Source organism: Somniosus microcephalus, chromosome 2, assembly GCF_052327205.1.
Source record: "Somniosus microcephalus isolate GS21.2 chromosome 2, FLI_Smic_1.0, whole genome shotgun sequence".
Lineage (NCBI taxonomy): Eukaryota > Metazoa > Chordata > Chondrichthyes > Squaliformes > Somniosidae > Somniosus > Somniosus microcephalus.
The window spans coordinates 273,722,042-273,825,757 of record NC_140988.1 but is presented as its reverse complement, the minus strand read 5'-3'; the positions used below and the strand labels follow the sequence as shown (position 1 = coordinate 273,825,757).

At 45.8% G+C, this 103,716-nt stretch overlaps 1 protein-coding gene across 1 annotated transcript; it reads left to right on the top strand.

Annotated features, from left to right (window-relative positions):
- The first annotated feature begins 44,886 nt into the window (after window positions 1-44,886).
- LOC147123410 (sodium channel protein PaFPC1-like) lies at window positions 44,887-102,158 on the top strand. Its single transcript, XM_085972510.1, is given in 7 exon segments — window positions 44,887-45,046; window positions 48,381-48,584; window positions 68,290-68,350; window positions 73,282-73,426; window positions 74,535-74,723; window positions 86,555-86,672; window positions 101,744-102,158. Coding segments are annotated over 7 exon segments (1,260 nt in total). The 5' UTR covers window positions 44,887-44,904; the 3' UTR covers window positions 102,145-102,158.
- Window positions 102,159-103,716: the final 1,558 nt, after the last annotated feature.

Below are 103,716 nucleotides of genomic sequence, written 5' to 3'. Positions count from 1 at the left end.
GGGCTAAAAATAAACTTACCCTATTGTACAGCTTTTTTAATGTATAAATTATTGACAAAAAATTATTTTTACGTTTTTTTAAATTCTTACGCTGATAAAAGCAGGCATAAAAATTTCACGGTCATTCGCTGGGCAGTCTCCGCTCGCGGATGCCCTTTTCCCAGGAAGGCGGAGGATATGTCATGAAAATTCTTGACAGGTCGCAACTTCCAGGTTTTCACGCATGCGCTTCGCGTGTGAAAACCCGGAACCCATACGCACCCGTAGGGGCAGCAAATTATGGCCCACAGTGCCTCGGATTAATCTACTCACCAACCAATTCTCTGATCATAAATATTACACAGATGGCCAAAGCTGTCCTCAGTGTCCTTTTAGCCTGATGTTGCTTTATTTGCTTCTGTTCATGAGCCTGTTTATTGTAATGGCGGTGGAAAACCCCACTGGATTCGTTGACAGTCTCAGATGGAGGTTTATCTCCAGTTCCAGATTTGGATGTTGAAAGGATGAGCTGTGGTTGAACGTGGATCAGGTCAGAGCGGTCATCTGTCAGTTTATTTCTAACACCGAGCTCTGGGGGTTAACACAAGGACCAGAAACTAACGGCGAGGACTCGCTGGCGCTGCTGGGGCCAATTGTGCCTGCTGTGCTAATTGGGCAGGTGGTGGACCCTCCAGGTGGCCGGGCCTCATTAGCATACAGCCGGCCAGCTGCGAGGGCCAATTTGCCGCTCGGAGACAACTCGCCGGTCGAGGAAAGGAGGCAGGGGGCGGGAGGCGAAACCGTCTGAGTGTTCGATCCCGGGGTGTGGTAGATCGACAATTAGAGGGGAGGTGCCAATGAGGGGAGGGGAGGGGAGAGCCTTAGAGCCGCAAACTGACAGCTCAGGTCAGGTGGGGTACACTTCGGGGATGAGTCTTGTGAACCAGGGACTCTTCCAGGGACATTGTTTGTCCGGGGACACAGTCCCTAATCTGGGGACTGTCCCGGGAAAATGGGGACATATGGTCAGCCGAACATAAAGTCCGATCTTAATAGAACCAAAAGGAAACTTATAAAACTAAATGATAATGTTATTGCGTGTGTCTATTAAACACAATTCTGTGAAGTGCCCATTGGTTGTGGAAGGTCTAGGGTTCCTAACCCTCCTGCTTTGGGCGGGAGTCTCCCAGGCGCTGCTGCTGACGACTCGGGAGAAATGGTTGCTGTTTGCTTGGTTCACACGTGCACTTTACTGGCTGTAATGGCTTGCCACCAAACCAAGTCTGAGCCCCGCTGGTCTCCCCGCTATTTGGAAACACCGCTTCATTGCCGGTTGTGAGGATGATGGCACTGGGGCTGACGAAAACATTCTTATTATGAACACAGCTAGCTTTTGCTAGTTACTTTATTGAGCCATGTGGACTAGGTACAGCATCTTGTAGAGGCTTCCATCTTGACTGCTGCCTTGTGGGTAGCCTAGCCTCATGGGTAATGTAGTCTTAATATATATACAGCTGGGTAGTGTAGTCTTAATACATACAGCTATATACAGTTCTACTGCTCCACCTAGTGTCCACCACAGAATGACATGTTATTGATCACTACATCCCCCTTTCTTTGGAGGTTTAACAAAATCAATATCACTCAACTTTCAAGAAAACAATAAAGATAATATCAGTAACACTTTTGTTAGTGCTCTATAAACATAAACATTTTCAAAACAGTCAACACATTTTCAAAGCTTTACATTGTACTCAAAGATTAAGTCTATCAGGCTCTTTTACTTCACGTGTGGATCTTCTCAACACGGGTAAGTCTGATGTGTCTTCATGAGATTGTTCTGGCGGTGAATGACAAGATGCAGTTGCGGCATTGTCATCGATCTGCTCTTGTATAGGTCGAGGTCTCCTTGCGATCTTTACTTGGAGAGGGTTTCAGTGTTTCCTTCACTCTTCATGCCATAACTCTCAATGTAGTCAATGCACTCTCGAAAAACTGCTGGCAGCTGGATCCCATCATACAGCATAGTCCTCTCAGCAGCCTCGGCTAATGGAACACCAAAAATTGGCCTGAGGGAAGAAGGAGTATCCACTGGAACTGCTTCCTGCTCTGGTGCAGGCTTCTTCTTTTTCTTTTTCTCTTTCCACTGCTTAACAACATCTGCTGCGGTTATATCTTTGGACTTTTTCTCCTTGTGTTTTTCCTCTTTGTGCTTTTCTTCCTTTGGCTTCTCTTTGACCTTGAAGTCTTTTTCTTTCTTCTTGGAGAAACTAGGCTTTTTGAAGACATGGATACCCTTTGGCCATTTCATCCTTGATGGGCTCTCTGCTTCATCACCTGAGTCATCTGGTCTGCTTATGGCACAGTTTATATGGTAAACTCTTTTGACCAGTTCTAAGTCCTCACAAGCTTTGTCACCCAGTAGTGAATCAAGCCTTTCAGCCACAACAGAAAACATGAGACGATGCACTTTGTCTTTGACTGTCACTTTAAGTCTGCATACACCTAAGCTATCTATTTTCTGTCCATTATAGTCCTTCAGTAGTACTGACTTTTTCTGTATTTTGGGCTTTTCTTTCATATTGTTAATGTCACTCATACTGATTAAGTTTGCTTTTGCCCCAGTGTCCAGTTTCAATGTAACTAATGCTCCATTTATCTGCAGTGGGATCATCCATTTGTCCACTTTTACTGCATTGACTTTATGTTCAGCATTGTCTATTTCTGAGGGCTGCACATTTTCTGTATCTTTTTTGATATCGTCACATGACACCATTCCTACAAAAAATGTCTCACTTACATCAGTGTCCTCAATCACATTAACTCGTTGCCCTTTCGTCGTTTTTACTTTTGAAAAGCATTGTTTGGCAAAGTGATTCTTTCCATTACACTTTGTGCACATTTTTCCAAACACTGGGCATTGTCTTAACTGGTGTTTGTAACCACAGCGTTTACAATTAAAAATTTCATCCTCCGATTGCTTTTCATTTCTGTTCTGCCCACGTTTCTTCCCCTTGTAGGACACAGCACCGACAGCAGCATTATCACTCATTACATTCGCATCATTATTGATTTCACTGAAAGTCTTCGCGTGCTTTCGAGCTAGCTCGCTGGCTTTGCATATTGTCACAGCATTTTCCAATGTTAGTTCGGTTTCTCTCAACAGACGTTCCCTGACTTTTTTTATCATGAATACCAAACACAATCTGGTCATGAATCATGGAAGCTTTGAGCTCAAAGAAATTACATGTCTGTGCTTTCAGTTTCAGATCAGTTATAAAGCTAACAAAAGTCTCATTTTGTTGCTGTGTCCAAGAACAGAAGATGTATCTTTCATACGTCTCATTCTTTTGGGGAGAGCAATGTGCATCAAATTTTTTTAGCACATCTTCTAATTTTTCTCTGTTCTCCGCTGGATTAAATACAAATGTATTAAATACCTCTATCGCCTGTGGGCCTGCAACCATAAGCAGCAACACTATCTTCCTTGCGTCTGGCTTCGTACCGAATCCGATGGCTGCAATGTAGAGTTCGAATTGCTGTTTAAAAGTCTGCCAATTGTAGTCGATTTTTTCTGTGAGATTCAAACGCTCTGGTGGCTTCAAATTCTCCATGTCGCTTTTCACAATTTTCAGCAGATCTTTACCACCCTGGTACCATGTTATGTTCATTAATAACTAGACATTCTTATTATGAACACAGTTAGCTTTTGCTAGTTACTTTATTGAGCCATGTGGACTAGGTACAGCATCTTGTAGAGGCTTCCATCTTGACTGCTGCCTTGTGGGTAGCCTAGCCTCATGGGTAATGTAGTCTTAATATATATACAGCTGGGTAGTGTAGTCTTAATACATACAGCTATATACAGCTCTACTGCTCCGCCTAGTGTCCACCACAGAATGACATGTTATTGATCACTACAAGTCTGAGCCCCGCTGGTCTCCCCGCTATTTGGAAACACCGCTTCATTGCCGGTTGTGAGGATGATGGCACTGGGGCTGACGAAAATTGCCTACAAACTCTGTGAGTCCTGAGAGAGCAATTGGGGGAGGGAAAGGGAGAGCAAGAAAGAAATACAAACTAGAGAGAGAGAAAGAGAAACACAAACTGGGAAGGGAGAGAGAAACACAAACTGGGGAGGGGGAGAGAAAATACCAACTGGCAGAGAGAGAGAAACACAAACTGGGGAGGGAGAGAGAAAACACCAACTGGGGAGGGAGAGAGAAAACACCAACTGGTGGAGAGAGAGAAAGAGAAACACAAACTGGGGAGGGAGAGAGAAACACAAACTGGGGAGGGAGAGAGAAACACAAATTGGCAGAGAGAGAGAAACACAAACTGGCAGAGAGAGAAAGAGAGAAACACAAACTAGGAAGGAAGAGAGCAACACAAATTGGGAAGGGAGGGAGAGAGAGAGAAATACAAACTAGGGAGGGAGCTAGCAACACAAGAGATATAACCACCAACTGGGGTGGGAGAGAGAGAAAAACACAAACTGTAGGAAGGGAGAGTTCATGTCGGCCTGTAATGTGCAAATGTGTTTTGTTCCAGGAGTCAGGCAGCTTTAGGGTTGCTCTCTGAGGACTGAGCCTCACCTCCCTGAAGCTGGGTTTCCGCGGTGGAGTAAGGGAGTCAGTGAATTGAATTAGGATTGGTTTTGGTTTTATTTATTATTTTTATAATTTGCTGTGTATTGTAAAGTCGTAAAATTGTACAAAAACTTTAGTTAGAAGTTACTTCTATCAATGTTTTTGTTGAATCAGTTGTATTTACTTGGTGTTTCTCAATGCAGTCAATACTGCAGCAACATGAGAAGATTGAGAGGTGATCTCATTGAAACATACAAAATTCTTACAGGACTTGACAGGGTAGATGCAGGGAGGATGTTTCCCCTAGCTGGGGAGTCTAGAACAAGGGGTCACAGTCTCAAAATAAGGACTGAGATGAGGAGAAATTTCTTCACTCAGAGGGTGGTGAATCTTTGGAATTCTCTACCCCAGAGGGCTGTGGAGGCTCAGTCGTTGAGTATATTCAAGACAGAGATCGATAGGTTTTTGAATATTAAGGGAATCAAGGGACATGGGGATAGTGCAGGAAAGTGGAGATGAAGTAGAAGATCAGCCATGATCTTATTGAATGGTGGAGCAGGCTCGAAAGGCCAAATGGCCTACTCCTGCTCCTATTTCTTATGTTCTTATGTAACATCACAGATGTAGTTATTATTTAAACATTACTTATCCTTAAATCTTTTTATTCTTTTGTGTTCTTTGATTTATAAATTGTTATTCATCTCACTATAAAACAAAAAGTCAAATATTTTATGCAGGACTTGGAGATAATGAGACACTCAACTAAAGTAAATGCAATAGCATTTGCAAACATTGGGCAAATGTCACATGATCAAATGTCATGTGATTAAGCATCACATGAGCGGTGATACCTGATCGAATACCATGTGATCAAATGTCAAATGGTCAAATCTCCAAGAATACATCAAACCAGAGCTGGCAACCCTAGGAAGGTCTCAGGTGTACTGGTGGACACCGCATGCTCCCTCTCCAGGGCCATCCTGGCATGGACAAGGCCACGGAAGAGAGGCAGCAGCTAAAGCGACCCTCCCCGGGGTTTGTCTTGTTTTTTCCACAGTTGCTCCATGGCAGTTTAGCTTTACTTCTGCAGGAATCTTGTCTAATTTCAGATTCAGTTTTGGAGGCACGCTGGTGAATTGTCAGTATTTTTCTGTGTCATCCTGTGAGGTTTTTTTGGGTGAAGGGTTGGAAGGAAGGATGGATGGAGCACCCTATTCCTAATTCTGTTCTGCTGTATCATGATGTTGGAGAGGAGAATGTGGCCGTTACTTTTCTTCATTCTCCTGCAGTCATTTAGCTTTTTTTGTTATCTCCCTTTCTCGCCTGTAGGGAATGATTTATGCAGGAGTTTGTTCCAGAGGTGCCAACCTCCTTCTAGTACATTGCCTGAGTGGTAAATGTTCTTGTGTGATTGTGAACAGTGACTGGAAGGCTATTATACCATGAGGGCATCACCCCAGATTCGCTGTGTTCCACCGGAATGTCTAATCACCCCCATAGTGTCCCAATGTGGCTGCAGGAAATAAGGGGAAAGAGTGTTGCAGAAAGAAATAGGAGATAGAGGTGAAACAGAATTAGAAGAAAAACAAAGTAGGAAAGATGAAAGTAAAAGTAAGTTAGGAAAGAGAATCAGAAATTAAGTAGAAGATAGAAACAGTGAGGAGGGCAAGAGAGAGAGAATCGGAGAAGCATATGAAAGAAAAAAGCCATCCCGTCCATTAAGCCCAACCCATCCAGAAACGATGCAGTTACATATGCCATTGACATCCACAGTCCCCCCACCCCAAAAAAACACACACAGTCTCCTGGAAGATGCAAAACCCCATTTTCAATTTAGAAATAAATCTGGTAAATTCCTCTCCAAACCCAAAAGCAAATAAGCATGCTCCAGGACACCATCGTGACTCGTGACTCTCACTATTCCCAGCTATCAAGCAACTTAGACTTTATAAGTTGTCAGCCTTGGCTCAGTGGTAGAAGGTCCACTCAGTTCCACTCCAGAGGCTTGGTCTTATAATCTAGGCTGAGACTTCAGTGCAGTACTTCAACAACCACAACAACTTGTATATATATAGCGCCTTTAACGTAGTAAAACATTCCAAGGCACTTCACAGGAGTATTATAAGACAAAAAATTTGGACTGCAGGAATGTTCTACTGTCAGAGGTGTTGTCTTTCATATGAAACATTAAGCCAAGCTCCTGTCTGCCTTCTCAGTTGGATATAATAGATCCCATGGCACTACTCAAAGAAGGACAAGGAGTTTTCCCAGTGTCCTGGCTAATATTTATCCTTCAATCAACACTGCCATAAATAGATTATCTGGTCATTTGCTTATGTGCCATGCCGTGTGCAAATTGACTGGTGCAGTTCCCATTGCAACAGTGGCTACACTTCAGAAGTACTTCATTGGCTGTGAAGTGCTTTGGGATATCCTGAGGTTGTGAAAGGTGCTTTATAAATGCAAGTTCTTTCTTCACATATTGAAATACTTTCCTCTCTTAGGAACTTGTCCAGCTCCGTTTTGGAAGACTGGAATACATACTCACTGCGCACTTTAGTAATCTGTTCCAGAGGGTGATAATTCTTTGTGACAAGAAATAATTCTTTATTTTCATATTTTTTATGCCCTACAAGATGCACTGCAACAACTCGCCAAGGCTTCTTCAGCAGCACCTCCCAAACCCGCGACCTCTACAACCTAGAAGGAAACGGGCAGCAAACGCATTGGAACACCACCACCTGCAATTTTCCCTCCAAGTCACACCAGCCTAACTTGGAAATATATCGCCGTTCCTTTATTGCCACTGGGTCAAAATCCTGGAATTCCTTCCCAAACAGCACTGTGGGAGTACCTTCACCTCACAGATTATAGCAGTTCAGGAAGGCGGCTCACCGCCACTTTTTCAAGGGCAATTAGGAATGGGCAATAAATGCTGGTCTTGCCAGTGAGGCCTACATCCCATGAATGAATAAAAAAAAGGTTGTGTCTATTTGCAGCACCAAATTTCTGATTGGTCCCCTTGGAGGACAAGCCCAGATTTCTGATTGATCCAGGTAGAGGACAATACACATCCAACAGTTTTTCTGGAATGTGTAATTTGATTCTGCCTGCTGGAGTAATCAAGATTTTTGCAATGTGTAATTTGATCCATTCATTGTGACAGCCAGGCTCCAGAGCTAACACTACTGCTTTCGGAGGACAGACAGGGCTCACCCTCCCAGGCTAGGCGCACGCACAGCACTCACACTGCCGAGTTCAGATAGGAAGGGGTGAGGCCATGGAGGGATTTTCACATGAGGATGAGAATTTTAAAATCACGGTGTTGATGGACAATGTTCCCCCTAATCTTTTTTGGGTGCATGGTCCCTTTAATGGCGCGAGCCATTCAAAATTTCGCGCATGCGCAAAATCTCCCATTCAAAAGCCGGTAAGTGACCTGCGTGGGACCTCCAGACAGCTCTGCGGCCACGCAGCTTAGCAGGAACATTGTTGGTGGACCACGAGCCAATGTAGATCAATGAGCACAGGGGTGATGGGTGAATGGGACTTGCTGCGTGTTAGGATACGTGCAGCAGAGTTTTGGATGAGCTCAAGTTCATTGAGGGTGGAAGATGGGAGGCTGGCCAGGAGAACATTGGAATAGTCAAATCCAGCAAATAACACATAAATGTAATGTTGTGCATGTTGGTCGGACCAACTCAGAATACGCTCTCATTTTTAAAAATTCATTTATTTATTGCCCATCTCTAGTTTCCCTTGAGAGGGTGGTAGTGAGCTGCTTTCTTAAACCATTGTGGTGTGAGGGGAGAGGAGAGGGAGAACGTGGTGCAGCTGTAAAGGGGGTGGGGTGGGAGAACTTGATCCAGGCCTAACAGAGGGCGGGAGAACATGATCTATCTTCCCATCTGGATCACGTTCTTGCTCTCATTCCGCCCCACCCCTGTAGACCCGGATCACGTTCTTCCCCCTTCCCACTGTTCTCACCATGCTGCACCCCCAACAAGTTTCTGACGTTCTCCACCCCCGCCAAGTTTCTGACCTTCCCACCGCCCCCCTCCGAGCTCCTCTCTCCCCTCTCTCCGAGGTTCTCTCGCCCTCTTCGATCTCCTCTTTCCCCCCTTAGATCCCCTCTCTCCTTTCCCTTGATCCCCTCCCCGTTCGATCCCCTCTCCTCCCCCCTCTCCTCCCCCTTCGATCCCCTCTCTCCTCCCCCTTAGATCCTCTCTCCTCTCCCCTTTGATCCCCTCCACTCTCCCTCCCTTCAATCCCCTCTCTCCTCCCCCTTTGATTCCCCTCTCTCCTCCCTTCAATCCCCTCTCTCCTCCCTTCGATCCCCTCTCTCCTCCCTTCGATCCCCTCTCTCCTCCCTTCGATCCCCTCTCTCCTCCCTTCGATCCCCTCTCTCCTCCCCCTTCGATCCCCTTTCTCCTCCCTCTCCGATCCCCTCTCTCCTCCCCCTTCGATCCCCTCTCTCCTCCCTTCGATCCCCTCTCTCCTCCCTTCGATCCCCTCTCTCCTCTCCCTTCGATCCCCTCTCTCCTCCCCCTTCGATCCCCTCTCTCCTCCCCCTTCGATCCTCTCTCCTCTCCCCTTCGATCCCCTCTCTCCTCCCCCTTCGATCCCCTCTCTCCTCCCTTCGATCCCCTCTCTCCTCGCCCTTCGATCCCCTCTCTCCTCCCTTCAATCCCCTCTCTCCTCCCTTCGATCCCCTCTCTCCTCCCTTCGATCCCCTCTCTCCTCCCTTCGATCCCCTCTCTCCTCCCTTCGATCCCCTCTCTCCACCCTTCGATCCCCTCGCTCCTCCCCCTTCGATCCCCTCTCTCCTCCCTTCGATCCCCTCTCTCCTCCCTTCGATCCCCTCTCTCCTCCCTTTGATCCCCTCTCTCCTCCCTTCGATCCCCTCTCTCCACCCTTCGATCCCCTCGCTCCTCCCCCTTCGATCCCCTCTCTCCTCCCTTCGATCCCCTCTCTCCTCCCTTCGATCCCCTCCTCCCCCTTCGATCCCCTCTCTCCTCCCCCTTAGATCCTCTCTCCTCTCCCCTTCGATCCCCTCCACTCTCCCTCCCTTCAATCCCCTCTCTCCTCTCCGATCCCCTCTCTCCTCCCCCTTTGATCCCCTCTCTCCTCTCCGATCCCCTCTCTCCTCCCCCTTTGATCCCCTCTCTCCTCCCTTCGATCCCCTCTCTCCTCCCTTCGATCCCCTCTCTCCTCCCTTCGACCCCCTCTCTCCTCCCTTCGATCCCCTCTCTCCTCCCCCTTCGATCCCCTCTCTCCTCCCCCTTCGATCCCCTCTCCTCTCTCCCCTTCGATCCCCTCTCCTCTCTAATATTGCAGATCTGACTGGGATTACAAACTCCTGCTGAGTTTCAGTTATGGCTGCATAAAATAGTGAGGCTGGAGAAACAGCACCGCCAAAGGGCCACTTTGGATCGCTATTCTCTTGTTCTTTCGAGCCCTGGTTACAGAGCTACAACATTTGGGGTAAATGCACAAATGCCCACCATTCAACCAAGGATGCCGGTCAAAGTTTCCACCTTGGTGTCGTTGCACACATTTTTTGTTTCCCTCATCAATATCGTTTTCCTCTGCCACTGTTGGAAATACTGCCTCATTTTCAGTCTCCTCTGCACATCGTTCCTCCTTTCAATACTCGCACTCTCAAACTTGGCACGGCATTCCATTACCCTTTGCTTCCCGCCACTGAGCCAATTTTGGACCCAACTTGCCACCTTCCCTTGGACCCCATGGGCTTTTACTTTTCTGACAAGTCTGCCATGTGGGACCTTGTCAAAAGCCTTGCTAAAATACATGTAGACTACATCAAATGCACTACCCTCATCAACACCCCTTGTTAGCTCCTCAAATAATTCAATCAAGTTAGTCAGACACGACCTTCCCTTAACAAATCCATGCAGACTGTCCTTGATTATTCTGTGCCTTTCTAAATGATGATTAATACTGTTGCTCAGAATTTTTTCCAATGATTTGCCCACCACCGAAGTTAAGTTAGGCTGACTGGCCTGTAATTACTTGGTCTATCCCTTTCTCCCTGTTTAAATAACGGTACAATGTTAACAGTCCTCCAGTCCTCCGTGTTCAGTGCCATTCACAACTCCACAGATAATGAAGCAGTCCATGCCCACATGCAACAAGACCTGGATGACGTTCAGGCTTGGGCTGATAAGTGGCAGGTAACATTCGCGCCACAGAAGTGCCAGACAATGACTATCTCCAACAAGCGAGAGTCTAACCACCGCCCTTGACATTCAACGGCATTACCATCACCGAATCCCCCACCATCAACATCCTGGGGGTCACCATCGACCAGAAACTTAACTGGACCAGCCACATAAACACTGTGGGAACAAGAGCAGGTCAGAGGCTAGGTATTCTGCGGCAAGTGTCTCACCTTACTCCCCAGAGCCTTTCCACCATCTCCAAGGCACAAGTAAGGAGTGTGATGGAATACTCTCCACTTGCCTGGATGAGTGCAGCTCCAACACCACTTGATTGGCACCCCATCCACCACCTTAAACATTCACTCCCTCCACCACCGGTGTACCGTGGCTGTAGTGTGTACCATCTACAAGATGCACTGCAGCAACACGCCAAGGCTTCTTCGGCAACACCTCCCAAACCGTGACCTCTTCCACCTAGAAGGACAAGGGCAGCAGGCGCATGGGAACACCACCAGCTCCAAGTTCCCCTCCAAGTCACACACCATCCTGACTTAGAAGTATATCGTCGATCCTTCATTGTCGCTGGGTCAAAATCCTTGAACTCCCTCCCTAACAGCACTGTGGGAGTACCTTCAACATACGGACTGCAGCGGTTCAAGAAGGCAGCTCACCACCACCTTCTCAAGAGCAATTAGGGATGAGCAATAAATGCTGGCCTTGCCAGCGACACCCAGATCCCATAAGCGAATAAAAAATATATAGCTATTATATACATGAGCCAGTGACTCACATAATACCTCTCTTATTTCCTTTAGCACCCTGGGGATAAATGACATCAGGCCCAACAGCCCAATCAACTTTAATTGCTTAATCCTACTTAAGTATGTTTCAACATTTAATTCTGTAGACTTGATTTTAGGAACGCCCTTATCTGGCACACCTTAGCATAACCTTCAGTCATGAACATAGATGCAAGATATTCTGGTGCTCAAACTTAAATGCTAACTTTCTCAAATATCCTATGTGGCTCTTAATCATTTTGACATAACCGAGAAATGCAACTACATAAGACAGAAATGGAGGAAGAGGGAGAGAGAGTGGAAGAGAAACAGGTGAAATGAGAGAAACAAATTCATTTACACAAGGACCATCTAATTACATGGTGCACAACATGCAGGAGAAAAAGTATGTTACCGATAGAAGAATATTGTGCAGCAGACAGGAAGAAACAGGTGTCAGTTCCTAAACATGTAAAAGGTGTAAGCAGCAACAGAGGAAACCTGTGGAACTGCAGTTGTCCAACAGATTCCCAATACTGGATATGGACAAGGATGAAACTGCAGGGAATGGTAACCAAGAGAAACCCAATGAACAGATATTAACAGCAACAACAATTTGCATTTATATAGTGCCTTTAATGTAGGGAAAAAAAACAAAGCGCTTAGCAGAGGCTCAAAAAATGGATGCTGAGCTAAAGAAAAAGAGATGAGTCGGACGCCACCTCTCTTGTTAATAAGAGAGCAAGTTGAAAATCCCAATTACTTATTTATTTGTATAATCTACTATTGGCACTTGAATTCTTCCTTCAAGAAATAGGCTGACTAATTTTGAGTATGATATGTTTATTATAAGAAGGGTGTCTAGTGTCTGTAGCTCATGCATGTAGAGTAGCTTAAAACCATCCAAACATCATAATCACTCTTGTAACGTGCTCATGACTATCCACGCTTCTCACCTCACTAATAGATGTAGATCAGCAAGGAGCAGATCTGTAGAAATAGGTTTGCTCCAGGAAGGATAAAGAAGGAAAGAAAAGGGTGGCACCGTTTTTCAAGGAAAGTTTATACATTGCTCAGGGAAAGTAAATGGAGGCTTGGCACAAAATCTCTTTAGGTCTAGATGAAGAAAAGGGAAAAATTAGTGACAGGAACGTGTTGCAGACCACAGAAAATAAAGCAAAGGTGTATTACTGCTGGTTCAGAAGGAGCGAGTAATGTTTGATTAATTTACTGGAATTTTTGAGGAGGATTTGGGTGAGACACTGGATATTATCTACCTAGATTTCAGAAAGGTTTTTGACACTGTCCTACTTAACAGACTAATTCACAAGGTGCTTGCCAGTGGGATAGATGATATTATTAGACTGGAATGGTGCATCAAGCAGTATCAGACTGGAAACTGGTGGAGTTGCAGTGTTGGGGCTGTTGTTGTTTATAATTTTTATAAATGACTTTGAGTACAGTATGTTGTGCAAAGAATGTACGTTTGTGGATGATAACAAATTGTGTGCAGACCAATGATGTTAATTAATGTGTGATAATTCAAAGCAATTTGAGCAGGTTAGGTCATTGGGCAGAGAGGTGATAAATGGAATTCAACAGCAATAAGTGTAAAGTAATAGATTAGGTAAAAAAAGCAAAAATGTGAAGTACTTATCAAATGGTAACTTGCTTGAGGTAACCTTGGCGTCTTATTTGACCCTGAGCTGAGCTTCCAACCTCATATATTCTCCATCACCAAGACTGCCTACTTCCACCTCCATAACATCACCTGTCTCTGACCCTGCCTCAGCTCATCTGCTGCAGAAACCCTTGTCCATGATTTTGTTACAACAACAACAACTTGTATTTATATAGCGCCTTTAACGTGTTAAAACGTCCCAAGGAGCTACACAGGAATGTTATAGAACAAAAATTGACCAAAACAAAAGTTACCACTAGACGTGACAATTCCAATGCTCTCTTAAATAAGACTGTTAACAAAAATGAGAGTGCAAGGAATTGGAGGCAACCTATTTACATAGGTAGGGAATTGGTTAGGAGGTAGGAGACAGAGAATAGGGATGATGGGTATGTCCTCAAATTGACAGGATGTGACTAGTGGTGTACCCCAGTACTGGGCCCTCAGCTTTTCACTCTATTTATAAAAGACTTGGAGGAATAGAGAGCCGTATATCCAATTTTGCTGATGACACCAAGTTAGGTGGCATAGTAAATGGTGTAGATGGGAGCAGCAAATTTCAAAGGGATATTGATAGATTAAGTGAGTGGGCAAAACTGTGGCAGAGGGAGTTCAGTGTGGGGGAGGTGTGAGGTCATTCACTTTGGACCCATGAAAGATGGATCAGAGTATTTTATAATGGGGAGAATCTAGGAACCGTGGAGAAGCAGAGCGATTTAGAGGTCCAAGTACAGAAATCACCAAAAACCAGTAGACAGGTACAAAAATAGATCCTTGGGAAATGAGTGTCTAAATGGAATAGAGGAACAGAGGGATCTGAGGGTACGGATACACAGATCATTAAAAGTAGTGATGCAGGTTAATAAGGCCATAAGAAAAGCAAACAAAGCACTGGGGTTCATTTCTAGAGGGATAGAATTGAAATACAGAGTAGTTATGTTAAGCTTGTATCGAATCTTCGTTAGACCACACTTGGAGTACTGTGAACAGTTCTGGCCTCATTATTATAAAAAGGATATAGAGACACTGGAGAAGGTGCAAAAAAGATTTACTAGAATGATACCAGAACTGAGAGGTTATACCTATCAGGAAAGATTGAACAGGCTGGGGCTCTTTTCTCTAAAAAAGAGAACACTGAAGGGTGACCAAATAGAGGTCTTCAAGATTATGAAAGGGTTTGATAGGCTAGATGTAGAGAAGATGCTTCCACTTGTGGGCAAGACCAGAACTAGGGGCCATAAATATAAAATAGTCACTAATAAATCCAATAGAAAATTCAAGAGAAACTTCTTTACCCAGTGAGAGGTTAGATTGTGGAACTCGCTACCACAGGGAGTAGTTGAGGCGAATAGCATAAATGTATTCAAGGGGAAGCTAGATAGGCACATGAGGGAAAAAGGTATAGCAGGATATGTTGATGGGGTTAGATGAAGAGGGATGGGAGGAGGCTCGTGTGGAGCATAAACACCGGCATGGACCTGTTGGGCCAAATGGCCTATTTCTGTGTTGTAAATACTTTGTAAAAAATAATTTAAAAGGCTAATGGAATGTTGGCCTTTATTTCAAGGGGGCTAGAATACAAAGAAGTGGAAGTTATGGTACAGTTATATAAAGCTCTAGTGAGACCCGATTTAGAGTACTACGTTCAGTTCTGGGCAATGCACCTCAAGAAGGATATATTGGTCTTGGAGGGGGTGCAGCACAGATTCACCAGAATGATACTGGAGCTAAAAGGCTTAAATTATGAGGACTGGTTCCATAGACTAGGCTTGTATTCCCTTCCATATAGAAAATGAAGGAGTGATCTAATTGAGGTGTTTAAGATGATTAAAGTAGTTGATAGGGTAGATAGAAAAACTATTTCCTCTGGTGGGGTGTCCAGCATAAGGGAACATAATCTTAAAGTTAGAGCTAAACTATTCAGGGGTGATGTCAGGAAGCATTTCTTCACACAAAAGGTAGTGGAAATCTGGAACTCTCTCCCCCAAAAAGCTGTTGAGGCTAGGTCAACTGAAAATTTCAAAACTGAGATGGATAGATTTTTGATAGGCAAGGGTATTAAGTGATACAGAACCAAGGCGGAAAGATGGAGTTAAGATACAGATCAGCCATGATCTAACTGAATAGTGGAACAGGCTCGAGGGGCTGAAATGGCCTCCTCCTCTTCCTATGTTCACAACCAATAGCGAGTATCACTGCACAGTATTCTGAAATTCCCTCCCGAAACTACCTCTCTCTCCTCCTTTAAGACACTCCTTAAAACCTACCTCTGTGACTACCTCTCATAATATCTCCTTAGGTGCCTCAAAGTCAAATTTTGTTTCATAACACGCCTGTGAAACACCTCGGGATGTTTTACCACGTTAAAGGCACTATATAAATGCAAGTTGTTGTTGAGGTAACAAAGCAGGAAAGAGAATTGAGTGGTCTGGTGGATTGTTCATTAAAACCATCAGTTCAGTGTTCACAAATGCTCAAGGAAGCAAATAAAACATTGGAATATATATCTAGGATTGTGACATAAGTCAAAGGAGATAGTTTTGAAGTTGTAGCTGGCTTAAGTGAGACTGCGTCTTAGGTGATTTCATTCTCCCAGCATGGTGCCATGTTTACAGGGGTCACAGGTCAGACATAGAAACATAGAAGATAGGAGCAGGAGTAGGCCATTCGGCCCCTCGAGCCTGTTCCGCCATTTATTGAGACCATGGTGGATCATCCAAATTCAGTACCCTGTCCCTGCTTTCTCCCCATATCCCTTGATCCCTTTAGCCTTAATAAATATATCTAACTCCTTTTTGACTATATTTAATGAATTGGCCTCAACTGCCTTCTGTCATAGAGAATTCCACAGATTCACCACTCTCTGGGTGAAGAAATTCATAAGAACATAAGAACATAAGAAATAGGAGCAGTAGTAGGCCAATCGGCCCCTCGAGCCTGCTCCACCAATCAATAAGATCATGGCCGATCTGATCCTAACCTCAAATCTACTATCATTCTCCATCCCACCCAAACCCATGTGATCTCCCGGGAGAGGCAAAAAACCAGATTAAAAAAACCAATGGCCAATTTGGGAGAAAAAATCTGGGAAATTCCTCTCCGACCCATCTAGGCGATCGAAACTCATCCAGGAGATCACTCTGTCCCTATATTTTCTACAGTACTTACCTTCTGTAAAAGGCGATCTCCACCCCAGCCAGGAACAGGAATAGAACCATCTCCTGAAATCTAACACAGAATTAGAACACCAGGAGTAGGAGCAGAACCAGGCTACACGGCCCCTGGGCCTGTTCCGCTACCCACAGGGCCATGACCATTCCGAACCTAGACTCATGTCCAATTTCCTGCCCGCTCCCCGTAACCCTTAATTCCATTTACTTCGAGGAAACTATCTATTTCTGTTTTAAATTTATTTAATGATGTAGCTTCCACCGCTTTCTGGGGCAGCAAATTCCACAAGCCTACTACCCTCTGAGTGAAGAAGTTTCTCCTCATCTCAGTTTTGAAAGAGCAGCCCCTTATTCTAAGATTATGCCCCCTAGTTCTAGTTTCACCCATCATTGGGAACATCCTCACCGCATCCATCCAATCAAGCCCCTTCACAATCTTATATGTTTCAATAAGATCGCCTCTCATTCTTCTGAACTCCAATGAGTAGAGTCCCAATCTACTCAACCTCTCCTCATATGTCCACCCCCTCATCCCCGGGATTAACCGAGTGAACCTTCTTTGTACTGACTCGAGAGCAAGTATGTCTTTTCTTAAGTATGGACACCAAAACTGTATGCAGTATTCCAGGTGCGGTCTCACCAATACCTTGTACAACTGCAGCAATACCTCCCTGTTTTTATATTCTATCCCCCTAGCAATAAAAGCCAACATTCCATTGGCCTTCTTGATCACTTGCTGCACCTGCATACTAACTTTTTGAGTTTCGTGCACCAGGACCCCCAGATCCCTTTGTACTACAGTACTTTCCAGTTTCTTGCCATTAAGATAATAACATGCTCTATGATTTTTCCTGCCAAAGTGCATAACCTCACACTTTCCAGTATTGTATTCCATCTGCCAAATCTCTGCCCACTTACTTAGCCTGTCTATGTCCCTTTGCAGGTTTTTTATGTCCTCCTCACTCACTACTTTCCCTCCCATCTTTGTATCATCTGCAAACTTCGATATGTTACACTCGGTCCCCTCCTCCAAATCGTTGATATAGATTGTAAAGAGTTGGGGACCCAGCACTGACCCCTGTGGAACACCACTAGTTACTGATTGCCAGTCTGAGAATGAACCATTTATCCCAACTCTCTGCTTTCTGTTAGATAGCCAATCCTCCACCCACGCCAGAATATTACCCCCAATCCCGTGATTTTTTACCTTGAGCAATAATCTTTTGTGTGGAACCTTGTCAAATGCCTTTTGGAAGTCCAAATACACTACGTCCACTGGTTCCCCTTTATCCACCCTGTATGTTACTTCCTCAAAGAACTCAAGCAAATTTGTCAAACATGACTTCCCCTTAATAAAACCATGCTGACTTTGTCCTATTAAATTATGTTTATCCAAATGTCCCGTTACTGTCTCCTTAATAATGGACTCTAAAATTTTACCAACCACAGATGTTAGGCTAACAGGTCTATAGTTTCCAGCCTTCTGCCTACTACCCTTTTTAAATAAGGGTGTTACATTAGCAGTTTTCCAATCTGCCGGGACCTTTGCTGAGTCCAGGGAGTTTTTGAAAATTATTACCAATGCATCCACAATCCCTACCACCACTTCCCTCAAGACCCTAGGATGTAAGCCATCAGGTCCAGGTGATTTATCCGTCTTGAGTCCCATTATTTTACCAAGTACCACTTCCTTAGTGATTTTAATCGTATTTAGCTCCTCCCCCCCTAGAGCCCCCTGTTTGTCCAGTGTTGGGATATTCTTAGTGTCCTCTACCGTAAAGACTGATACAAAATATTTGTTCAGCGTTTTTGCCATCTCCATGTTTCCCACCATTAATTTCCCGGTCTCATCCTCTAAGGGACCAACATTTACTTTAGCCACCCTTTTTCTTTTTATATAACTATAGAAACTTTTGCTATCTGTTTTTATATTTTTTGCTAATTTACTTTCATAATCTATCTTCCCTTTCTTAATCAATCTTTTAGTTATTTTTTGCTGTCTTTTAAAGACTTCCCAATCTTCTATCCTCCCACTAGATTTGGCTACCTTATATGCCCTTGTTTTTAGTCGGATACTATCCTTAATTACTTTACTTAGCCACGGATGGCTATCTTTTCTTTTACACCCTTTTTTCCTCAGTGGAATATATAGTTTTTGGAAGTTGTAAAATAACTCCTTAAATGTACACCACTGATCATGTACCATCTTACCCTTTAATCTATTTTCCCAGTCCACTCTAATCAATTCCACTCTCATACCTTCATAGTCTCCTTTATTCAAGCTCAGCATGCTTGTTTGAGATCCAATCTTCTCACCCTCTAATTGAATATGGAATTCAACCATGTTATGGTCACTCATTCCAAGGGGATCCTTTACTAGGACATTTTCAATTAATCCTGTCTCATTACACAGGACCAAATCTAAGGTTGCTTGCCCCCTGGTCGGTTTAGTTACATACTGCTCAAGAAACCCATCCCTAATACACTCAATGAACTCATCCTCAAGGCTGCCCCGCCCAATTTGATTTGTCCAGTTAATATGATAGTTAAAATCCCCCATAATTATAGCTGTTCCCTTATTACAAGCCTCAACTATTTCCTGATTAATACTCTGTCCAACAGAGTTGCAACTGTTCGGAGGCCTATAGACTACACCCACTAGTGTTTTTACCCCTTATTATTCCTTATTTCCACCCAAACTGTTTCACTATCCTGCTCCTCTGACCCAATATCATTTCTCTGTATTATAGTGATTCCTTCCTTTATTAACATAGCCACCCCACCTCCCCTTCCTTCCTGCCTGTCCTTCCTGATTGTTAAATAACCTGGTATGTTTAATTCCCAGTCATGGTCACCCTGCAGCCATGTTTCTGTAATGGCCACAAGATCATACCCATATGTAGTTATTTGTGCCGTGAACTCATCCATTTTGTTACGAATGCTACGTGCATTCAGATAAAGAACTTTCAAATATGTTTTGTGACACTTAGTTCCTGTTTTTTCCCCTTTTACTACTTTACCTTTTACTCCATACCTTCTGTCCCTTCCTGACACGCTCTGTTTTTTAATTCCCCCACTGCTACCTAAGTCAATGACCTCCGTTGTCATTTTTATTATTTGCTCTCTAGAAACCTCCCCCCACTAATTAGTTTAAAGCCCTCTCTACAGCCCTAGTTATATGATTCGCCAGGACTCTAGTCCCAGCACTGGCCAAATTCCTCCTCATCTCAGTCCTAAATGGCTTATCCCTTATTCTTAGGCTGTGACCTCTGGTTCTGGACTCCGTCACCATCCGGAACATCCTTCCTGCATCTAGTCTGTCTAGTCCTGTTAGAATTTTATAAGTTTCAATGAGATCCCCTCTCATTCTTCTGAACTCTAGTGAATATAAGCCTAATCGACCCAAGCTGTCCTCATACGTCATCCCTGCCATCCCAGGTATCAGTCTGGTGAATCTTCACTGCACTCCCTCCATGGCAAGAACATCCTTCCTCAGATAAGGCGACCAAAACTGCACACAATACTCAAGGTGTGGTCTCACCAAGGCCCTGTACAACAGCAGCAAGACATCCTCGCTCCTGTACTCGAATCCTCTCGCTATGAAGGCCAACATACCATTTGCCTTCTTAATCGCCTGCTGCACCTGCATGCTTACCTTCAGCGACTGGTGCACAAGGACACCCAGGTCTCATTGCACTTCCCCTTCTCCCAATCTATTGCCGTTCAGATAATAATCTGTCTTCCTGTTTTTGCCACCAAAATGGCTAACCTCGCATTTATCCACATTATACTGCATCTGCCATGCATCTGCCCAATCACCCAACCTGTCCAAATCAGTTTCTCTGCATCCTCCTCACAGCACACATGCCCACCCAGCTTTGTGTCATCTGCAAACTTGGAGATATTACATCTAGCTTCCTCGTCTAGATCATTAATATATATTGTTAATAGCTGGGGTCCTAGCACCGATTCCCCTAGTGCGGTACCCCACTAGTCACTGCCTGCCACTTGGACAATAGGGGCTACAATGTTGTAGCTCTATCTCCAACCAGCACTCTCTGAGTGCAGCTTCTTTGCTGTGATAAAGCAATACCACTCTGAAGTAGAGTGTTCAGCTTTGGTCTCCATACTACACAAATAATAGTTATTAGAGAAAGTCTAGGGAAAGGCTGCAAGACTAATTTGTGAACCTAGGGGACTGGGTTATAAGAAAAAAATATCTTCTCTGGAAATGTACTAAATTAGGTAGAGGTGCAAAGAGATCTGGGAATACAGATACAGAAATCACTAAAAGCAGTAACACATAGAAACCATTCGGCACTTCGAGCCTGCTCCGCCATTCAATGAGATCATGGCTGATCATCCAAATTCAGTACCCTGTCCCTGCCTTCTCCCCATATCCCTTGATCCCTTTAGCCTTAAGAAATATATCCAACTCCTTCTTGAATATATTTAATGAACTGGCCTCCACCGCCCTCTGTGGCAGAGAATTCCACAGGTTCACCACTCTCTGGGTGAAGAAATTCCTCCTCATTTCAGTCCTAAATGGCTTACTCCTTATCCTTAGACTATGACCCCTGGTTCTGGACTCCCCGGCCATCAGAAACATCCTTCCTGCATCCAGTCTGTCCAGGCCTGACGGAATTTTATAGGTTTCGATGAGATCCCCTCATTCTTCTAAACTCCAGTGAGTATAAGCCCAATCGACACAATCTCTCCTCATACGTCATTCCTGCCATCCCAGGTATCAGCCTGGTGAATCTTCGCTGCACTCCTTCCATGGCAAGAACGTCCTTCCTCAGGTAAGGCGACCAAAACTGCACACAATACTCAAGGTGTGGTCTCACCAAGGCCCTGTACAACTGTAGCAAGACATCCTTGTTCCTGTACTCGAACCCTCTTGCTACGAAGGCCAACATACCATTTGCCTTCTTAACCGCCTGCTGCACCTGCATGCTTACCTTCAGCGACTGGTGCACAAGAACACCCAGGTCTCTTTGCACTTCCCCTTCTCCCAATCTGTTGCCATTCAATTAATAATCTGCCTTCCTGTTTTTGCCACCAAAGTGGATAACCTCACATTTATCCACATTATAGTGCATTTGCCATGTTTCTGCCCAATCACCCAACCTGTCCAAATCGTACTGGAGTTTCACGACATCCTCCTCACAGCTTACCCTCCCACCCAGCTTTGTGTCGTCTGCAAATTTGGAGATATTACATCCAATTCCCTCATCCAGATCATTAATATATATTGTGAACAGCTGGGGTCCTAGGCCATAAAGAGTACAAAGTACTGGAGCTCATTTCTAGAGAAAAGAAAAGAAAGACTTGCATTTCTGTAGCGCCTTTCACGACCACCGGACGTCTCAAAGCACTTTACAGCCAATGAAGTACTTTTGAAGTGGAGTCACTATTGTAATGTGGGAAACGCGGCAGCCAATTTGTGCACAGCAAGCTCCCACAAACAGCAATGTGATAATGACCAGATAATCTGTTTTTGTTATGTTGGTTGGGGGAGAAATATTGGTCAGGATACCGGGGATAACTCCCCTGCTCTTCTTCAAAATAGAGGAATAGAATACAAAAGCAGGGAGGTAATGTTAACTTTATATAGAACCTTGGTTAGACCACACTTAGACTACTGTGTGCAATTCTGGTCTCCATACTACAAAAGTGATATTGAAGCACTGGAGAAAGTGCAGAAAAGATTTACAAAGGTGTTACCAGAATTGAGAGGATGCAGCTATCAGGAAAGATTGAGTAGACTGGGCCTCTTTGCTTTGCATATTTTGCATATATAGTTAATGCCTACTGTGTAATAGATAAGTGCTAGAAACAAGAGCGTCAAAAATGTAATATAAACAGCACATCTTGACATAAGTGCTGAGATGCACCCACCCCGGACCTCTGCTGCTGACCCCGCCAAAGGTCGCAGGGTGTGAGGGTGGTCCCTTCATTTGGTTAACATTGATGGCTGGCTACCCATACCACTAGGGCCATATCTAGGACTTGCCACCATTCCAGCAATGCTAGAAGGCTGGCATAGGTGGTCAGCCGAGAGGGGTGTCATCTCTCACCAGAAGTATTCCCACCTTCTGTTTTTTTTAATTTGCTGCCAATCTGCGGGGGGTGCAGGGCATGAACTCAGCCTAGACCCCCAGGTGGTTCCCGCATTCCTCTGGGTTGCTCAATATATCTTTGCAAACGTACCTGCGCTGACCGTTGGCTGGACCCCAGTGAAGGCCCTGGATATTCGGAGTCCCCAGCCCTGGTTCCAGCTCCCATATATCATAAGAACATAAAAATATAAGAAATAGGAGCAGGAGTAGGCCATTTGGCCCTTCGAGCCTGCTCCGCCATTCAATAAGATCATGGCTGATCTTTTACCTCATCTCCACTTTCTGCACTATCTCCATATCGCTTGAATCCCTTAATATTCAAAAATCAATCAATATCTGTCTTGAATATGCTCAATGACTGAGCCTCCATAGCCCTCTGGGGTAGAGAATTCCAAAGATTCACCACCCTCTGAGTGAAGAGATTTCTCCTCATCTCAGTCCTAAATGGCCGACCCCTTATCCTGAGTCTGTGACCCCTGGTTCTAGACTCCCCAGCCAGGGGAAACATTCTCCCTGCATCTACCCTGTCAAGCCCTGTAAGAATTTTGTGTGTTTCAATGAGATCACCTCTCATTCTTCTAAACTCTATCAATGGCCATCTTTGAGGCGAGTGGAAACTCCCAGAAACTACGGTGTATCTGGATCCCAGCCTAGTTTCCATCTGTTCTGGAATACAGCAAAATGACCACAGCAGTTCAAGACCAGGACTTTATACTAGAGGATTTCCTGTGGTATGCTTACAGTGAGTGTGAAGCTATGATGCTGCAAAGGGGGTGTTGGGATTGAGAGATGGGCTTGTGATGGAAATGAAGATCTTTATCTGCCCGGGGGCACTCAGCGGGCATCCACAGCTTTACAGTATAATTTAAATGAGGCCCGAAGCCCAATTTCAATTGGATGTTGGGCCTACCTGTTCCAATGCAGGGATCACACAGGCTGGCCGGCGCTATGCAATTTCCACCCTATTGGTGCGAAAATTCCTTGAGGGTTCTGCAGTCTCCTGCCATAGCTCTGGTTATGAAGCCATGAGTGTTCCATGTGAGCATTAGGATTGCCAACCCTCCAAGATTGTCTGGGAATCTCCCGGAATCGAGAATTGATCTCCCGGGTGCTGCTGCTGGCATCCCGGAGAAACTGCAGAAGTAGAGTTTGCAGTTTGCATGTGCATGTGGAACATCTCGCGCAACAGCTTCAAGGTCTGGCGCCAAACCCTTCCTGGCCCTAGTGTCATGAAGGAGAACTGGCGAAAGGCTGCAGTCGGCGGTGTGGAGTGGCCCACACTGGGGAAACGGCATGGGCGGCACGAGTGGGGTTGCCAAGTTTGGATCAAGTCCAAAACCAGGCAAAAGGTGTGATGGATTCACAACATATGTAAAACCACAAATAAATGTTAAGAACAGCATTAACTTCAAACTATATTTCATTAACAAAGATGTGTTGTACAAATAGAACACAAAAATAGTGGTTAAATTGTGAAACTCGCTCCCACAAGGAGCAGTTGAGGCGAATAGCATAGATGCATTTAAGGGATAGCTAGATAAGCACATGAAGGAAAAAGGTTATGCTGATAAGGTGGGTTGGAGGAGGCTCATGTGCAGTATAAACACCGGCATGGATCAGTTGAGCGGAATGGCCTGTGCTGTATATTCTACGTAAAAAAAAACACATGCATAATCACTGGACTGCACTACTCTCATAGAGTTATACAGCACAGAAAGAGGCCCTTCGGCCCATCGTGTCTGCACCGGCCATCAAGCCCTATCTACAGTATTCTAATCCCATTTTCCAGCACTTGGTCCGGAGCCGGTCTGACCTATATGTGAAACCAGAGCGAGCTGTCCCACAGAATAGTCAAGCAACAGCCTGACATAGTCATACTCACAGAATCATACCTTTCAGCCAATTCCCCAGACTCCTCCACTGGCAGGACAGACCCACCAGAGGTGGCGGCACAGTGGTATACAGTGGGGAGGGAGTGGCCCTGGGAGTCCTCAGTATTGACTCTGGACGCCATGAAGTCTCGTGGCATCAGGTCAAACATGAGCAAGGAAACCTCCTGCTGATTACCACTTACCACCCTCCCTCAGCTGATGAATCAGTACTCCTCCATGTTGAACACCAAAAAGCAGAGGGTAGCAAGGGCACAGAACCTACTCTGGGTGGGGGACTTCAATGTCCAGTAGCACCACTACTGACTGAGCTGGCCGAATTCTGAAGGACATAGCTGCCAGACTGGTGAGAGAACAACATGAGGGAAAAACCTACTTGTCCTCACCAATCTACCTGATGCAGATGCATCTGCCATGACAATATTGATAGCAGTTCCTTGTGGAGACGAAGTCCCGTCTTCACACTGAGGACACCCTCTATCATGTTGCGTGGCGCTACCACCGTGATAAATGGGATAGATTCAGAAAAGATTAGCAGCTCAAAACTGGACATCCACGAGGCGCTGTGGGCAATCAGCAGCAGAATTGAATTCCACCACAATCTGTAACCTCATGGCCTGGCAAATCCCTCATTCTACCATTACCATCAATTCAGGGGACCAACCCTGGTTCAGTGAAGAGTGTAGAAGAACATGCCAGGGGCAGCACTAGGCATACCTAAAAATGAGGTGCAAACCCTGGTGAAGCTGCAACGCAGGACTACATACATGCTAAACAGTAGAAACAGCATGCTATAGACAGAGCTAAGCGATCCCACGTGAATGGTGGTGGACAATTAAACAACTAGCGGGAGGAGGAGGCTCTGTGAACATCCCCATCCTCATTGATGGCAGACCCCAGCACAAGTGCAAAAGACAAGGCTGAAGCATTTGCAACCATCTTCAGCCAGAAGTGTCGGGTGGATGATCCATCTCGGCCTCCTCCTGAGGTCCCCACCATCACAGAAGCCAGTCTTCAGCCAATTCGATTCACTCCATGTGATATCAAGAAACAGCTGGACGCACGGTACACAGCAAAGGCTATGGGCCCCGACAACATCCCAGCTGTAGTGCTGAAGACTTGTGCTCCAGAATGAGCCGCACCTCTAGCCAAGCTGTTCCAGTACAGCTACAACACTGGCATCTACCTGACAAAATAGAAAATTGCCCAGGTATGGCCCGTCCACACAAAGTAGGACAAATCCGACCAATTAATGCCCCATCAGTCTACTGTCAATCATCAGCAAAATAATGGAAGGTGTCGTAGACAGTGCTATCAAGCGGCACTTACTCACCAATAACCTGCTCACCAATGCTCAGTTTGGGTTCTGCCAGGACCACTCGACTCCAGACCTCATTACAGCCTTGGTCCAAACATGGACAAAAGAGCTGAATTCCAGAGGTGAGGTGCGAATGACTGCCCTTGACATCAAGGCAGCATTTCACTGAGTGTGGCATCAAGTAAAATTGAAGTCAATGGGAATCAGCAGGAAAACTCTCCACTAGCTGGTGTCATACCTAGCACAAAGGAAGATGGTTGTGGTTGTTGGAGGCCAATCATTTCAGCCCCAGGACATCGCTGCAGGAGTTCCTCAGGGCAGTGTCCTAGGCCCAACCATCTTCAGCTGCTTCATCAATGACCTTCGCTCCATCATAAGGTCAGACGTTGGGATGTTCGCTGATGACTGCACAATGTTCAGTTCCATTCGCAACTTCTCAGATAATTGACCATCTACAACAAGAGAGGGTCTAAACACCTCCCCTTGATATTGAATGGCATTACCATCGTCAAATCCCCCACCATCAACATCATGGGGCGTCACCATTGACCAGGAAGTTAACTGGACCAGCCGCATAAATAAGAGCAGGTCAGAGGCTGGGTATTCTGTGGCGAGTGATTCACCTCCTGACTCCCCAAAGCCTCGCCTGGATCAGTGCAGCTATAACAACACTCAAGAAGCTCGACAACATCCAGGACAAAGCAGCCTGCTTGAGCGGCACCCCATCCACCACCTTAAACATTCATTCCCTCCACCACCAGTGTACCATGGCTGCAGTGTGCACCATCTATAAGATGTACTGCAGAAACTCGTTAAGGCTTCTGTGACAACACCTCCCAAACCCACGACCTCTTCCACCTAGAAGGACAAGGGCAGCAGGCGCATAGGGACACCACCACCTCCAAGTTCCCCTCCGAGTCACACACCATCCTGACTTGAAAATATATCGCCGTTCCTTCATCATTGTTCGGTCAAAGTCCTGGAACTCCCTTCCTAACAGCACTGTGGGAGTACCTTCACCATACGGACTGCAGCAGTTCAAGAAGACAGCTCACCACCACCTTCTCAAGGGCAATTAGGGATGAGCAATAAATTCTGGCATTGCCAGTGACGCCCACATCCTGTGAATGAATGTTTAAAAATCGGGAAGATGTTATTCGTTCCATGATACCCTCCTGCAAAACCGCAGTGATGTCAGATGTCCACTACTGCACTTTCACTGCAGGCTGCTGATGGCAGACATTATTCTGAAAGCCACCTGCATTGTCTCCCTTCTGAAAGCAGAACCAGTAGAATGCCAATCCCTTGCTCATGCTGCTGGCCAAGCCTGTGCATCCCCAGACCCAGCGTTGCTAAGGGAATCAGGTTGTTAAATTGTAGTAGGCCAGTTTTCCCCACTACAATCGAATGCAGTGTGGAAAACATCCTATTCAACAAAGGCAACACAATTTTCTCTTATATTTCTTCAGACCAGCACACATTTTGAAATAGAAATGAGTGATTGTGGTACGTTACAGCAGTGACTACACTTCAATGCATTAGCTGTGAAGTACTTTGGGACATCCTGAAGTTGTGAAAGGCCCAATATAAATACAAGTTCTTTCTGATTGGTGTTGTTGGATTTATGTAGGATATTGTCATATATCCTTATTGCCCTTACGTGGAGGTATTATAGGGTATTGTCGTACATCCTTTACCTCTAGTACAAGTTCAAGAACTAGGTAACATTGAAATGTCTGGGTAATACTCTTTATTAAATCAAGTCAATGAGATAATAAAACACAATCCTTTATATGCAGTGTATATGAGATATAGGTACCAATTATAACCTTATAAATCACATACCTAGAACTCCTCATGACATCTAAAGTGCGTCATCTTTAATTGATTACGCTAGCTACAGCAAAGACTAAATTAAAAGTTCCCAAGGAACTCTAGTGTCTGTATCTTTTTATATGTTTAATTACATCCTCCTGATGTAACGCCATTGAGTTATAACATTCCAACTATGTCTGACTAATCTCCCTTCAACGATTCTGCGCAATAAGATCTGTTCACTCACTAATGAGAAACCATGGGTATTAGTTATGGCCTTCTTATATCTCTTCCCAGTACATTCACAGCACAAGCCTATTCATACCAGATTACCTTCCTACAGTTAGTTTGACTGATTTACTGTATACCTACTATATTTCCAGGTGCCACACAAGAGGTTATTCCACAAAATTAGGGCTCATGGGATGGGGGTAAAATATTAGCTTGGATTGAGGATTAGTCAATGGACAGAAAACAGAGAGTAGGAAAAAACAGGTCATTTTCAGGTTGGTAGGCTGTAACTAGTGGAGTATTGCAAGGATCAGTGCTTGGGCCTCAGCTATTTACAATCTATATCAATGAATTAGATGAGGGGACCGAGTATCCAAGTTTGCTGATGATACAAAGCTAAGTGGAAAAGTAAGTTATGAGGAGGACACAAAGAGGCTGCAAAGGGATGTAGACAGGTTTAGTGAGTGGGCAGGAACATTGCAGATAGAATATAATGTGGAGAAATGTGAAGTTGTCCACTTTCATGGGAAAACTAGAAAAGCAGAATATTTTTAAATGGTGAGAGATTGGGAAATGTTAGTATTCAGAGGGACCTGGGTGTCCTTGTACACAAATCACAGAAAGTTAACATGCAGGTACAGCAAGCAATTAGGAAAGCAAATGGTATGTTGGCCTTTATTACAAAAGGATTGGAGTATAAGAGTAAAGAAGTCTTATTGCAATTATATAGGGCCTTGATAAGACCACACCTGGAGTACTGTGTACAGTTTTGGTCTCCTTATCTAAGGAAGGATATACTTGTCATAGAGGGAGTGCAACAAAGGTTCACTAGACTGATTCCTGGGATGGGGGGATTGTCCTATGAGGCGAGATTGAGAAGACTCGGCTTATATTCCGTAGTGTTTAGAAGAATGAGAGGTGATCTCATTGAAACATATAAAATCCTTAAGGGGCTTGACAGGGTAGATGGCTGGGAGGATGTATACCCTGGCTGGGGAGTCTAGAACTAGGGGTCACAGTCTCAGAATAATGGGTTGGCCATTTAGGACTGAGATAAGTAGAAATTTCTTTACTCATAGGGTTGTGAATCTTTGGAATTCTCTGCCCCAGAAGGCTGTGGATGCTCTGTCATTGAGTATATTCAAGACAGAGATTGATAGATTTTTGGAAACTAAGAGAACCAAGGGATATGGGAATAGTGCAGGAAGGTGGAGTTAAGGTAAAAGATCAGCCATGATCTTATTGAATAGCAGAGCAGACTCGACTGGCTGAATGGCCTACTCCTGCTCCTATTTCTTATGTTCTTAAAAGCTTAACAAGGCTGTTGTACTTGGTACACCTGTACTTATAGGTATGCCTCATTTCCAGGACTGATGGTGTTTCTAAATACAACTGTCATTTCATTCTCTGATCAAAAGTGTCTGTTAGAAAAAATTCCAATTGAGTAAAATTGCTGTATTAAATTACAAGCACACTTTTCCTACTGTTTCATCATCAAAGTAATTGGTGATGCTACATTGATGTTAACACTGAATTTAAGTGGTATCATATGATCCCAAAAACCCTCTCACCTATATTCATCATGCCAAGACTACCATGCTTGCTGCGTGCTTTCATCACCGTGAGATTTTTATTAAACCTAATAAATCTTCCTTGGCGTGTTGGGGGATAATCTGATCACAAGATAATTATGGATGAAAACCATTTGGCCGATGTTAATTCATCTATCCAGAAAGACTCTACAGTTCCCCCATTGTGACATCTAATTATTTCTTAAACGATTCCAGGCTTTATGCATCCACCGTTCCAGATGTTTGCTACAGTCCTGTAGCTGCCTCAATGTGACACAAAAGAATATTATACATTTTACTAATACTGAAAGATACAGGATTCGGGGATATAATATATGTAATGCTATTTACCTATCACTTTAGAAATTTACCTAGGATGCAATTAACCTTGTTTGTTCTTCCCTCTCCAAAACCTTTTATTCTGTTATATATATATGTCTCATCTCCTGTGGTTTATTTATAATATTTGCTTAAGATGCAAGTACTTTTATTTGTTTATTCTTGCCTGCTCCTTCCCCAAAACCATTTGTGCAGTTATTTACATTTGTATCTAAAAGTTCTGAAATGCAATGGTCACACTTTAGTCAGCACATTTTGTATAAAACACCAACAATTACAACTGAGCATTCTTTGTAAGTTATTCCACAGAAAGAACCCCAGTCATTTGTTGATGGTTTTTCTGACCTTGAGTTACCTGGCTTCTCCCCAGATGTACAAGCAGCTGTAAATCTAAAGTTCCAACAGCAATAGTAATTGGAGTCTAATTACACTTTACCTGTAAGAGCCTTTAAAATATGATGTACTTTCTCATGAACTATGATCATGCAGTAGATCTAGGAGTTTTAATTATATAAATGGACTGTAGATTATAAAGATTTACAAGCATATGTTGAGGAGAAATTCAGTCATGGGATCTTCTACTGATAACTTACTATAACGTCAGAAATGTTTGCTTAAACCGTTTTATCCTGTGCCAACAATCTACTACTAATGCTGGACAGCTGTTGAAGTTCCCTCTAATTTTTATTTTTTACCTTCTCAGACCTTCTGTGTGCTAGCCACAAGATTCAGTGCCCAGTACTTGTTTCGCTTCAGCTGCCAGAAGTCTCTCTTTTTGCTTGCATATAATCATCCAGTGAGAAAGGTGGCACTTCGTGCAGTGACACATCAATATCCTTTTTCATTGAAGTGGTTTGTTCAAACTATTTTGCGTTTCTGTATTCTAATAAATTATGTAATTTCAAAAAGTTGACAAAAAATGCTGTCTCTGTACAATAAAGCGTTATTATAACAAAGACAGTGGTCTAGATGTTCGAAGACATGTCCATGCTTTTCAGGCACAAAACGTGCACCTAAGCATCCAATATGGCAGGCGGAGCACACATACTCATTGCTTACCAGAAGTGCATCATATTGATAAAGGCAGAAAAATAGACATCCAGGGCTTACACCTGAAACAGTCATTAGGCCCTTTGCATATGCAATTTTGACACCCCCTTTACAAAATTGGGCTGCCCTGAATGCAGCCTTTGGAGGCCACCACCAAAATGGTAAGTTTTCTAAAATACACTTACCCGAATATAGAGCATGGAGGTGGAGAAGTGTTCCTCTCAGCTCCACTGCAGTGCTGAAAATCAATACCGGCCCCCTCCCAATCGCCCTCTTCTCTCTCGATTGCTTCCCCTCACTCCTGATCACTTTCTTCTCTCCCACAGGACCTACCTGAAATAGAAATCCTCTTTGCCAGTGAGCTGCCTAATGATGCCCAGCAGGCTTCTGTTGTTCGCTGGTCTCATGTAAATGAGGCCCAAGGTCCAATATTAGGTGTGCCACATGCCTACCCGTTCCCACGCAAGGATCGATCCCTGTGCCCAGTTTGTGCCTTCCTGTCGGCATGAATCAATTGCTAGGCCTTTGTCTTCTAATAGCACGCATATATTCAAGAACTGGTTCTTCAATATTGCCTAAGGATTCAATTGCTGTGGAAAAAGCAACTTTATATTGCAAGTTGCATTCTGCAGCACCCACATCAGAAAAAAACATTTTGGGTACCAGTTTGCACATAGGCAGTTTTTAAAATGTGATTCAGGATTTTCCTTCTTGCTGCTGTATTTTCACAAATGGTCTGAGAATGTACATACAGGCAAGCAAGCGTGAAAAGCTTCCCTGTACAGATAACCTGACTCCACCAATGGCCATAAAATATCGCTATCTTGACCTTCAACAATAACCTGGTTTATATTTAAGTTGCCATCAAGGGCAGCACTGCCTTTTGAGATGCCCAGGGAAACCACTACCTTTGGACACAGAAGTGTTGTTTTGTTTAATTTACCACATTGGAGCTGTTGTTGGAAATTGCTGTGTGTTCACAGAATCACAGAAACCCCACAGTGCAGATAGAGGCCATTTCGGCCCATCGAGCCTGCACCGACACATATCCCACCCGATCCCCGTAACCCCTACACCAACACATATCCCACCCTATCCCCATGTATTTAATCCCCCTAACACTAAGGGTCAATTTATCATAGCCAATCAACCTAACTCGCACATCTTTGGACTGTGGGAGGAAACCGGAGCACCCGGAGGAAACCCACGCAAACACGGGAAGAATGTGCAAACTCCACACAGATAGTCGCCCGAGGCCGGATTCGAACCCGGGTCCCTGGCGCTGTGAGGCAACAGTGCTAACCACTTTGCCACCGTGTTCTTTAAGAATACCATATTTAACAGAGAAATATTGTTATTATAATAAACGTCTACCAATACAATACTAAATACAATTTAGATTAAGTGTTCTGTCATCATTAGACAACTCAGCATATGCAGGGACATCCATTTTTTGTGATGATTAGATGTTTGTCCAGGAAAATTAAGTGACATACTCACTAATGGATTAATTGTCCTTTGACACAGATTTTGTTTTCAAGATTTTTAAATGTTTTTTCAAAAGTGTAAGTTTTCTGAATGAGCTCTGATCATTTTTCCTTAACATGTAATTACATATTTTAATTTAGTAATCATCGGAACAATCTTTGTAAATATGTTACTGCTGGCAATGAATGAAAATTTTGTTATTGTTGAGTGAGTATATGTAGTATATAGTGCGTGCTGTGTTTACCTCTATGTAATTCTGTACTATGTATCTTAGAGGTATTTTATTTTAGTATCTACTCATGGTGTGGAGTTGCATTAGACAGGACTGCAGGTCATATAATCAGAATATTATAGCCCTATCTCTGACCTGTTCTCCTATAAAAGCAGGCTGCAGATTGGAGGAGAGTTTTACAAAATCACTCTTTATATAAGGAATAGTAAGTGTCTGGCAGCAAAATTATTTATAGAAGTATAAAGGCTGGTTTCTTATTTAGTGGGGTATTGTACTTTCAGTAAATATACAACATAGCCCAGAATTGACATGTTAAACTTATTTATGCTCATATTTTGTTTGTTGAAAGATTAAGGGGAGAGCATGATAAGGGAGAATATGAAGGGATTAGGAGAGAAGTCAAAAAACCAATTAGGAAGGCAAAGAGGAAGTTTGAAATTAAATTATCAAGGAACATAAAACAAAATACTAAAATATATTACAGGCACATAAATAAAAATGGAAGGTTGGGATGGGAATAGGGCCACTAAGGGATGAAGAGGGTAATACCTCAGGCAGCAATAGAGAGATGGCAGGGATATTAAATAATTACTTTGCTTCATTATTTACCAGGGAGATAGAACAGGTGGAGATGACATTGGATGATGAGATTAGTAATGAGTTAACTGCATTTAAAATAAAATGAGAAGATATACTAAATAAACTAATGAAACTCAAAGAGGCATTACTACACATATTTAGTAATTCATTAGAAAAAGGCATAGTTCCAGAGGACTGGCAGAATGTGGAACTCTCTACTACATGGAGTAGTTGAGGCGAATAGCATAGATGCATTTAAGGGGAAGCTAGATAAGTACATGAGGGAGAAAAGGATAGAAGGATATATTGATAGGGTGAGATTAAGAGAACATAAGAATTAGGAGCAGGAGTAGGCCATATGGCCCTTCGAGCCTGCTCCGTTATTCAATAAGATCATGGCTGATCTTCGACCTCAACTCCATTTTCTTGCCCGATCGCCTTTAAATTCCAAAAATCTATTGATCTCAGCCTTGAATATATGCAACGATTCAGCATCCACAGCCCTTTGGGGTAGAAAATTCCAAAGATTCACAACCCTCTGAGTGAAGAAATTTCTCCTCATCTCAGTCTTAAATGGCCGACCCCTTATCCTGAGACTGTGCCCCCTAGTTCTAGACTCTCCAGCCAGGGGAAACAACTCTCAGCCTCTACCCTGTCAATCCCCCTCAGAATCGTATATGTTTCAATGAGATCACCTCTCATTCTTCTAAACTCCAGAGAGTGTAGGCCTAATCTACTCAATCTAGACTCAACCTCACTCAAGAGGGGTGGGAGGAGGCGTGTGTGGAGCATAAACACCAGCATAGACCTGTTGGGCCAAATGGTCTGTTTCTGTGCTATAAAATTCTATGTATTTATGGTCCATAATCTGGCGAAGTCAATGGAATGAGAATCAGGTTCATTTTATAATAGGTGGGCAATTCATTCCGTCAAATTATTGCCCATGTAGTGAAGATGAAAGTTTACCCAAAGGTGCTTTCATCACCTGGTTGAGTGTCATCTCCATTCTATGTTGTGCTGTATTTACTATGTATTTACAGAAAGTATGTATAATAGTTATTTTCTGTTGATAAACTGCAGATTTAATCACTCAATAAACTTGCAGTGATTGCAGTCATCAACTGTAATCATCATTGATCAGCTGTCTGAGGCAACCAGGCTGCTGATGTACGAAATGACACTTGCTGGAAGCAGAATGAGCACAGAATTCCACTTACTGTCTCTACAGTCTATATTTTAAAGGGAAAAAATAACAGGCACCTAAGAATGATTTAAAAGTTCTCCCTTGTCTCTAGTTTCAGATAATAGTTAGAAGTCACTTCTGGTTTATGGTATCACCTGAATCACTTAGCTTGGGTAGCTATTATTTTAGTGTTTTCTCTCACTCCCCTCCGCACCCCCCCCCCCTCTCTCTCTCTCTAGCTGTCCATCTATATTTAGTATTTTTAGGAACATTTTCCCCTTTTATGGGGAAAAGTGGGAAAGCAAATCAAGCTAGCAAGAGACAGATAGGTAAATCTGCCAATTCTGTGCTTCCAGCAGGGGGAGATACTTGTCGGGAGAATGGGTCAGAGACGAGGCTACAACACTGTAGCACTGATTAACCAATTTGCGCTCCCTTGACATGTGGCTCTCCACTGGAACGATGGGATCCGTGAATGTATCCTAATAGAGAAAGAACCTAGAAGGGGGGCGGGGGGAGTGAAAGGTGACAGAGAAGTATCAGGAGAGAGAGAGAGAGAGAACACACAGACAGACAGAAAGATGAGACACACAGGATCAAAAAAGCACAAAACATAGAAAAGAAACATTATATTATCAAAATCCACTGTCTCATAGTCGGGTGCGTCCTCACTCGTGCCCGCAGCCTATCTGACCATTCTATACTCGCCTAACATCCAGACACACATTCCAGTTCAGGGTTGCTAAAACTACTGACTCAGCATCAAAACTGGACCGTGCTAATCTGAATGGTTTAGTTCCACATTAGGAATATATTTACCTACAATGCCATTAGTGGTGTGCATTTAAGATATTAATACAGAAGGCTTTACATTTTAGGAAAAAATGAGTTACTTATGGATAGGCAAAGAAGTCTTTATGTTCTTAAATAAAATAAGGAGCAGAGTTATAGATCCGATTTACATCAGCAAAAAGTTGCATTTTTGTCAAAGAGCAAAGTCTCCTAACTCAGTTCAAAATTCGTTGTTCACTTCCTGCCCCTCCAAAGAAACATCCTTGCTCCTGTTCAAATAATTCACCCTCCTTTTTACGTTACATTTCCACCCTCCAGAGAGTACATTTTTCCCTATACATTTGTGTTATGATAATAACTATTATTTGAGTCTTAAGTCTCTGCTGTGCATCCAGTTGCCTTTCTTTTGACTGTTGTTCTTTTTAACAATCGCTGAGCGCGGAAGCCTTTTCCGATACACAGCTGAAGTTAATTGCAACCAGAGCTTTAAAGTAAACAGTAAATAAGATCTACTTAAATGAGTAAAGTACAGTGAATAAAAATGACTTGTGGTGTTTATATTGTCTTAATGCTTTATTTATCTCTGTTTAGTCTCATTTTTACAGCAATATATACATTGGAAGTAATTATTAAGGTACTGGCCCGAGGCTTCGCATTACATACGTTTTCATACCTCCGGAACCCCTGGAACTGGTTGGACTTTACAGTAGTTTTGTTGGCGTAAGTTAAACTTTTTTTTGTTCGAAAGGTAATTAGTATATTATTTTCTTCAAGAGCAATTGTTTTGTAACTGTGGCTTTTAGTTTAATTGTAAATAATTGTTCAAGGTTGATTCCTGAGGGCTGATTTTTGGCAAGGATTCGTGGTTCAGAGACATCAAAATAGGTTGTACGCCATTAGCTACAGAATTATTTGAAAAACAGAATGAACTCAAAAAGCATGTCAAAGGATAAAATAGTTTAAAGGATAAAATGGTAAAACTCTTGCTGGGGTATTTTCAGAAAACAATAAATAACACACCAGTCATCGGCCATCTAGATCGAACATCAGTAGTGTAACATTTATTCTCCCAAATTTGATTTATTTATATTTTTGCTCATTTCTATTATATTTTTCTCCTCCATGATGTCACTGATGGGGAACAGTCCCAAGCATCTCCATTAAAAACAATAGAGTCCATGTTTCTGGACCAGTCTGAAAGCTGAATTGGAGCTGAATGATGTAATGTGCTGGTCTCACGTAGAATGTAAGAGCAATCTGTTCCTACACCTCTGCCAATGACTATTATCTGGCTGCTGGGAGTTGTGTGAGAGCAATGTGAGATGACTCCCAATACAGTTTCTCTTCCTCCTAATTGAAAGGAGATGTGAGTGACAACCAAGATTCCAAGATCATGCAATAGTAAGGGAAAGTTTAAGTGGGAGGTTTTTTTTGTTCAAAGTACTTCCCCCATTATATAGTGAAAAAATATGCTTCTGCTTTTCAAACTGCATAGAGAACTGCTGGGTTGGGTCTCCCTCCCTGCTGGGCCACTCCTTCATGTCACAAACAAGAGGCAGCATGAGCTTGAGCGAATGGAAGGGGGAACAAAAGCAGTTGAGCCACATGATCTTTTGGAACCACACAATTGGTCAAGTTCACTGTATTCCAGTAGCATGGTTTCCGGGACCACCTGCTCCAACTCAGCTATCAAACCGAGCATGGACCCTGTTACTTTCGATGGAGATGCTTGGGTCTTTCCCCCTTCATGGAGGAGCCTAGCATTGAGGGTCTGCATACAGTTCAAAATGTGGCATTATTTGAAAAAGTGCTGAACAAATTTATATAAGCAGATTTTTTTTGAAAACCATACTTCCTTAGACTTTCTTCTGCTTCAGGTCCCTCAACCTTTTCTAGGAACCTCTCTCGATTATATGTTATTTTCTGTTATACTCTGCAGCTCAGCTTACTAGCACCAGCAGAGAAATTATCCTTATTTTCATACTGCCTCTACCAAACCATCTCCTTAAACCCCTCTCCCTTGTCTCCTGCTCCCTCCACCTTCACCTGTGTGAGAAGCTCATGGTCACCTTTGTTACTAAGGTTGAGACCATCCATTCAGCTACCTCAGCTAGTTCCCTCCTTCCCCTTGCCCCCCAAACACCCCACCACCCTAGCCCTGAATGTATGTCTTTCTCTAGTTTCTCTCTGTCTCCCCTCAGCCCTCAACCAGCTGATCTTGCCCCCTTCACCCCATTCCCACTAAACTGCTGACCACCCAACTTCCTTTCCTGCCACACGTTAGTTGACATTGAAAATGGTTCTTTCTCCTCGGGTAATGTCCATCTCCCTTTCAAAACCATGCTCATTACCCCTTTGCAAAAGCAATCCAAAATTAACCAAAATTAATCCCGTTTCCCCACCTTCCTCTTTCAAATATTCAGCTATTGTTTCCTTAAAAGAGAACCTGTTCATCATGGCCCTAAGAACAACAACAAAGAGGGAAGAAATGAAGCGGGGACAGATTAGATATAACTATTTCACACACAGGGTGGTAACTGTTTGGAATAGCCTACCCAGAAGGCTGATAACATCAATAATTTTAAGGAAGAGTTGGACAAGCATTTGGTGTATTATTGTTTGAACACTAGGGCTAGCCAGATGGATCAAAATAGTATTTTCCAGTCCAGTACATTCCTATGTTCCTATGTTCTTGGTCACTCTGGCAGTGAGCAGGACCAGGATCTCAGGACGTGCAGGAGACATCTCCTTTCACAGCTAGGAGTTCAAGAAATAATAGATTTGAAACCAAAGAAGATCAAGTTTAAAGACAAGCTGTTAAAAGGTAATGACTATTCGAGCAGGATTCCCAACCGACAGCAGTAGATACCTTGATCTGTTTCTGCACGGCATTCACTAATGGAGCTTATTACACAAGGTGGAAAACGTTTGTGTAATGGTGCTCTACAAAGTTGCTTAGTCTTATTTCAAACAAAATCACAAAATGCTGGAAACAGTTAGCAGGTCAGTTAGCAGAGAACAAACAAGTTAACATTTTAGGTGTAGATCCTTTGTTAGTCTTATCTCATGTAATGTCCCTTAAATTCTGGACTGCATTCATCAATTTTTCAAGGTCGGTTTAAAATCTAGTTCTTTTCTTCATGTTTTGGCCAAATCAATCTTTTATAATTTATTTGTGCTTGGTTCAATGGACTACCTATTATTATTACACTTAATGTAAGCTATTTGGAGATTGTATCCAGATGGGTTTCTGTTGTTCCCAAGTAAATATCTCCATATTTGAACCTCTTTGAATACGAGACCTTGGGCGCGAAATTGGGCTCTGTAGCGCCTGTTGTTTGGGCGCTATGGGTGCCATTCGGGGACCAAAATGGCTTCCGATGCACACTTCTGCCACAAATCGTGCCGGACACCATATTGGTGAGGGCATTTGTACAGATGCAGCTAACGTCCGCCAGAAGTATGCAAAGCAAGCAGATCATGACGTCAGTCAATGTCTTAGAATCCCCTTAGAATGCAGCATGTCTGGGAGAGTGAACAGAGAGCACAGAGAGCAAGAAAAGCTGCATGAAGAGGGAGCAGGAGGAGGGGGGAGAAGGGCTCTCAGCAGGAGGCCATATCCGCCCAGGGTGCTCAAGGAGCAATTCTCCTACCTGAACCTCAGCGAGGAAGAATGTGCGAGACGCATGAGCTTCAATAAGGATGTCCTCACTGAAATCTGCCATCTGCTCCAGCCACAACTGCAACCTCAGAGCAGGGCAAGGACCGCATTGCCAGTGGCTGTGAAGGTGACCGTGGCGATGAACTTTTGAGTCGGGCTCCTTCCAGGCTAGAGCTGGAGATATTTGCAACATCTTGCAGTTTGCTGTCCACTGTTGCGTAAGGGAGGTCACCGAGGCTCTCTATTCAAAGAGAGCTGACTACATTTCATTCTCTCTTGCCAGAGAGCAGCAGGCAAAGCGAACACGCTGCTTTGCTAGGATTGCAGGCTTCCCCATGTTCCAGGGTGCCATTGACTGCATGCACATCGCTTTGCAGGCGCCACATGTCAACTCTGCCATATACCAAAAGGGATTCCACTCCCTCAATGTCCAGATGATATGCGACCATACGCAGCGAATCATGCAGGTCATGAATCATCCTGGCAGCAGTCATGATGCCATCATTCTGTGGCAGTCCGCTGTGCCAGCTGCATTTGAGTCACCATGGCAAACCAAAAGGTGGGTGGCTACTGGGTGACAAGAGAAATCTGACGACATGGCTCATGACTCCGGTGTGCAACACACGTACACGTGCGCAGCATGCATACAATGAAAGCTATGCTGCCACACAAAATGTGATAGAGCAGACCATTGGCATGTTGAAACAATGCTTCCGCTGCCTGTACCGCTCTGGAGGAGTCCTGCAGTACTCGGCATAGCTGGTGTCAAGATTTGTGGTGGTCTGCTGCATGCTGCACAACCTCACCATCATAGGACAGCCCTTGTCACCTGCAATATAGCGTGCAACTGTGGAGCAAGAGCAAAGCTAGTGTGAGGAGGATGCAAGGAGGCTTCAAGGGGATATAGACAGGCTAAGTGAGTGGGCAAGAACATGGCAAATGGAATATAATGTGGAGAAATGTGAAGTTACCCTCTTTGGTAGGAAAATTAGAAAAGCAGAGTATTTTTTAAATGGTGAGAGATTGGGAAATGTTGGTGTTCAGAGGGACCTGGGTGTCCTTGTACACGAATCACTGAAAGTTAACATGCAGGTACAGCAAGCAATTAGGAAAGCAAATGGTATGTTGGCCTTTATTACAAGAGGATTTGAGTATAAGAGTAAATATGTCTTACTGCAATTATATAGGGCCCTGATGAGACCACACCTGGAGTATTGTGTACAATTTTGGTCTCCTTACCTAAGGAAGGATATACTTGCTATAGAGGGAGTACAACGAAGGTTCACCAGACTGATTCCTGGGATGGGGGGATTGTCCTATGAGGAGAGATTGAGTAGACTAGAACTATATTCTCTAGAGTTTAGAAGAATGACAAGTGATATCATTGAAACATACAACATTTTTACAGGGCTTGACAGGGTAGATGCAGGGAGGATGTTTTCCCTGGCTGGGGAGTCTAGAACTAGGAGCCACAGTCTCAGAATAAGGCATCAGCCATTTAGGACTGAGATGAGGAGAAATTTCTTCACTCAGAGGGTGGTGAATCTTTGGAATTCTCTACCCCAGAGGGCTGTGGAGGCTCAGTCGTTGAGTATATTCAAGATAGAGATCGATAGATTTTTGGATATTATGGGAATCAAGGGATATGGGGATAGTGCAGGAAAGTGGAGTTGAGGTAGAAGATCAGCCATGATCTTATTGAATGGCAGAGCAGGCTCGAGGAGCCGAATGGCCTCCTCCTGCTCCTATTTCTTATGTTCTTATGAGGAAGAGGAGGAGGAGGAGGAGGAAGAGGAAGTGAGGAGGCAACCTAGACAGCCCCTTTCCACCCGGGCTGTCCGTGAAGTACTAATTTGAGTGCAACATAGGAACATAGAAACATAGAAGATAGGAGCAGGAGTAGGCCATTCGGCCCCTCTAGCCTGCTCTGCCATTCAATGCGATCATGGCTGATCATCCAAGTTCAGTACCCGGTCCCTGCTTTCTCCCCATACCCCTTGATCCCTTTAGCCTTAAGAAATATATCCAACTCCTTCTTGAATATATTTAATGAATTGGCCTCTACTGCCTTCAGTGGTAGAGAATTCCACAGGTTCACCACTCAATGGGTGAAGAAATTCCTCCTCATTTCTGTCCTAAAAGGCCTACCACTTATCCTTAGACTGTGACCCCTGGTTCTGGATTCCCCGACCATCGGGAACATCCTCCCTGCATCTAGTCTGTCCAGTCCTGCCAGAATTTTATAAGTTTCAATGAGATCCCCTCTCATTCTTCTAAACTCCAGCGAGTACAAGCCCAATCGACCCAATCTCTCCTCATACGTCATTCCTGCCATCCCAGGTATCAGCCTGGTGAATCTTCGCTGAACTCCTTCCATGGCAAGAATATCCTTCCTCAGATAAGGCGACCAAAACTGTACACAATACTCAAGATGTGTTCTCACCAAGGCCCTGTACAACTGCAGCAAGGCATCCTTGTTCTTGTACTCAAACCCTCTCGCTATGAAGGCCAACATACCATTTGCCTTCTTAACCGCCTGCTGCACCCGCATGCTTACCTTCAGCGACTGGTGCACAAGGACACCCAGGTCTCATTGCACTTCCCCTTCTCCCAATCTATTGCCATTCAGATAATAATCTGCCTTCCTGTTTTTGCCACCAAAGTGGATAACCTCACATTTATTCACGTTATATTGCATCTGCCATGCTTCTGCCCAATCACCCAACCTGTCCAAATCATCCTGTAGTTTCTCGGCATCCTCCTCACAGTACACACGCCCACCCAGCTTTGTGTTGTCTGCAAATTTGGAGATATTACATCTAGTTCCCTTGTCTAGAGCATTAATATATATTGTGAATAGCTGGGGTCCAAGGACCAGTAACCGCAATCCCAATTCCACATTCACCAACAATCCCATGCCTTACCTTTTATCTGTCACTGACCATCACAGTGTCCACTTGGCCACAATGCAAAAATAAAAGCCACCACAAAATAAACATTCCAAACCAAATTTATAAATTAAATCATGCCATATTGCATATAAATGTAAACTAGTCATCCTTGTGCATTCCCTTAGAGCCTGTTTTCCGAGTACCTTTGCCTGTCTTAGTGCTCTTACCCAGTGCTACCTCAGTGGCTGCAGCATGGCTGGTGGAAGGCTGCTGACTTTCATTGGAGGAGATGGCAGATGGCCTTGGAGGACGACCTCAAGCAGCTCTGGGCCTAGAAAGTCCGGCTGCAGACTGCACCATCTTGACATGGGCTGCAGCAGTCTGGGCTAGCTGGTTGACAGGCAACAGCAAGGATACTGGCTGAGTGGGAAGGGTGGGAAGACAAATGCTGACTTCCTGAGAAAGGACAGCATGTTCGTGCTCCACGGAGCCACTGCCACTCCCCCGGGACGGTGCCTCAGCAATCCTAGTAATCTGTTGGAGGACAGATTGCTGGACTGCTGTGACACCCTGCAAGCCCCTTTGAACACTGTAATCCATGCCCATGGTAGCAGCAGTCTGAGCTTTCATGGCAGCAAGCTGAACTTGCATGACAGCAGTCTGAGCTGCCACTGCAGCACCCAGATGTTGGGTGGCTGCTGCTTGTGCTGCAATGGAAGTTGCGACATCAGCTATCAGATGCTGCATCATGGTTGGGTTCACAAGTGTGCGAGCAGAGTTGGCCACCACTTCCATTCTGGAAAGGATGGTCTCCAAGCTCTGTGCAAAGCCCTGTGCCAAGTTGGTGCCGGACTCCTCCATGCTCCTGACATTGAACGCAGGCTTTCTGGTAGGCTTCCCAATGCACCAAGCATTTAGTTGTGCAGACCCATCAGCGTTCTTCTGTAGGCTGCCCCATCGAAGTCCTCATCTGAGTCCTCTGCAGTGGAACCCGTGTGCGACCTCGCCCTCCGGCGAACTGGCACCTGTGCTACCCTTGCCCCTGCCCTGGTTACAGCGCACTCATGCCTAGTGTCTCACCACGTGCAGATCCCACCTCTAATCTGCCCTCTAAGATGCCTGAAATTTCAGTATCTGAGCTGGTGGCTGCGAGTGTGAAATCAAGTGACTGTGCTGTGTCTTCAGCGTCACTCTCTTCTTGGTGTTCCTCCACTGTCTGGCCAGATTGCACTTCTTGGGTATCTGAAAGGAAAAAGGCACAAGGCTAAGGTTGTGGTGGGGGAGAGGGGGGAAAGTAAGAGGTGCATGCTTACACCATCTGCAGCTTGTAAATCAGAAGAGATTGTGCGATGAGGGGAAAGTGGGATGTGAGAAGGAGGATTAGGTATGAGGATACCGTCATCTTCGAAGGTTTCAGCCCCGCCACTGGCCACGGCCTCAGCAATGGCTGTTCCAATAATGGCCAGCACCATGTCCTCCGTGGGGGTTAGGACATGCAGGTGCGCCTGTCCCTTTTGGTTAGCTCCTGCTGCCTCCGGTTGTGCGCCATCTTGTTCTGCAAGAGAGAGGGAAGTGTGTCAGTGAGTGTGGTGCAAACTGTTTGGGTGATGTGGCTGTCATGGTTGAATAGTCGGCAGTGTATGCAAACCGTGAAATGTGGGTGTGAGGCTTACAGCAGTGCTAAATGTGTGATGGTGAGATGAAGCATTTGAATGTTGAGTATGAGTCCTGATTGATAGAGATTGTTGGTAGGTGAGTGATGGGAGTGTAGTGAATTGAGCAGTGTGAGAGGCTAGTGGTGCAGTTGGTGGGATATGGCATTTGAAGATGCATTCACTGATCTTGACCACTCGTGTGAGGTCATTGAACTTCTTGCGGCACTGTATGCAGATCCTTGGGGATTGACTCCTGCCATAGACCTCCACGGCTATCTGTTCCCACTGCGTTTTGACTGTGTGTCTGGAGGGCCTCCTGTCCCACTGCGGATACAGGACATCTCCTTTCCACCTCCTCCACCAAGACCTCCAGTGCAGCATCCGTAAACCTTGGAGCCCGCTCTCTCCCATGTTGTGCCATTCCTCACTATTTCCCAGGACAGGTTCACTTCCTGCATGACTCCCAGCACCTGCTCCAGCCACAGTGCACCTCCCCTTTATGAGGTGCAGGTTAGCTTTAAGTGGTGCTAGGAAGTTATGATTTTGGGCCTGCGGCTGATGCGTGCAGCCAATGAACAGCGCGGTTAACGATGGCTATATGTAAAATTCATTAGAATGAGCAGGCAGCACAAAGTTGGCGTGCTGCCTGCATTTCAACCAATGGGTTAATCATGCGTCGCGATCCCCACACCCGTTTTCGGGGACTATCCAATTTAGCATCCCCTTAAATTTTTTAAATGGTAAAGAGCACAGTTGATCAGCGTTTTGATTTTGTATTCTGACTGGTTAGTCCTTCTCAGTTTCATTTGGGCCACAAAGTCATTCCTATTGTTTTACTGAATGCCACAGCAGTTGGAAATGGAGCATCGTTTTCTTTCTCTATATGACTATAAAGTCTTAAATTACTACATCTCCTATACAAAGTATTTCCAAAAGTCCCAACAATTATTCACATTCTTTGGCAGATCTATCCTGACAGCTCGTAATAAATCTTGTGTGTACGGGCCTCTCCCTCCTGAATTGGCACTACATACAAAATCCTGTAGTGTGTGGAGGATGGTAAATACAGAAGGATAGATTACCTACCTTGTAGGGTTCCCTTCACTTTTTTTTTGAACGATGTGTATCCTCTGCACACTACAATCACACCCTACTATCCTCCAGCTTTACAAATGTTAGGTTTTTAGGGTTAAGAAATCTGATAGCTAGTACAGTTTCAGTTTAGTTTTAGGTCAAAAGCAACTGGCACAACATCACAGGTCCGAGGACTTCATAGGATGTGGGAATGGAACACAACGTGCAACTCTGTTGATGTTATGACAACATTTTACATGTCGAATTGCCACCCACCACTCCCCAGAATTCTTTCCTCCTGAAAAAGTAATGGCAGCCACGATGTAGAAAGTTAACTTTGCCAGATATTTGCAAATTTAAACTGATGAATACTTTAGTCAAAAAGCAAATAAGATTTTCAGCCAGCAACATTATCTCAGCTGGCAAAACCAATCATAAACCAAAGTCATTGTCAGAAATACAAGGAGGACTCACAGTCACAGAGGGTCATTTTCCAAGACCGAGTGGCTCACCTGCCAGCCACAAAAAATCAGCAGGCCGTAATTTCCCAAAATGTGCAGCCGGCGTGTGAAACTCCCTGGTGGTGGTGGTGGTGGTGGTGTGAACTCAGAATCTGGCCCTATAGTGATTACCAATGTCTCGCACAATTATACTGTATGGTTGTTCACTGCATTCTTTATTTATTTTTAGTTATATGACGCTGGCATTTCCAAAAATTCCTGGATTATCTGCGTTAAGAGCTTTCCGAGCTCTTAAGATGATTGCAATTTTACCTGGTGAGGAAATTTGAACAATTCAGCATTGTAAAACAGAACATTAATTCTAACAACATACCTATGCCTGGTAACAACAATTCAATTGCACATTCTTAAGTGTCTTTCATTTCTGTTGGATAAGCAACAAGTGTATATGGGTCCTTCACTATTCCAGTACCATAAATAATAAAATCACTAGCCCCGCAGTTCCTGGAGGTCCATTTTTCTGGCTCAAGTGCAGTGAAGCAAAACCCTCGCCCACCCAAGCTGGAGACCCCATTCCGAATCTTGTGGCTCGGATCATTCACATGGCTGGGGCAAGTCATTGGCACCTGCAAGGGCACCTGAGCAGTGCCTAACTTAATCCGCCTTTGTAAGATGGAGTGGCCCACAGCCATGCCATCTGAGGTCAATGCCGAAGCCAATGAGGGAATCATGGCCTCACCCCACCCCCAACCCCCAGTTGCTTTGTGGTCAGCCAATTCTATATGTCCGGATTTGGACACAACTGACTGCAAATATTTACTTACTTAATTTTTAAATTCCTGATCATGATCGTGTTCCAGTTTTGAGTCTGATGCAAACACCACCAAGCCACTGGAGGACATTTGTAACTGTGCTGTGCCAAGCCGGCCAAATCTGGACTTCAACACACCCAATCCTTTGACCTTATACCAGCCCTGCCAAAGGTCCCGCAAGGTCCAATAGGGCCGAAGAACAAAAGGAGAGTTTCGAACCTCCAGCTTCAAACGTGTAAGTAACGAGTGCGCCAGCCTGGGACCTCCATCCCTGACCCCACTAAAGTTTGCATGATCAGGGAGAGGCACCTGTACCACTAGGACTGCATCTAAGACACCTGCCACCTTCCCCCCCCCCCCACCCACATCCCTCCCCCCACCCCATCCCTGCCCCCACCCCAATCCCTCCCCCATTCCCCATCCCTCTCCCATCCCTTCCCCCACCCCATCTCTTCCCCCTCACCCCATCCCTCCCCCCCACCGCATCCCTTCCTCCCACCCCATCCCTCCCCTCCCTCCCCATCCCCCATCCCCCATCCCCTCCCCCATCCCCCACCCCTCCCCATCCCCCACCCCTCCCCCATCCCCCACCCCTCCCCCATCCCCTCCCCCAACCCCCACCCCTCCCCCATCCCCCACCCCTCCCCCATCCCCCACCCCTCCCCATCCCCCAACCATCCCCCATCCCTCCTCAATCCCTCCCCATCCCTCCCCCATCCACCTCCCCATCCCCCATCGCTCCCCCATACCCCATCCCTCCCCCATTCCCCCATCCCTACCTTCTACCCCCTCCCTCCCCATCCCTCCCCCACCCCATCCCTCTCCCATCCCATCCCTCTCCCATCCCTACCCTCCACCCCCTCCCTCCCCATCCCCCATCGCTCCCCCATCCCTACCCTCCACCCAACCCTTCACCCAACACCAACCCTCCCCCATCCCTACCCTCCACCCCCATCCCCCATCCCTCCTCCATCCCTACCCTCCCCCACCCCAACCCTTCCCCCCCACCCCAACCCTTCCCCCCCACCCCAACCCTTCCCCCCACCCCAACCCTTCACCCCCACCCCAACCCTTCCCCCCACCCCATCCCTTCCCGCCCCACCCCATCCCTTCCCGTCCCTTCCCCCCGACCCATCCCTTCCCCCGACCCCATCCCTTCCCCCCGACCCCATCCCTTCCCCCCGACCCCATCCCTTCCCCCCGACCCCATCCCTTCCCCCCGACCCCATCCCTTCCCCCCGACCCCATCCCTTCCCCCCGACCCCATCCCTTCCCCCCGACCCCATCCCTTCCCCCCGACCCCATCCCTTCCCCCCGACCCCATCCCTTCCCCCCGACCCCATCCCTTCCCCCCGACCCCATCCCTTCCCCCCGACCCCATCCCTTCCCCCCGACCCCATCCCTTCCCCCCGACCCCATCCCTTCCCCCCGACCCCATCCCTTCCCCCCGACCCCATCCCTTCCCCCCGACCCCATCCCTTCCCCCCCGACCCCATCCCTTCCCCCCCGACCCCATCCCTTCCCCCCGACCCCATCCCTTCCCCCCGACCCCATCCCTTCCCCCCGACCCCATCCCTTCCCCCCGACCCCATCCCTTCCCCCCGACCCCATCCCTTCCCCCCGACCCCATCCCTTCCCCCCGACCCCATCCCTTTCCCCCGACCCCATCCCTTTCCCCCGACCCCATCCCTTTCCCCCGACCCCATCCCTTTCCCCCGACCCCATCCCTTTCCCCCGACCCCATCCCTTTCCCCCGACCCCATCCCTTTCCCCCGACCCCATCCCTTTCCCCCGACCCCATCCCTTTCCCCCGACCCCATCCCTTTCCCCCGACCCCATCCCTTTCCCCCGACCCCATCCCTTCCCCCGACCCCATCCCTTCCCCCGACCCCATCCCTTCCCCCGACCCCATCCCTTTCCCCCGACCCCATCCCTTTCCCCCGACCCCATCCCTTTCCCCCACCCCCATCCCTTCCCCCCGCCCTTTCCCCATCACATCCCTTCCCCCCGCCCCATCCCTTCCCCCACCCCCATCCCTCTCCCCATCCCTTCCCCCCGCCCCATCCCTTTCCCCATCCCCCAGCCCTTTCCCCACCCCCATCCCTCTCCCCATCCCTTCCCCCCCACCCCATCCCTTCCCCCCCAACCCTATCCCTCATCCCAATCCCTCCCCCCACCAGAAATATCCAGAAGCTGCCCCCACCATCCCTCGACCCTCTTCAGACCATTTTCAGGGTTCCAGATTGCAATCCCAACTTGTATCCATAGTTGGTACCCACTTCCACCATTCTGTAGCCTGCTATGATGTATCAATGATAATCCTACTCCTGCGGGGCTAGAGGCCAGCAACACAGGAACTGTAGCATTTGAAACCCCAGACCCTGGCCTCATCCTTTTTTGTTCTGCTAGCTTTGCAAGGAGTGGAAAGAGGGTTTGCTCCTTACAAGCCTGAGCAGGAATGCCACGCCAGTCCCAGTATTAGCGTATCCAAGTCCCAGCAGAGATTCCAGTCATTTTGGCAGACTGCCACCAAAGTTACCACAATAATATGCCGGAAGACACAGGTACTTGGGAACATGGTTTCTTAAAGGGTAGAAAAAGTCTATTTCTCACTTGGCTGGCTTAACTTAATACAGATAGTTAATTAAGAACCAATATGTTAAAATATTGTGCATTAGCAGTACAGTGGTAATCGAATGTGGCGAACACCCAGTTACCATCAGAAATGCCTTTGCATCCATAAATCTGAATATAGGCCCCACTGTTATTTAGATTATAACTGACAGTTTTTTCTGAAATCTTGTCTCATTCAAAGCAAAACTTAACTGTTTCTGCAGGGCTAAAGACTATCATCGGTGCTATATTCAAGTCTGCCAGGCTGTTAATGGAGGTCCTACTTCTCATGATGTTTGTTCTCCTAATTATTGCATTGTTTGGACTTCAAATTTTCAAAGGCGTTCTGACACACAAATGTATAAAAGATCTGGCGCAAGGGATTAATATTACTGATAAAGAATGGGAAAATTATATTCAAAACAAATGTAAGTATTGGTTCATACATTTATAAATGCAATATTGTTCATGAAAGATTACTGCTATCTGAATGTCCTGGTTACATATCCTTTTAAAGTTTAAGACTATATCTGGTTTGCATTTTTCCTCTTCTAATTAACTGTAGAAATAACTGTATAAACGTAGGGTTCATATTCACTTTCTGTTCGATCCAGCAATGACCAACCAGATTGCAAAACAAAAAACAAAAAACATCCCTGGCGATTTTTTTGTTCTGTGCACCTGTAAGACATCAATCACCTCTGAGACTTTGGCCAATAACAGTAATAGCCGTGAGTGACTATTCTGGTTTGGCCTGGAATTGGAGCGGCAGTGTGTGGCAGTAGTTTAGAACCATAGAAATTTATGGCACAGGAGTCCTTTTGGCCCATCGTGTCTGTGCCGGCTGAAAAAGAGCTATCTAGCCTAATCCCACTTTCCAGCTATTGGTTCGTAGCCTTGTAGGTTACAACACTTCAAGTACATATCCAAGTACTTTTTAAATGTGTGGAGGGTTTCTGCCTCTACCACCCTTTCAGGCAGTGAGTTCCACATCCTCACTACCTCTGGGTGAAAAAAATTCTCCTCAACTCCCCTCTAATCCTTCTACCAATTACTCTAAATCTATGCCCCCTGGTTATTGACCTCTCTGCTAAGGGAAATAGGTCCTTCCTATTCACTCTAAGTCCCTCATAATTTTATACACTTCAGTTATATCTCCCCTCAGCCTCCTCTGTTCCAATGAAAACAACCCCAGCCTATCCAATCATTCCTCATAGCTAAAATTCTCCATTCCTGGCAACATCCTCATAAATCTCCTCTGTACCCTCTCTATTGCCATCACATCCTTCCTGTAATGTGGTGACCAGAACTGTACGCAATACTCTAGCTGTGGCCTAACTAGTGTTTTATACAGTTCTAGCATAACCTCCCTGCTCTTATATTTTATGCCTTCGCTAATAAAGGAAAGTATCCCGTATGCCTTCTTAACCACCTTATCTACCTGTCCTGCTACCTTCGGGGATCTGTGGACATGCACGCCAAGGTCCCTCTGTTCCTCTGCACTTCTCAATGTCCTACCATTTATTGTGTATTCCCTTGCCTGGTTTGCCCTCCCCAAATGCATTACCTCACTTCTCTGGATTGAATTCCATTTGCCACTTTTCTGCCCACCTGACCAGTCCATTGATATCTTCCTGCTGTCTATAGCTTTCTTCCTCACTATCAACCACACGGCCAATTTTTGTATAGAAAACATAGAAAAATAGGAGCAGGAGTAGGCCATTCGGCCCTTCAAGCCTGTTCCGCCATTCAATATGATCATGGCTGGTCCTCTATTTCAGTACCATATTCCCGCTCTCTCCCCATTCCCTTTGATACCTTTTGTATCATATGCAAACTTCTACATTTAATTTAATTTAAGTCTAAATATAGTTTCTCCTCTATCTTTCCTCTTGCTCTCTTTAAATTCATCTCATCTCATCGACCTCCTGCTCCTTTAACCCTAATCCCACAAAACTTCCGATCACTTAACTTCCCTTTCTGACTCCCATTTCAGCCAATATTGTAGATGGTTCTACAACATTTCATCGACCTGAAACATTAATTCTGTTTTTCTCTTCACAGATGCTGCCTGGCCTGCTGAGCATTTCCAGCATTTTCTGTTTCTATTGTAGTTGGTTTCCTCTTTTTAGACACCTCTGTCACCCTATTTTTCAAAACTTCTGTCATCACTCCATTCCTCATATAAAACATCCTAGACCCCTCTGTCCTTGTTATCTACCATCTCATCTCCAACCTTCCTTTTTCTCTAAGGTACTGGAATATGTTGTCACCTCTCAGATCCTGCTCACCTCTCCTGCAACTCACTGTTTGAACCCCTCCAATCCAGTTTCCTCCTCTCCCACAGCGCTGAAGTGGCCTGAACCAAAGTCTGGAAGAACATTCTCTGTCACTGACATTATCTTTCTGTGCCCTCCTACACCTCTCTGGAGCCTTTGACATGGTCGATCATACGATCCTCCTTTTAATATCTCTCCTCCATCGTCCAGCTCAGTAGGACTGACCTTTTTTGGTTCCATTCTAACCTGTCCAATCATAGCCAGAGCATCTCTAAATGGTTTCTCTTCCTACACCTGCACTGTCACCTCAGTAATCCCCCAAAAGATCCATAATTGAACCCTTCCTCTGCCCTTGACAACATCATTTGATGCCATTGGGTCAACATTCAGATGGATGCCGATGACACCCACCTCTATTTCTCCACTGTCAGATTGCTTTTTCGATATCCAGTCTTAGATGAGTTATAAATTCCTCCAGCTAAACACTGGGAAGATCAAAGCCAGTGGCACAGAAATTCGGGTCTCCACGGGTGAGTACGCACGGGGTACTCACCCGTAAGCCCAATGGAAGTGCCGGTTTCCTGCATGCACTGCACATGCACAGGAAACCGGCACTTCCGTTCCCCTGAAAAAAGGGGTTCAGAGTTCGAACGCGTGCGCAGGAGAGGCTGCGCGTGCGCATCGAACTTAGGTTTTTTTTGCAGGTTTTCCCGGGAGATTAAGTCTCCAGAATTTAGAAATGTAAAAAGCAGGCATAAGGCCTGCTTTTTACAAGATAAGTGGTGAATTAATTAAAATTAAAACATTTTTTCCACAGGTTTATTATTTTTAAATACTTTAAAGCAAGGTAAGTTTATTTTTAGCCCCGTTAGAAAATAAAATTATTTTTTTCAAAAATTTAAATTATTGGCCCAGAAATTAGTGTCCCAACTGTACTCACGCGTGGGACCGATGGAATTGACGGTTTTCTGCATGCACAGCGCATGCGCGGGAAACCGGCATTTCCGATCCTCTGAACCAAGGGGTTCAGAGGTCGAACGCGTGCGTGCAGGAGTCTGCGCGTGCGCGTTGAACTTCCTTTTTTTTTCCAGGTTTGCCCGTGCGTGAAGGCCTCCACTTTTTACACTTTAAAAAAGCAGACGTAAGGACTTCATTTTAAAAGGTAAGTGGTCTAGTAATTAAAATTAGAATTTTTTTTCCACAGGTTTATTATTTTTAAAGACTTTACAGTAAGGTAAGTGTATTTTTAGCCCCGATTGTTTATAAAAATATTTTTTTCAAAAATTTAAATTATTGTTTAAAATAGTTATTTAAAGTTATTTATAGTTCATTTAAATAGTGTGATTTTTTTTAAATTTTATTTCAAGTTTAAGTACTGTTTTGGGCGCCCGGAGTTTTCATGAGTTTGACAGTTCTTACTGTCAAACTCATGAATGAACTTTTCCCTCCTCCGATTGGTTGCCCAGTGCTCACGTGATCCCAGCCGACGCATCGCACTAAGTACGCCGCTGGATCACGCAAGCACAGCGCGCCGGGAGCTGAACCGGGCCACAGACAGGAAATCCACGCAGGCCCAGGCTTCAACTGCCGGCGTGCTAGGTAAGTGTAGGTCGGGGACTTGCACCCGCGGGAAGCCCCCGACACGAATTTCTGGGCCATTGTTTAAAATAGTTATTTCATGTAATTTATAGTTTATTTTAAAAATGTGATGGTTTTTAAAAATGTATTTGAAGATTGAGTGATGTTTTGGGGCCCGTAGTATTTATAAGTTTGACAGGTCCTTATGAATGAGCATTCCCTGCTCCGATTGGCTCTCCATGGCCCACGTGATCCCAGGGGATGCATCGAACTAACTGCGCCCCTGGGATACACAAGCACTGCGCGCCGGCAGTTGGAGCAGGCCCAGGATCGGAATTCCACAGGGGCCCACAGCTCAATGGCCGGCGCACAAGGTAAGTGCAGGTACACCCGCGGGAAGCCCCTGGCCCGAATTTCTGGGCCATGTCTTTGGTCCCAGCTACAAACTCCGTACCCTCACCACCCAGCCTCTGGTTGTTTGACACCCCAGCTGATCTTCTAACCTCATATTCTATCTATCACAGCACAGCCTGCCTACACCTCCACAACATAGGCTGCCTTCACCATTACCTCAGCCTAGCTGTCACTAAAACCCTTATGCATACCTTTGTCACCTCCAGACTCAATGAGGTAAATTTTCATCTTCAGTGCCTGGGCAGTAATCTGGTGGAAAGTATTGGCCACCTTTCATAGAACCCACCCAAGTACCATCCAGGCCATCAAAAATTTACCCCAATTACTCCAGTGCTGTCCATGCTGGCCTCCCATCCTTCACCCTCTGTAAACATCAGCTCATCCAATCTCTGCTTCCCCTGTCCTGTTCCACACCAAGTCCCATTCACCCATCACCCCTCTCCTCGCTGACCTATATTAGCCCCTGATCCCCACAATGCCTCAAATTTAAAAATCTCTTCTTTGTGTTCAAATCGCTCCATGGCTAGGCCCTTCCTATCTCTGTAACCTTTAGGCTTACAGCCCCACCCCACACTGAATCCTCAATTCCTCTGACTACTGCGTATTATGAATTCCTCCCTCTCTTCACTCCAGCATTGGCAGCCATGCCTTTAGCCACCTTAGGCTCCGTGCTCTATCCCTAAACCCCTCTGCCTCCATACCTCCTTCTCCTCCTTTTGAACACACCTCTTGGACCTAGCTTTCAGTCACCTTTCGCTCGGCATCCATTTTTATTTATGCCTCTACAAATCACCTAGAAATGTTTCTCTGCATTAAAGTTGCTATGTAACTGCAAGTAGTTATTGTTCTTGCTGTAGGGGCATCACAGCCAAGGCCAACCCTACTTTTCCCCACTCATGAAGGCATTGACTCCTTGCTGGGGTACAGTTGCATGAGTATTCTTCAGTACCTCGCACAAATAGCCATTATCCTTGTGTGAACCTTGACAGTACTGTTTGGACCACATCAGAGCTGAGCCCGATCCTGCCCGTACCCAAGTTCCACCCAAGCAGACTTTCAATGGAAATCATTAGGTAATGATCAAGAGCTGAAACTCTGGCAAATTTTCCCCTTCCTAATATAGGATTGCTGAGGTCTGCAAACTAAGTACAGGTATTGAATCAGGAACTTCCTGATTAGTGTGGCTCAGCTACTCATTGGGTTTACCAAATGAGCCATTGAGCAAGCCTCAAAATAGGAACCCTAGCTGATTTTTTTTCCCCTCTACCCAGCTCAGGGATATTGAAACCAATTGTTGTGGGCCTCTTGTAGTGTATGTACTTTGCAGAAGGAACTATATTCTGCAGCCCCTGTATACTGCAGTACCGGTAGTGACCACCCCTATATATAAGCCTGTGTATTAACTTTACATAGTAGTTCCAGTTTTGTCTCCACTCAGTAAACACCTGTTGTAACCTACTCCTGCAGTCCGTGTCTCAATTACACATGGACATAATACTGGCGACGAGCAGATCCGAACTTACCTACAGTTCTCCACCACCTCATGGGGAGCCATCCCTGAAGTGAAGTTGTTGGAGGTCGAGGCCAGAAAGAAGAAAGAAAAAAAAAACAAACAGAAGAAACGGGCGTCGACTGTGGACAACCGCCTCTGATTCATCGGAGTTGAAGATTTGCAGGAGAGGCTGTCGAGAGCGGGGCTTGGTTATCCTGTCTATGGTGTTCCAGCTAATCGGGCTGGTGGCAGGTAGTACACTGATCCTTCCTGGGCTGCGGCGAGCTAGAGCTCGATCGAGTGGCTTTTCAACGGGGCCGAGCAGCATTGTCGGGAAGAGGAGAGAGAGAGAGAGGGTGGAGCACACAGGGCGCGGCCGGTGCTATGAAGCCAGGCAGCGTACAGACCCGAGAAGAGGGAGGAAAGTGTCCCGGAGGGTTTGCTCTGATGACGGGAAAATAAAAGAAATTAGAAGCGCAGAAAGCCGCGAGGAGCTGCAGTTTGCCACGGGGACCGCGGAGAGCGGCGTTGGCAGCAGCGCAGGGGGGGGAAGTGCGTGAAGACCATAGGGCGTCGCCATCAAGGCATAAAACGCCAGTAACAGTGCTAGCAGCAGCGGAGAAGACAGAAAGCGCGGGAGGCGCCATCTTAATCCAGCGGGGAAGAAGGCAAAGCGCAGGAGGCGCCATTTTGCTCAATCGGGGAAGAAGGCAAAGCGCGGGAGGTGCCATCTTAGATTTCCAAGATGCTGAAGACTGGCAATATCACTGCCTTCGATAATGCAATAGAAGACTGGACCACGTATGTGGAAAGAGTCGAAGTATATTGCAAGGCAAATGAAGTAGCCAATGAGAAAAAGGCATCGGTACTACTAAACTTAATGGGCGCAAGAACGTACGGCCTATTGCGGAACCTGATCACTCCAGCCAAACCGATGGCGAAGAGTTTTAACGAAATTGTTGATATCCTACAGGAACACCTAAATCCTACACCGCTGCTGATAGCAGAAAGATTTAAATTCCACAAGAGAAATCAGCATAAAGAGGAGAGCAATGCTGATTACCTTACGGAACTATGCAAGCTATCAAAGCACTGCCAGTTCAGAGCAGGACTGGCAGATACCCTATGGGACAAATTTGTCTGTGGACTCCTGAGTGAAGGAACCCAGAAGAGGTTACTCTCAGAGAAAGAGCTGACGCTAGATAAGGCTTTCAGCGTGGCAGTATCGTACGAAGCAGCAGCAAGGGGAGCTGCGGAAATACAGCAAAAGCCACAAGAATACAGCACCCATGAAATGACACGGGGATTTGAAAAATTTTATCACTGCGGCAGAACAACCCATGACCAGAAGGGCTGCTGGTCCAAGGACAAAATATGCAGGCAATGTGGGAAGATGGGACACATTGCACGAGTTTGCAGGTCTGGAAAGAAGACTAACGACAACAAAAAGGCTACTAAGGAACAGTACAGGACAATACAAAAGATGACGGACAGTAGTTCCGAAGACCAGAAGAGCGATAGTGAATCCGGGAACAAGAGACTAAGCTGTCTCAAACTTCACAACATAATCGCAAAAGAGGATCACCGAACCATTTGGGTCACCCTCACGATAGCAGGGTCCCAAGTCAAAATGGAATTGGATACAGGATCAGCTCTGACCGTCATGAATCGACGAGACTACGAGCGGCTATTCTCACACATACCCTTGAAAGAGACATCCATTGTCTTGAAGACGTATATGGTGTAATGATCAATAACATGTCATTCTATAGTGGACACTAGGTGGAGCCGTAGAGCTGTGTAGAGCTGTATATAGCTGTATGTATATAAGACTACACTACCCAGCTGTATAGATATTAAGACTACATTACCTATGAGGCACTAGGCTACCCACAAGGCAACAGTCAAGATGGCAGCCTGCACACAGGAGCACACATGCTGCATCTCTACAGATACTGTACCTAGAGAACGTGTACTGAATAAATGACTAGCTAGAAGCTAGCTGTGTTCATAATAAGAATGTCTAGTTATTAATGAACATAAGATGGTACCAGGGTGGTGAAGATCTGCTGAAAATTGTGAAAAGCGACATGGGGAATTTGAAGCCACCAGAGCATTTTAAACTCACAGGAAACATCGACTACAACTGGCAGACTTTTAAACAACAATTCAAACTCTACATTGCAGCCATCGGATTCGGTACGAAGCCAGACGCAAGGAAGATAGCGTTGCTGCTTACGGTTGCAGGCCCACAGGCGATAGAGGTATTTAATACATTTGTATTTAATCCAGCGGAGAACAGAGACAAATTAGACGATGTGCTAAAGAAATTTGATGCACATTGTTCTCCCAAAAAGAATGAGACCTATGAAAGATACATGTTCTGTTCAAGGACACAGCAGCAAAATGAGACTTTTGATAGCTTTATAATTGATCTGAAACTGAAAGCACAGACATGTAATTTCTCTGAGCTCAAAGCATCCATGATTCGTGACCAGATTGTGTTTGGTATTCATGATAAAAAAGTAAGGGAACGTCTGTTGAGAGAAACCGAACTAAATGTGGAAAATGCAGTGAAAATATGCCAAGCCAGCGAACTAGCTCGAAAGCACACGAAGACTTTCAGTGAAATCAATAATGATGCGATTGTAATGAGTGATAATGTCGGTGCTGTGTCCTACAAGGGGAAGAAACGTGGGCAGAACAGAAATGAAAAGCAATCGGAGGATGAAATTTTTAATTGTAAACGCTGTGGTTATAAACACCAGTTAAGACAATGCCCAGCGTTTGGAAAAATGTGCACAAAGTGTAATGGAAAGAATCACTTTGCCAAACAATGCTTTTCAAAAGTAAAAACTAAGAAAGGGCAACGAGTTAATGTAATTGAGGACACTGATTTAAGTGAGACATTTTTTGTAGGAATGGTGTCATGTGACAATATCAAAAAGGATACAGAAAATGTGCAGCCCTCAGAAATGGACAATGCTGAACATAAAGTTAATGCAGTAAAAGAGGACAAATGGATGATCCCACTGCAGGTAAATGGAGCATTAGTTACCTTGAAACTAAACACTGGGGCAAAAGCAAACTTAATCAGTATGAGTGACATTAACAATATGAAAGAAAAGCCCAAAATACAGAAAAAGTCAGTACTACTGAAGGACTATAATGGACAAAAAATAGATAGCTTAGGTGTATGCAGATTTAAAGTGACAGTCAAAGACAAAGTGCATCATCTCATGTTTTCTGTTGTGGCTGAAAGACTTGATTCACTGCTGGGTGACAAAGCTTGTGAGGACTTAGAACTGGTCAAGAGAGTCTACCGTATAAACTGTGCCATAAGCAGACCAGATGACTCGGTGGATTCTGTAGTGAATAATTTCCAGGATGTGTTCAAAGGATTTGGAGTTCTACCATTCACTTACAAGATCCAGCTAAAGGAGGATGCTCAGCCAGTGGTACATGCTCCACAAAGAGTTCCAGCTCCCCTGCGTGACCGGCTCAAGAATGAACTGGACAGAATGACCACACTAGGAGTCATCAGGAAAGTCAAAGAGCCAACAGACTGGGTTAACTCCATGGTATGTGTAAAGAAAAAGAACAATGATCTAAGAATATGCATTGATCCAAAGGACTTAAATGCAAACATAAAACGTGAACACTACCAGATTCCCAAGCAAGAAGAAATCACCAGTGAAATGTCAGGTGCCAGATACTTTACAAAGCTTGATGCCTCACAAGGATTTTGGCAACTAAAACTGGATGAAGAGAGCACCAAATATTGTATCTTCAATACACCGTTTGGCAGGTATTGTTTCCTCAGAATGCCTTTCGGGATAATATCTGCATCTGAAATCTTTCATAGAGTGATGGAACACATAATTGAAGGTCTGGAAGGAGTTTGGGTCTATGTTGATGACATCATCATCTGGGGCTCCACACTGAAAGAACACAATGAGAGACTGACTAAAGTGCTACAGAACATACGCTGGGATGGACTGAAGCTCAACAAAGCCAAGTGTCAGTTTGGCGTCCAGGAAGTCACTTTCCTAGGAGATAATCTATCTGGTAAAGGAATAGAGCCAGATATGGAAAAAGTAAACGCCATACTCAAAATGCCCCGACCCACTGACAAAAAAGGAGTGCTACGCATCATGGGGATGATCAACTTCATTGGAAAGTTCATTCCTAACTTGTCAGCCAAGACAGCCTGTCTGCGAGACCTGCTACATAAAACAAATGAGTTTGCATGGACAGAAAGACATGAACAAGAGTGGATAAACCTCAAAACAGTGCTGACAACCACACCTGTACTCACCTTCTTTGACCCAACAAAAAGAATCAAAGTGTCAACAGATGCATCAAAAGATGGCCTAGGAGCGGTCTTGCTACAAGCAGAGGGTGAAGATTGGAAGCCTGTTGCCTATGCCTCCAGGTCTATGACTGATACTGAGTGTCGATACGCCCAGATTGAAAAGGAATGTCTAGGCTTGGTAGTTGGACTAGAAAAGTTTCATGGCTACATATATGGACTTCCCACCTTCACAGTTGAGACAGACCACAGCCCTCTGGTTGCCATCATAAAAAAGAACCTGAATGAGATGTCTCCAAGGATTCAACGACTCATGATGAAGCTGCAAAGATATGACTTTGAACTGATCTACACACCAGGCAAATACATAGTGTTAGCAGATGCACTATCCCGAGCACCCACAATGAATCATGTGAGCTCTACTGAAGAAGACGTGGAAGTTCATGTGAGTATGGTCACTGCCGCGCTGCCCGTGTCAGACACAAAATCAAAGCAAATAGCAGAAGAAACAGTAAAAGATACAGTATTACAAACAGTAATAGAGAATATTCATCATGGTTGGCCAAAAGGTTCCTGTCCAAAATATTTTCACATAAGGTCAGAATTGAGTGTCGCAAGTGGACCATTACTAAAACAGAACAGAATAGTCATTCCACAGGCTCTATGTCAAGACATGCTCAAAAGGATTCATGAAGGACACCTCGGAATTGAAAATGCAAAAGGAGGGCAAGAGACACTGTTTATTGGCCTGGCATAAATAAGGACATTGAGAACATGATAGGCAAATGTGAGACATGTCAGAAACACCAAAACAAACAAGCAAAGGAACCAATGATAGTAGCTGACATACCAACAGCACCATGGCAAAAGGTTGGTATGGACCTTTTTCATTTAAATGGTAAAGACTATCTAATAGTGATTGACTACTATTCTAACTATCCTGAGATGTGTGGTAAACCACTGTCATACCTGTCTGTGTCTGTATGTGTATTCCACTAGGTACAGGTCTGGACATGCCTCGGCTGACTCCTCCCACTATTCCAGGTATATAAGTGACTACCTCCCAGTCCCTTAGTATTCTGGACGGGTCGACCACTCGAGACAAGACCTTCATTCTTTAGTTAATAAAAGCCTGATTGTTACTCGCTCAACTTCAGTCTTTTGAGTAATTGATGGCGCATCAATTTTATTAACTAAATTTTTTATAATGGAGAAGATCCTCACACCAGCATGCCTGGACCTGGACAGTCGGGAAGCGGACGCTTCCACCAAGTTTGCTCACTGGCTCACGTGCTTCGAGACATTCCTGACTGCCTCCACTGCGGTCGAAACGGATGCGGACAAACTGTCTGTCCTGATCTCCAAGGTGAACCACCGAGTGTACTCAGTCATCCGGGACGCGACCTCGTACACAGCCGCCCTCCAGCTCCTCAAGACCCAGTACACGCGCCCTGTGAACGAAGTATACGCTAGGCACCTTCTGGGGAGTCGCAAGCAACAACCTGGGGAATCGACTGAGGAATACCTCCAAGCACTGTCCGTGCTTGGCCGGGCCTGTGGGTGTAAGGCGGTAACGCCCACTAAGTACACGGAGGAACTGATCCGGGATGCCTTCGTAGCGGGCCACAGGTCCAACTACACCCGACAGCGACTGCTGGAGCAGAGTGACCTCACCCTCGACAAAGCCTCCGACATCGCACTAACGCTGGACGCAGCCTTCCGGGGCATGGATGCCTACTCCTCTGCACCGTGGACGCCGCGGGGAACGACAACCTGGGACACGGTAGGACAGCCCCATAGCACCGTGCCACCCCAGCCACAGCCCAACAACGGCCCAACTACCGCAGCAGTGTCCCAAAGCCAGACAGCAGTATCCCAAGGCCAGAAATGCTACTTCTGTGGCCAGGCCAAACACCCCAGAGCGCGCTGCCCGGCGAAGAATGCAACCTGCTCGGGCTGCGGGAAAAAGGGACACTACGCCAGCGTCTGCAAGGCCAAAGCCACCCCGAACGCCAGCAGCGCCGCGTGTGGGCTGTGCGAGCCGCCATCTTGGGCCTCCCCAGCCATGTGCGAACCACCGCAGCAGCAGCCATCTTGGACGACTCCAGCCACATGGGAATCATGGGCGCCGCCATCTTGGACACCAGCCGGGACGCAGCAGACCGCCAACCCCCCCCCCATCTGATACTCGCAGCGACACACCGACCCCTACGCTGGACTCTGTGACGCTGGACCAAACGAGACCGCACCAGCTAGCTCGGTCCAAAATGGACGTTAAGGTAAACGGCCATGCAATAAACTGCCTTTTTGACTCCGGGAGCACAGAGAGCTTCATCCACCCCGACACGGTGCGGCGTTGCTCTCTCCCAGTCCTGCCTGCGCACCAGCGGATTTCTATGGCCTCCGAGTCCCAGTCAGCGGACATTGGCGGCTACTGCGTGGTGACACTAGTAGTAGACGGGACTGTGTTCAATAATTTTAAACTCCTGGTCCTGCCCGACCTCTGCGCTGCCGTTCTACTGGGGTTGGATTTCCAGTGCCACCTCAAAAGCGTTACGATGGCGTACGGTGGCCCCCTCCCCCCACTCACAGTCCGCAGCCAGCAGCCTCCAAATTGCCCGCCGCGCACTAGATGCAACCTCTCCACACTCAGAGTCCCACCCCCCCCACTGTTTGCCAACCTCACCCCCGACTGTAAGCCCATCGCCACAAAGAGCAGGCGATACAGTGCCGGGGACAGGGTTTTCATCAAAACCGAAGTGGAACGGCTCCTGAAGGAGGGGATTATTGAGGGCAGCTCCAGCCCCTGGCGAGCCCAGGTTGTGGTCGTTAAGACCGGCGAGAAACAACGCCTGGTCATCGACTACAGCCAAACAATAAACCGCTACACCCTGCTGGACGCCTACCCACTCCCCCGCATAGCTGACATGGTCAACCAGATCGCGCAGTACCGCGTCTTTTCGACCATTGACCTGAAATCAGCGTACCACCAGCTCCCCATCAGCCCTGAAGACCGCCAGTATACTGCTTTTGAGGCAAACGGCCGCCTCTATCACTTCCTTAGGGTTCCCTTCGGCGTTACCAACGGGGTCTCCGTCTTCCAAAGGGAGATGGACCGGATGGTCGATCAAAACGAGCTGCAGGCCACTTTCCCTTACCTAGATAATGTGACCATCTGCGGCCATGACTTGCAGGACCATGACGCAAACCTCGAGAAATTCCTCCGCACCGCCCAACTCCTGAACCTGACATATAACAAGGAGAAGTGCATATTCCGCACAGACCGCCTCGCCATCCTTGGCTGTGTTGTAGAACACGGGGTCATCGGTCCCGACCCGGACCGGATGCGTCCCCTTATGGAACTCCCACTGCCCCACTGCCTAAAAGCTCTGAAGAGGTGCCTAGGGTTTTTTTCCTACTACGCTCAGTGGGTCCCCTACTATGCAGACAAAGCCCGTCCGCTGATCAAGTCCACCTCTTTTCCCGTGACGGCAGAGGCCCGCTTAGCCTTCCACCGTATCAAGGAAGACATTGCCAAAGCCACCATGCACGCAGTGGACGAATCCATCCCCTTCCAGGTGGAAAGCGATGCGTCCGACTTCGCTCTGGCCGCCACCCTTAATCAGGCGGGGAGACCTGTGGCATTCTTCTCACGAACCCTCCAGGGCCCGGAGACCAGACACTCCGCGGTCGAGAAGGAGGCCCAGGCTATCGTGGAGGCTGTGCGTCATTGGAGGCACTACCTGGCCGGAAAACGATTTACCCTGCTCACTGACCAGCGTTCAGTTGCTTTTATGTTCAACAACAAGCAGAGGGGCAAAATCAAAAATGACAAGATCTTGAGGTGGAGAATCGAACTTTCCACCTACAATTACGAGATCTTGTACCGGCCTGGGAAGCTCAATGAACCCCCAGATGCCCTATCGCGTGGCACCTGCGCCAGCGCGCAGATCGATAGGCTGAGGGCCCTCCACAATGACCTCTGCCACCCGGGGGTCACCAGGTTCTTCCACTTCATCAAGGCCCGCAACCTGCCTTACTCCATTGAGGAGGTCAGGACCATGACCAAGAACTGCCAAGTCTGCGCTGAGTGCAAACCGCACTTTTATAGACCAGACAGAGCCCACCTGATAAAAGCCACTCGCCCTTTCGAACGCCTGAGCGTCGATTTTAAAGGGCCTCTCCCCTCCTCCGACCGCAATGTGTACTTCCTCAACATCATTGACGAGTACTCCCGGTTCCCGTTCGCTATCCCCTGCCCGGACATGACCAGTGCCACGGTCATTAAATGTCTGAACAGCCTCTTCACCCTGTTCGGTTTCCCCAGCTATATCCATAGCGACCGGGGCTCATCGTTTATGAGCGACGAACTCCGCCAGTACCTGCTCGCTAGGGGTATAGCCACAAGCAGGACCACCAGTTACAACCCCCGGGGGAACGGACAGGTGGAAAGAGAGAATGCAACTGTTTGGAAGGCTGCCCTACTAGCCTTAAAGTCTAGGGGCCTTCCGACCTCCCGCTGGCAGGAGGTGCTCCCCGATGCGCTCCACTCGATTCGGTCACTTCTCTGCACTGCCACCAATGCCACCCCTCACGAGAAAATGTTTGTCTTCCCAAGGAAGTCCACATCGGGGACATCGTTACCGCCATGGCTGACGTCCCCAGGGCCGGTACTACTGAGAAGACACGTGAGGGCCAATAAAACGGACCCCCTGGTCGAGAGGGTCGACCTCCTCCACGCCAACCCCCAGTACGCTTACATTGCGTACCCGGACGGGCGGGAGGACACAGTCTCCATACGAGACCTCGCACCCTCGGGGACCGCTGTAACCCACTACCCATTACCACCCCCCCCCACGACCCGATATCCAACCCCAGCAGCCGGCTCGCCTTGGACCGTCACCCACGAGGACTACACTCCAGGGCCCCAGCCTACACGGGACGCGACGCCGGAAGCTCCACCACCCCTGCCGTCGCCACGTCGATCACAGCGGCAGACAAGACCTCCGGAGAGACTCCAATACACGAACTTTTAAATACACTTCACCCCGCCGGACTCATTTTTAAACAAGGGGTGAATGTGGTAAACCACTGTCATACCTGTCTGTGTCTGTATGTGTATTCCACTAGGTACAGGTCTGGACATGCCTCGGCTGACTCCTCCCACTATTCCAGGTATATAAGTGACTACCTCCCAGTCCCTTAGTATTCTGGACGGGTCGACCACTCGAGACAAGACCTTCATTCTTTAGTTAATAAAAGCCTGATTGTTACTCGCTCAACTTCAGTCTTTTGAGTAATTGATGGCGCATCAATATGGCACTGCTCTCAAGCACCACAGCAAGCAGTGTCATAATGCATGTGAAATCCATCTTCGCCAGACATGGAATTCCCAGGATTGCCATTAGCGACAATGGTCCGTGCTTCAACTGTAAGGAGTGGCAACAGTTTGCAGCACATTATGACTTTCAGCACATCACATCCAGTCCTTTGTATGCTCAGTCAAATGGTAAGGCAGAGAAAGGTGTTCAAGTTCTCAAGCAGCTACTGAAGAAAGCGACAGAAAGCAAGTCTGATCCTTATCTCGCCCTGCTGAGCTACCGAGCCTCACCTTTAGACTGTGGTTCTTCACCTGCTGAACTACTAATGGGTCGCAAGTTGCGCACCACGCTACCCTGCTGTGCAAAAGAACAGCAAAGTGAGGAACTGAGACAGAGACTTCAACAGTTAAAGCTGAAACAGAAATCATACTATGACAAGTCATCCAAAACTCTAAAACCATTGACAAGGGATGATGTTGTCAGGATTGAGGATCCAGATGCATGGAACAGGAAAGCTACAGTTCTTGAGGAAGTAGGACCAAGGTCATACACTGTTAGAACTGAGGAAGGACAGATTCTCAGGAGGAACCGCCGTTCCCTCCTAAAAACACAAGAGACTATTCAAGAGCAGATTGATGACAATGCCGCAACTGCATCTTGTCATTCACCGCCAGAACAAACTCATGAAGACGCATCAGACTTACCCGTGTTGAGAAGATCCACACGTGAAGTAAAAAAGCCTGATAGACTTAATCTTTGAGTACAATGTAAAGCTTTGAAAATGTGTTGACTGTTATGAAAATGTTTATGTTTATATAGCACTAACAAAAGTGTTACTGATATTATCTTTATTGTTTTCTTGAAAGTTGATTGATATTGATTTTGTTAAACCTCAAAGAAAGGGGGATGTAATGATCAATAACATGTCATTCTATAGTGGACACTAGGTGCAGCCGTAGAGCTGTGTAGAGCTGTATATAGCTGTATGTATATAAGACTACACTACCCAGCTGTATAGATATTAAGACTACATTACCTATGAGGCACTAGGCTACCCACAAGGCAACAGTCAAGATGGCAGCCTGCACACAGGAGCACACATGCTGCATCTCTACAGATACTGTACCTAGAGAACGTGTACTGAATAAATGACTAGCTAGAAGCTAGCTGTGTTCATGATAAGAATGTCTAGTTATTAATGAACATAAGATACGGGGCAGAAAGTATACCCCAGAGGAAAAATAAGGGTGCCTGTTGAATACAACGGCAAGGAAACACAGAAATTGTATCTGTACATATTGCAAGATGGTGGACCACTGTTATTGGGACGTGAATGGATCAGAAAGATAAGTTTAGACTGGCACTCCATTCAGGCACTGACTGTGGCTGGTAAAAAGGATGACAACGTCACACCTGGACGATTGGCAAAAATCTTAGCTAACGCCAAAGAGGTATTTCAACAAGAACTGGGAACTCTTAAAGGCGTAACCGCCTCAATAAAAATAGAAGAGAATGCAATTCCCAAGTTTTTCAAAGCAAGACCGGTACCGTATGCAATTCGCCCAGCTGTCGAGGCAGAGCTGGAGAATCTGGAGAATGCAGGCGTGTTATCTAAGGTAGACTGGAGCGAGTGGGCGACACCCATCATTCCTGTCATGAAGAAAACGTTAAGTAATAAGCCTGAGGAGCCAAGGAAGGTCTGCATCTGTGGGGACTTCAAGATGACGGTGAACCCAGTCCTTCACACAGTACAGTATCCTCTCCCGAGGATAGAAGATATTTTCGCCTCACTATCTGGAGGGAAGCGTTTTAAAAAATTGACCTAGCACAAGCATATTTGCAGATGGAGGTTGAAGAATCCTCTAGGAAGTATCTCACGATAAACACTCACAAAGGTCTTTACCAGTATAATCGACTGGTATTCGGAGTAGCATCAGCTCCGGCGATATGGCAAAGAGCGATGGAACAAGTCCCGCAAGGGATTCCGGGGACTCAGTGTTCCTTGGACGACATCCTAGCGACAGGTGAAGATGACAGTGAACACCTTGCCAACCTAGAGCAGGTGCTCACTAGACTAAGAGAACATGGGCTACGAGCCAATCGCCCCAAGTGCGAGTTTTTTAAGAAACAGATATCATATTGTGGCCACGTGATTGATGAAGAGGGGTTACATAAGTCCCCTGACAAAATTGAAGTGGTAGTTAAGGCTCCAGCGCCTGAAAATGTGTTGCAACTGAGGTCATTCCTCGGATTGGTGAATTACTACCCTAAGTTTTTGCCGAATTTGTCGACAATTCTGCACCCACTGAACGCCCTACTACAAACTGGAGTAGCATGGAAATGGAGCGATGAATGTAAGCGGGCCTTTCAGAAGAGTAAAGACCTAATCACTTCAAGAGAAGTATTGGCTCACTACAACCCATCACTACTGATAAGACTGGCGTGTGATGCGTCTCCCTACGATGTTCGGGCGGTACTGTCATATAAATTCCTTGATGGTTCAGAGAGGCCGATAGCTTTTGCGTCACACTCGTTAACTTCAGCCGAGCGTAACTATACCCAGATTGACAGAGAGGCCCTCAGCCTGGTGTGGGGGGTGAAGAAGTTCAATCACTACCAGCACGGTCAGAAATTTACTCTACTAACTGATCATCAACCTCTTGTCTCCATTTTCAACCCTCAGAAGGGCGTCCCGATAATGACGGCACAACGGCTACAGAGGTGGTCCCTTTTCCTAGGGGCACACCAATATGACATCGAGTACAAAGGAACTAAACAGCATGGGAATGCTGATGGATTGTCGCGCCTACCGTTGCTGATGGTGGAAGAAACACCTGCAGTGGATCCTGTGGAGATATTCCACTCGACCATAGTCGAATGTCTACCTGTGACGAATGCAAACATAGAAAAGGAAACACGAAATGACCTGACACTCTCCAGGGTCTCTGATTTAACGGTGAAGGGATGGCCAGCACATGGCGAACCACTGTTGCCAGCATTCTCGCCGAGAAGAGAACAGCTGTCAGTGTGCAGAGGAACCTTGATGTGTGGATCCAGAGTAGTAATTCCACCCAAATTGAAGGATAGAGTGCTCAATGAGCTTCATGAGGGTCATCTGGGAGGAGTAAAAATGAAGAACTTAGCCAGAGTGTTTGTGTGGTGGCCGGGAATCGATAGAGAAATCGAAGAGATGACCAAGAGCTGTACAGGATGCCAGAAGGTCCAAAACGCCCCACCACAAGCCCCTCTACATCCATGGGAGTGGCCCTCATCTCCATGGCAAAGGGTGCATATTGATTTTGCTGGTCCATTTATGGACTCGATGTTTCTAATTGCGGTGGATGCACATTCAAAGTGGCCAGAGGTAATAAAAATGTCCTCAACCACCACAGAAAAAACTATCACAGTCTTACGAACCATATTCGCCAGGAATGGGCTGCCTGAACAGATTTGCTCCGACAATGGACCACAGTTTGTGTCTGAAGAGTTCCGGAGGTTCTTAAAGAACAATGGTGTTAAGCATTACACATCCGCCCCATATCATCCAGCCACCAATGGATTGGCTGAGAGGTTCGTTCAAACATTCAAGAAGGCTATCAAGGCAATGTGTAATGAAGACATACCCCTACAACACAAGGTGGATAACTTCTTGTTTGCCTACCGGAATGCGACACATGCGGTTACCAACCAAACTCCAGCCATGATGTTCTTCAGTCGAAGACTACGATGCCGCTTGGATTTGATTAAGCCAAACATCAGAAGAGATGTGGAGAACAGGCAGTTTCAGAATATGAATGAAAGGCCGACCAGGAGTTTTAAGATAGGTCAACCAGTTTTGGCCCGGGACTACCGCACAGAGAAATGGCAGCCAGGAATGATCTGCACACGGCAAGGACCTCTAATGTATACCGTGGACGTTGGAGAGACCATTGTAAGACGCCATGCTGACCAGATTCTAGAGTCACTGGAAAACGTCAATTCCACACCACGATCCGATACACCTGGTGATGAAACCGAAGTACCAATTGCATCTACCCCAGAATCGGTGATATTGGAAGCAGACGAACCAAACAATGACATTGATTCCGAATCAACTTTGCCAGAAGAACCTGATACCCCAAAGAGGCGTTATCCAGACAGAATCAGGAAGCCTCCTCAAAGACTGAACTTATAATTGCTTAACTTCAGCTAATATATCTAGCAACTGTAATTGTAAATATGTTATTTAATTATTAATCAAATGTTATGTACTGTTTAGCTAAAAGGGGAGGAATTGTAGTGTATGTACTTTGCAGAAGGAACTATATTCTGCAGCCCCTGTATTCTGCAGTACCAGTGGTGACCACCCCTGTATATAAACCTGTGAAGTAACTTTGCATAGTAGTCCCAGTTTTGTCTCCACTCAGTAAACACCTGTTGTAACCTACTCCTGCAGTCCGTGTCTCAATTACACACGGACATAATACCTCTAATGCCAAGATCAGCTAAATTAGGGATTCTCCTGGTCTGTATGGCTCAATTCCATACTAACCAATACATTTAGCAATTGGCCTATCAGGAGAACATGTTATTTATTTTTGCCATGTATGACAAATAATTGGGTATTGCTAGATATTTGTCTAGTGAAAAGAGGAGAAAATGGCACGCAAAAATAAAATATTATGCTTAGACAGACTTCATAATTATCCCTTTCATTGAATATTCCCTTTTTAAACAGAATCTTATATATTTTTACAGCTAACTGGCTTGTGACTGAAGATATTGACATTATGGTTTGTGGAAATGGAACAGGCACTGGGTAAGCACGTCTTAACTATTGCATTGACTTTGCTAACTTTAAACCATGAAGTGAGGTTATTGTTAAGGGAACTGCACAAACTAAAGTGTAATAGATAAACATTAAATTGTACCAGCTCTGATTACTACAGCAAGTACAAGTCCATACATACTCCTTACATGGATGGCATCCTTTCCATTTCTTGATGGAATGATTTGTCATCTTTTGTAGAGTATTCACTTTGCCTTAATGTTGCTATGAGATGGTTCTTTAGTTGTTGGCCATTTGTTCACCTATAACCCCGGCAATCCTCCCTCCACACTTTCTAATGTCAGTTATAACTATTATTAAAATAAGGCCCTGTGTTCTTAGCATACCAAAAGAATCAGGTGACCAATATGCTATTATTAGCTGACCATTAGTCTTAATTTATATCAAAGCTTTGTGTGATAGCTAGGCAAATTTAATGGCCAGTTCCTGCCTAAAACACTCAAGAGATAAATCCTGCTCCTTACTAAAGTAAATATAGGCCTGGAAGTTGCAGTTAGCGGCGAAGCAACGGCGCTTGCTGCTGACCTCAAAGGAAGCCGCCCACAAAGATATAGTGATCTCTGTAACGTGAATTCCAGCTCTCCTGACCCTTGTTTGAATCTGGCGCCAAATCAAGTGAACCTCCAGGGTCCAGCAAAAGTGATGTCATCAAGCAGACTGAGCCGCCAATCACACTGAAGAATTCTTTCAGACAGCAAACCACGAAGTAAAATGTACAGTTTCTAATTTAATTATAGTGAGCAGAATAAAGATTGGGACATACAAATAGGATTACGGTAGAAGCTGAAACATCATAAACAAACTTAAAAAAACATTATTTTAAAAACCATGTACAGTAATTCTTAATCATATTAATGGAAAAATTTGACATTCCACAAATATGAAATTCGTTTTTCAGGGCCAGAACAGTTGTTCAGCAGTCAATATGCCATTAAAAGCTCAGTTACATCTCTTGCAGCAAGGCTTAACTTTTTCGGGGTGTGGGGGGAGGTGGGGGTTGTTTAACAGCGATATTCCAGCATAATAGGGGAAGGTTTCGTCCTTCAGTGTGATTTGAATTGATTGCCGGCTCTGGGGAGTTCCACAGCGCAACCTGTCGTGGAGCAGGGAATGACTGACCACAACTTCTGGATCTGCGCATGCAATAAATACTGAAGTTGCTGTCAGTTTTAGAGGGGAAATGACGGTGAACGCTGACAGTTTCACCATCATTACCACCGCAAAATCTGGGCCATGATGTTCAGATGATCAAACTGTAGTAATGAAGAGGTTAGTTGTGTTTGGGTTGCTCATCCCTGTAAACACAATTGAAACGCAATCCAAAAAGAAAAATACTGTGGATGCTGGAAATCTGAAATGAAAACAGAAAATACTGGAAACACTCAGCAGGTCAGGCAGCATCTGTGGCAAGAGAAAGGTAGGGTTAACGTTTTAGGTTGATTACCTTTCATCAGAACTGGAAGATGTTACAGATAAGGAGAAACAGAAGCTGGGGGAAATGGGGAGGGGAGAAAAAAAAGAGAGGTCTGTGAATAGATGGAGGACAGGAGATGATTAAATGACAGAAGTGACGATAGTGCAAGACAAAAGGAGGCAATAATGAGAGAAATTAGAGAAATAAAAGATGTATCTCAAACCCAGTGGATGTGTGAACCCTTACAGCAGAATAGCAGAGGGGGAGGGAAGCACAGAAAATCTGTCAAAGCGGAGAATGCTCCAGTGGTCCAGGAGTGTGGCCGGCAGGTTCGTCTGCACCTGCCTTTTTTTTCTGCCACACATTCCTGAGCATGTATCCAGGGTTCAGTGCCTACCACGATTGGATTGCACAGAGGCAATCAACGTCACAGCTCTCACAGACGGAACCACTGTTTGATGAGTATTTATTGAACACATTAAGTGGCGAATTATGCTGCTCACCATGCCACTTGTTAGGAGTTTGTGGTAGCTGCCATAGCGAGGGCTAAAACCTGCACTTGTCAGTTATCGAATGGTGTTCTGGATAAATGGAGTCTTTCCTTGGAGTTGAGATGGTTCAAAATGACATGCCTGTTGATGGAAAATTGGAACGGAGTCAACCCTCCACAGCAGACTCAGTAATCTGATACCTGACGAAGCAGGTCCACAGTAATCCAGGCCCTGGAGAAGCTGCAATTTTTCTCACTCACCTTCAGATAACACTGCAAGCCAATGCTATAATGGATGTGTCAAGGAATGTGAAGTTCACCAGTGCTCTGTACTTCTAAACTGCACGGTTTTAGTTGATTAAACTCCAGGAGGGCCTCTGTTTTTTGCCAACATGCACCTAAGCTCTCTGGATTTAGATAAGTGGAATGTGTCCCCACAGGGAGATAGTATGCACTTGATGGGGTTCATTTTAACTTTTGGGTAGTCAACTGGAGGCCCGTTCCAAGGTAAAAGAGGGCGGAGCTGTTTTGAGGTCTGGGCCTCATTTATAAGGAACTGATGAGCTGCGGATGCTAAACGGGTGTCCCGATGCAGCTCGTCAGATTTGGGCTGGCCCAATGTCAGGCAGCTCAGAGGCCGTTGGGCCGCAAAAAGGTAAGTCAAGGGGTATGTTGTGGTTGGGCAGGGTGTGAGCCGGGGGTGGCAGTGGCCCAATATTGTGAAGCCTGGAGGAACACTCGTGCTCCACCTAGCCCCAAAAAATAATTTAAAACTTACCTTCTCGGGGCCTTTTCAGCAACATTGCCAGTGAAATTGGTCGGAGCATGCATGGCGCACACCAGATCTAGCTCAAAATGGCAATCGGGGTCCTATATACATCAAAGGGGCCTACTGCCTGAAGCAAGCAACCACTTCTGCTGCCCAGCAGTAGGCCTCTGTCAAAGTGGCATCAGGCAGAGTGTCAGCGTTAACAGGGCGGTAAGTCTACCGACCCCATGTTGCGGTTGCTTCTGTCTCATTAACACGGTTTCAGCAAGTTATGATTAGCCCAATATACTATCAACACTCTGGCCGCAGATTTTTCCGGTGCTCAGCGGACGGGATTAGTGGCGGGTTAGCACTGAAATTTGATTTAATTGAAAGCGAGTCGGAAACCCACTGGCAAATCGTGCACACCGCCTTTCCCGGCAGCGGCAGGGGACCTAATTTAAACAATTATTGGCTTGTTGACAAGCCCTTAAGAGTGAATTTAACCTTACCTTTTGACTTTAACAGCTCATCCACGTCTTCCATGCTGCTCCTGGACCTCGCCTGTTAATTTGAGGCAGAAGTTGAGTGGCCATTGAATCAACTGATGAGTGAAGCTTGAAATGTAGTATAAAAGCTCCCACTTCACACCTGTTCATTTTCCAAGCGGAGAGGCTATTGCTTTCTCCCTTTGGAAGACAGATTGAGCTTTATGCAGCCTGCAAGTGTTTGGAGCAAATTCTCCAGCAGTGTCACCTCATTGCAGCAACCTCTATCACGATTGACAGATTGCTTCTGTCATCTCAACTTCAGCTGCTATTTACTCTATCAGCATGGTTGCCCTTTATACTCTCTCACCTTGGTCCTCAGAATCCCACCATGATCAACTTCAACACCAGCAGCAACAGGCACACCAGCAGCACCAACAACAACACCAACCTTCTCCGCAATCAACTGGTGCTGCACAGGACAGAGGGCATCAGCACCTGACTACATTGCTGCCAGGGATGGCCTCACCATGGCCAGATTTATTTCACTTGACGCTGAACACCCTGGCTGCCACATGATGCGCCAGGTTGGCACCACCCCTCACCAACACCATAAAGCATCACTACAATGCCCAAGCCATTCCTTTCACACTCATCACCATTGCGGGGGGTACTGTTATGTCTCACCATTCACTGCAACTCACTAAGCCACTTCCAAAGGTTAACACAAATCTGTCCAAGTATGCAAAGTGTTGAAAATAAAGGTTTCAATGTTTGACAGCACATTAACAGAAACTTTACATGAACATTGAATAAAACACCCAAGTGCCTACCCTTGTGTGCTGTTAGTTGGTATGATTGGACTAAGATGAGGGTGAGTGTGAGGTGTGGCTAGTGAGATGGGGATGTGATAATATAGATAGAGAGGAATGGGTGGAGGTCCAAGATAAGTTGGTGTGAGTAAGGATGTGCAGGAGTAGAGTAGGGAAGGCAGAGTGATGGGGATGTGATGAGAGGCACAGCAGGATGAGGTTCAGTGTGGCTTTGTACTAACATTTCGTGATCTACTGAGATCATTGAAACGTTTGCGGCACTGCACCCAGGTCTTCCTGACCACATCCCTGTTTGTGCCCTCCTCTGCAATATGCAACCATGCTGTGTTGATCTCCTGGGGTGGTCTCTTCCGCCCATTGGAAGGGAAGAGGACCTCCCTGCATGCTGTGACTCATATGGAGGGAGTCATGGGAGAGCCTGGGTGCAGCTCTGTGCAGTGCTTGTCAGTGTTTGCAGCACCTCAGTGCTGTAGAACACTGACAGCAAAAAATGTCAAAATAAATTTGGACATGATCCCTTTAAGGAAACCAGCTGATGACGCGTCATCAAATGACGTCACCAGACCCATTTCCTCTTATGGCCAGGAAGCGCACTGAGCGGGCTTAACAAGCCTAATGAAGGGAAATTCATTTTACACAGCGGGATGGAGCTAGCAGTGGGGTCAGGACCCGCCATCGACGTCGCCCCCCCACTGAAGTCAGCAAAACCGCGACCTTAATCTCTTAATTTGTTGGGAAGAAAGTTGAACTGATGCACCAATATAAGACTATTATTAATATTAATCTGAAATGCTGTCAGCTGAACAGAGGCTTTGCAGTATTGACTGTTTTCAGCCTGATTTAAAAATGTTACAATGGCTCCCATCAGTTTTATATAGCCACAAGCATTACTCCAAAGTGAATCTATATATCACTACTTTATTTACAGGAGATGTCCCACAAACTTTACATGTATCCCTGGCATTGGATTCAATCCAAACAATGGATATACAAATTTTGATAATATTGGATGGGCATTAATTACAGCCTTTCAACTCATCACACTTGACTACTGGGAAAACACGTATAACTTGGTATGTATTCTATGAGAGATCTATGATGATAAAACAGGAGACTGCAACAAATGCTTATGCACAAAACACAGCAGCTACATTTAATCTCTTGCAATAAATCCTATCTTCTTTCTTCCGCTGTCCATTGCAGGGCTGTTGCCATTTGCCTCAATTCCTGAACAGTAAGGACTTACTTAGCAGCTGGGGTATAAGTAACTATGTAAACCATAAATGTGAATTTGATATAATGTTTTCTGTTCAAGGAAGTTTGATTTTATATCAAGTTAAATGTTAATTGGCATCAGAACAATCAGTAATTCTCTCCTTGAACCAGATCCGGGACACTGCCTCTTGCATCTCCCCATAGTGACTCCCTTAGAGCTCAACAGGGGCATGACGTTGAGCTTCCTCCTAACTGCACCCATCAGAGAATCCCATTAGGTGGCAGCAAAAAGACCCGATGCCCAGTCATTGGATTTTATCTTGGGCAGCCTTGAAAATGGCTTACCGCCCTGTTTACGCGGCGCTCCAGCCGCCATCTTCAAAGTGGCCTACTGTTGGGCAACCGAAGGGCCTACCTGTTACAGGAAGAAGGCCCCTTCAATATGCACACCGGGGTCCTATAACTCCATGTTAGGGCAGAACTGGGTGGAGCGTGCACTGAGCACACTCTGCCCTATTTCAGTTGGCAGTCCAGCCAAAGAGGAGCCTAAAAGTAAGTTTTTATTTATTTTTGTTGGGCCAGGAGTTGCAGGAGTGCACTGAAATCACCCGGGCCACTGCTGCACTGGGTTTCCCCTTGCTCCCCCATGAATGGACCCCACCCCTCGACATACCTCTTTTAGGTCCAGGCCCGCCTCTGGGCCTCCCGATATTCTGCCGGCCTAGAGCTAGCCTACTACCCTTGGATCCCCATTTACTGCAACAAAAAACTATTTGTAAGTATTTAATTAGACTACACATTATGTTGAGCCACCATGCAACAGTCGAGAAAATCCCAAGTAACAATTACTAACAATCGTGCAGTGGTGATGTAATGACATGTGTTAAAGTTTTATTCATGCCACCTTCCCTTTGTGCATTCTTTATGTTAATGTTGAAGAATTCACTTTCCTCCAATTTATTTCAGGTACTTCGTGCTAGTGGAGCCTTTTACATTACATTCTTTATAGTCGTCGTCATGTTTGGTGCTCACTACATCGTAAACCTGGTGCTGGCAGTCGTGGCAGCTTCCTATGAAAAGGAAGCCAAAAGAAAACAAGAAGCAAAGGAAGAAGAGAAACGGATTTTGGAATTAAGGCGACAGAATGCAATGCTGGTATGTCTCAGAATAGATGAGAAATTAGATTAAACAACAACACTTGCATTTCTATAGCACCTTTAACACAGTAAAATGTCCCAAGGCACTTCACAGTCTTGGTGCGCAAACAAACTAGGCTGGATTCTCTTCCCACTGGCAGTATTCTGGGGGGCTGGAACTTCCCTCCGCCACTCTAATACCACTGATACCCAGTTTCCTCCTTTAGGGTTCACCACCCAGTGCACAGCCACAAAATCCTGGTGGTGCGGCAATGGGACCATCGCTGCAGTACCAGAAAAGGTGGCCAGATATTTAAAGGAGCAGAAGAGCCCCGACAACCAGGAAATTGCCACCTTGTAGGCCTCAGCTAAGACCCACACAGGTGGATTGGGGGGCCCACATTGGAGAACAAAGAAGCAGCTACAAAGACCTCCCCTTCCATTGGTAGTCCTTAGGACTGTTACTGCCATTTTCTAGGATGAACTGCCACCTTCCATATGGCAATCCCCGGAAGTGCCAGGTGGATGCCAGGAAATTCAGTTGTGGACTCAGGCCCTTCCCATCTGCCGCTATTTGCATGCAGTTCGAGGAAGGGGTGGCCAACAGCATTCCCGGTGGGTGCAGGGCAGCAGTAGGCCTCAATGCCCGATTTTCCCCTCTTTCCACCTGATTATCCATAAAGCAGTAAAATGTACATTCTCCCTGGTGTTCCCTACACAGTGCAAGCTTGATCTGAATTCAGTTGTTTAGGGAAATCGGTGAACTTAGGATATCAACTCCTTAAAGGGAGGAAGAAAAAATTAACAAGTGAGTCTATCAATGTCAATCTTCTACACTGAATTGTTAGTATTTCAGTAACTATAGATGGTGTCCACAAGATGGCAGCAATCTTCTTTCACTTGGTTCATTTTGTGATATTGCTTGCATTTATATAGCGCCTTTAACTTTGTAAAATATCCCAAGGCAGTTCACAGGAGCAATTATCAAACAAAATTTGACATCGAGCCACATTAGGAAATACTAAGACAGGTAACCAAAAGCTTGGTCAAAGAGGTAGGAATAAACGGGTCTTTTTCCGAGTGGCAGGCAGTGGGGTACCGCAGGGATCGGTGCTAGGACCCCAGCTATTCCCCAGCTATTAATGATCTAGACGAGGGAACTAGATGTAATCTCTCCAAATTTGCAGACGACACAAAGCTGGGTGGGCGTGTGTGCTGTGAGGAGGATGCAGAGAAACTCCACTATGATTTGGACAGGTTGGGTGATTGGGCAGAAACATGGCAGATGCAGTATAATGTGGATAAATGCAAGGTTATCCACTTTGGTGGCAAAAACAGGAAGACAGATTATTATCTGAACGGCAATAGATTGGGAAAAGGGGAAGTGCAACGAGACCTGGGTGTCCTTGTGCACCAGTCGCTGAAGGTAAGCATGCAGGTGCAGCAGGCAGTTAAGAAGGCAAATGGTATGTTGGCCTTCATAGCAAGAGGATTCGAGTACAGGAGCAAGGATGTCTTGCTGCAGTTGTACAGTGCCTTGGTGAGACCACACCTTGAGTATTGTGTGCAGTTTTGGTCGCCTTATCTGAGGAAGGATGTTCTTGCCATGGAGGGAGTGCAGTGAAGATTCACCAGACTGATATCTGGGATGGCAGAAATGACGTATGAAGAGAGATTGGGTCGATTAGGCTTATATTCACTAGAGTTTAGAAGAATGAGAGGGGATCTCATTGAAACTTATAAAATTCTAACAGAACTAAACAGACTAGATGCAAGAAGGATGGTCCCGATGGCAGGGGAGTCCAGAACCAGGGGTCACAGTCTAAGGATAAGGGGTAAGCCATTTGGAGTTAGGAGGTAAATTAAAAAATAGGGCCTCAAAGGTAGTAATCTCAAGATTGCTACCAGTGCCACGTGCTAGTCAGAGTGGAAATAGAAGGATATTTCAGATGAATACGTGGCTAGAGGAATGGTGCGAGGGGGAGGGATTCAAATTCCTGGGACATTGGAACCAGTTCTGGGGGGGGTGGGACCAGATCAAACCGGACGGTTTGCACCTGGGCAGGGCCGGGACCGATGCCCTAGAGGGAGTGTTTGCTAGTGCTCTGGGGGAGGGTTTAAACTAAAATGGCAGGGGGTTGGGAACCTGAGCAGGGGGACAGAGGAAAGGGAAACAAGGATAAAAGCAAAAGATAGGAAGGAGAAAAACAAAAGTGGCAGTCAGAGAAATCAACGGTTTAAATCAAACATGGCCACAGTAAATAATAATTCTAATAGGTATAAGAGCGTTAAAAAAACAAGCCTGAAGGCTTTGTGTCTTAATGCGAGGAGCATTCGTAATAAGGTGGATGAATTAGCTGCGCAAATAGAGGTAAACGAATATGATTTGATTGGGATTACGGAAACATGGCTCCAGGGTGGCCAAGGCTGGGAACTTAACATCCAGGGGTATTCAATATTCAGGAAAGATAGGCAAAAACGAAAGGGAGGTGGGGTAGCATTGTTGCTTAAAGAAGGGATTAACACAATTGTAAGGAAGGATATTAGCTCTGATGATGTGGAATCTGTATGGGTAGAACTGAGAAATACCAAGGGGCAGAAAACGTTAGTGGAAGTGGTATATAGATCTCCAAACAGTAATGCGGAGGTTGGGGATGGCATTAAAAGAGAAATTAGAGAAGCGTGCAATAAGGGCACAGCAGTCATCATGGGTGACTTTAATCTAAATATAGATTGGGCGAACCAAATTAGTAACAATACTGTGGAGGAGGAATTCCTGGAGTGTTTATGGGATGGTTTCCTGGACCAATATGTCGAGGAACCAACCAGAGATCAGGCCATCTTAGACCAGGTATTATGTAACAAGAAAGGATTAATTAGCAATCTTGTTGTACGAGGCCCCTTGGGTTGGAGCGATCATAATATGATAGAATTCTTCATTAAGATGGAGAATGAAATAGTTGACTCAGAGACTAGGGTCCTGAATTTAAATAAAGGAAACTACGATGGTCTGAGGCGCGAGTTGGGTAGGATTGATTGGGGAATGTCACTCAAAGGGTTGACGGTGGATAGGCAATGGCAAACATTCAAAGACTGCATGGATGAACTACAGAATTTGTTCATCCCAGTTTGGCATAAAAATAAAACAAAAAAGGTGACTCAACCGTGGCTAGCAAGGGAAATTAGGGATAGCATAAGATCCAAGGAGAGGACATATAAATTGGCCAGAAAAAGCAGTAAACCTGAGGATTGGGAGCAGTTTAGGAGTCAACAAAGGAGGACAAAGGGATTAATTAAGAAGGGGAAAATAGAATATGAGAGTAAGCTTGCAGGGAAGATAAAAACTGACTGTAAAAGCTTTTATAGATATGTGAAGAGAAAAAGATTGGTGAAGTCAAGCGTAGGTCCCTTGCAGTCAGAGTCAGGGGAATTTATAATGGGGAACAAAGAAATGGCAGCCAATTAAATACATATTTTGGTTCTGTCTTCACAAAGAAAAACACAAATAACCTCCCAGAGATGTCGGGGAACATAGGGTCTGATGAAAGGGAGGAACTGAAAGAAATCAGTATTTGTAGGGAAATGGTGTTAGGGAAATTGATGGGATTGAAGGCCGATAAATCCCCAGGGCCTGATAATCTACATCCTAGGGTACTTAAGGAAGTGGCCCTAGAAATAGTAGATGCATTGCTGATCATCTTCCAACATTTGATGGAATCTGGAACAGTACCCATGAATTGGAGGGTAGCTAATGTTACCCCACTATTCAAAAAAGGTGGTAGAGAGAAAACGGAGAATTACAGACCGGTAAGCCTGACATCGGGAGTGGGGAAAATGCTAGAGTCCATTATAAAAGATGTAATAGCAGAGCACTTGGAAAACAGTGACACGATCGGACAAAGTCAACATGGATTTACAAAAGGTAAATCGTGCTTGACTAATCTACTGGAATTTTTTGAGGATGTAACTGGTAAAATAGATAAGGGAGAACCAGTGGATGTGGTGTATTTGGACTTTCAGAAGGCTTTCGATAAGGTCCCACATAAGAGATTAGCGTGTAAAGTTAAGGCACATGGGATTGGGGGCAAGGTAATAACTTGGATAGAGAACTGGTTGGCAGACAGAAAGCAAAGAGTTGGAATAAATGGGTCTTTTTCCGAGTGGCAGGCAGTGACTAGTGGGGTACCGCAGGGATCGGTCCTTGGAACCCAGCTATTCACGATATATATTAATGATCTAGACAAGGGAACTAGATGTAATATCTCCAAATTTGCAGATGACACAAAGTTGGGTGGGCGTGTGTGCATGAGGAGGATGCCGAGAAACTCCAGGATGATTTGGACAGGTTGTGTGATTGGGCAGAAGCATGGCAGATGCAATATAATGTGGATAAATGTGAGGTTATCCACTTTAGTGGCAAGAACAGGAAGGCAGATTATTATCTGAATGGCAATAGATTGGGAGAAGGGGAAGTGCAACGAGACCTGGGTGTCCTTGTGCACCAGTCGCTGAAGGTAAGCATGCAGGTGCAGCAGGCGGTTAAGAAGGCAAATGGTATGTTGGCCTTCGTAGCGAGAGGGTTTGAGTACAGGAACAGGGATGTCTTGCTGCAGCTGTACAGGGCCTTGGTGAGACCACATCTTGATTATTGTGTGCAGTTCTGGTCGCCTTATCTGAGGAAGGATGTTCTTGCCATGGAAGGAGTTCAGCGAAGATTCACCAGGCCAATACCTGGGATGGCAGGAATGACGTATGAGGAGAGATTGGGTCGATTGGGCTTCTACTCACTGGAGTTTAGAAGAATGAGAGGGGATCTCATTGAAACTTATAAAATTCTGACAGGACTGGACAGACTGGATGCAGGAAGGATGTTCCCGATGGTCGGGGAGTCCCCAACCAGGGGTCATAGTCTAAGGATTAAGGGTAGGCCATTTAGGACAGAAATGAGGAGGAATTTCTTCACCCAGAGAGTGGTGAACCTGTGGAACTCTCTACCACAGAAGGCGGTGGAGGCCAGTTCATTAAATATATTCAAGGTAGATTGGGATATATTTCTTAAGGCTAAAGGGATCAAGGGGTATGGGGAGAAAGCAGGGACCGGGTACTGAATTTGGATGATCAGCCATGATCGCATTGAATGGCGGAGCAGGCTTGAGGGGCCGAATGGCCTACTCCTGCTCCTATCTTCTATGTTAAGACTGAGATGAGGAGGAATTTCTTCACCCAGAGAGTGGTGAACCTGTGAAATTCTCTACCACAGAAGGCAGTTGAGGCCAACTTATTAAATATATTCAAGAAGGAGTTAGATATATTTCTTAAGGCTAAAGGGATCAAGGGATATGGGGAGAAAGCAGGGACAGGGTACTGAATTTGGATGATCAGCCATGATCTCATTAAATGGTGGAACAGGCTCGAGGGGCCGAATGGCCTACTCCTGCTCCTATCTTCTATGTTTCTCTGTTTAAGCAGCCTCTTAAAGGAGAAGAGAGAGGTAGAGAGGCGGAGAGGTATAGGAAGGGAATTCCAGAAATAGGGACTCGGCAGCTGAAGCACGGCAGCCAATGGTGCAGCAAAGAAAATCGTGGATACGCAAGGAGCCAGAATTGGAGGAGCGCAGAGATCTTGGAGGATTGTAGGACTGGACGAAGTTACAGAGATATGGAGGGGTGAGGCCATGGAGGGATTTGAAAACCAGGATGAATTTTTAAATCGAGTCATTGCCAGATCGGGAGCCAATGTATCTCAGCGAGCACAGGGGTGATGGGTGAACAGGACTTGGTGTGAGTTAGAATACGGGCAGCAGAGTTTTGGATGAGCTCAAGTTTACGGAGGGTGCAAGGTGGGAGACAAATGAATGGATGATGGTAAGCTGAAACTGGGGTGGGGATGGGCGATGCTACGAAAGTGGAAGTAGGCGGTCTTGGTCCTAGTGATCCCAGGGCATCACCCAATGTTTATCAATCAATGTCTCTGATAGTGCCATTTGTGTAACACCCCATTTTTCTAAAATCTCCGAGCAATACCTCAGGATATCAGCTAGTAATATTATAAAAATGGTTTATCTAGCATACATTCCCTGTCCATCACAACTCTGTTTTTCTGTCCCTCACACTTCAAATGTCACACTCAAATTTCTGTATCATATTTCAAAAAATGTATTTAAAAAAAAGGAACTTTCCAGCAACACAAGGCGCTGGAGCCAGAATATTTGTAGCCTCTTAATTGACCTCTGTATGAATGCACACAGTGTTTCTTTAACAGTAATTAGACTTCATAGCTTTAAAAAGGCACTCCTAAACTTTAACAGACGGATAATACATTAGACCTGAATATCCATGCTCTTGCTCTGCCTCTGTAACTGTGGAGGAATGGGATCACAATGTGCAAAGAGAGCCTGACCCGGCTGGAGTTTCTGATATCAAAGTGGAGTCAGGTCATTTAAATAAGTCATCTTGGGCACCAGCTGGTGAGGGGCTAGAGCAAAATGTGGTGCTGGTAAACAAAAGTGGCAAGACCAGCTAACAAGTATAGGTGACTGTCAGAGAGTCAATTTAATACTGCAGACTGTAATCTCCTGGGGTGTTCTGGGCCATGACCACAGCATGGAATCCCCCGTGGGCCCCACGTACACTGCTCCATTAAGTTGAACACCGGTGTCTTTTTACAGAACAGAAGGTATCCCTTTCAGAGTCTCCTAGAGGCCAATTCCACAGGGGAATATTGGCCCGTTATCAGTGGAGATTTGGGGAAAATGGGAACTCTAAAGAACTGGTAAAAGCCACAATAGATTCCCCTTGGCTGACACCATCCAATGGTACTGTTCCACGCAGGATAACGGAAGTGGAGGCTGATAGTTGACCCCTGCAAATTAGATTTATCCTAAACTAAAAAAAAAAAAAAATTTTAATTGAAGAAGAGAAAACCTGTTGGTAAGTACCTGTCAGTGTTGATACCTGTACTTTCTCATAGAGTTATCTTTTGCTTTAAAACGGTTCCCTTTTGCTAAAGTAATGCATATATTCGCTCTTCTTTTAGGTCTTGCTGTATTATACATCATACTTTGTTGGAAGGGTGGGTAGGTGAACTGCCCCTTGGCCTTTGCAGCTTTGCATGAATGTCTCATGGTGCCTGTGCGGAAGCGCTTGGCCTTTGTTTGGCACCTCTTCCTAACGGCGAGGAAGAGATTAAGGGCTAAAAATTGGATATAGCCGCGAAGTGGGCAGTGTTAAGACCAAATGAGGTTAAGCTGCGCCACCTGAAAATAGTCTAGGTAGCACGCAAAATCCGTGCTCACTCTTCATTAACATGATTGTTGTCATGATTTCGGCACTAAAACTGATGCTCATTGGCATAACGCTCAACAAGTGCACCAATATCGGGGCTAGTCTAATTCAGTCATGTTTGTCACAGGCTTTTTCCACTACTTAAAGAGGTGCATTAATGCTGCAGCACCTCATTGTCAGGGTGGTTGGGTTTGCAGTTGCCCCAACAGCTATAAGAAGGTGATGAAGGAGAAGCAAGACTACTTCAGAAATCATGATGGCTGACCATTGACCAAAGGAGAAAGCCTGGAGGTTTTAAGATGAAGCTCTAGTGGCATTGGTATTCGCGGTGGAGAGGAGGCAGGCGGTCCTATACCCACAAACTGGCAGGACGCTCTCGCCCTATACATTCCGAACCATGTGGCAGGAGATTGTGGACCATGTCACGGTCAGCACCGTGGTCCCAAGGACCCCCACCCAGTGCAGGAAGAAGTTTAATGACCTCACATGGGTGGTCAAGGTGAGTGAAGACTTCAGCAAATGCCATATTCCACCATCTGCACCACAAGTCTCACACACTGCTCAATGTACCACACCCCCAACACTCACCTATCAACAATCTCTACCTATCACCACTCACACCTCATAATCAGAGCTTCACTTCACTCTCACAACCTTACCACTGCTGCAACACTCACCCACATCTCTCACCTGCATATACTGACAGCTATTCAACTATGGCAGGCACTTCACCCAAACACATTGCACGAAACTCACTCAACATTTCTCTTTCTCTTTCAGGCCAAGCTGGCACATAATCACCACGAGCAGCAACAGACAGGCGGGGCCCGGCGGACATGCAAGAACTAAGCCAGCTGGAGGAGTGAGTATTCCAGACAATTGGGCGCCACATCGTCGATGCCGTGGCAATTAGCAAGCTTGAACCTCTTGGGAACAACAACGGTATGTTCATTCCTAATCCTTCTTCTCACATGCCACTTCCCCCTCAGCCCAAAATCATTTCTCACTTTCAAGCTACTTTTGCTGTTATGCATGCATTTCTGGCTTCCCCTACCCTCCCTCACCAGGATCCAACTTTTGTGCCTTTCTGCTTTCAGATAATCAATAAGCATCCGAGCAGCCTGTCCCCGAGGTCACCGCAGAGAGCAAGGGGGGAGAAAAAGAAGAGGAGGAGGAGGAAGAAGACACCGCGTCACAGCATGTCTCACCCTCAGGCACCAGCTCAGAAACTGGCACTACGCGAACTTTAGAGGCTAGTGTAGAAGCAAGACCTGCACAGGGTGAGGCACCGGGCACGAGTGGGCTGCAGCAAGACCAGGGGGAAAGGGTAGCTCAGGGGCAAGCTCCCCGGAGGGTGAGTTCTGCTGCACAGGACTCCGATGAGGACCTCGATGGGGAGGCCTTTAGAAGAAGGGTGATGGGCAAGCACACAGAAATGATTGGTGCAATGGCAAGGCTGCCAGAGAGCCTCTCGGCAATGTCAAGGAGTGTGGAGGAGTCCACCTCCAACATTGCACAGGGCTCTGTGCAGAGCATGGAGCCCAGGATTTCCAGCCTGGAAATGATGGTACACTCCCAAAGAGACGTTGGTGACCCAGACGTGATGGTGCGCATAATGGGTGATGTCGCAGCTTCCTTTGTAGCACAGGCGGAAGCGACTCAATGTCTTACTGCAGCAGCAGAAGCTCAGACTGTTCTCATGCAGTCTCTGCTTGGTACCATCGAAACTCAGATAGCTGTCATGCAGTCTCAGCGTGACGCCACCCACACTCAGATTACTGTCCTGCAGTCTCATCTTGAAGCCACCCAAGCTCTGACTGCTGCCATTGTGGCTGGGTTTACCACCGTCGACCGGGGCTTGCAGGGTGCTCCAACAGATTGCTAGGAATGCTGAGGCGCTGCCCCGGGTGAGTGGCAGTAGGTCAGTGGAGCAGGACCCTGCTGTCCTCTGTCAAGATGACACCATTCTTGTTCCCACCACTGCCAATCCACCAATGCCCTAGCCGCTGCCTGTCAGCCAACCAGCCCAGACTATTGCTGCCCAGGCCGAGGTGGTGCAGTCTACATCTGGGTCTTTTAGGTCCAGAGCTGCTCGAGGTCGTCCTGCAAGTCTCGCCCTCGGTAACTCAGCAGCCTTCCAACAGCCATGCTGCAGCCACTGGGGAAGCACTTTGTAGGAGCACTAGGTTAGGAAAAGCCATACGAAAGACAGACACTAAGGGATTGCACAAGGGTAATTAGTTAATAGTATTAATGTAAATATGTGTGATTTGATTATTGATCAATTTATTAATTTTGTTTGGAATCTTTTGTGGTGTCTCTAATTTCAGCTTTGTGCCCAGGAGGATGCTGTGATATTCTGTGAGAAAGGGATGGTATAATGGGACTGCGGTGAGCAACGGGAATCTGGGGTTTAATTCATTTGAATCAGAATCTGATGAACCGTTCTTGGACAGCCCATCCAGATGGACGATTGGCTGCCTCCCTCCCTCCTCGTCCTCTTGCTCCTCGTCCTCTTGCTCCTCGTCCTCTTGTTCCTCATCCTCTTGCTCATCGTCCTCCTGCTCCTCCTCCTCGTCCCCCTCTCCCTCGTTCTCCTCCTGAGGTGGTTCCATAATCCCTGGTGGCAAGGGCTGCACCCTCATGATGGCCAAGTTGTGAAGCATGCAGCAGACCACCACAAAATGGGACACCTGCTCCACCGAGTACTGGAGGGCTCCTCCCCGAGCAGTCAAGGCAGCAAAACCGTTGCTTCAGTAGCCCAATGGTCTGCTCGATGATGTTCCTGGTAGAAGCATGACTCTCATTATATGAGTGCTAGGCATGAGTGTTGGGGGTGCGGAGGGGAGTCCTGAGCCAGGTGCAGAATGGATAGCCCTTGTCTCTGAGCAGCCACCCTCGAGTTTTCTGTGGTGGCTGGAAGATTGCTGGCAACCGGACTGCCGCAGGATGAATGCACCATGGCTGCTGCCAGGATAGTGGGCACTGACATTGAGGATTCGCTGTGCGTGGTCGCACAGCAACTGCATATTAAGTGAGTGGTAGCCTTTGCGGTTACGAAAGATCTCAGGGTTTTTATGCGGCACCCGCAAAGCCACGTGTGTACAGTCGATGGTGCCCAGCACCATGGGGATGCCCGCTATCCTGGCAAAGCCACATGCACGCTCGACCTGCTTCTCTCTACTGAAAGAGACGCCAATGTAGTCCCTTCTCCTGGAGTACAGAGCCTCAGTGACCTCCCAGATGCAGCGATGGACGGTGAACTGAGATGTTAGCTATGTCTCCTGCTGCAGACTGGTAGGATCCGCTGGCGAAGAAATTGACCTTGACTGCCACTGGGAGACCCATGGTCACCCTGCTCTGAGGCTGCAGGTCTGGTTGCAGGAGGTGGCAGAGTTCTGTGACCACCTCCTTGGTGACGCATAGCCTCCTAAGACACTGCTCCTCGCTTAACTGGTGGGAGGAGAATAGCTGTCGGAAAACTCCAGATGGGTAAGGCCTCCTGTTGAGAGCCCTCATGGCCCTCCTCCTCCTCCCTCTGTGCGCGTGTTCCCATATTCCTTTCTGCCTCTGCTCCCTCTACCGTAGATCCAGGAGCGCGAAGTCGACTGCCACAACAGCCCCCATGACTGTGAGCAAGTGTTGTGAGCAGAGGCCTTTAAAAAATAATGAAGGCGTTCTCCACTTGCAACAACACTCCCTGTTACTTTAGAACCTTGTAAGAATTAAAGAAAGTTGTTGGAGTTGCAGAAAGTAGCACAGACCCAGTCAAACTGCATAACCATGTCAGGTGCAACTAATTACTGATGATCCTTTAAATATCACTGCTGGAGCCTCCTTCCTGCTGTTGAACGCCTGCTATTCCTGTCATTGTTTAGCCAATGCTGCAGATCAGGCATCAAGTGAGCGTTGTACACTCACTGACGTCACAATCTTGTTGATTTAAATCCCTCCAGCGATCGAATTTACTGGCAGTACTGCTGGCCCTTGCAAAATGGCGCCTACCGCGGGATCTGCCACCAGCTGATGGAAGAGTGCCAGCCGCCGTTTTTTCAACATTTCATGGCGTTACCGGGTGACGCAAACTGCCCAAATTTTTAGCCCAATGAACTTACCACAAGGGGAAAGCAGTTAAAAACCTATCCCATCATTCCATGTTGCAGCTCCAATGCATTAGACTGACATCAGCATCATTGTTTATAAATGCAGGCTTCAATTATTATGTTGGATGTTCAATTGTCGTTTAATTAAATTTTTAGAACCAACAGAGTTTTGAATTTACATGCGAGTTAGATTTTCATCTTCAGCACTCCCAGTGCAGAGCTTTGCATGCTGGGGCGCATATCATCATGGGTGAGGTGGGGGAGGAATACATGCCCAAATTCTGCTATGTGCCCCTGGCTTGCAAAACTCCATGCTGAGAGCACTGAAAACAAAACTTTAACAAACCACGACTTGCCCATTTTGATGCTGGTTATGCACTATGTTATTACTGGTATTGATTACCAATAAGTATATTTATGCCTTTTATAAACATAATCATGTTTGTTGAATTATTCTTTTCTAGCACGGAAAAGCCAGTAAACTTAATCCAAGAGAAAGGTTTCGTCAATGTGGAAAAAAGCTGGCTCGGGGTTACTCTATGGAATCTGTACTATCATGGGCAACAGAAATTTCACAGCTCAGTGAGTTCACTTCAGTATATTTGTAAATCAATTGGTTCTTAATTAGTATTGGCATTTGTACGATTTGTGCTGCTAAGCATAGAAGTACTTTCCCCCCTTATCCCATCTACCTACAACCCTTAAGTTGGCCTCTATATTGGAAATACTTAAGTTTGGGATAAACAATGTTGGAAGTTGCTGAAATTGAAATAAGAGCTTTATTGTTGATCACAAAACTGGAGAAAACATTTCACTCCATGACTAAATGGAATGTAGAAACATATTTTAACTTGAAAATACATTTCACATGTCAGTGTAAAACAGACACTGCAGGCATTAGCACTGGTTTTAGCAATGGCCACTTACTGTGTCTACATTTCACTCTGAAATCAAGCTTTTTAAGTACTGCTCAGTCAGAAGGTTAGAATGACAGCAAGCTGCTAAATACTTTCATGAACATCAGGGGCAACAATGAAATGACCTTGCCTTTGAATTTAGGGGTGGTAGCCTAGTAGTTATGGTACTGGATTAGGAAACTCAAATTCCATCATCACAAGTTGTTAAATTGAAATCAATAAATCTTGCAGTTTGTGGGTTGACACCAGAAAATATGTCCATCAAAAGCTGCCAGAGTATTGTAAAAATGTAAGAAGTCACACAACACCAGGTTATAGTCCAACAGTTTTATTTGAAATCACAAGCTTTCGGAGCGCTGCTCCTTCATCAGGTGAAGTGGAGAGATGCCTATAGACACAGATTATATAGTCAGAGAATAATGCCAGATGATTACAGGTAATCTTTCTAACTGCCATTTATCACACCTCGTCAGAGAGGTAATCACAGCAATCAAAGGTGTGAATGGTGTCCAAACAGGTCAGTCAGGAAAACATTACATCAAAGAACAATGAGGTGGGGTCACAAGAGGTCAAGTGTTGCAGATGCTGGGATCTGTATGAAAAACAAAAAACAGACAAAAAAACATTTTCTTTGCTGGAAATCACAGCAGGTCCGGCCGCATCTGTGTAGAGAGAACAAGCCAACGACGACTCGAGGCTGGATGAGCCTACATCAGCTGGGGTTACATGCAGCGTGACATGAACCCAAGATCCTGGTTGAGGCCGTCCTCATGAGTGCGGAACTTGGCTATCAGTTTCTGCTCTACGATTTTGCGTTGTCGTGTGTCTCGAAGGCCGCCTTGGAGAATGCTTACCCGAAGATCGGAGGCTGAATGTCCTTGACTGCTGAAGTGTTCCCCGACTGGGAGGGAACACCCCTGCCTGGCGATTGTTGCGCGGTGTCCGTTCATCCGTTGTCGCAGTGTCTGCATGGTTTCGCCGATGTATCATGCTCCAGGGCATCCTTTCCTGCAACGTATGAGGTAGACAACGTTGGCCGAGTCACATGAGTATGTACCATGTACCTGGTGGGTGGTGTCCTCATGCGTGATGATGGTATCTATGTTGATGATCTGGCATGTCTTGCAGAGGTTGCCGTGGCAGGGTTGTGTGGTGTCGTGGTCGCTGTTCTCCTGAAAGCTGAGTAATTTGCTGCGAACGATGGTCTGTTTGAGGTTAGGCAGCTGTTTGAAGGCGAGTAGTGGAGGCGTGGGGATGGCCTTAGCGATAACATCAACAAGTTCCATCCCACCATCAAACTCACCATGGACTACTCCTCAGAATCGGTTTCATTCTTGGACACATGAATCTCCATCAAAGACGGACACCTCAGCACTTCACTCTACCGCAAGCCCACGGACAACCTCAGGATGCTCCACTTCTCCAGCTTCCAACCTAACCACGTTTTTAATTGGTGGTAGTAAATTAATTTAAATTAAGTAAAGGGAAGGTCATGCCAGGTGAGCCCAGCCCCGTGATATGCTCCTCTTGCTCTATGTGGGAATTCAGGGACCCCGGTGCCCCTGATGACCACGTGTGCCAGAGATGCATCCATCTGCAGCTACTAGCAGACCGCATTGAGGCACTGGAGCTGCGGGTGGATGGGTTGTTGAGCATTCACGATGCTGAGAGGGTCATGGGTTGGTCACACTGCAGGGAAGGGCTGCACAGGAAGACAGGAAATGGGTGACCACCAGGCGGAGCAATAGAAGCAGGCAGGTAGTGCAGGAGACCCCTGTGACCATTCCCCTCTCAAACAAGTATACCGCTTTGGATACTGTTGGGGGGGATGACTCACCAGGGGAAGGCAGCAGCAGCCAACTTGCTGGCACTGGGGGTGCTCCTGCTGCCCAGGAAGGGGGGGAAAAGAGTGGGAGAGCAATAGTGGTAGGGGATTCTATAGTAAGGGGAACAGATAGGCGTTTCTGTGGCCGTAGACGTGAATCCAGGATGGTTTGTTGCCTCCCTGGTGCCAGGGTCAAGGATATCACTGAGCGGCTGCAGGGCATTCTGGAGGGGGAGGGTGAACAGCCAGAGGTCGTGGTCCACATTGGTACCAACGACATAGGTAAAAAGAGGGATGAGGTCCTGCAGCAAGAATTTAAGGAGCTAGGTGAAGGATTAAAGAGCAGGACCTCAAAGGTTGTAATCTCTGGATTACTCCCCATGCCACGTGCTAGTGGGTATAGGAATAGGAAGATAGAACAGATGAATGCGTGGCTAAAGGGATGGTGCAAGGGGGGAGGGCTTTAGTTTCCTGGATCACTGGGTCTGCTTCTGGGAAAGGTGGGACTTGTACAAGTCGGACGGTTTACACCTGAACCAGATGGGAACCAATATCCTTGCGGGGAGGTTTGCTAGCACTGCTGGGGGGGGTTTAAACTAACTTGGCAGGGGGATGGGGTACAGAGTGGAGCTATAGTAGGGGGTGATTTACAGCCACATACAGAGGAAAAAACAAGTCAGCTGGGAAGGCAGAGCAAATATGTGAAGGCAAAAGGGAATATGGCAGGGCTGGAAGGCATTTATTTTAATGCAAGGAGTCTTGCAAATAAGGTGGATGAACTGAAGTTGTTGTTGAACACATGGGAGTACGATATTGTTGCTATCACGGAGACATGGTTGAGGGAGGGTCAGGACTGGCAGCTCAATATTCCGGGGTATAGAATCTTCAGGCGAGACAGAGGGGGGTGTAAAAGGGGAGGGGGTGTTGCAATATTAATTAAGGAGTCAATTACTGCTGTAAGGAGGGACGATATATTAGCGGGTTCCTCTAATGAGGCCATATGGGTAGAACTTAAAAACAAAAAGGGGGCAAGCACTTTGCTGGGAGTGTACTATAGGCCCCCTAACAGTCAGGGGGAGATAGAGGAACAGATATGTAGGCAAATCTCAGAGAAGTGCGAAAATAATAGGGTAATAATAGTGGGGGATTTCAACTTCCCCAATATAAATTGGGATAGTCAGAGTGTGAAAGGCTTAGAGGGTGCAGAATTCTTAAAGTGCATCCAGGAGAGCTTTTTGAGCCAACATGTAGAAAGTCCTACAAGAGAGGGGGCGGTACTGGACCTAATTCTGGGGAATGTAGCCGGGCAAGTGGTGGAAGTATCAGTAGGAGAGCATTTTGGCGACAGTGACCATAATTCGGTGAGATTTAAGGTGGTCATGGAAAAAGACAAAGACGGCCCGGAAATAAGGGTTCTAAATTGGGGGAAGGCCGATTTTAATATGATAAGGCAGGATCTGGCCAAAGTGGACTGGGAGCAGCTACTTATAGGAAAATCCACATCAAAACAGTGGGAGACTTTCAGAAGGGAAATAGAGAGAGTACAGCGCCAACATGTTCCTGTAAAGGTCAAGGGTGGGACCAACAAGCAAAGGGAACCTTGGATGACAAGGGATATACAAAAATGCATTAGAAATAAAAGGGGGGCTTTTGGCAGTTACAAAAGACTAAAGACGGAAGAAGCCCTAGAGGAGTATAAAAAGTGCAGGGGCATACTTAAAAAAGAAATTAGGAGGGCGAGGAGGGGCCATGAAATAACACTGGCGAGCAAAATAAAGGAAAATCCTAAGATGTTTTATAAGTATATTAAGGGCAAGAGGATAACCAGGGAAAGGGTAGGGCCCATTAGGGACCAAAGTGGCAATCTGTGTGTAGAGCCAGATGATGTAGGCGGGGTTTTAAATGAATTTTTTGCATCTGTGTTCACTATGGAGAAAGACGATGCAGACATAGAAATCGGGCAAGGGGACTGTGACATACTTGAACATATTAGCATCGAGAGGGAGGAGGTGCTAGCGGTTTTAGCAGGCCAAAAAGTGGATAAATCCCCAGGCCCGGACGAGATGTATCCCAGGCTGCTGTGGGAGGCAAAGGAGGAGATTGCAGGGGCTCTGACACAAATTTTCAGAACCTCTCTGGCCACAGGGGATGTACCAGAGGACTGGAGAACAGCTAATGTAGTACCATTATACAAGAAGGGTAGCAGGGATAAACCAGGGAATTACAGGCCAGTGAGCCTAACCTCTGTGGTAGGGAAATTATTGGAAAAAATTCTGAGGGACAAAATTAGTCTCCACTTGGAGAGGCAAGGATTAATCGGGGATAGTCAGCATGGCTTTGTCAAGGGTAAATCATGTCTGACAAATCTGATTGAATTTTTCGAGGGGGTGACTAGGGGGGTGGATGAGGGAAATGCTGTGGATGTGGTTTACATGGACTTCAGTAAAGCCTTTGACAAAGTCCCGCATAGGAGACTGGTCAAGAAGGTAAGAGCCCATGGGATCCAGGGTGCCTTGGCGCGTTGGATCCTAAACTGGCTGAGTGGCAGGAGGCAGAGGATGATGGTCGAAGGTTGCTTTTGTGACTGGAAGCCTGTGTCCAGTGGGGTACCTCAGGGATCGGTGCTGGGTCCCTTGTTGTTTGTGATCTACATAAATGATTTGGATGAGAATGTAAAAGGTATGATCAGCAAGTTCGCAGATGACACGAAAATTGGTGGGGTGGTCAATTGCGAGGAGGAAAGCCTCAGGCTACAGGACGATATAAACGGGTTGGTCAGATGGGCGGAAAAGTGGCAAATGGAATTTAACCCTGAAAAGTGCGAGGTGATGCATTTTGGACGGACAAATAAGGCAAGGGAATACACAATGAGTGGTAGGACCCTAGGAAGTACAGAGGGTCAGAGGGACCTTGGTGTACATGTACATAGATCCCTGAAGGCAGCGGAACAGGTAGATAAGGTGGTTAAAAAGGCATATGGGATACTTGCCTTCATTAGCCGAGGCATAGAATATAAGAGCAGGGAGGTTATGATGGAGCTGTACAAAACGCTGGTGAGGCCACAGCTGGAGTACTGTGTGCAGTTCTGGTCGCCTCACTATAGGAAGGATGTGATTGCTTTGGAGAGGGTGCAGAGAAGATTCACCAGGATGTTACCTGGGATGGAGCGCCTCAGCTATGAAGAAAGACTAAACAGGCTGGGGTTGTTTTCCTTGGAGCAAAGAAGGCTGAGGGGGGACCTGATTGAGGTATACAAAATGATGAGGGGCATAGATAGGGTAGACAAAGAGGAACTTTTCCCCTTAGTAGGGGGGTCAATAACAAGGGGGCATAGATTCAGGGTAAGGGGCAGGAGATTTAGAGGGGATTTGAGGAGGAACTTTTTCACCCAGAGGGTGGTTGGAATGTGGAACTCAATGCCCAAAAGGGTGGTAGAGGCAGGAACCCTCACAACATTCAAGAAGCATTTGGATGAGCACTTGGGATGCCAATGCATACAAGGCTATGGACCAAATGCTGGAAAATGGGATTAGACTGGACAGGGATGGATGGGCGGCGCAGACACGATGGGCCGAAGGGCCTCTTTCTGTGCTGTAAAACTCTATGACTATGACTCTAAGAAGCCATCCCCTATGGACAAGCCCTGCAAATACACAGGATCTGCTCAGATGAGGAGGAACGCGATGGACACCTACAGACGCTGAAAGACGCCCTCGTAAGAATGGGATATGACGCTTGACTCGTCGATCGACAGTTCCGACGGGCCACAGCGAAAAATCGCATAGACCTCCTCAGAAGACAAACATGGGACACAACTAACAGAGTACCCTTCATCGTCCAGTACTTCCCCGGAGCGGAGAAACTACGCCATGTTCTTCACAGCCTTCAACATGTCATCGATGACGATGAACACCTCGCTAAGGCCATCCCCACGCCTCCACTATTCGCTCTCAAACAGCCGCCTAAGCTCAAACAGACCATCGTTCGCAGCAAATTACCCAGCTTTCAGGAGAACAGCAACCACAACACCACAAAACCCTGCCACGGCAACCTCTGCAAGACATGCCAGATCATCAACACAGATACTATCATCACACGTGAGGACACCACCCACCAGGTACATGGTACATACTCATGTGACTCGGCCACCGTTGTCTACCTCATATGTTGCATGAAAGGATGCCCCGGAGCATGGTACATTGGCGAGACCATGCAGACACTGCAACAACGAGACACATGACAACGCAAAATCGTAGAGCAGAAACTGATAGCCAAGTTCCGCACTCATGAGGACGGCCTCAACCGGGGTCTTGGGTTCATGTCACGCTACATGTAACCCAACCTGATGTAGGCTCATCCAGACTCGAGTCGTCGTTGGCTTGTTCTCTCTACACAGATGCGGCCGGACCTGCTGTGATTTCCAGCAAAGAAAATGTTTTTTGTCTGTTTTTTGTTTTTCATACAGACCCCAGCATCTGCAACATTTTACCCCTTGTGAGCCCACCTCATTGTTCTTTGATGTAATGTTTTCCTGACTGACCTGTTTGGACACCATTCACACCTTTGATTGCTGTGATTATCTTTCTGCCGAGGTGTGATAAATGGCAGTTAGAAAGATTACCTGTAATCATCTGGCATTATTCTCTGACTATATAAGCTGTGTCTATAGGCATTTCTCCACTTCACCTGATGAAGGAGCAGCGCTCCGAAAGCTTGTGATTTCAAATAAAACTGTTGGACTATAACCTGGTGTTGTGTGACTTCTTACATTTGTCCACCCCAGTCCAACACCAGGATCTCCACACCAAGAGTATTGTAAAATATCAACTGGTTCACTAATGTCCTCCTGGTCTACATATAACTCTAGTCTCGCCCTACATGGTCAGCTCTTGATGCTCTCTGAAGTGCCTAGCAAACCACCCAGTTATAAACAGTCGCTATTAGGGCAACCAGGGATGGGAAATAAATGTGGCCTTGCCAGCATTGCCCAAATCCTGCAAACTTTAAAAAAAGGCCACATTTCTTAACCTAAATTTATCTTGAAGACACTTGAAGAGATGTAAAAACCAGCTGGCCTAGCTGTTGTAAGTCAGGCTGTTTGTCCAGTTATACAATCAACAACAGCAACAGAAGTTGTTGTCTAAGTTATTGTTTCCATGTGACAGATTATCTTCTCATTTAAGGGCAGACCCATAAGTTACTCTGTCATGACCAACAAACAGAACTTAACAAAACTATATACCATCAATTCATGATCATGTACATCAGGACTGTCAATCAATTTCCCCTTTATCCAATCCATACATCCCAACTAAACAGACAGATTGCTGTATTGACAAGAGCAAAAGACTAATTTAACTAAATGAGTCTTCAGTATCAGTATCAGTAAAGCTCTAGTATGGTCTGTAATCAGGGGTAAGGTAGTGTAGTGGTTATGTTATGGGATTAGAAATCCAGCGGTCTGGAGTAATAATCCATATTTGAACTTGCATTCAAATCCTACCATAGCAGCTTGGAAATTTGAATTCAGTTTTAAAAATGAGGGAATAAAACATAAAAAAATGTTGGTATCAATAGAGTCATAGAGTCATAGAGTTATACAGCACGGATAGAGGCCCTTCGGCCCATCGTGTCCGCGCCGGCCATCAAGCCCTGTCTAAGCTAATCCCATATTCCAGCATTTGGTCCGTAGCCTTGTATGCTATGGCATTTCAAGTGCTCATCCAAATGCTTCTTAAATGTTGTGAGGGTCCCTGCCTCCACAACCCTTTCAGGCAGTGAGTTCCAGACTCCAACCACCCTCTAGGTGAAAAAGTTCTTTCTCAAATCCCCGCTAAACCTCCCGCCCTTTACCTTGAATCTATGCCCCCTAGTTATTGACCCCTCTACTAAGGGAAAAAGCTCCTCAGCATCCATCCTATCTATGCCCCTCATAATTTTGTACACCTCAATCATGTCCCCCCTCAGCCTCCTCTGCTCCAAGGAAAACAAACCCAATCTGCCCAGTCTCTCTTCATAGCTGAAGCGCTCCAGCCCTGGTAACATCCTGGTGAACCTCCTCTGCACCCTCTCCAACGCGATCACATCCTTCCTGTAGTGTGGCGACCAGAACTGCACACAGTATTCCAGCTGTGGCCTAACCAGTGTTTTATACAGCTCCATCATAACCTCCTTGCTCTTATATTCAATGCCTCGGCTAATGAAGGCAAGTATCCCATATGCCTTTTTTACCACCTTATCCACCTGTTCCGCCGCCTTCAGGGATCTGTGTACTTGCACACTCAGATCCCTCTGACCCTCCGTCTTGCCTAGGGTCTTACCATTCATTGTGTATTCCCTTGCCTTGTTAGTCCCCCCAAAGTGCATCACCTCGCACTTTTCCGGGTTAAATTCCATTTGCCACTGTTCCGCCCATCTGACCAACCCATCTATATCGTCCTGCAGACTGAGGCTACCCTCCTCGCTATTTACCACCCTACCAATTTTTGTATCATCTGCGAACTTACTGATCATACCTTTTACATTCATATCCAAGTCATTAATGTAGACCACAAACAGCAAGGGACCCAGCACCGATCCCTGTGGTACCCCACTGGCCACAGGCTTCCAGTCACAAAAACAACCTTCGACCATCACCCTCTGCCTTCTGCTGTTGTCGGATTGACTTAAAAACCCAACTGGTTTACTAATGCCCTGTAGGGAAGGAAACTGGCCGAGTTTGGCCTATATGTCACTGCAGCCCCACGCCAAAATGGTTAACTCATAACATGAGAGGACCCGTTCCTAAGGCTGTTTGGGTGAGAGTGGGAGATCACAGACATGCTCTCCCAGACTTCTATAGTCTCATTTTTTGGGTCAGGTGACCTGGCAGGGAGCTGCCAGCCTCTGATTCCTGGACAGCCCACCTTTTCTGTTGATGGCCTGAGATAAGTTTCCAGGCTTCAAGATTCATTTTAAACAGAGGGGGAATAGAGACTCAACAATCACACATGATCTTCGTGAAGCGGAGTTGGGGAATGTGGGGCTGGTTGCAAACAACAGACCAGCTACATTATGTTGTACGATAGCAAAATACTGCAGATGCTAGAAATCCGAAATAACAACAGAAAATGCTGGAAAAACTCAGCAGGCCAGGCAACATCCGTGGAGAGAAAATAGAGTCAACGTTTCGGGTGAACTCTCTGTCAAGACTAAAGAAGCACAGGAAATGAAATAGATTAAGAGGCCAGGCTGGGCGAGAACAAAAGAGAAGTGAAGAGACATTAAGAGGTATTCAAAACGAGACGAGATGGTGATAGGACTAGTGGAGACAAAAGACGGCTCTAGATTAGGTGTGAAATGTGCTGGCAGAATGGGAGACAGCTGCCATGTGGGAGAGAGAAAAAAAAAGAAAGGGGGGGGCGAAAGGGCCAAAACAAAGGTGTGGATAAAAAATATAAGTAAAAATGTAATGGGGGCTGATGTTATGATCTGAAATTGTTGAACTCGATATTGAGTCCGGAAGGCTGTAAAGTGCCTAATCAAAAGATGAGGTGCTGTTCCTCGAGTTTACGGTGAGCTTCTGTGGAACAATGCAAGAGGCCGAGGACGGTGAGGTCCGAGTGGGAATGGGGCGGTGAATTAAAATGACAGGCGACCGGAAGCTCGGGGTCACCCTTACGGACTGAACAGAGGTGTTCCGCAAAGCGGTCACCCAATCTGCGTTTGGTCTCCCCAATGTAGAGGAGACCACATCGTAAGCAGCGAATACAGTATACTAGATTGCAAGAAGTACAAGTAAATCGTTGTTTCACCTGGTTTTACATTATGCTGTGCACAGTTTTCCCCACTGCCCTGTGCAAGGTGGCAGTCGCTCAAAGATCCTGCCATCACTAATTGTGGTTCTGATGAAAGGTCATTGACCTGAAATGTTAATTCTGTTTCTCTCTCTACAGATGCTGCCTGACCTGCTGAGTATTTCCAGAATTTTCTGTTTTTATAGCATTAATTGTGGATCCATTTGGACATTTGATTTTGAGTTCTCTACGCTATACCTGGGCTCCCCAGACAATTCAGTGGGCAAATCATACAGGCCGAATAAATGTGTAAATTTGCTGCCTGGTATGTTGCTGAGGCGTTTAGAAAAGGAAGGTCCCAGGTTTAATCCCTGGCATTTGCTGAGTTAGTTGATTGTGGTGGTGGAACACTGAAAATGGCGCAATTATTTCCAGGGCTAGGGAGGGAAAAAAAAATCAACCATGGTTCCCCTCCTTTATCATTCAGTGGTCCCTCCTGACAAGTGTGAATGCCAGATGAGGACAAGAACTGACCTGGCTGTGTTGTCCTGATGGTCAACTAGCCTACGCACATGGTTAGGGTCTAGTCATACACATGGAAAATGGCCACTTGAACAAAGTACTCTAAGGCAACTTACACCTGTGAAACAGTTCCCAAGCATAAATCAATTGGAAAAAGTAAGAAAACCGTGTGTATACTTATACGTTTCTGATAAATATACATCAAATTTGGGTTTTTTTAACAAGCACATTTATTACTGGGAGTTAAAGCCCAGTTGCTAATATCTGTGGCCTAAAACTCACTCTGAGAGGGTAAAAGGATACATAGAAGATAGGAGCAGGAGTAGGCCATTCGGCCCTTCGAGCCTGCTCCGCCACTCAATGAGATCATGGCTGATCATCCAAATTCAGTACCCTGACCCTGCCTTCTCCCCATATCCCTTGATCCCTTTAGCCTTAAGAAATATAGCCAACTCTTTCTTGAATATATTTAATGAACTGGCCTCCACCGCCCTCTGTGGTAGTGAATTCCACAGGTTCACCACTCTCTGGGTGAAGAAATTCCTCCTCATTTCAGTCCTAAATGGCTTACCCCTTATCCTTAGACTATGACCCCTGGTTCTGGACTCCCCGGCCATCAGAAACATCCTTCCTGCATCTAGTCTGTCCAGGCCTGACAGAATTTTATAGGTTTCGATGAGATCCCCTCTCAATCTTCTAAACTCCAATGAGTATAAGCCCAATCGACACAATCTCTCCTCATACGTCATTCCTGCCATCCCAGGTATCAGCCTGGTGAATCTTCGCTGCACTCCCTCCATGGCAAGAACGTCCTTCCTCAGGTAAGGCGACCAAAACTGCACACAATACTCAAGGTGCGGCCTCACCAAGGCCCTGTACAACTGTAGCAAGACATCCTTGTTCCTGTACTCGAACCCTCTTGCTACAAAGGCCAACATACCATTTGCTTTCTTAACCGCCTGCTGCACCTGCATGCTTACCTTCAGCGACTGGTGCACAATAACACCCAGGTCTCTTTGCACTTCCCCTTCTCCCAATCTATTGCCATTCAAATAATAATCTGCCTTCCTGTTTTTGCCACCAAAGTGGATAACCTCACATTTATCCACATTATAGTGCATTTGCCATGTTTCTGCCCAATCACCCAACCTGTCCAAATCGTACTGGAGTTTCACGACATTCTCCTCACAGCTTACCCTCCCACCCAGCTTTGTGTCAGCTGCAAATTTGGAGATATTACATCCAATTCCGTCGTCCAGATCATTAATATATATTGTGAACAGCTGGGGTCCTAGGACCGATCCTTGCGGTACCCCACTAGTCACTGCCTGCCACTCGGAAAACGACCCATTTATTCCAACTCTTTGCTTTCTGTCCGCCAACCAGTTCTCTATCCAAGTCAATACCTTGCCCCCAATCCCATGTGCCTTAATTTTGCACGCTAATCTCTTATGTGGGACCTTATCGAAAGCCTTCTGAAAGTCCAAATACACCACATCCACTGGTTCTCCCTTATCTATTTTACCAGTTACATCCTCAAAAAATTCCAGTAGATTAGTCAAGCATGATTTACCTTTTGTAAATCCATGTTGACTTTGTCCGATCCTGTCACTGCTTTCCAAGTGCTCTGTTATTACATATTTTATAATGGACTCTAGCATTTTCCCCACTACCGATGTCAGGCTTACCGGTCTATAATTCCCCGCTTTTTCTCTACCACCTTTTTTGAATAGTGGGGTAACATTAGCTACCCTCCAATCCATGGGTACCGTTCCAGAGTCTATAGAGTTCTGGAAGATGACCAGCAATGCATCTGCTATCTCTAGGGCCACTTCCTTAAGTACCCTGGGATGTAGACCATCAGGCCCTGGGGATTTATCGGCCTTCAGTCCCATCAATTTTCCTAACACCATTTCCCTACAAATATTGATTTCTTTCAGTTCCTCCCTTTCATCAGACCCTATGTTCCCCGGCATCTCTGGGAGGTTATTTGTGTCCTCCTTTGTGAAGACAGAACCAAAGTATGTATTTAGTTGGTCTGCCATTTCCTTCTTTCCTATTATAAATTCCCCTGATTTTGACTGCAAGGGACCTACGCTTGACTTCACCAATCTTTTTCTCTTCACATATCTATAAAAGCTTTTACAGTCAGTTTTTATGTTCCCTGCAAGCTTACTCTCATATTCTATTTTCCCCTTCTTAATTAATCCCTTTGTCCTCCTTTGTTGACTCCTAAACTGCTCCCAATCCTCAGGATTATTGCTTTTTCTGGCCAATTTATATGTCCTCTCCTTGGATCTTATGCTATCCCTAATTTCCCTTGTTAGCCATGGTTGAGTCACCTTTTTTGTTTTATTTTTATGCCAAACTGGGATGAACAAATTCTGTAGCTCATCCATTCGGTGTTTGAATGTTTGCCATTGCCTATCCACCGTCAGCCCTTTGAGTGCCATTCCCCAATCAATCCTACCCAACTTGCTCCTCAGACCATCGTAGTTTCCTTTATTTAAATTGAGGACCCTTGTCTCTGAGTCAACTACTTCATTCTCCATCTTAATGAAGAATTCGATCATATTATGATCGCTCCGACACAAGGGGCCTCGTACAACAAGATTGCTAATTAATCCTTTTTCGTTACATAATACCCAGTCTAAGATGGCCTGATCTCTGGTTGGTTCCTCGACATATTGGTCCAGAAAACCATCCCGTAAACACTCCAGGAATTCCTCCTCCACAGTATTGTTACTAATTTGGTTGGCCCAATCTACATGTAGATTAAAGTCACCCATGATGACTACTGTGCCCTTATTGCACGCTTCTTTAATTTCCCTTTTAATGCCATCCCCAACCTCCGCCTTACTGTTTGGAGGTCTATATACCACTCCCACTAATGTTTTTTTCCCCTTAGTATTTCTCAATTCTACCCATACAGATTCCACATCATCAGAGCTAATATCCTTCATTACAATTGTATTAATCCCTTCTTTAACCAGTAATGCTACCCCACCTCCCTTTCCTTTTTGCCTATCTTTCCTGAATATCGAATACCCCTGGATGTTGAGTTCCCAGTCTTGGCCATCCTTGAGCCACGTTTCCATAATCCCAACCAAATCATATTCGTTTACCTCTATTTGTGCAGCCAATTCATCCACCTTATTACAAATGCTCCTCGCATTAAGACACAAAGCCTTCAGGCTTGTTTTTTTAACGCTCTTAGACCTATTAGAATTATTATTTACTGTGGCCACATTTGATTTAAACCGTTGATTTCTCTGACTGCCACTTTTGTTTTTCTCCTTCCTATCTTTTGCTTTTTATCCTGTTTCCCTTTCCTCTGTCTCCCTGCTCAGGTTCCCAACCCCCTGCCATTTTAGTTTAAACCCCCCTGAACAGTGCTAGGAAACCTCCCCGCAAGGATATTTGTCCCGCTCTGGTTCAGGTGCAACCCGTCCGGCTCATGGGCCAATTGGAAATGTCACCCTTGTGGAATAAGGAGTGAACTTCGATTGTGGTTGAGGCAAATATATTTGGTCAAACAGAGTTACAATCTGATGTGCGAGTGCTGAGCAGCAACAATAAGTTCTTAAAAAGTGGAAGATTTTTCAATTCTCAACACTTGCATCTCTCGTCTTGGTGAACAGAAAAGTCACCTAGAAGAAATAAATTGCTTGTTATGTTTTAAAAGCTGATGGTATAGACAGAATACAAAGTAAGTAACTGGACTACAATTTTTATTCTAGTGAGGACAATCTATTTTATTTCAAATGTTAGCTAAAAATGGGGACTTTAAAAAAAAAAAACTGATGTTCCTGGTCCCCTCTACACTGGCGCAGGACAGCTGCAACACATCCACAATGCACTATTTCCTATCTTGGGCTATTAACATCGAATCCCAGCACAGGTCTGACCAAGGCAGAGCCTAGCACCAGCAAAGGGAAAAGGAAATGGAAATGCAACCGGAGACTTCAAGACCTAACAATCACCCGGGAGGGTTGGAAACCATTGAAAAGACAATTTGCCTGTTCAATCTTTGGGCTGCCCCAAGGACCCATTGCCTGGTTTCTTTGGTCACCTCTCCACTGGAGCACACTATGGGCCAATGTGAAGGAAAATGAGACTGAATTCCAGGAATACTTCTTCCCATCTCATTTACATCTCTGTGATGGGCCTGCAACTGTTGGTGGCAGGGGCCTGTGAAAGGGCCTCGACCCCCTTTTTCTTAACCGGAAACAAGCAATCCCTAGGGGTAAAGACCAGGAGAATCAGCCTCATTGTTTTAACAAGACCTAATGCAGAGCAAAAGCAAAATATTGCAGATGTTGGAAATCTGAAATAAGAACAGAAAATGCTGGAAACACTCAGCAGGTCAGGCAGCATCTGTGGAGAGGGAAACAGACCATGTTTGATGACTTTTCATCAAGCAATGCAAGTTCACCTTGATGAAATTAAGATGCTGTATTCAAATAGGTCAATACTGTTGGTCATATATATTTTTGCCTTAATTTAAATGAATACTGCACATGAGTATAAACCTGCTTACTTAATAATATTGATTCTGAGTGCTAGGCAAGTGCTAATGTTTTCACTTTCTAATATTTTATGCTTTTCCTGCAGATGAAGCGGAAGAAACTGAAGAACAAAAGAACTCAAAATGTTATTCCTTCAAAAAAAGATTGAGGCAAAAGTTTTGTTCTTGGACCTGTTGCCCAAGATTTCTAAGACTGCAGGATTTTCTACTGATAATTGTTTCACACCCGATTTTTGAAGGGGTGATTACTATCTGCATCCTAATAAATACTCTTTTGCTGTCGATAGACTACCATCAGGCACCGTACTCTCATGCCCTAGAAAATGGGAACACTGTAAGTATTGTGTAAGATAAGTATATAATAAACACAAGGTATGTTATTTATCCACAATATTCAGTGAAATTAAACTTGATAGCCACAAAAATCCATAGCCCTTCTGGCGTACTCCTGCTTCAGCAGAAGTGTGCCAGAACAGTCAGAAACTAGGCCAGGACCCGGATACACAGAATCCAGGATGGGCTGTTGGGGATGGAGTCTCTGCTCATCCCAAACATAGCCTCCATCATAAGGGTGTGAAGACTTCCTATTTCAGGAGTTCCTGCATCCTGGACCTTCAGTGAGATCCAAGATATGGTTAGTGGAGATACACCTGATCAGACCTATTGTACCTACACTCTGGGGGGGTAGAAGTGGGGCCCACCTCGGGATCCAGGCCGAGATTGGGACCTGAAACCCCGATGGATAAAAAGGGGCTGAAATTTTTTTAACTACGGACCCCTTACAAAATGGCCACTGGGGCAGCTGTAAATGATTTCTGCACGGGAACAAAATTCCCCCAGCCCAGGCATATCCTCTGCACTTTCCAGCATCTTTAGAATGGCAGATGCCCGAGATGCGCCTCTAGAGGCAGGCAATTGGGAGACAACCGAGGGAAATACCCCCTGACCCTGAAAAATCTGCCGGGGTCATCGGCAATAATTTCCTGGAGAAGTTTCCCAGTATTTACACTGAGATGAGCCCAAATTCACATTTTCAAGCCCAATATTTTTTCAGTTCAAATCCCATGGTGCAATGGGGGCGATTTTTAACTTCTGCTCAAAACGGGCGTGAAGTTGGTGGAGTGACCGTGCCGACCACCCTAAGCCAACATTAGCAGGCCCGAACCATTTTCAGGTTCAGGCCTCATCAGCATCATTTTGGCAAGCTGCCGTGTGCTCAATGAACACGAGCGGGCAGCTCACTACGGCGGGTGACGGGAAATCTTGTGACTTCATGGGCAAGCTGAGCCAGAAGTAAGTAGTAAAAGTAGGGAGGCACATTGCGGAGGGGTGGTACCCAATGACCAGCAAAGGGCCACTATCTTTGTGGATCCAGGAAAAGCATTCTTGCTCCTCCTAACCCTAGAGAAATTCCCCCCAAAACATTCCTGGCCTCTCCAGGAGCAGCCGGCAGCGGGTCCCTTGAAAGATTGTTGGTTAGGCCATTGAAAAGCTGGTAACATAGAAACATAGAAGATAGGAGCAGGAGTAGGCCATTTGGCCCCTCGAGCCTGCTCCGCCATTCAATGCGATCATGGCTGATCATCCAAATTCAGTACGCTGTCCCTGCCTTCTCCCCATACCCCTTGATCCCTTTAGCCTTAAGAAATATATCTAACTCCTTGAATATATTTAATGAATTGACCTCCACTGCTGTTAGATCCATGTATCTTGATGTTGTGTGTCCTTCAATACTTAGACAAGAGACTGCAGGGAACAATCAACAGGTGTTTACTGGATGAGGGTGACTCTAAAACTAACTCTACAGATCCCTACTCAGGGTTTATATACAGGTGTGGTCACTGCCGGTACTACATTATACAGGAGCTGTAAAAAGTAGTTCTCCCCTTAAAGGTACATACACTACAATTCCTCCCCTTTTAGATTAACAGTACCGTAACATTCATTTAACAACTAAATATCAACTAATTACAATTAACACTTTTAACATGCAACATTAACTGAAAATAGTCTATTTATAAATTCAGTCTTTGGGGAGGCTTCCTGGTCCTTTCTGGAT